The sequence below is a fragment of the Elgaria multicarinata genome, chromosome 3, assembly GCF_023053635.1.
Source record: "Elgaria multicarinata webbii isolate HBS135686 ecotype San Diego chromosome 3, rElgMul1.1.pri, whole genome shotgun sequence".
In the NCBI taxonomy this organism is placed as follows: domain Eukaryota; kingdom Metazoa; phylum Chordata; class Lepidosauria; order Squamata; family Anguidae; genus Elgaria; species Elgaria multicarinata.
In genome coordinates, this window is record NC_086173.1 from 99905517 (window position 1) to 100049695 (window position 144179).

The 144179-nt window shown below is 44.8% G+C and overlaps 1 protein-coding gene across 1 annotated transcript; it reads right to left on the reverse strand.

Annotated features, from left to right (window-relative positions):
- Positions 1-1237: 1237 nt before the first annotated feature.
- SLC38A3 (solute carrier family 38 member 3) lies at positions 1238-83915 on the reverse strand. Its single transcript, XM_063121080.1, has 16 exons — positions 83789-83915; positions 38474-38699; positions 36465-36549; positions 35260-35375; positions 23015-23088; positions 21159-21251; positions 20884-20965; positions 16405-16487; positions 15769-15827; positions 12519-12689; positions 11272-11351; positions 10524-10624; positions 9862-9986; positions 8668-8812; positions 6832-6935; positions 1238-3767 (listed from the first exon to the last, which is right to left on the reverse strand). The coding sequence occupies exons 2-16, from the start codon at positions 38578-38580 to the stop codon at positions 3663-3665; spliced, it is 1530 nt and encodes a 509-aa protein (XP_062977150.1). The 5' UTR covers positions 38581-38699; positions 83789-83915; the 3' UTR covers positions 1238-3662.
- Positions 83916-144179: the final 60264 nt, after the last annotated feature.

Genomic DNA, 144179 nt, shown 5'->3' on the forward strand with positions numbered 1-144179 from the left:
TTCAGTATTGGTGACATTTCTTTTAACTAGCACAGTGATTTGCAACCTGTGTTCTGGTCACATCAGGGTCTCCAGACACCTTCATGGGATTCCTCAATAAAAACTACCGCCAGAGCACAGGAAAATAGTATTGCCATTCATCAACTAGTGAATTTGGTGGTGCAATGGGAGCCATACTGGAGGGTGCGGGGGCTACATGCAGCCCACATGCCGTAAGTGGCCCATCCCTGAACAACTGTGTCTTTAAGTCCTCTCAATAAGATAAGTCCTCTTCCCTCCCCTACTCCAAAGACTGCAAAGCAGATATTAAATACAGGGGAGGAAAAGCTTAATTGATTTTTCCCAGCCTTGGAAGACGTTACAGGAGTATGAGACCAGTTCAGAGATGTTGAATGTTTCCTTAAAGTCTCCCATGGATGGTGCATCCTGAACGCAGCTCAGCCACATGAAGAGCTACATGCTACCCTTTGACTTACACTACTTGATTAACCTCCTATTCAGGGCTCTCTGAACTTCATGCCCCAAATTACAAAGGAGTCCTGTAAGTGATCATTTCTCCTCCACGCTACTCTCAGCAGCCAGACAGGAACCATGGATGATCAAATCTTCCTCAATTTGGGGGAAAGAATGCTATGCTGATCCTAGTCTATGACATTACATGAAAGACAGCAAAGAAGCCTGCTGTTCCCTCTATTCCACAAGGAATAGAGACAAGGGTTGCCAACTTTCCAACCTGCTACTGCAGCTGAGCCTTTAATAGGGGCTTGATGTGAAACCATTAGCCAGTGGTAATGTTCATCTCCATGCTTTGAAAGCTTTAGTGCTAATTCCTGCACATTGAGCTGTTATTAATGGCACAGCAGTGGAGGCAGATGGAAAAGTTGCCAGTCCTAAATGATGCAGACCTAGAACCAAGAAGAGAGAGAACCACAAGCTTACACAGGGCTCCTTTCCTCCTTTGATGCAATGCACCCATTTCTGGTGGTCCATTTTCTAGAATAGACTTGGAGTTGTTATTCCAAACTTGACTACTTTTCACTACTGACCTTCAAAAGAGTCAAATGGCCACTCCCTTTGTGCTCGATATTGTTGCACCTTGTGCAACGCAAAGGTATGAAATACGGGAGCACCCACATGAGGCTTTTATTGTGAAATTGCACTGCCTCGTTCATGGAATTTTATGGAGAGGGTCCAGATGATGTCGTTTTCCATTTGTTATCCTCCTGTGTTTCTTCCATTATTATTTTTAACCTGATAAAATCCATTCAGGGAGAAAAGACGGATGAACCGCCCAGTGCCTTTTGAGAGGTAATAGGTGATAAGAAAGACTTCTGCTGCTAGATTGATAATAGTCTGACTTGGTAAAAGGCAGCTTCCTACATCACTAGTAAATACCCCACCAGAAACCTTTGGGCTTTTTGCTTTTCCCTCCTCGTGTGCCTAGGTCATCTGCTGCTATTATATCTCCACTGGCTTCTTTTATACCATTCCTACTCCCAAGCCTGCAATAAGATGAGGCATGAAAGATTTCAGAGCACTGCAAAGAAGATCATGATGGCCATCTCTGACATAGGAAGAAGCCATGGTGAGTATTTTTTCCTAGTTAAAAAAACATGGCAAGATCAGAGAGTAAAGTCAGGGAAGATCCGTTAGTTCTTCCAAATTCGCTACCACTCAAGGGTCAGGGATACACTGAATGTTGACCTGTTCCTACATAAATTATGCAAAGGAAAAGCGGGAATCAATGGTGGCCATATATCCTTGCCAAACTCGGGAAGGCAGCTATATAAATACAATTCCATTGGAATCTCACCCCAGCTACAAATAGGAGGAAAAGCAACATCAGTATGTACAAAATAAATGGATGTGAATTCTTCTCCTATAAACTACTGAAATTAGCAGCAATCAAGTCCTAGCGACTGGTTAGGCTGGTGGACCAGCTTGGAGGCCAGACCACACTTCCCAATATGTACAGCAACTGCCAGTGGATGTGAATAGAGGCCACTGCGATGTGATACAGGGAGGGAGGAAATGGTCTTGAGGATGGAAGGATCTGGTCACAGATCTATTTACACCATCCCAGGTGGCAGACAATTTCAGGAAACAGGAGCCTTGGACACAGACGCGTCATGACCATCACATCCTAAATACTTGGTGATGATTCCTTGTCATTTCCCAATGGAATAAGGAGACAGATATGGCAGTTTGACGCCACTGACAACAGGGCTACTTCCCATCCCAAACACAAGATCAACCTGTTCAAAGGAGGGAGACCAATGTTCCCCACAGCAGACCTGCTACCCTAAACGCCAACCTCAGCCTAGCCTTCTCAGCTTCACCTACTCAAGTGTAACTCAAGCATGCACAACAGATCTTTGGAAGCCGGCCAGGGCCAGCTTCAAGGGTAGGCATGCTGCTAAGGGACCACACCCCAGCAGGCTCTGCCTTTTCACCTGCCTCTCACTCTGGCCCAGACAATGGTGGTGGTGGTGGTGGTGAGAAGGAGCAGAAGCAGATTCCCTGCTTACATGCGAACATTAGCAGATCCCTGCTGGATCAGACTGAGGGTCCATCTAGTCCAGCGTTCTGTTCGCCCAGTGGCCGCTGTCGACAAGGGACCTCTTTGCTCACCGGCTCTCTGCCTATCAAGCAAGCAAGTGGTGGCAATGAGGAGAGGGAGGAGGAAGAGCAAGAGCAGCTTGTGACAATGGGGGTGAGAAGGTAGACATATGGATGGAGGAGGTCCATTGATGGCGTCTTGCCCAAGGCCCCCCAAAAGCTACAGCCATCACCGAAGCCATCACAAAGCTGCATCCCTTCCCAACTGGCAATTCAGAAAGGCTGGCACCCCCCAGAAGTCTCCCGCTATCACTAGCCACCTCACTGCACAGCCCGGGGCTTCCTAAGCAACGGCCATGACATTATGGCAGGGGGCAGATTGCTGCACAGAGATGGGAGCTGACAGAGCCCAGGTGGTCGCTGCACCGAGCATCGCATTATCTCAAGAGAGGAACGTTGATCAGGCGGTTCATAAGGCTCACGCCCGAGCAGAACGTGCTGGAGGGACGAAAGCCACCAGGAAGGAAACCAGGGCTGAGAAGCAACATCCGAGGGGGGATGAAAGCCTTACGGTTGGGGTGGGCGGAGTGGCCATTAAGACTTTTTTAAAACAAGGAATATTCTTGGATTTGGACCACCCTTCCTGTCCAAACGCATTCACTTCCCATTTGTGTATAATGCTTCTTTAGGAGGCCCTGCCCCAAGTCTCCACGTCAGTGGTGAAGCTCTGCCCCCCACAAGCTCTTTAGCCAAGGTCTCCCCACCCCCTCAAATTTCCTTCGGCTCATGCCACTGACTTTCCAGCCCTCTCAGTGTGGGCCAGCCATACCGCACATAAGGGCTGGACATAGATTCCATGGCAGCCCCCCTCCCCCCGCCCTTTCCCCAGCTTGTATGTTCATTTGGCTTCTGGCGTGGCCTGCAGCGCCCTGGCTCAGTAGAGGGTGTGAGGACTGAGTAACGGGACAACGGCCCTTGGCTCAGAACAGAGCCGGGGACTAAATTACGATACAGTACTAGCAGAGGTAGGGGGAAGGAAATGTATCAAAGCCAGCTTAGTCTCCCGAGGCGTTGATCCGCGTTCACAAGGCTCCAGGCCTTGCCTAGTGGCTGCCTCCGCTCTTCCCGCCACCGGTGGCCCAGTCAATGATGATGAAGCTGAGGCTCATTATCATGAAGACCACGCCGAGGCATGCAAAGAGGGCTGCCTGCAGGGAGAAAAGGCATGAGGGGAAATGACCATCACTCACAGAAAGGGAACCCCAGAGCTGGTGTGTGTGTGTGTGTGTGTGTGTGTGTGTGTGTGTGTGTGTGTGTCTGTGTTCAGCCCTACACTACTCTTAGAGCAAGGTGGCCAACTAGCAGCTCACAGGTCAGATCTGGCAATATTAACAGGTCCCTGACACCTACCAATTGTGGGTGCAGTAAAAACAGGTTCGAGCATGTCCCTTGTAAAAGAAAAGCTACATGAGAAAGCTATATCCCATACTTCAGAGGTGCAGAAGCTGAGGCCTGGAGGTCAGATCCAGCCGTCCGGAAGTCTCAATCCTGCCCTCAGAGGTCCTCAAGAGGACCATGCTCTTTTCCCTGCAACCACCAACTGCATTTATGCAGTTTCCACCCATTCTAAAATATTGAAATGCCTCTCCTAAGGCCGTTGCTGGCAGTAAGTGACAAACAAGGTTGTGATAATTTGCTGTAAATAAGGAAATGTACAGGTCCCACTCTGCCTTATAGACAGTGGTCCTAGGGCCATATTTTATAAAGATAAAATATGCTGGGTGGGTGGGTTTTTTGGTCCTGCCCCTTTTGCCTTCAGCCCTGTCCATCATCACTGGATTGCAGCCCCCAAAAACTTCTGCAAAATGGATTTTGGCCCTCATACGGAAAGAGGTCCTGAGCCCCTGCCACACTTCAGAGTGTAATCTCTTACTTGGGTTTCATGTGTGATGCCCCAGGCATGCAAAGAACCAATGTCCCCATAACTATGGAATAGTTATTGCTAGGGAGTGCTGATTCTATAGCCTCATTACCTGTGGCTCATGTAGCAAAATTCATTTCTGGCCCTAGGACCACCGTTTGTAGGGCAGAGTATGCCCTGCACATCCAGAAGTTGGTCTTCCCTTATTTAGAGCAAATTATCACAATCTTGTTCATAAATGCTATGACCACAAGAACTTTTTTTCCTGAAACAGCAGCTATAGACCTCTCTTTAGTGAGAAAATCTCATGTTCACTTTAACTGAGCACCCATCAGTACATGATAACCCTGTAACCACTACCTTCATTGATCATGTGATTGGGCCCACTGCTGGAATTGTCTTTCTCCTGCCAGAGGTCAGAGGCAGCCTGCAGAAGTATATACAGGCCTGTTGCCGCAGCTTTTCTGTGTTCCTCCTGATGTTAAAATTGATGGGCGAGGATGGCATCTATAGACAATTGGCACCTCCCCAAATGGGAAGCACCCCCACGATTCTCAAGATTAATGGTCAAAGTATTCGTTACTATTAAGGGTCAAACTATTCGTTACTGTTAAGGGTCAAACTATTCGTTACTATTAAGGGTCAAACTATTCGTTACTATTAAGAGTCAAACTATTCGTTACTGTTAAGGGTCAAACTATTCGTTACTATTAAGGGTCCAACTATTCGTTACTGTTAAGGGTCAAACTATTCGTTACTATTATGGGGGTCAAACTATTCGTTACTGTTAAGGGTCAAACTATTCGTTACTATTAAGGGTCAAACTATTCGTTACTGTTAAGGGTCAAACTATTCATTACTATTAAGGGTCCAACTATTCGTTACTGTTAAGGGTCAATATGGGTCAAACTATTCGTTACTGTTAAGGATCAAACTATTCGTTACTATTAAGGGTCAAACTATTCGTTACTATTAAGGGTCAAACTATTCGTTACTGTTAAGGGTCAAACTATTCGTTACTATTATGGGTCAAACTATTCGTTACTGTTAAGGGTCAAACTATTCGTTACTATTATGGGTCAAACTATTCGTTACTATTAAGGGTCAAACTATTCGTTACTATTAAGGGTCAAACTATTCGTTACTGTTAAGGGTCAAACTATTCGTTACTGTTAAGGGTCAAACTATTCGTTACTATTAAGGGTCAAACTATTCGTTACTATTATGGGTCAAACTATTCGTTACTGTTAAGGGTCAAACTATTCGTTACTATTAAATACGCAGCATCCAGCGGTGGGTCCCTGACCTGGATCAGAACAGCAATGCATGGGGAGGGGAGATTGAATCCTTCCATTCCCAGCTGTGAACCCAAAAAAACTGGGGCCACTCAGCTGCACTTACTGCAGTGATCGTTTACTATTGATCACTGCTGGGGGCGGGGAGGGGGAGGAATTTTGGGAGAGGTCATGGCTTGGGACAAAATGGTTAAACCTCCCTCCTTGCCCACTGCAATCCTGATCCAGATCAAGCCCCCCACAGTTACTTTTGAGTAGAACAAAACAAAAAGGGAGCTGCATGTTACATATTTAACGTAATGTGTAGTTTGAACTCCAAGAGTAGTTGTGTTCTCCACTGGCACCACCTGGGACAAAGCTGTTGAACCACTTTCAGCCCGAGGGCCAAACTCCATTTCAGACATGCTCTTGGGGGCAGCATTTCAGTGGTGGACGGGGGGGGGGGGGGCTAAAGCGGTAGGGCCTAAAATACCCACATACTTTCCCCTAAAGCTCTTACTGCCAATAACTAAGCCTTCGGAGAGGCACTTCAACCTTTTCAAATGGGGGAAAAATACCACACAAATGCTGGGAATCCACTAAATGGTTGGCAGGCAAGAGACAGGGGGGGATCTACACTACTGCTTTAAAGCACTTTAAAGCGCTTTATAACAGTTTTGACAACTGTTTCGGCCCAGGACACACTGCATATACAGGTTTCAAAACGTTTTCAAAGTGCTTTAAAGCGCTTTGAAAGCAGTAGTGTAGATCCCCCCAGGGTGTGGGGCAGGGCAAGGGAGCGTGACCTTTTGGAGAACTCGGGAGGGCTGGATATGGTTTGTGGGCCTGAGGTTCAAAATCCCTGACCTAGGATAGGGCAGCACCTCAGTGTCAATCTCATGTGGACTGTCTAAAAGAGGAGAACTTTTCAACAGGAGGTGCTGCTGGTTCCATGTTCATATCTCAGGGATCCCAAACGATAGCATGGTTCATGCCTTTGGACTCCCCAATGATCAGAGGTGTGTGTGTCGGGGGTCGGTCCTCTGTGGCCAAGCTAGATTCTTAAACATTACATACCAGAATCTTGGGAGGGGATTTCGTCGGCTCCTTGTCCTTGGGCATGATCCGGATGTAGAATATTGCTGGGAAGATGAATATCAAGCAGGGAGCAGAGGTAGCGCCTGGGAGAAGACCAGCAGAGAATGCATTGGGGTGGTGGAAAGAAGCTCCAGAACGGAAGAACACCCACCCAGCCACCCCTCTGCCCTCCCTCACTTTTCCTGGGGGAAAGCAGGATAAGCTGGGCTGAGAGGGCCCCTGGCTTTGCCTCACAACCTCCCTTCCCCAGCAGAGGCCAGGCAAGCAATGGGTTCCCCCACCCCTCCAGGAATGATGTTTGAGTTTAAAATCAGCAGAGAAATAAACAGCAGTAGTGGGGCTGGGAGCCACCCAGGAAGCCCCTTGAAACTGCACAGCAAACAAACAGGTTGAAGAGGGTGGCCTTGATCCTTGGGAAATGGGGCCTTCCAGAAGGGACCCAGGGAGTCCCACCCAAGTTCTCAAAAGGGCAGAAAGAAATTATTCTCCCCAAGGCAGCTTCCGTGATCAGTCTGACTAGGAGGTTATTTATTCAAGAATGTGCCTTGAAGACTGAATTGCTCTCTGTTAGAACTGCCGCCTCTGAGGGACACTGTTTGAGGGACTGTCTCTGAGGAAGCCAGGGTGGTGTAGTGGTTAGATTGATGGACTGAGATTTGGGAGACCTGGGTTCTAGTCCCCCTTTGGCCATGAAGCAAACTGGGTGACTTTGGGCCAATCACTGACTCTCAGCCTAACCTACCTCACAGGGTTGTTGTGAGGATAAAATGGTGAGGAGGAAGACCATGTAAGATGCCTGGGGTTCCTTGCAAAAGGAAAAAGGGTGGGATATAAATGTAATAATAAATCATTAAATAAAATTCTTTCCTACACTGAGTACTACCCGTAGAGAAATACCCACAAAAACATCATGTCAAAATGAAAAATCCATTTTACATGGAGGTAAAAATGGGACATTGGAATTGGGCCCCAGTGACTACGGGGAAGCCACCTGACTGTGTTTTTCCACATTGTGGATTTTTCGCCTTCCTGGAGTACATGGGAGGTTGGGGACAAGGCACTGGGCTGAATGAGCTCTCTGCAATGGGATGTATGGACCAATGAACCAATCTCATCCAGTCTATGCTCCTCTCCACGGCCCAAACTGTACAATGGTAAGATTGTGACCTGATCGTATTTAGGATAATTTAGAGATACAAAAGTGGGCTCCTGCTCAGCTATACAGTACCAGTGGGCAAGGGGAATCCATGCAGCGCTTGCTTTTGAAAACAGAAATGGTTTCACTTTTTGAATTTCACTGATCACTTAAAAAAAAAGCTACCAAAGCACAAGAAGGGAAGGGGGAAAATTGATCTGATCTGTTCAGGACACAGACAGAAAGGACGTACCCTCTCCAGGAGTAAGCAGAAGGTACATCTCCAGATGTTTGGGGCCTCAGCTCTCCAAAGACCCTACCAACATGTCGAATGGTCAGGAATGCTGGGAATTGAAGTCCAAAACATCTGGAGATCTTCTGTCTGCCCACCCCTATCCAACAGTTTTGCTTGAAGTTTTCAAAACCATACACCATACTCTTGAATGCTCAAAAAATGAGAGACTGAGCCAATACAAACTTGTATTGGGGGAAAAAACATGAGAAAAAACCCACTTGTACATGAAATCTAGGGAATTATAAGATGGAGGATCCATGACTTCTTCAAAACCAGCTGGGTCAGTGGGCAGGGAAGTTGCAAGTAAAGTTGCCTGTGGAAGATGGCAAACAAAGGGTGCCAAGGCCAAAGGAAAAAAGAGGGAGTTCCTGAATGTAAGACTCACCTATCAGGCCAAAGATGCCCAGGATGGAGGGGGCAAATATGACAAGCAAGTTAATAGACGTAAGAAGCACAATAGCAATGATAGTGTGCCGAATCCAGCTGAATTCCTTGTCTTGAAAGAGCATATGCTGAATTGCACGGCGTACCTGGCAGGTAGAAGGAGGCAGTACTGTTAGAGGCCCCACTTTAGAAATTGTTTATAGTTTTAACCTCACAGACTATAGGCCTATCTTAGCACCAGCTCCCAAATCATCACAGAGACCTAACTATGTCCCCTCGATCTACTGGGGAATAGCCATAGTCTTCTGGCCTAGTGTTCTGATTTTTGACTCCAATGCCCATCTCTGATCTTATTTTTTTATTTATTTATTGCATTTTTATACCACCCAATAGCCGAAGCTCTCTGGGCAGTTCACTAAATTTGTTGGGTGGGCTCTACCTGTATCTTCTGTCCATATCCCAGCCAACTCTCCACTTCCCAACAAACCACAGATGGACAATTTGAGTCCTTGATTTAAAATGAAAGCCAGTTGTATATTTTATCCCTGCACAATAGCTGCTGCTGGGAACTTGGCTACTACACAGATCCCATCCTCTATGGTTCACTCGTCGAGTTAAGCAGCACCCAGGTGGATCTTGTGCAGCTGAATTTAGCCCACAGGGCCACCACTTCAGACAAATGGCTAAACATGCAGAAGAGTGCCCAGGTTCTCCAGTTCCCTAGCAGAAAACCGGAGACTGGGATGACATATAAACTGACAGCTCCACCACAGTAATCCTGAGACGTTAAGGGCACAATCCTATGCATGTTTAGACAAGGGGAAAAATCCTACACTCCCAGCATTTCCCAGCCAGCATGGGGCTGGGGAATGCTGGAAGTTGTAGGACTTTTTTCTGTCTAAACATGCATAAGGTTGCATCCTTAATGTCTCATGATTGCTGTGGTGGAGCCCGTACCCACAGCAAGGGTGTGCGTGTACAATTTTGGAGTAACTATACAAATCTGTAACCAGTGGTATACACATTGGGCTCTACTGACATTTATTCTGATTCATTCACTGACTAGGGAGGGACCAGGATGATAAGCAGTCTAGGAACTGGACTTTAGATTTCAAACTGTTTTTTGAGAGGTAGCATAAAAAGACCTCTTCCCCACCTTCATTATTCCTCCTTTCAATCTGAGAAAGGGACTCACCGGGAAGAGAACAATGGGCACCGTCAGCGTCACAGCAGTCAGCACGGCCACCCGCACGCACAGAATCAGCACATCAAATGTGTCCACTCTGCTGTAGGTGTGTAGTAGCTCTGATTCTACCTGGCCTGCAAGGGACAGCCAAATACACCCCGTCATTATTGATCAGGCCTCCCCCTTGGCAAGGAGTTTGTTTGATTCCTGATCTGCTCCTTAGAAGAGAAGGCTGTGTAGGCATTAGCTATTTCTGCATCAAACTGCAGCTACAATCCTCAGCACACTAGCATGGGGGCAAATCCCAATGAACACAGTAACACTTACTTCCAAGTAGAAATGCACAGGATTGTGCTGCACAACATGAAAAGAATAAGATCGGATAGGGAGTGGGGATATTATTGCAATGCGGAGTGTTTGCAGTAGAAAGACTCAAAGGACTTATGATAAAATGCATGGGATGGAGAACTAGCAGCTAAAGGGTGACTATGGGAAAGGCTTTGGTAGAACGTGGAAGGAACTCCTGCACTTGTCATTCTGAGATGACAAGCAATTTGGGCATCAGAAGAATGTGTAAGCCTGCCTGAAATGCCACACAATGAAATGTTAGGCTCTAAGGAGATATGTACATAACCCTAGTAAAGCCATCCTCATCACCCCAGTGCACTTACCGTAGAAAGTGAGGTAGCCAAAAAGGGCAGCCAGGAAGTACATGACATACATGACAGTGATGGAGATGTTGGAGATACACTGCATCTTCTTCTTGGATGGGCTAAAAAAGATCCAGAAACACAGTGTTGAAGAGAAGAATTCCTGACCATTTAAAGGCGTAAGCCCTTGTTTGCTGAAATCCAACTGCTTCTCTACACATCTTAATGACAAAGAAGCACCCAGGTATATGAAAAGAACCAATATCTGAAAGTGTCTCAGTTTATCCTGCAAAACCAAATTATACAAGACCACAGCAGTTTTGATGACACTAATGTCATCTGTCTAGCAGCGTACCAGACACATTCTTCAGCAATATCAGTTCCCTTGAGCCCCGGGGAACCAGCATGCAGGCAGCACAAAGAAATGGGGGGCTTAAAAGGACACGTGTGCTTCTTTACTAAACAGAACCAGCTACCCAGGCCATTTGCTAGTCTACTTAGGGGCTTGGAGCTGCATGTTTGGCCTATGGTGCAGAGGGAAGCCATTAAGAATGTATAAAATATGCAGTGTGTGTGCATGTGTGTGTGCAGGCATGCATGCACGCACACACGCACACACACACACACACACACATACCTTAAAACTAGATCCTGCAACATCACAGTTACATTCCCCCAGGAGTTTCAGCTCCCCTCACCCTCCGCCACACACGCTGCTTCCTCTCCTCTTCAGTACAGCAAGGGATCATTAACATGCTCAAATACTTACTCTTTGAGTTCAGTGTAAATAGGCAGGACCTCAGGGTGACACACAAAGGCAAATGCCATGATGGGGATGGTATAGGCTGTCTGCAAGGGGGTGGGGGGAGAAGAGAGAAAGAGCACGTTAGGACTGTTGGGGAAATTCCTACCCCAAGAGCAACGCTCTCGTAGCTCCTCTAACAGCTACAGTAAACATTGGGCTGGAGAGATTTCGAGAGAAAAGTATATTATGTACTAATGAAGATTACCAACTCCCATGACCGGAAGGGGAGGGGGTCAACTCTCATTGATAGAGCTGGGTATCCCCTGGATCAGTTAGGGTTGGCTCTTGTAGCCATTCATCCTCATCAGGAAGCAATAGTGGCCAACGCTAACCCTTCGCTGTTCTCATAACTCCTTTAGATCTCTTCTTGTACTTCCAGCTCTGCACAAGTTCATCTGCTATCAGCCCTCTCTGTTTCCAACCCCCACTACCACCTTTGTCCTTTGGCCACGTGGCTCCTTATACTTCAAACTCTTTCCCTGCTTCTATGGGCTTTTAACCTGCTACTTTACAGAGGCTTCTGCTTCTGGATTCTTTGAGGCATTAATATCAGCCCCTTTGCACTTTTTTCCTGGGGTTTTTCTTTCTCTGCCTTTCTATATGTTCCATTTCGCAACCAGTAGATGGTGCTGTGCTGGTGTAGTGGAATTGTGCAAATACCCTGTAGCAGGGTTTCATGCTGCCATTCACAGAAATACCAGACTTTCCTTGTTAAAAACAACCCCACACTATAATGGTTGCAAAACACAGGAGAGGCCCTGGAGGATGACAACGTCATGTAAAGCACCTGCATGAGCACACAATATATGCCTTGTGTAGAAAGGCTTGATATATCAGGCTGCTTGCTTGCTGGCCTCTCCCTCCTTCAAATTCCCCTGCTTTTTCAGTCTTCCTTGAGCCATTATCCCTACACCTTACTAGCACTGCATGTAATCCATTCTGAGTAGACCTCTATCCATCCCCTCCCACTTCCATCCATGTTTTGTGCCACACAACTATGTCATGTCTACAATCTGTATGGTGCCAGCCCCCAATCTGAGTTCTATAACCACGGAACCATTTAACTATTGATAAAGGGCCAGCAGTAATTGCAAAGATTTGGTTCAAACAGATACAGTTTAGCAGGGTCTGATACAAATCTGCAGCCTCTGTTAAGACATATTTATGTATTTGTTATTCCTCTGGCTAGATCACAAATCCACTCAACTGACCTGAGAGTTGAGTGTGAACAAGCTTGAAACACAGATCTCTTCATCGGTCGCTTGGGCAACAGTGTGGTCATTCTGATAGCTGCTTGTGCTGACTGGTGTGTAATTCAGGTTGACCGTAGCATTGACTTGGTCAAGAAGTGGGCAAGGAATCTGGAACTTTTTGTAAATGACCTGAGTTGGGAACAAGAAGCCATCAGTGCAGTTCTCTAGCAAAGTCTGTCCAAATGCCTGAGAGAACCAAAGCATCATGCGACATAACAGACCCTTACGCTAGGCCCGTCACATAAACCCTTCTCAGGCCAAGCGCCAGCACTTGAAAACCTGAGGGAGGGTTAAATAAAACCTCTCCCCTAGCTATGAGGGAAACAGTTCTAATTCAGGGTCTCTCTAAATATATGCTGTGGGTATAATCTGGTGTAGGTGTTTAATAACTGTAAGGCAGGCAAATAATGCTAAGCTGACACGTGGTATTTGGTAGCTAACAAAATAATAATAAATTTATTGTTATTTAAAAGCTTTAAATAAAAATAAAATACTTTCAATCCTATCTTTAAAAATTAGGGAGCTGCAGGCAAGGAGGGGGCATCCACATTTAAGGTGAAAATGTACCCCTGGTCATGCCTACTCAGGAGTAAGAACATAGCGTTAAATGGGACCTGTCTCCCTCCCCCTTCACAGTTGAATGGAGAATCGCACCACCCTCCTCTTTTGTTAGCGAGACCGCCCTTAGACACACACGGCGCCAACAAAGAACGGGATGGTCGCTAGAACACAACCACAGAAATACACGGGAGGGAGGAGAGCATTTATTTTGCAGCGAGGGAACATAGTCCAGACTTTCTACGCTCCAAAAGGAAATGAAACATGGAGGATAATAGCCGAAATGAGTGCAGGACGTGGATGATGTCATGTCGGTACTGGGCTACAAAACTGCATACCAGGCAGGGGGAATGTGCGATAAATCACTGGTGTGATGGAGTCCAAAGTATTAGCTGGGGGATGCTGGGAATTGAAGGACTTTTTCGCTCTAAACGTGCATAGGATTGCGTCCTAAGGCTGTTTAGGGACGGGGTACACAACCTGGGTGCCACAAGACTAAAGACCCTGTGCCTTTCTTTCTTTCTTTCCTACATTTTTATTCCACTTTTCAGGCAATTATTGTCTTGCAAAACACGCTGACTTTGGGCATCATGACAGCACAACCACCAGTGACAGAAAAGAGGGAGAGTGGAGGTAGGAAAGAAGAAAACTCTCATATATGGCATTCTAAAAGCATTTTGGCCACTACAGAGCTAGCTAGCTATGTCAACACAGCCCCTTCCCGTCTAATATTTGGCTGCACCTCCTTCTAATGTGGAGTGAAAGTAGCACAGCAGGACGGACTTGCCCCGGTGAAAATCACGCTGCAGCTATATTCAGCAAGGTCTCATAACCACACATTATTTATAGGACTGGGGTGTTAGAAAAAGCAAGTTTTTCTTATTTGATTCCCTTGGGGCATCCTTCCACAACCAAGCACCCTCCAGATGTGTTGGACTACAAGTCCCATCACCCCAGTCACATTGGCTGAGGATGATGGGAGTTTCCAGACAGCAGTCCATATGTGATTGGATGATAGATTTAAATACAGAGCCTCTCCTGTCTTGGAGGTTCACAGCAGCTTGAAGAGTGTAAGGGGTAACAGGTACGCACACGTAGCAGGTACCACCTAGGCCTGCACCCCGTGCCCGAGTAAATCATGTGTGCTTGGGAGGGTGTGTAGTAGGCAGAGGCATGACTACTTTCAGATGAGGTCTCAGCCGCTGCTGCCAGCCTTCTCGCGTCACCCCACACCCCACTGGCATGAGCCTCCTTCACCCAGAAATAGATCAGCGTTGCTGACAAGGGAGCGGGAATGCAGTGACGTGTCTCTCTGGCTGTTGCTGAAATGGCCGGCAGCAGCTCGCTTGCGACTCATACAGTGACAGCCCAACAGCCCTTGCAAAACTGAAGCTGCCCAAGCTCAGCAGCAGCAACAGCAACAGCAGCTACAAAACGCTGCTCCCTGGCCAACTGGAAGGTGTGAGCGCAGCAGCCCATAAGAGGAGACATTTCAAGAACAAATTCCGGGGTTTGGCTGTACCTGGTCTGGTGAAAGCCAAGTTCAAGCAGAGAAAGGTGCATGTGGGTTACTGATTTTCTTTTTTACTCTAGTGTTGGGGTGGGCAATGTCGGATGGTCCGAGGACAAATTTCCACCCCGTCCCCTTCCACTCGCCGTAGAGCTGCTGCATCCATGCTGCACAATGAATTTGACAGCATGGCAGCAGCAGTCGCCCTCCCCAAAAGTGGCGGCAACCCACTACAGAGCCTTAGAAAGTCCAAATTTAGCTAGAAAACAGCAAGAGGATTGGGGGGGGGGCATATTGCTCATCCCTGCTATGAAGTAATTGTAGGTCCCCCAATCTGGATTGGGATCCTAGCATTGGTGGAAGAGGGGCTTTAAACACTTACCCCAAGCTATCCTGATCCAGATTGGGGGCTGTTGGATTAGGACTGAGGAGACTTGGGTTCAAATGTCCACTTTGCCACAAACCTTATTGAATGAACCTCAATCTCTCAGCCTAATGTAACTAACTGGGTTGCTGTGAAGATAAGAAGTGGCTGGGAAACGAGGTGTGCTGCCCTGAACTGCTTGGAGGAATGCCAGAATCAAAAATGTAATTAGCTAATAACTAAGCTTGGAGTCTTACCCACTTACCTAGGAGTAAGTGGTATTGAACTGAATGGGTCTTTCTTTGATTAGACATGCAGGAGACAGTGGTGTAAATAAATAAATTACCAACACAGCAATCTATCACCACTTAGCAGGGAGGAAACCCCATTAAACTGAATAAGATATACTTCTGAGGGGGAAATTGCATTTCCCTACCGTCGCGTTTCTCCCTCACAGCAGGCATGAGCAGCTTCCTCTTTCTTCACACAAGAGAGAAAGAGGAAGCAAGCAATGACCACGTGGCCCATTCAGTGGGCGTTTTTATCGCACTCCTTTGCCTACACACAGCAGGAAATGGTGGCAAGTTTCGCTTCAATCAAAACCAATCAGATTTACTGGTCTTATTTTGTCACAGAAAAAGGAGCAGAAGACGTACAGGAGGTGGACGTCATCGTCAAAAGGACCCATGAACATCCGCTCGTGCATAGGACTGCACAGTAAATAAATAAGTGCAGTCTTCGTAACACATGCAGTCGCTGTCCATTCAACAACTCACCGAAATAAGGAAAAAGACCATGCAGCTGAGGGAAAAACCACTGGCATAGCCAAGATAACCTGGCAAGAGAGAAAACAGAAAGTTGCAGGAGGGTTGAAATGACCCCGGAAAGTGTTCCCCTCTTCTAGATACTGCCATGGAGTAAAAGTGGAGTTCTAGGTTCATGAATCACCATCTCTCTCTTTCTCCCTCCCTCCCTCCCTGTCTTTCTCTCTGGTCTGTATTGCCTAGTCTATAAGGGGCATGAGACTTATTGAAGGTTTTTGAGGTATTTTTCTCTCAGGGAGCCCCTTTGCAAACCCAAGAGATGGTTCTCCAGTCCCAAGCAAAGTGTCTCCATCACCAAATCCCCCGTCTGTCTGTCTGTCTGTCTGTCTGTCTGTCTCTGTCTCTCTCTCTCTCATACACACACAAACAGAGCAGCCTGGAAGCCACCTCCCCTGGTGTGATCGCGGACCGTAAGGGAAACCGTGAGGATGGGACAATTGCGTGAGGATGGGACTCCCACCTGATTGGTGTCCTCTTTCACCACATTGAAGCAGCTTCCAGGCTGTCATTACCTCTCCATGAATGGCAAGTAAGACAGAGGCCTGGGGTGGTGCTTGCCATTCCCACCCACTGCCCAGGGAGACTTACCAAGTTGCTTCATGAGGGCCAGAGGGAGGATGACGCTGATGGAGACCATGATTACCAGATAGTTGCCGTTCATGTACCAATCCCTGAAATGACATGGCCAAGGTTATATCCTCTCTAGAACTTAGGAGAAGATGCTACAAGAGTTTTGTTTTGCTTGAAACTCGATTGTATCTGACATGGAAGCAGGAATGATACAGCACATACATTTGAACTTGGGTGTAATTTTGTAGCTTTAAAATTAGACAATTTGAATGATTATTGCTCTTCCAAAATTCTTTTTGGCACTAATTTAGAAATGGGCAATGAATATTAAGCACCAAAATCACAGCAAGAACTTGAGCACCCTGACACATACATTCCTCCAAAGTTGAAAATACTCTTCCTATGTGGCTCTAGCCTCTGAGGCCTTCCAAGAGAGATCTGGGCTTTGCTACAGGTTATTCACCTCCCTCGGAGGAGACCTTAGCTAGACCTATCTCATAGTCCGCGACGGAGGAGGGAAGATCTCGTGTTGTGATTAACGCAAGATCCCTCCTCTGTTTACAAGTGAGGCACAACAACGTTCCGCGGTCTTGGGCTCAGCCCGGGACCGCGGAAAAAGCAGGCCCAAAGGAGAGGGCGAGATCCTGGGGCAAGGGTGGGATCATCCCTCCCTGATCCCGGGATCCCCTGTGCGTCATGTGGACACACAGGGAGGATCCCTGCGTTCGCCCCGGGATTTCGCCCAGTCTAGCTAAGGCCGCAGAGGTACATAGTGCTTTCGTTTGGTTACCCCTCAGTAGGTCTCAGCCCTTGAAGCATCAATCCAAGCCTCAGCAAGGGAAAGGCAAGGCAGGAGATGGTAGGAAAGGCCAGGATGCAACGACCTTGCTGAAGTCAATGCCTAGATGGGAGACCGCCTGGGTGCCCCCATGTTTGTTGCTCTGAGCTTCCTGGAAAAATGGTGGTATGTCCATTTGAGCAAAATGAGATTGTCCTAAGTTGCCACATGCATTCATGATTATTGGTCAAGCCAAACCCGGCAGGAGCTGCAGAGCAGGCAGCAATGGCCCTGCATGTTGAACACTGGGACTCTGCTGAAAGCCAGTGCCAAGCCTTGACGTTCCCTGGACTGTAGCAGAGCTCAGGCAGCAGCACCAGCCTCCCTGGCTCCTGAATGAATAAATCAGCTCTCTGCAGAGAGCCTCAGGGGACAGTTCTGGCTGGGCGGAAGAAATTCAACATGTCCTCCTCTCCAGATGCAGCCTGGCCAACTGACGTCTGCTCATCCTCCAGGAAAGGCAGGGTCCTATAGCTGTTTGCCCTGTCAGGAGTTATGAAATCAGATTCGCTTAAAGTAAGGCAAGATGAGATGGCTTTGCTTTGGGCTCCAAGGCAGGCTGGCTGGGGGCTCTGATCTCCCCTATCTCTTTCCTTCTCTCTCCTCCATTTTTAGGAGAACGTCCTCTTTGCTATTTCAGTATTTTATACCTCTTTCCAGGAGGCAGAAGCAGAGGAAAGAGAGGTTTTAAACAGGGAATCCAGAATTCTGCCCTGTTCCATATAGAGGCAGGATCTACACTACACTACTTTAACTGCTTTAAAGTGCTATAAAACTGTTATAAAGCACTTTGAAGCAGTAGTGTAGATCCGGCCAGAGTCTACAACTGGGATAAAGTTAGGCACATCTATGTATAAACATGCTTAATTTGCATGTTTCACACAAAATAGTTTTGGAAGGCAATTTTGTCTTATTTTATTGGTGAGTTGAGTAAAAATGCTCAAGGAGCCTTTAAAGGGAAGAGACACACACATACATATAGAAGGGGGACGAAGAGCTACTGATCACTGCCTTGGGGAAAGAAATCTTTACTCCCTGTCATGCATGGTGAGTCTCAAAACCATAGAGAACAAGCATCAGGCCTTTTGTTTTTTGCCCCACTGTTAAGTTACACACCAAAAGGTAGAATTGCAGCCACTTCAGTCTTGGGGAACGCTATGAACAAAGGAGGTCATCTCCCAACAGGACATCAGCAGGCAAAGCAGGGTCCCATTGTAGGTCTCCTCCACCTGAACAGTCTCTTTTACAGGCCCCTCAGCCTGAGTTTGTGAACCAGAAAACCCTGTTTGGCTCACTATCAGCGTCCCCCTTCTTAGCCTACCTTGCTCATTCTGAGCTCCCACCCCTGCCATCCTACTCTGAAGATCCATAACACGATTTGGCCTTTGGCCTGCCTTTCAGACCCCACCTGTGGCTGCTGTTAAGGGTCAGCTGCAACTGACAGTACTCCCACGGCATCCTGGAACCTCTGCTGAGCTGGTGGATTCCAGCCTGACAAGTTATAGTGATCCCAATCTGGCCAAGAGTGAACGAATCATAGGGTGACATCCCCGGACCTCAATCCAGTTCTGCTCTACATTAGCACAAACATGTTTTCAGGATTCTGCTCTGCTCTGCAACCGAGAAGGCTGGATGTGTACAGTTTCTTTAAATGAGATTCTCAGCAGAGCCTTGCTGGATCAGACCAAAGGCTATCTAGTCTAGCATTCTGCTCACACAGTGGCCAAGTACTTACTGGAAGCCCACAAGTAGGACACGGGGGCAACAGCACCTTTCCATTCATGTTCCCCAGCAGCTTGTATTGAGAAGCCTACTGCCTCTAATCCTGAGGAGGCATGTAGCCATTGTGACTAGTAGCCATTGAGATCCTGAGGGCTCAACTACCCCGTTTCCCCGAAAATAAGACAGTGTCTTATATTAATTTTTGCTCCCAAAGATGCGCTAGGTCTTATTTTCAGGGGATGTCTTATTTTTCCATGAAGAAGAATACGGTACACATTTATTGTTGAACCAAAAAAAAAAGGTCTTATTTTCGGGGGGATGCCTTACTTTCAGGGAAACAGGGTATTACTGGTCTGACCAAACGGTTATCCTTCCCTAGCCTGCACCTGCAGCAGCCATGGCCACGAAACCTCCCTAAGAACTAACTGGGGTGCAGGGCACACTGAGGGAAGGAAGGTTGCTGGTGACTCAGCACTTGCCAAATCTCAGGAGGCCATAAAGGACACCTGGGAGGGATACATTTTTTGGTGGCCATTTGCAACGCAGCCCCTCCAAAGAGGCGGGCTCTCTGAACACCTACTCGCTAGACCAATTTACCGAATTAACTCCTCAACAAAGCAGAGAATGTCAAGTCTCTTTTTATCTCAGACATGCACAGGCCAAATGCTGCACGGTGGAACGTGTGCTGAAGCCCCGGCCAGGCTGCAAGGAGAAGCACAGATCTGGCTGCTGCACCCAGAGCAGGGGCTGAGGAGGAAGTGATGTGTCGTGCAAGGATTGGGAGTTCACTCTGGTTTAATCCGATGCTGAGGGTTTATTCAGCACTGGCGTCAATCAAAAATAGTAGTGGCTTAATGCTGTGAAATCCCTGTGACAGGCTGCCCAGCAGGAGACAAATCCTTGTGCTACCAGAGAGAGAGAGATGTTAACTAGAGCTGAGCCACAAGGAGGGAGGAAAAAGGGGGCTGTGGGAAGAGGAAGGAATTAAATGAAGGTGGGAAACCATAGATGCCAGAGAGGAAAGGATGCCGTAGTAAGGTGCCGACAAGGCGGTCCTGCCAGGCCTTGTACCATCCCACAGCCCCTTTCCCCTGCTGGTCCAGAGCTGTGCTGATAATCCAAAGTCAATCCCATCTTGTGCTTGCTCCCCTGTTTGCCTTGCAGCTCCTCCCAGGCTAGTTGCTCAGGCAACCCTGCCTGAGAGGCCATAGCCACAGAGATTCCTCAGACCACTTGGCAAGAAGCAAAGCCCAAGACAGTTCTACAGACGAGCCACCACAGCCTCCGTTGTAAGCAGCCTTTGCACTACCACTAGCTGACTCCACATATCATCTCATGGATACAGTCTAATCCATTAAGTGTTCGGAATACCTGGTCCTGATCGTGGCCCTTTTCGTTTCCTCCATGTTAAAGGGCTCTATGATAAGGCAGGCCATAGGAACATAGGAAGCTGCTTTATACTGAACCAGGCCGCAGGTCCATCTAGCTCAGTACTGTCAACACTGACTGGCAGTATTAGCTCTCCAGGGTTTCAGGAAGGATTTTTTCCTGCCCTATCAGGAGATTCCAGAATCGAACCTGGGTTCTTCTGCATGCCAAGCAGGTGCTCTACCACTGAGCCACTGTTCGTCCCCAGATTATGGGGTTAAAGCATGCACCCTAGAAAACAACAACACCTTGCACCCATGTGTGTGCGATGATACAAATGCATGTTTTCAGCAGCAGGTATGACAGAGGCATAAGCACCACAGAACTGCCCCACTGCCACACCCTCGAACGCACATGGGAGTTCAGACACAGAGATTTGTTCCCATAACCACAGAACGAATCCTAGGCCCTTTGTTGAGCATAGCAGTGAGACACCAGGGCCCACAGGGTCAAGGAGCCAGTAGACAAGTAGGAGAAACGAAGGAAGGAACCAACTGGAGGACACTTACGTGGTTTTCTCTTCCAGGTTGAGGAAGGTCTGGATGACCAGAGGCACTTCGGACTTCACGATGTACAGGTAGCTTGACATGGCTGAGGGGACAGATAGAAGTTATCAGGTGTCAAGTCCCATTCAGGTCCATGGGGAAAGGTGCTAGGGAACAGTGCCATGGCCTGCTTCATTCCCCCTGTACAATGCTTTCCTGTCCAACGAGGCTAGATAATGGGCCTTCCCCACACATGGAAAGCAGGTGGGGATGCGATCTCATGGCCACGTCCTTCTTACCTCCAATATTCTGTAGTGTTATAGCGACAGCAGCTGCCAATTTCCCTGGAGTTCCAAAGGCCCTGTAGCCCAGCTGCTCATAGGCTCGGATTCCTACACGACACCAAAAATGAACAGACAAGGACGAAAGAGAGAGGGGAAGAGGGAGAATGACTCACATCTGTGACGTGCAGCTCTTAGGAAAATGGCGATATCAGACACCCCAGCAGGAATTACACTGATTACCAAGAGGTGGTTTTTAAAAGTCAAGTACCCAACAGTAAATTAACTGTCAGCAACCATACACTAATTCTATATTTGCCCTAAGCGTTCAAGTTTGGAATCATGACAATGGGCTCATCTACACCTGCAGCCCTTTGGGGAGTGAGGAGAGACAATCATGGAGTCTCCCACTTCTGGGATCATCCCTCAGGGGCCACGCGCCAGTGAGTTTTCCCGGAAGTAAAGAGGAACGTTCCAGGGCAACACCTTTTTTTTAAAAAAAAAAGGGGGGGGGAGATTTGCACAATTGCATGGGTGCAATCCTGCATGAAGGAACGATTTTATTTTAAAAAACACACAACAAACTCAGTGCTGGGAGATGCCGAGTGCCATCCCAAAGATGGCGAAAATGCTCTCCCCCTCACCCCCGATGCCCAAGGACTCCCCCCAACACAGCTCCGTGCCCATTTCCTGAGCCCTGCTACTCGTGGAGAAGAGGGAGGACCCTGGGAGGAAGACCCACACTGCCTGCGCAGATCAGAATGGTCCTGAGATGGTGCGGAAAAATGGGGGGGAAGCAGTCCAAGCTATCCTGGGAGAACTGAGTGCTCATCCCCGGTTCACCCTGGGATCAGCTGTGCATCATTTGGACATGCAGGGTCAACCTCATGACCACCCTGGGATAAATGGCAGGTGTAGACAAGCCCAACATTTCCATACAGTAGGAATTTCTTGCACTAAAACACCATAAGATGCATTTTTCTCGATTACCGTACCAGGGTAGGTGGGCTAGTTCTTATCTAACATTTTGCTTCCCCATGTTCCTTGTTCACTTTGTTTCCTTCAGTTTTATAAAAACACTTCCTTTCCATACCCAGGACAAAAGGAACTGGGATTTTCAAAAATCACTGTTTTTGTAAACACACCAAACAAGACAAATTACATATCTAAAATAAAGCATGGAAAGTTGAAAATGTCCACGTTCCTACTTACGTAATTGATAGATTTTTATTTTAGTGAAGGGTTTTGGCCTTGATGCACCCGTCCTTCTGATTTACAGGATTGTTTGAACAGAGTGCCAGTCAAAGCATTTAACACTTTTACTGTCTGGCAGCACAGCAATACCCTTTGGGGTGAGATCAAGCAAAACTAAGAGGGTTTTAAACCACCAGCAAAGTCAAACTTGAGGAAACTGAACCAGTTCCACAATCACTGAGTGCCACTTCTATTGTCTGCTGGCTCTGGGAATGAGCTCAGCAGACAGCATGCAGAGATACAGTTGTTTGACTGGGGGCCAGAGAGGCAATAGCTCACAATGCAGAGAGCAAGGCAACGCATTCTTATTTTATTTGCTATTTAGTATATTTATATCTTGCCTTTCTTCCATCATGGAACCCAAGGGTAAAATCCAATATATGTCCTACTTAAGAGTAGATCCAATGAAATGAATGGGACTTAAGTTAGTCCACTTTAAGTAGGATTTATGTTAGATTTTACCCATGGAGTTGCTCTCAGGTGGTCTCCCATCTGGGACTTGGCAGATCCAGACATGCTTAGCTTCAGCAAGGTGGCTGCATCCTTTGCCCTTTAGACTCTGCCTCGGGACAAATGTGAGATGGTGCTGTGAGGCTTCCCTGTAGGTTTGCAGTACTTACCAACAATCCCTGAGGATTTGAGCAGCAAGTGGATGGAGTAGCTGGACAAGAGAGCTACAGCAGTCAAAAGGAATCTAGCAGGGGAGAGAGGAAAGTAGTGTAACAGAAATGGCATGGCCAAAGAGAGGGTCAAGTTGCCAAGGTATGCAGATGAACAGCCTGGAGAGGAAACCTTGAATTCTTTTTCTAATTGAGCATGCTAGTCAGTGCCAGAAGTATTGGGCTTGATCTTCTGAGGGTTTTCTGCAGGATCAGCTGAGCATATCCCAACAACGTTTTTGCCTAAAAGTCTCCCTTAATTCTGTTCACATGAAATTATTTATTTATTTATTTATTATTTCCTGCCTTTTCACCAATCCTGGGCCTCAAGGTGGGTGTGGGTGTGGGTGTGTATGTATGCGCACACATGGCAGGGTGGGGTGGGGGAGACTTCTCGCAGGGAGATAACTGTACTGTTATTTGTTTTTTTAATGACTAGATGTGTGCTGGGGGCTGTCTAAACATCGCCTTTGCCCCGGGGTGGCTCCAAATGCATGCTGAGTCAGTTATATGATGCAGCTGCTGTTTCGGAGCCAACCAAGGCAAAGAGCTGAAGATGGCAGCGGGAAATTCGGGGACTTCCTCCATCTGTCCTTGCTCCGGTGCTGCGCTAGGGGTGTTCCCAGGCGGAAGGAAACTTCCCATTGGTCGTTGGAAGCCACAGGAGGGGGAAGGGGTGGGCCCAGTGAACCTAATGGCCGCCAGGAAGCCCATACTGCCTTCCCCAGTGGGAGTTATTAGCTGCCATCCCGCAGCAGCAATACCATGGGTTTTGGCGGTAGCGTAGTGCCAACTTGGTGCTGTGAGGGCAGCCTCCAGGAGAAGAGCACCCATCCTCCAAAGAATATAAAGCTACCCTGTAATGTTTGAAACTTAAAAAATGATTAATAATTTAGTAACAACTTGGGGTCGTTGGGATGTATCACTTGTTATTAATCCCATCATAAGCAATATTCACTGAGTGTTTATGCTTGTGAAAACCACACTCCAAACAGCAGCTAGAGATGTAATGCAGCCTCCCCCAACCTGGTGCCCTCCAGATGTGCTGGGCTGCAATTCCCAGCAAGGCCTGGTCAAGAGCACTGGGAGTTGTTGTTGTTGTTATTTGTATCCCAACTTTTCCCCAATACTGGGACTCAAGGCGGCTTCACAAAATTAAAACATATACAATGAAAATGTATAAAAAGAAGTATACAAAAGTTTAAAAAATAATTAAAGCAGTTATAATGTTAAAACATTTAAAAAATTTAAAAGACAAATGACAATAAAAAGTCCACTGCATTAACAGAGATCCAGACTATTCCCAATGGCCTCCTCGAACAAAAATATTTTTCCTGCCTCAGGAAACATAGTAAGGAGGGAGCCAGTCTAGCTTTCCTGGGATAGAAGTTCCACAGCCTTGGAGCAGCCACCAAGAAGGCCCTCTCCCACATTCCCACCAGGTGTGCCTGTGATGGTGGTGGGACCGAGAGAAGGGCTTCCCCTGAAGGTCTCGGGGCACGGGCAGGCTCATAAGGGAGAATGCAGTCTTTCAGATAACCTGGATCCGAGCCATATAGGGCTTTATAGGTCATAACCAGCACTTTGAATTGTGCCTGGAAACAGACTAGAAGCCAGTGGAGCTGTTTTAACAGGGGAGTTGTGTGCTCCTTGTAACCAGCCCCAGTCAATAATCTGGTTGCAGTTCTTTGAACCAGCTAAAGTTTCCGAACAGTCTTCAAAGGCAGCCCCATATAGAGCACATTACAGAAAACCAAACCTGATGTAATAACAGATCAGACATTTCTAAGAACGGGCGCAGCTGGCGCTCTAGCTTTAACTGTGCAAATGAAACCTGGGCATCCAGGCTCAGGGCTGAATCCAGGAGTACACCCAAGCTGCGAACCTATGTCTTCAGGGGGAGTGTAACCCCATCCAACACAAGCTGAATCCCTACTGTAGTGCAACACAGCTGCAGGACACCTGGTTAGAGAAGGCTGCTGTAATGAATGCAGGCTGCTTATCCAAACAGATGTGCTCTACAGATGTTTGACTACAGCTCCCATCATCCCCAGATGACATGATCAATAGTTGTGCTGGCTGGGCATGATGGGAGTTGTAATCCAACATATATGAGTTCTAGTCTGACGGCTATGCGCTACCTCCAGTATCAGAGGCAGTAAGCCTATGTACACCAGTTGCTGTAGCACTCATATCCTGCTTTGCTGGTCCCTGGTCAACAGCTGGTTGTCCACTGTGGGAACAGAATGCTGGACTAGATGGACCCTTGGTCTGGTCCAGCAGGGCTCTTCTTATGTTCATATCATATGGGAAGCAGCAGGTTGAGGAAGGCTGGTCCGGAGGAAGAACCATATTTTGCGGAGGAACAAAATATCCCTCTTTCCAGTGCCAGCAAAACAGTGCATTTCCACAACAGAAGTGCAGCCTAGACCATGCACAACAAATGAGAAACAAATATGCACTTATTGCACAAAAATAGCATATGTTGCAGCTTGGCCATCCGGTTACATTATTTACTCTCAGTTCCTCCTTCTAAGGGCCTGAGAGTTGTTGACGCTCAGTTCCTTCCCATCTCAGACTGGGATGAGGAGAGGCAGGCTCAAGGAGATGATTAAACCTGAGGGTATTAAACCTGACATGGAAGCCACCATGCATTGGTTTGTTGAAGATGTACGTCTCAGGAAGAGGCCTTTGTCAATCACTAGCGATTCTAATACCATGTTGTTATGTAACAATTCATTTGCCAAAGGTGAGCAATGCAGTGCAGTGCAGAGCAAGAACTGTGTGTACAAACACACACAGGAGGAAAGCAGAGTCTTGCTGGAGGAGGAGGAGGAGGAGGAGGAGGCAGCCTGCTGCCCAGAGTGGGAGCTTAATCCCGCTCTGGAGCATTAAAGGCATCAGCCCCCTGTCCAGCTGGGCTAGCAATGCTTTACCAGCATTAGTTCTTATAGTCCTGCATAGCTGTGCCATTCATTCAAGGCTGAACTAGTATTTCAGATGTCACTGAATTCTTGGCCTCAGAGGCTGTCTGTAGCAACGATTTAGCTCCATGGGTGAATGACATACATGAACAATTGTGTCCTAGATGTCCTTTCAAAGGAATGTCATAGGACTGGTCTACACCAAGGGTTGTCTGTGTAACTCCCAAACTCCCTGACCATTGGCCATGCTGGCTGGAACTTAGGGAGTTGTGGTCCAAACTATCTGGAGGACACCCAGTTGCTTACTCCTGGTCTACACATTACCCTTATCAAAGGGGGGGAACGGGAAAGAATTCCCATGTGACAGCTTTTCCATGTTGCCCTTGGAATGTGTCGCGTAATCACAAGTTCTCTGCCTGAAATGTACAATGGCCACCAGAAACAGGCTATGCTTGCACAATGCCCTTCACAATGTTCATCTTTGTAGGTGTTTAACCTTAATTGGTGTTTAACTTTCCAGTGTCCTGTTTCAAAAATTCACACACATTCACACCATACATAGAGGCTGTTTCTACACCTGCCTTTTTTCCAGGGATCATCCTGGGATCATCCCTGTGCATGGAAATGACACACAGGGGATCCCGGGAGCAGGCAGGGACGATCCCTCCATTTTTCTGGGATAATCCTTAGGTGTAGAAAGGGCCAGAGTAAAGGGAAGGAGAAGTAATGGCCCCGTTCAGACATAACTTGGGGAAGTGTGGTTCAGCTAACCACAGTGCATGGTGTTTAGCACTAATCACACTGAGTGCTCATGCCAGACGACCATGGAACCATGTTCTGCACACCACTCTTAACCACCTACCATCCCGCAGAGGCCTACAATCTTCCAACTGGTCGGTCACACATTCCAGCAGCCTCAGTGGTGCTGCAACCAGCTGCAGGGGGCGGGGCGGGGGGAGGGAAATAAGGATCGGATTACAGGACTGGTGCATTCATTCTTCCTCTGTTCAATACACACACACACACACATCCCAAATGGGCATTTCCTCCATAGGCTAAAAAGTGAAAACACGCATTTGAGGGGAATGCACAAATGCATGAATTAGGAAACTTGAAAAAACAAAACAACTTGGAAAACTTGAAAGAAAAGCAGGGTACAAGGTGAGAATGGATGAATTTGCCCATCTCTACATCTTTGTGCTCTGTGCACTTTTCAGATTGCATCATGGAGATCTCGCATGGTGGCATAGAACTTAGCCACTCTTGCTGCCGGTCTTCATGGCAGTGCTTGGTTAACCAGGTGCCTGACAAATGACACAATAAGTCATAGTTAGGGCCACTAACCTTTATGCAGCATGTGGTTAGTGAGGGTGGCAGCCACCATGCTTAGGGAAAACGCCCTCCACATGACATGCTAAGCTGTCATGGCCAGCTCAAAACTCTTAACCATTATGGCTTAGCATGACGTCTGATCAGGGCCATTGTCTGCACAGTGTGACAGAAAGCGAAAACAGCTAAATATATCACCAAAAGTTCAGCACTTCTGATCCGAAACACCCATGCTTTTCATTCGTATTCTGAATTTCCAAGCAGTTACAGTGATAGGAAAGTGGGAGGGAAGGCCATTGCCACTATAGCTGCTTTAGACTTCGTTGTGCTCAATAACTTTATATGGGTAACCAGGAGAGCGAACATTGCCACTGATCATGCACATTTAAGGCTGCACACTTCCCTAGAGCACAGCTCTTGGAAGCTTCTCCTTGAGTAAACATGGACTGGGCTGCCAACTTCCCTCTCTTTTGAAGGAGCTCTTCCCAACCACGATCTGTAAAGATGCAGGGCCAGCATATGGCTGTTAGTGACTGCCCTTTCCAGGTCTCCAAGTTCAAAGCCTGAATCACAACTATCCTGAATAGCTGCTTGTTTCATTTTTCTTGGCTGCATGTTTTTCTGGTCTGTACCTATTTTCATCATGGTTTTTGTCTACTTTTATACATACATACATTCCTTTACTTTTAATAGAGAGCTCCAGGAAATCTCTGCAAACAATATTATGCATGTGTGTCATGCGCCTGAGCCACAAACACCACCGCTGTGCTGGAATTACATTCAGCTGCCAGCCCTTTTCATTAAATTGCTTTGGTAGCAAAGCATCTGGCAGTTCCCAGTCTGAGATGTTGCTGAAATATTATTCCCATCATCCTCAGCCAGCATAGCCAATGGTCAGGGATTATGGACATTATAGTCCAACAACATCTGGAACCCCAACATTGGGAACCACTGCGAGCCACTTGGCTACAGTTCTATATGGCCGCATTCATGCAGCCTCTACTGAAATTGCAGTAGACTTATTCTCAGGGAGCGTATCGTGGTGTAGTGGAGCCAGAGTTTGCAAAGCTGCTGCACTGGCACTTCATCATTAGCAGGGATGCCGATATAATCTGCCACACGCACCTCAGACTTCCCTGTTCTCTCTGGGTTTCCCTCCCAGGGAAGAGAAGAGCGTATGTCCAAGGATCAAAATCTGTTTCATCAAACTAATGGGCATTTTGAAGTAAAGGGTACTTTGAAGCTCTAGCACCGCCTTCCCCAATCCTATCTCCTCCAGACATTTTGGATGTCAACTCCCATCAGCCCCAGCTAGCATGGTCGGGAATGCTGGAATTTGTGGTCAAAAAACATCTGGAGGGCACCAGGTTGGGCGGGGGGGGGGGACTTCTTTCAACCCAAGGGCCAAATTGAAGTCTGGAGAAGTTCCATTCCAGGGCTGAGCGGGGCAAAGGCAAAGGGGGAGGGACAGAAAGTAAAAAAAAAAAAAAATCAGCAAAAGAACATATGAGCACAAGAAGAGCCCTGCTGGATCAGACTAAGGGTCCATCTAATCCAGCAGTCCCCTTTTAAAGCCATCCACATGAGTGGCCGTATTGTAAGCACATTAGAACTTAAAGCTCTTCGTGCCAGTAATGAAGAGATTTAGGAGAGGCATGTCAACCTTTCACAGTAGATCAATGGTTGTGGGAAAGGGTCTGGGGGCCAGGGGAGCAGCATGGCCTTCCGGAGAACCTCAGAGGGCTGGACTGGGTTCCCAGGAGGATCTGAGATTCCCCATCGCTGAGGTCTAGAGTCTAGAATTTGTCTGGACTGCTGTTGAACCTAGGCTGATTTTATGGCCTCAGATGCATTATTTTATAACTTCTGCCTCTGTGGTTCACACCCCAACCTATCCACAGCCTTCACTAGTTCCTTCCTTCTATCTTTCCTCAGCTACTTTGCACCCAAGGTTGGAAGTGGAACCAGCATAGGTTCAGCAATCTGCATGACAGGCTGCACGGTCTTGATGCAGGGTTCTAGCAATAGAAGAAGCTCTGTGCTCTAAAACACCAAGCCAAGAGAGCACTGGGTGCCCCTAAGCAGATCCATTTGAAGAACGTTCTGAAATAAGGGACATCCATCCAGTTGACAGGACAGTCATACCCAGGGGAAGCTAGTGGCTCCAATGTTGGTGTTGCGGTGAAGCCGCTCCAGTTTTCAGTCTGAGACAGTCCAAATTCTAAAGGAGCTATTCATTGGCCTCAGAGCCACCAGCCTCCACTGGTCGTATCCCAAAATTAGGAACAACTCCTCAAAACAGGTGACATCGGCCAAGCCTCGAGTAGGGAAGGAAGATGAGTGTGGTTCCTCTCCAGCAGAAGACCAGCTCAGAAACTGTGCCCATGTTCGTTTTGTTTGGAGTGAGACGTGCTGTGCCCTGGCTAAAGAGACCGTGGCTTGACAGGTTGAGGACACAGCCTGGATGCCTCAGCACCGTCCCCGGCTGAACCCAGCCGTACGTTGTCAAGCAACGAAACAGAGACTCTCCACAGGGTAACTGAGCACTGAATTGCTCCCCAGGCTTTGGGAGGGCTGTGCAAGGCCAAGCATTGCCTTAACGGCCAAACACTTCACAGAGAACGAGAGCTTCATGCATTAGCCTCAGGCAGCTTCTGAAGCACAGGGCAGATCACTCCAGCAAAGGAACGCCACCGCAACCCACAAACACAACTGGGGTTAAGCACTATTCCGTCTTAGCCTTGTAAACATGCGCATGAGAGAGATGGAACTCCGAAAACTTGGTGGAGGGCAGAAGAATAGAAGATCAGACAATCACATAGAGCTCCATCACACCTATTCCCCCCCCACACACACCTTGAGTCCCCAATTTCCCCCTCCATTTCCTTAGCAAGTCTAGTGCAGGGCACTTTCGCATCTGTGCACTGTTGCGCTATTTCAGCTCATGTATCTCTGTATCGCTACTGTTCTAGTGAAATCTCCTGCTCCGCCCCCTACATTCTCCTTCCCCTGCAGTTAATTTTTTATATATATTTTTATTTCTGCACAAATACAATAGTACGGCAGCCTGAAACTATGCAATTACGGTAAAACAACACACTATGCTTTCTCCTAAGATCATATTAAACAGAGAAAATATTACAAATAGTTTTTGGAGAAGTTTGTGGTCAATGTTGGCACGGCAACGGGAAGCCAACGTTATTCTGGTCAGGAAACCTAGACACGCCTACTCAAGAGTAAGAACCATAGAGTTGAATGGGACTGAGTCTGGGCACGGGTGGCGGCAGCCAAACTCGCCTTCTCCGCGGGGTGTTCAGGCACCCTTTCTCCCTCCCCCTTCACGGGTTTGGGCAGCTGAGCGGAGAACTGCCCCACCCTCCTTTTTTGTCAGCAAGACCGCCCTTCGACACACACACACACACACACACACACACACACCCAACAAAAACCGGGATGGTCCAATATAGTGCAAGGACAGCAATACACACAACAGAGAAGCAGTTTTATTGCGCATGGAGGGGGGAAAAAACAGACTTTCCCTGCTCCAGAATGAGACAGAAAAGGGAGGGGAAGAGGCGAGATGAGCGCAGGACAGGGACGACGTCATGTGAGTACCGTGCTGCACAGACACATACCAGGCATGGTGAGAGTGTGATAAATTGCTGGTGAGATGGAGCTCAGAGAGAAGTATGTGCAGCGCAGCACTGAATCCAGTGTCCCAATGCCAAATTCAGCAGCAGACGCAGGATCCCACAAATGCCAGTATTCATATAAAATAAAAAGTACAGGTTTTCAACCTGCACAGCACTGGCAAAGTACAAATGCCATCAAAAGGAAGGAGAGGTTGTGGTGGTAGCACCTACACAGGAAGCTGCCTTATACCAAGTCAGAGCATTGGTCCATCTAGCTCAGTATTGTCGACACTGATTGGCTCTCTAGAGAGTCCTGTAGGAGTTTTTCCAGCCCTACCTGGAGAAGCTGGGGATTTTTTGGAGACCTTTTTGGGACTCTGGGACCTTTTGCATGCAAAGCAGGCGTTCTGCCACTGAGTGGTAGCCCTCACTGCTGCTTTGTACTCTTTCTTTCTTGCTTGCTTGCTTGCTGTGGAGTGACTTGCGGTTCTCATATGCTGAGCCACAACTGGTCCCATACTCTAAGAGAGAAGATCTTAGAGGCCCTGCTTCTAAGGTGAGGCAGGAGGCTACAGGACAAAGGACATTTTCACAATGTAAATTCACTTAAGGGAGCAATGCTATGCATATTTAGACAGAAAAAAAGTACTAACTCCCAGCATTCCTCAGCCAGCAAGGGAATTGTAGGATGTTTTTCTGTCTAGACATCCATAGGATTGCATCCTAAATTATAGCACCATCATGACTTACAGGAATAAAATGGAGTTTGCTTCTGCTACCTCAATGCTAAACAAAAACATTTACTTGGGAATAAGCACCATTTTGTTGTTGAAAAGGATATTGGGCACTATTCTATTCAACACTACTGTTATGATAAATTACTTTGACCTCTAGCTCAATGGCAACAGCATTTGCTGGTGCAACAGTTTGCCAGGAAAGCCCTTGGGCCAACAGATGTTGTTGCCATTGGCCTTGAGGCCGGTTCTCCATGTAGTCCAAAATCCAAAGACCTCTGGGAAACTGACATGAAAAGGGCATCAAAACAACAGCACTCCCTTGTTGTCGGTCCCTAGCTCCTGTTATGCAGTGGTATACTGCCTCTAAACAGGGAAGCTCCATTGAGCAGTTATCATGGCTGATGGGGATGGATGCTATGGGTGCTAAGAGGAGGAGGAGCTTTGGGTAAGTGGAGACAAGGGACGGCGTGGCGAGAGTAGTTAGGGGATTGTGGCACCCCCACTTTTTGAAGGCACCAGCTGCCACTGCCTGGCAGTGCAGGAAGAAACCATACTGGACCATCCCACACTGGCAGCACTGTGTCAGAAGGAGGCCTCCCTTTCCTTGGTTCCTCCTTGGAATTATCTGTACAGTGCCTGGACCAATGATGCCATGATTCTCAACAAGTGTGAGTGTCGACTTTCCACCATGGACTGCTTTCTGTTCCCAATGGCTGTGGATGCTTCTTTTCTTCCTTCTCCTGGAATTGCTTGAGGCTTATAAAGAAAAAGAAAAAGAACCCTGCTGGAGGCAGCTGCCTCTGCCTGCTGCTTTGTTTGCACAGTTGTGAGTGGTGGCCATATCCCGGAAAGGGGAGGAGAAGAGGGAAATCGATCACAAATGGGGGGAAAGTCAATACCTCCTGTCAGCTGCGGTGCTCTTCGGGCTGCCAAGTAACAGAGCGGAAGGTTTAAACTGACCTATCAAGAGGCCTCACAGGCGGCCAGGAGTTGGCCCTGCCTTCGATCCCACAAGCTTTTCAGGCCCCAGATAGCAACACGGACCTCTAAGTAAATGCCAGAGGAAAAACACTCCGCAAGGCCACGTTGTCAAGCACCACCTTACCGCCTTCCCCTTTCTCTAGGGGCACTGGCAAGAGGCAGAGGTGGTGCCCCTACAACAAGGCCCAGAGAGGGCTGAGAGCCACCTGCAAGGACCCCCTCCATCGGTATACTTCCAACTGCTATTCTTTCCGCTTCTTTCTCTTGCTGCAGCCAGGAGCGCCGCTGCCCCTACGAGAGCTTTGTTTCATGCCGGCAGCACGCTAAGTGTCACAGGAGAGGCAGAGGCCCTGGGGTCTCTGCCCACGGTTCCCCCTTCGGAGTTGACATTCCCTCCTCCAGCTCCCTCGGTCAAAGAGGTGCATTCTGCACTGTTGCCCAGGCCCCAGGCTCTCCTGGCTTTGGGGCTGGAGAAGGAAGAAAGGAAGGAGCATGGGAACCATTGAGGCAGCCCACACCAGGGAGCCTGACTGCCTCAGCCCCATCACCACCCTCCCCTAATCATCAATAGACTACAGTCCTGCTTGCCCCTAGGCAGGAGACCCCAACCTGCCCCAGCCCACCTGCTGCTACCCACGGAGTAGGAGCCTAACAAACTTGCTTTGTCTCTTCCTCTTGTGCTGCCAGCCCAGCTGTCTTCTGACTCAGGAGCCACCCTTGCCCGTGACCTTAGCTCAGCGTTAAACAGAGTAAGGACACAGAGCCTGACTTTTCTACCCAGTGGCCGTAAGCTGTCAGAGTCCACGGCCTCAGTGAGGCCGAGTGTCCAGCTGCATCCCAATCCTTGGTTTGCAGTTTCTCCTAACGGCAGGAACGACGATGTGGGGCATCGATGTGGGGTATCGATGTGGGGTAAACTCATCCAGCATTGCTGTTCTCTGATCCAAGGACAGAGTGTGGGATCATACTTTAGGTGTAACCCTAATTTTGTGTGGGTGTGCATTGGCTGACCCTTCAACAGGGACTGCTAAGGCAATGCAAATGGTTTTACTATCATGAAGCCATTAAACTGCATTGGAAACACGGATTCCCCCCTTGACCTGTTCAGATGACACTAAGCTACAGTGGTTAACATTTTGAGCTAAATGTTATGGCTTAGAATATCGTGTGAACCATTCCTAACCATGGTTTAAACATGCTCACTAACCATTTGCTGATTCGCATGTCATCTGAACAGGACCTATGTCTTTTTTCTTTTTCGCACTTCCCAAAACATTCAACTTTTTACATGTTTGTACTGTGTAAATCCCAAAGATATCAATTTAGAAAGAGAGCTCAGAGACACGTTTTTTAAAAAAATCTTTTTATACACACACACACACACACACGTGAATTTTAGCCCTAAAATAGAGCAGAAATGATTGAACTTTGACTTCACAGTCTTCAATGCATTTATCAGTATAATTGCCTCTGCATAAGAGGACTACCATTTTCTCCCTATCTATCCTACATGCCACACATATATTTCTTCTCCATCTCCAAATACAGAAATGTGCTAAGGAACATCAAGAATAAACTATCCTCCCAATGTAGTGCTGAGTGGCAAAGGAAGGATCTCAATCCAGTACACGTGATTCCACTGCCATGGATGCAATTTAAAGGAAAACCTTTCTTTAATATATGTAGGGGCAATTTAAGGGACACTCTTTGTTTAATACATCCTGTGAGAAGCCAGGATATATACTTTCTGTATATGTTAATCTTGCATCCCTCTGAGATCATTACATCTGAACTGGGCCCACTAAGTTATGTATGAAACCAGAGGTGTTTCCCTTTTTTAAAAAAAGTGGAGGGCGGGGGAGAGAGGTGATGTTCTTCTTTTGAGCAGCAACCTGCTTGGAATTGAATTTGCCTGTGAGATATGGTGTTGTTTGTTCACTGACTGAAAATGGATGGAGAAAGAAGTGAACATAATTCCAAGGATGGAAAGTAAGCTGGTCAGATGTAGCTTCACCATGTGCAAAACTGACATCCCAATAAAAGCAGAAGGGAAAGAGCAGGAAAATGGTCAGGCAGAAAGGTCCAAACAGCCCTTCATTGCACTGAGGAACCATTAAGCATAGGGGGACCATATGAAAAGGAGGACAGGGTTCCTGTATCTTTAACAGTTGTATTGAAAAGGGAATTTCAGCAGGTGTCATTTGTATATTTGGAGAACATGGTGAAATTTCCTCTTCATCACAACAGTTAAAGCTGCAGGTGCCCTGCCCTCTTTTAAATCTGGTCACTCTGGTATAGCTCCTGCGCCTTTAACTGTTGTGATGAAGAGAGAATTCCCCCAGGTTCTCCATATATACAAATGACACCTGCTGAAATTCCCTTTTCTATGCAACTGTTAAAGATACAGGACCCCTGTCCTCCTTTTCATATGGTCACCCTAATTAAGCAGCAACATTAATACCTGCTTTATGAGGCAACATGTTAAGTTATTATTATTATTATTATTTATTTATATAGCACCATCAATGTACATAAGTTCAAAACACTACCTATATTTAGGGGGACGCATTTAGAGGTATTCGGAGGTTGGGCGTGGCACTTACAGAAAGAGGAGGATGCCGGTGTTGGCCATAGCATACGCCAGGCCCAGGATTCCGCTGCCCATGATGGCATTGCTGAGATTGAAAACGGACATCCCAAAGGAGGTCTTGCCTTCAAACTGCAAGGGAAGTAAGAGAGGGAGAAAGAGAGAGAGTGAATCTGAGTTCTCAGCAGGATCAGTCATCAGCCTAGGACCCTTCCCTCACTTGCTTACTCCATTCTCCCCACCCACAGACGGCTGGAGAAGGAGTGGCGGCTGCTGCTGCTGCTGCTGTGCTTCTCCAGCCACTTCCACCTTTTCCTGTCCCTATGTTTGTTACTATGAGTTGTGCTGTGAGTGACTCCTGTGAATACCAAAGCTTGCTCTGGAAACCTGTTCCTCGCTGCAATGAACTCCAGGTGCAGGACCTAGAACTCTGGTTTGCAACCTGTTTCTCTAGAAGCCAATTAGAGAAGAGCCCTCAACCTGCTTGCGTCCTCCTGCAGGCAGGCTCTGCCAAGTCGGTGTTGTCTCAGCCACAGCCACCGCTCCTTCCATTACACACATACACACACACCTAGCTTGGCTCTTGAGTTGAAGACAGATGGGTCAAATGGATCCCTGTCAAGGCTGGATTCAGCTTCAAGGGTGGGGAACCTCTTTCAGCCCGAGGGCCGAGTTCAATTTCAGAGAAGCTTTCAGGGGCCGTGGGTTGTGGGGCAAAAGGCAAAAAGGGCTGGGCCAAAATACCCCCAAACCCCCACATATTTTAGCTCAAAGCTCTCACTGCCAGATACTAAGACTTAGAAGAGGTATCTCAATGTCTTAGAATGGTGGAAAAGCTGCACAAAATCAGGAAACCACCCAATGGTCCATGATTGGGGGAGGGGCAGGGGGAGGGGCAGAAGGAGGCGTGGCTATCTGGGGAGCCCCAGAGGGCCAGACTGGGATTCCCCCAATGGCTGGATTTGGCCCCTGGCTTGAGTTTCCCCTCCCCTGGCTCAGAGGCTGCCTGTTCCTGGACTGGTGGATTACTTTCTGGAATGGATTGGCATGGCTGTTGTCCAACCCATTTGCAGAATATACACTGGACTCGCCCCCCCCCCCACTGCTTTGATAGCCCCCAACTAAAGCAATCAAGAGGTCTGAGCCCCTGTACTGTACAGATAGTTCTGGATGAATATCCAAGTTGCAGCCAAAAGCCCAGATCTATGCACCACAACTTACATCTGTGAAATGGGTCTGTTTCTTTTCAACACCATGTGTTAGGAACTCTTCCCTCTCGGGCAGATTTGCCTGGTTATCATCAAATCTGGAACAAGACAGTGGGAAAGACAAACTCTGTTAAACTAAGCAGCTTCCTACTGAAAATTTCCATATTCATAAATCTGGTCCATAGATCTGGTCCATAGGATGGCAACTGTGCAGCTCTGTGCAGCTCTGCAGACTTACCTCTTCTGTACCTGATTTTAATCTGTGGAATTCACTACCACAATATGTAGTGATTCTAACCAATTTGGATAGCTTTAAGAGGGGACTGGAGAAATTCCTGGAGGAAAATGCTATCAATGGCTATTAGTTCTGATCGCTGTATGGCACTGCTGGGGAACATGGGCAAGAAGGTGCTCTGGTACTCCTGTCCTGCTTGTGGGTTTCCCATGGGCAGCTGGTGGGCCACTGTATGAACAGAATGCTGGACTAGAGGGACCTTGGCCTGATCCAGCAGGACTGTTCTTACGATGGCTGCTTGCTCAGCCAACCTGGGCAGATATTAGAATCTTCTTTAACCAAGGGTTTTCCCCACACAATCAGTCAAACCATGACCACATTATATTTTAGCTTTTGCCGTGTGCACCGACAAGTCCCTCATGGTTGACCACAGTGTGATAGCTCATCTATATGGTGAAAACAACCTCAAATCTGATGAAGAAATAAAGCATTGCAGGAGAAGTGTGCATTGCAGAGCTCTTAAAAACAACAACAACAACCCTGGCTAGATCTGGGGGGGGGGGTCCTCACGGTGCCGTGTTGGCGCCACATCCCTGGGAAACCCTGCACTTTCTGTCCCCTGGGGTGGTGTCAGGTAATCCCGATGCTGGGGAGGGAGCACAAGGGTTTTGGCCGTTCATTTGGGAACCAGAGCCGCCCCTGCCCTCTTCCTGGTGGAAGGCGACCAATCGCAGGTCGCCTTCCCAGGCATCTCACAGCCATGCCTCCACTGCAACTCTGGAGCGAGGCTTTGGGGCTGTCTTGACATTGTCTTGCATGTCCTCGCCTCGCTCAGAGAAAAAAGTCAGGGTAAATCCAGGGTAAATTTTCAGCTGAAAGCCCCAGGGGTGGGGGTGGGATTGCAGTGACACCACGCCACTGCGCACCCACCCCAGGGCTTTCTCAGCATTTAGACAGCCTCTTGGACTGCCATGCTACAGTTGTGGAGCACAACACTTACAAAAATAAAAATATAAAAATGGAAAGGTTCATAAAATGATGCAGGTATGCAGGCAGAAAGCTGTATCACACCTTAGTAACAATGTCCCCAAAACTGATCTGTGCCTCTCAGCAATTCCATACAACAGCAGTGAATGCACTATCTGGGGGAAGAATTATAATTGCACAATTACAATGTAATGCAACTTCGAGTGGTGGGAAAATATGTTATCCTCATAACTGAAGCTGCCCTGAGAGTTTCCTATCTGGTTGCAACCTTGAAGGCACCACACAACAAATAAGAAACAGGTATGCATTTATACACTTTTTGTATAATCTCAAGGCCTTAGTTATACTGGTGTCCTGGTTATCTAAATTCATTGCCTGCTCTCTCGTTGATCTTCTCTTAGCAGCAATCCATTTATTTGGAATTTAGATTATTCCAATGTTTTACATGTCCACAAGCTATTGTTGACTGAATGGTGGCTGGGATCATGGTCAGGAGTAAATTGACATTGTTCTGTACATGTTGAAAGGATTCAAATTTCAGGGGAGGTATCTTCCACTCAGGATTCCGTACCATCTGTACAGCTGGGGTTCAGATGGAGAGTCTAGAACTGGAAAATAGCAGTGCAGCTTGGTATGAGGGAGACTGGACAAGTATGTATAGGCTAGGATGTAAATGTGGCTGTAATTCCCCTTTCTCTTGAAAAGGAAGAAGATCTTATATCAGGAAAAACTGAATTAACTTTAGTCAAGCAATCTGGTTCTTCCGATAGTCCTGGGCCTTCGTGTCAGTGATGACTTACCTGTCATTTCCCATGGAGGGGATGGACGAGGCATTTAACACTGAGTGTTTCCCATTCGGCACCAGTTCTACCATTTCCGTCTGGATGGGGATCGCAGTGGAATTCATCTCTGCGCTTCAAAATGAGCACCTTCCCTTCTTCCCTGACACGTTCACTTTCAGATGAGCAGCAGGCCACACTGTGGAGATGGGATTTCCTGAGGCCGGCCTCTTTAGGGGTGCTGTATCTACAAAGAAACATCAGTTGATCAAACAATGATACCAGAGGGTTAGCACAGAGAAGCAGCCTAGGGGAGAAACACAGACATTGGTGTACATATAATAGTCAAGTACGGTAGGCACGTGTATAAAATTTCACCTATCTCAGCCACAAGATGATTAACTAGAATTACTCAATGTCAATATCTAAAGATCAGTCTTTAGTCAAGTATTGTCTGGAAGTCCATTTGGGATGGCACCAAATCCTGCTGGAAACTGTTGACACACGTGCCTCTTCCTTTTGTAACTGGAGAGGAAGTACATTCCCCACTGCTGATGCTGGTTTGGGAGCAGCAGAGTGTGGGGAGCTGGGAAATATGAGTTGCCATCCCCTTTGAACCACTGGCGGATCTTCCTTTATGCTTTCACAGGTCACCTTGCAAGATGGCACAACGCTGGAGCAGCCACGGACCGGTCAAGGTCCTACTTTTCCACCTGTTGGTATATCTCAGTAGAATCTGAGTACTCCTATCCTTGCACAAGTGCATCAACCCATTTAGATGAACAAAGAATCTTTACCCTTAAGAAATTCTAATCACAAGAATGAAATCATACATATAGTGTGGGCCTTTCATCTGTGCACGGATCACACAATAAAGAGATGGGCAGCAGGACCCAGCTTCAACTTTGAACATCTCGACACCAAAGAGACCAAGAATGCTAACCTCAGGGCACCATCAAACGAGCGTTTTATCACACACTTGTTACTGCCCACTCATGTTTTTTCCCACTCATGTTTTTTTTTCGTTTGTCCTTTTGATGACAACGTCCACCTGGCATGCATCTCCCACCCCTTCTGGTCTTTTTCCCATGAGCAAATAGACCCCAGTAAATCCAACTTATTTTTTTTTAAATGAAACCGCCGCCGTTTCCTGCTGTGTGCAGGAAAAGCAGCACAATAAAAATGCCCACTAGATGGGCCACACGGTCATTGTTGCTTCCTCTTTCTTTCCCCGTGTAAAGAAATTGTCATTGGGACAGCAGCAGGAGGCCATAGCGACAGTAGGGAAATGTGATTTCCCCCCATCTGATGGCACTCTCAGTAGCACGCAAAGTTGCTCACACAATTCCCCACTGAAATATGACTCACACTGTAGCTTGATACCATAAGAGTGTCAGGATGTTCCACTGCAGGAAACCTCAAACCTAATTCCATCTCTGGAATTTTTCTTCACTGCCTCTCTCTTGTAGATCATTTTATTTATTATTTATTTATTGCATTTATATCCTGCCTTTTGTTCTCCAAGGAACCCAAGGCGGCATACATAATCCTCACAACAACAACCCTATGAGGTAGGTTGGGCTGAGAGTCTGTGACTCTCGTGTGATTCCCTGCACCCAAACACCCTCCTTGCCCTCTTTCTCCACCCCACTTTGATCACAGCACACACTCCCTTCATCTGTACAAAGAGCACTTTTAGTGTCACTTGTAGACTGGGGGTGGACATGTGGTCCACAAACTAATTTCATGCAGCTCTCAGCCTAATTTCAAAAGTGCTCTGCCCAGTGGAAGCTGGTGGCCCCGATATCAGTGGAGCAGTGATTCTGCTTTGGGTTTCAGTCAGAACCATTCAGAACTCTAAAGAAGCTATCCATGGTTCTTCACCCCACTGACATCGGAACAACCAGCCTCCACTGCTTCTACATCTCAACCTTATTTGCAAGTCATGCCCTTGGACCTAAGCCCCTAACCTCATCGATGTGGGGTCTGTGTTGTTAACAGTGATCAAGGAGAAAGACTGCACACACCTATTCTCTCATCCACCCCATGCCAGGCCTGGTCCCCTGTCATTAAAGTGGAGAAGAGGGGGAAAAAGCAATAACTAAAAAGTCCTCCATTTTTTTCCCTACCAAGAACTGCATTCTCTAAAACACTCCTACTCGTGCTGCAAAGTTGAAACCAGCACCAGAGTGTCTCTCTCCTTCTGCATCCCCTGGGATTACGCCTTGCCTTCCTTGCAGGACACGGAATAACGGGCTCAAGTTAAAGGAAGCCAGATTCCAGCTGGACATCAGGAAAAACTTCCTGACTGTTAGAGCAGTACGACAATGGAATCAGTTACCTAGGGAGGTTGTGGGCTCTCCCACACTAGAGGCATTCAAGAGTCAGCTGGACAACCATCTGTCAGGGATGCTTTAGGGTGGATTCCTGCATTGAGCAGGGGGTTGGACTCGATGGCCTTGTAGGCCCCTTCCAACTCTGCTATTCTGTGATTCTATGATTCTATGTAAAACATTGGAATAATCTAAATTCCAAATAAACAGAGATAAGGAAATGTCTTAGGTCTTATGCTTATATCCCACCTCTCCTGCCAAGAGCAAAGAGCAGCACATTGGGTTCACATTAGGATCACAGCTAAACCGTTGAAGGAGATTCAGCAGAGAGATCGGGGACAGCCCAAGATCACAGATGGAGGTTCATGGCTCAGTAGGGATAAGAACCCAAGTTTTCTTGCTAGTCTTTGGCCATTTCTACACCTGCCTTTTCCCCTGGGATCGTCCCGGGATCATCCCTGTGCATGCAAATGATCCCAGGAGCAGGCAGGGATGATCCCTCTATTTTCCTGGGATAATCCTTAGGTAGGTAGTATGGCCATAGGCATAATCCTTAGGTGTAGAAAGGGCCTAAGTCTAACCCTAACCACTACACTGTAGAGAATCTGTTGCCAGAATTATGTAAACAACCCAGAGTTCCTTTGTTGCGGAATCTGGCATTTCAGTGTGCAGAAAGCACTGACTCAGCTTTAGAAAACTGGTGTAAGCTCCTGGTGACAAAAGAATCCGCAGTGTTTGAGAAAAACCCTCAAGGGACATAGTAACACACATCCCACTACCCCAACACAAACTCTTCCATTGTCAGCTCCAAGTCCTTTAAGAGCATCAGTACCAGAAAACAGCAGAAAGAAAGCATGAATAGGTAAGGTGATACCGGACCGCCTTCAGCTGGCCAAAGGCAGTCCGAGCTGCACAGTTTTGTTTTTCAGTGGCACAGAAAGCAAATAAATAAATAAATAAATAAATAAATATGAGCTTATTTGTTATGCGACACTGCCAGTTACTCACTTCAGATGGCCTAATTGCAACCCCCTTTTAACATATCAAAAAGATGTTAACAATAGTTTAAGCAGCAAAATACTAATCCAATGTTTTCAAATAGCCAAGTTCATGATTAGGTCCATTGTATTTAGAATCCAGTAGGGTGACAAGTTTTAGTTCCCAGGCACATCCTTTTCTTTGACTTTTTTTGGGCAACTGATAAGAGGAGTGAGAGAGAGCTAATGGTAAAAAGTGAGTGGGAACAGACAAATACAGAAAATATTAATTATGGAATACAACAACAGGCTACCACTATTATGTTAAGGGTATGTCTGCAAAAGGTCTAGGCTGCAAACCTATACATGCTCACCTAGGAGTAAATCCCATTAAACTCAATGGGATTTACTTCTCAGTAGACACGTATAGGATTGCACTACTACTCTACTTCCATCACTGGAGATATCAGATCTGTGGAATGATCTCTCCCCCACTTCACCCCAATAATAAATAAGCCAATCTTAACCATGTTCATGACCTTCTAAAATATGCATACGCCCTAAGAATTTAAATGAAACAAAATAATTCTTGGGCTTTCTTAACAAATCTTATTCTAGTTTTAACAGAAGGTCGAATCGAGATAAGCCGTTTCACATTGCTGCTGGGCTCCCCTTTTTCCAAGAAAGAGATCACTATTCTCTACATGGCATCCAGTTTTCTGCTCCTGACTCCCTAAGCAGCACGGTCATGGTAAGAAAAGAGAAAAGAGAAAAAGCAATCTACCTGGCTGTTTCCATCACAAACTTCCTGGCTCCATATAGTTGGGCATACTCCAGAGTAACCTATGACGGTGACAAGGGATTTGCTGCTAAAATTGCACACTCCTGATAACCTAGCTCTGCAGGGTTGGAATCCCAACAGAACGTTTGATGCCATCATCCTCTTGTTACACAACAACGTTGTGGCATTTTCAAGAACTCCCATGGCTCCTGGTCTTCTTTCAGCTACATATACCAAACTTTCTAAATGAGCTTTCTCTAACAAATATGAGCCACAGGTGCTTGGAATATCTTCAGTGAATTTGCATTAGGGCTCCAAGTAAGCAGGGGAAATAAAGACTGAAATGATGACATTGGTTGGGAGCACATGGCACTGTGATCAAAGGCTTAGAAGTGACGGTGACTGTCAACTGTGACTAACATGCAACTGCACATAGCCTGGTGCATAGCCCTGTCATACACCACTGTGCACCAGATAGAGGCAGCATGCTTAGGGGGAGCCTGCATCCAATGGGGATTTAATGCAAACTTCATCCTGTTCTCTTGAAATCTGTGTCAATGCTTCATTCCACCCACTGTGAAAACTGTATGCTTCATGTCTCATGTGAGGCTCTGCAGCTTTCACTTCTAGCCATTTGGTGTTGCTATTGTTCACACAGTGCATAGTTAAACTATGGAATCCACCACCACAAGATGTAGTGACGGCCACCAATTTGGATGGCTTTAAAAGGGAGGTTGGATAAATTTCTGGAGGAGAAGGCTACTAGTCCTGATGGCTATATGCTATCTCCTGTATACATTAGTTGTTGGGAACATGGGTGGGAGGGTGCTGTTGCACCATGCCCTGCTTGTGGGTCTCTGGTTGACAGCTGGTTGGCCACTGTGTGAACAGAATGCTAGACTAGATGGACCCTTGGTCTGATCCAGCAGGGATCTTATGTTCTTATTGTAGTTTGCCATCAAAACCCATTAGCACTTTCCCCTTGTTCATCATAACCAACTTACCTCTTAACCTTTCTTTTAGATGCTAAACAAACTGATCTTCCTAAATCACTCACTGTAAGTAGAGCAGGCCCCAACCCTTGGGAGTCCATAGCCATCACAATTGAACCAGATTTGACAAAAGCGCTTGGCCTGGTGTGCAGACTGCACTCCTGTGCTCGAGGCAGAAGGAAGGAGAGCAGAAGCTAGCAAAGGTGAAGAAAGAGGCAGTAGAAGGAGGAGTCTGTTAGCAGAAGCCCAGTGGGTTTAACGTAACGCACAAAGATGTGGAATGTCAGCAGCAGGACGTGAACAATGAACTGGCAAAGATTAGCAAGGGAGTCCTGTCTCTAAAGGCAAGAAAAATACAGGGCGCAAAAAGGGAGTGGAAAATGGCACCAGCTGCTTCTTGGTAGAAAAATCTAGAGAAGGCTGTCATGCTATGCTTGTGACTAACACCAATCCAAACAAGATGCTGCATTTAATTGTGTCTTGCTGGAATAACCCAATACTCATATTTAGGAAGATTGCCAATGTCAGCCCTGGGGGATTCCTATGTCTTTAAATGAGAAGTTGAGCAAATGTGATTTCTCTCAGCATGATGACAAAGGAGGACAGTCTGATTGCCCATTATTAGACAAAAATTGCCAGTCCAAATGGCTGGCCACTACTTAGCCTGGCTACGGTTGCATATATTTTTGAGTCAAGTCTTGTGTCACGCAGAATGCAACAGAACTTAAGCCCCAAGATGTTAATATCTTGACTGGTGTGAGACTGTGAGGAAGTTCTTCCTCTTTGCCTCTTGTATCTTTTTTCACATCATCCTCAGGCGATGGTTCACACATAACGAGAGTATGCGTTGAGTATGGTTTGCCATTGAATCATGGATTATTGTTGAATAGTTGATTGTTGTTACATGTGAACCTTGCACTATGGTTTAACTATGTTTTGTTGTTCAGTTGTGAACTGCGGTTTTGTTGGTGGGTTGTGAACCTATGAACAATCCATGATTCTGGGTTCATACATAACAACCTATCATTTAAACGACACACAGTTTACAACCCAACAACAAACCATGGATTCTCTTTGTGGGTTGTTTGTGGCTAACAACCTATAGTTAACCCATAGTTCCGGGTTTGCACATGAAGAGCTTTATCACACCAGTGTTATACTGTGCAATCACTGTGAATTGCATGCAAAGGACTCCAAAGTTTTTCAGCTTACAATCTGCTTTTATTGTGAAGTACTCCCATGCATCCTGCTTTAATTGTGCTATAAAGGCAAAAGACTTGCCATATTTTGATACTAGATTTCAAGCGTATCATCCGAGCAGCCACTGGGGCGCAGGAGCAGGATTTGATATGAATTAAACAAATGCTTACATCTGCGTAAGCTTTAAAGAGATATTAAGGAGAGCTTTAAGCATACCAAATTTGAATCAGATTGGGTCATCCGTTGATTTTTTTATGATTTTTTACATTCCCCCCCTTAAACCCACTTCCTGATGTGCAAAGGATCTTGCTGCCCAGTAGCAACAACAACAACAATGCTGACAGCTTAGCGCTGTAGGGATAATTCGAGGGAAACAGGTACGTGGGATGAGGAGTCCACACACCGTTCCGAAGGCGCCCCGAAGCCCCTTGAGGGTGCCCCGAAAACGGTCGTGTAGCACATACCTTAATCGTCCCCAGAAGAGGCGGAGGAGGAGGCGTGTTTTGGCAGCGCAGACTGCGGGCGGGCTGCTCCTGGCTCCGTTTCCTTTAGCCAGCAGGCCCTGCGAGAGCTACCAGCAGCGGGGCGGCGGCCTCTGCGCGGTCCCGGGGGCGTGGGAGGCTCCCTCCCCTTTCCTCGCCCGTCGGCTCTCTTCCCTCCCATGACCCAGCCCCGCTGCTGGTAGCTCTCGCAGGTAGCTCTCGCTGCCAAAACACGCCTCCTCCCCCGCCTCTTCTGGGGACGATTAAGGTATGTGCTACACGACCGTTTTCGGGGCGCCCTCAAGGGGCTTCGGGGCGCCTTCGGAACGGTGTGTGGACTCACCCTATGTCACAGACAGAGACCGTGAATTAGCTCATGGGAATTCTGTGAGATACACAGAATTCTAGAGCTGGGAGAGACTTAAAAAGATAACAAAGTAAAAAACAAATCTTCTACCAATGCAAGAATCACCAGAGCTTAATAATCCCCCTAAAGAAAAGACTAAATGGGTTATATCCAGCCCCTCCTTTTAAAACTCCAAGCCAACATCTGCAGGCCAAATATACTTTTTCGCACAGATGCAAAATACAGGTATCCAAGTCCTTGGAGAAACTGTATCCCCACAACAGAATGGTAACCTCCAGGAAAGATATCAGTGCTGCAGCCCACAGCAAATAATTAAGAACAACAACCTCACTGCACTAACGACAGATAATTTGGAAAGACCCCAGTTCTGTAAAGAGCGTAGGGGGACGGTTCTTTTGGCTCATGATTTAATTATGATTTAATTATGTTTTTTTCACTTTTGTATATTTCTATTTATATGTTTTAATTGTATATGTTTAAATTTTGTAAAGCCACCTTGAGTCCCAGTGTTGGGAAAAGGTGGCATATGAAAAATGTGATAAATGAAGTAAATTGGCATATATAGCAATTAGGCTTACTAGGTTGGGGCGGGGGAAAGGCAGTACAATGAGAGTTTGAGTGGGAAAATAATGCATCATACTTCATCAGTAAGCAAGATGGGGGGGGGTTTCTCTCTTCTTTAGCACCCCAGCTGTCCTTGTGCAACTTGTGCCACATTTTCAGGGGAACAAAAGCTCTGCCCACCTGGGCCTGGCATCAACCGCCATCCATGTCAATCAGTCCATCTGCACACTGAGGTTTGCGGGGAGCCAGAGGGGCTGGAAGCAAGTCCCTGGCAGAGGAAGCTGGCCAGGCTCTGAAAGCATTGAGCGCCGGACGACATGTTGGCAGGCAGCACAAAGTGCCTTCTGTTTGGGCTCATAGTCCTTCCCTGCTGATAGCTGGGAAGTGGCTCCCAAAGACAGAGCATCTTTATAGGCAGGTCGTGCCCAGAGTAATGAGCCCCCCCCCCCCCGCCCCAGCCTCTCTTCCCCACCGGCTCACTCCAGCTTTCTCTCCTCTTCCACCCAGGGCTCCTGAGAGTTTGCTGTGATTTCTTTTTAAGCGTGTCGCTATTGGAACAGCATAAGGACCAGTTCATGTACCAGAAGGGGGTGAAAGCCTTGGAATGATGTGCAACAGACTGGAGTTCAGTTCCAGCTTTCGCTACAGATTCCATGACTAGGCGTAGGTCGCTCAGTCTCACAGCATCCCTGTGAAATGCCGGCAAGAATTCCCTGTGGCTGGCTTTGTGCACTGTGTACAAAATGCAGCAACTGCAGCTGGTAGAAGGAAGCTCAGTGACTCTAAGGTCTTGTTCACACTTGCAATATCCCTCATGTGCGGGGCTCATAGCCCTTCCCTGCTCAGCTGAAGCAGGAAGCCAGTAGCTGATGATAAGCAACTGCCTTTTCATCCATAGCCATTTATGTACCTAATCCCTTAAGATTTGGATACCCACATCCCATTTTTGATCCTTTTGTCACTCAGTTATGATGGGGTTGAGGGGTAAGCAAAGCAGGTGGACCCAATGAAGAGTGGATGGAGACATATCACACCCACACAAACTCTGAGTCCTTCTCAGTGAAGACAAGGCTCCTCATGTCGGGTCAGGTTTTGCCTCCACCACAACTGTATTCCCAAGTGCAATGGTTTATTTTTTCCCCCTACAGAAGTGAATGAGAACAAGTGTGGTGTATTGGAGTGTTGGACTGGGACTTGGGAGATCCAGGTTCTAGCCCCCACTTAGCCATGAAGCTCATTGGTTGACTTTGGGCCAGTCACTGACTCTCAACGTACCTCAACGTATCTCACAGAATTGTTATGAAGATAAAATGGAGAAAAGGAGGAAGACCACGTAAGCCATCTTAAGGCCCTTTCTACAACTAAGGATTATCCCAGGAAAATGGAGGGATCGTCTCTGCCTGCTCCCGGGATCCCCTGTGTGTAATTTGCATGCACAGGGATGATCCCGGGATGATCCCAGGAAATAAGGCAGTTGTAGAAATGGCCTCAGGTTCCTTGTAAAAGGATAAAAAGGTGGGCTATCAATGTAATAATAAAGAAAATAAATCAATAAAATGGCAGCCATTCAACTTATGTGGGCGAAAGCCAAATGGTGTTTTCAGAGACACCGAGGATTTGAGGCTAAATATGCCCCCTATACTTGGCGACTTGTTTCTTGGGAGAGCAGGTTTTGCCTCCCCACCCCCACCTCCAACAACCTGCCAACTGCAGGCATTTATCTTGTTCTACAGACAAAGAAGCTCTTGTCTTACCTCCACCCCAAAGTTCTGTTTATTTGTCACAGTGCAGCGCAATAAGACAGAAACCAGGAATGGCCTTTCATCATTATGAGGGATACTTCATTAGCATATAATTAAAGTACCTGTTGTTATGATAGGTAGGGTGGGAGAGAGAAAGAGAGTTGGGGGGGGGGCTATAGGGCAGTATCTTCTCCCATACTGAGCCAACACCTATCTGCTTAACTTCACCCATTTGCATATCCTGGCACTCAGTTCCAATTATTAATGTGACACTAAAAAGTGTGACAGAACTCTGGGAGCTATATTTTGTATTTATTAATATCAACAAGCCCTCAAGAAATGGCTCCAATTACAAACAAATCCATTCCTATATAAATCATGTACACCATGCTGTTTGAAACTGCATTCTTGCAGCTGCTACCTTTTATGAATTCCAAAAACATGGCCTCCATGATAAACATCCGGTGGCAAATCACCCCTTATTTTTCCCCCCACTGATGGCCAAGGACTCTGTTTTGCTTTTATCATGAAGGAAGTGTTTTCAGGCCTCAGAAGAAGAAGGCACTTTTGAATGTCGTCAAAACTTGTTGGAATAGCTCTAGGTTAAAAGGTGATAGACAGCAGACACAGAGCTTCTTCAGATGGCGGGTGGGTGGGGATCAGGTTTCCCTCCCATTGCTCTCCCACAATACGGACGAGCAGCTTCCTCTTCCTTCACATGCTCAAGAAAGAGGAAATAAACAAAGACCACATGGTCTGTTGTTGTTGTTTTTACGGGGAAATGACCAGAAGGAGCAGAAGGCAGACGCTGTCATGAAAAGGACCCTAAAAAAATCTGTGAGAGCCCAGTAATGAGTGTGCTATAAAACGCTTGTCTAATGAGCCTCCCAGACATTTAATGAATACTTAAGATGCGATCCTATGCATGTTTAGACAGGGAAAAAATCCTACAACTTCCAGCATGCCCCTATCAGCCATGCTGGCTGGGGCATGTTGGGAGTTGTAGGACTTTTTTCTGCCTAAATATGCATAGGAAGTATAGTTGAGTTTTCTATAGCAGTACAGTGGAAGCTAACACCAAATGGAGTGATCGACACAGGATTCACTCAGCTATTTCCTGACTACCCCAAGAGGACATATTGCAGAAGGATGCTTTGAAAAATATGCCCACATTCCCCATGCAGTCGGGGAATTTCTCTTTTTTTCCCTACAGCCCTAAGAAAGGAGCTCCCTCCCCTCACCCAAGTCACTGTGGTGAATTTTTGCAGACCCCTTTTAGAACTTCTCTCTCAGCCAAATAAAAAAACAGAATTTCCCTTAGTGAACATAAAGGAAGAAATTCTCTTAGCAACATCTCAATCCCATCCCATGGCCAAGTGGCACAGATGGTGGGCCTGGAATCATCATGTAAGGATCTGCACTTGCTGGTAAGCCCACCTATACAAACTTCAAAATAGACACACTCAAGTAAAGAAAAATAAGCTCATTCTTTGAAACCTAGAAATGAAGCTGGAAACATTTCAGTGAAATTCCTACTGCTTCAAGCTTAAACTTGCTTTAGTGATTTCCTAGGGGCTATGAATGACTATCATGTGACTTCTGTGCCCTGTTAAGTAAGTCATCTGAGTCATCTTTTTGTTTTTAAACTAGCATTAGGGCTTGCATCATATAATTTTATAATTCTAGGTTCCAAGCTGCCAGCTATCTGCCATGTGACTATTCCTTCTCTTGTGCCACCAGCCTTTTCCCCCTTGAAGGATGAAGACCATGTACATGTAGGACCGTGTACATGTAGGACTTGGTCTGAAAGCATAGGCTGTAGCAACCATTCTGAAGCTAAACAGGCCTAGGTCACCATCTTGAGTTCCATTGAAGAAAACATGCAACAAATACAATATAATAATGAGAATAAGGTAAAAAGAGCTTTGTATTTCACTCTCCCTATTTTTGATGCTACAGATAAAGCGGTATCAGGAAAGAATTTTCTAATCAGGTTTCCAGCACTGTACCTGGCTTTTTTTTTTTTTACAAGAGCCAGAAGTGCTAAAACAGCCTCCCCCAACCTAATGCCCCTGATGTTTTGGACTTCAGTTCCCAGGATTCATGACCATTAGCCATATTGGCTGGGACTGATGGGAGATGAAGTCCAAAACATTTGAAAGGCACCCACTTGGGGGAAGACAGTGCTAAAGCAACCCAAATGACAGGTTTTGAACACAAGTTCAAATCTCAGTTGATACCATAATTGCTTTGTCAAGGGTGGTCTCATGTAAGTCTGCAGAAGCTGAGTAGGATTTAGGCAGATTTCCCAATAACTCTCTGCTGTAATCCAAGGCTCTGCTGTACTTTTGAGTCAAAAGCCATTATCTGCACACGTGAGAAGAAGAAGAAGAAGAAGAAGAAGAAGAAGAAGAAGAAGAAGAAGAAGAAGATACTGCATTGTTTGGAAACCCACGAGGTACATCAAAAACAAACATGGTATCTGTTGCAAGCTTATTACTAACCTAAAATTGCATTGGGTGTCTTTTCTACAGTCCCACCACTTGAAGTCATATTGTTAGAGAGGAATACAAGCTTTCATTGAAATATCAGCTTTCATTCCTGGATCCTGGCCCTTATTGGAGATCCAAAGCAGCCTGGAAAAGATTCTGGTGAAATTCTAATGCAGCCTTCCCCATCCTCTCCAGATGTGTTGGACCCTGATGTGAAAATTGTACATGAAGAAGAGACCAGGTTGGGGAAGGCTGTTCCAAGGGTAGAGGGGAAATTTAAAAAAGAAGAATCCCAAGTTCTGATTTCTAGAATCTTCCTCCTGAATTCTGAAAGCAATGGTATGACTGAGCTGAAGGCATCATTAAGTAATAAGTGTACGTTTCAAGATGAAGGAAATTCATAGGCCAAGCAAAAACAGTTACTCATTTGAGGTTTTGTAGATGCACCCTGCCTTCCTCTAGTTTAGGGTTTGTCTACCCCCTTCAGATGACCATAACTTTCAACCCGACCTGGTGTTTGATTCATCCAGTTTGCTACACTCATAACTGCCGCTGAAGTATACGAAGATCATGTATTTATCCGGAAATGGGTTTTCTCTCTTAACTCTCATCTCCTCAGTCATGATGAAAAAACTACCTTGCTTGGTATAAAATCACCTCTTATACCAAGTAGAATGAACAAAATTTGCTGCGCGCGCATACACACAGTCTCAAATGACCCTCTCCACACATTTTCTTTCTTGTTATATAAGAAACATTTTAGCCCCTCAAATGTGCAAATTAAACCCTGCAAACAAATTTCAATGGTACCTACTCGACCTTTTTCAGTAAAGATATTATATGAGAACACTGATCTATGACAAACTCAGCATATAGACAAGCCCATACATCTTTGTCTAGCTACTGTTTCTTAAAACAACACATACAAACACCACTTCTCACTTCGTTACTTTCTCTAAATTGCTGCACTGTTCACAAATTGGGGCAGGGGAGAACAAAGTGTAGGTACAGTTTATCTTCATGGAATTTTAATGTCAGAAACAAGTTCTTATGATTTCCTAATCCTCAGTATATTGAATTCTTGCAAGATCAAGGGTTCTTTCTTGGAAAGATGGTAACTTGTAATTTCAAAACAGCAAGTGACAGCAAGTCTACCACCCAGGCTGATATAATAAATTCTGATTTGCTTTACTGCTAAGAAACTGCATGCAATTTTTATTTATTTACATACTTATCCCGTCCTATTCTTCCTTTCACAATAAACGTCCCTATCATATTTTTTTCAAAAATAATAAACTTGCCTATCTAACTCAATTTCCATGAGTTATCAAGTGTGATGATGCAAGTACAGGTCAGGTGTGCATTACACCTCAAGTGTAATTCTACAATGATGTGGCAGGTGAGATGCAAATTAGAAATGCCTCAAACTGGCATATGCACCTGTGGAATACTGCTGCGTCCATGTCTGCAGCACATAGAGTTCTGATGTGAGTTCTGATCTCATTTGATAAAATAGAATTTCAAAAACTTGCTTTGGGGGCTGCCTTTACCCTTTGAAAGCCCCGCAGTGCGGCTGTATCAGTTAGACGATGCAGCAGCCACCTCACAGCCATTTCAGGCCTTTTCTGCGAAGCTGCAAATTAAAAAAAGTCGGGGACTTATCTTGACTTCTTTGCTGGAGTGAGGCGAGTATGGCGCATCTGCTGTCTAACCGTGCTCCAACATTGCGGTGGAGGCATTCCCGGGCAGATGGCAACCCCTGATTGTTCGCTGTCCACGTGGGCAGAGGGCGGGCCCAGCAAGCTAAATGGCCTCTGGAAAGCCCTGCCTCCTTCTGAGTTGGGATTAGCCGCCACCACCCTGCAGCAGATAAAGCGCAGGGTTTCCCTAAACGTGGCAGTAACCTAGCGCCATCAAGGCAGGGCCTTAGTTTCTTTTTATGGGATGGGTGAGGGAGAAAATTGAACCTCCAAATATATTTCCAGCATGGGATATTTTCTGCAACGCATATTTTGGGACACGGGCACATTAAGATCAAGAGTTTGTTTCTCATCCTCTGCCACCTCAGCAGTCAGATGAATAATGAAGGGCGAACTATAAGAGCCCCATCACATCTAGGTAGAAACGCGCAGCTCCCATCGCTTCTCCATCGTCGCTTCCTGAAAACAGGAAGTAACGAGGCCCATTCAGAGCTTTATCACACCAGCGTTATACTGTGCAATCACTGTGAATTGCATGCAAAGGACTCAGAAGTTTTCCACCTTATAATCTGCTTTGATTGTGAAGTTCTCCCATGCATCCTGCCTTAATTGTGCAATCAAGCAAAAAGATTTGCTGTATTTAGCCCCTACATTTTGAGCGTATCTTCCGAGCCGCCTCTGGGGTGCAGGAGCAGGATTTTAAAGAAATGCTTACATCTGCGTAAGCTTTAAAGAGAAAGACACCAAAATTGGCACAGTAATAGATATCAGGGAGAGCTTTAAGCATACCAAACTTGAATTGAATTGGGTCATCCGTTGATTTTTTTAATGATTTTTTACATTTCCCCGCTTAAACTCAGTTCCTGGTATGCAAAGGATCGCTGTCGCCCAGTAGCAAAAACAACAACAACTGTGAAAGCTTAGCGCTATGGGGATAATCCAAGGGAAGTAGGTACGTGGGATGAAGCTTTAAGTTCGGCAGGAGAGAGCAGCAACCGGACTTTTTCTGGGGGGTTTTGTGGCGCAAGGAAGGCCAGAAGGGGCGGAAGATGTGCGAGAGGCAGACGACGTAATGTGAGCAATCCCTGATTGCCCAGTAACGTGTGCGCAGTAAAACGCTCATCGGATGGAGCTTTAAGAGTCTTGTTCCATCCGAGTGGGAACTAAGGACATGATAAGCTAACAATGCTACAGCTGGCAAGTAAGTCACATTAGGATTAGAGAGGAAGCCCTGAGTGAGCTACTCTGGAGAACAGCAGTGTTTGCTCCTCATGAGTTGGATCCAATGGTGTCATTCTGCCAGCAGAAGGGGAACCACTGGGGGAAAACCCATTGCATGAGTGGGAGGCCCGTTCAGACTTCTGCTTGCGCGACGTTGAATCCAAGCTATAATTTGGAATTATCAAACGTTATTTGTAGAAGATGCTGCACCCTAGGAGACAACTTTTTGCTCTTTGGCTCAGAAGTCTTCCTGTCCTGGGATGCAATAACAATCCCCTCTATCACCACCACCCACCACCCTACGCAACTCAAAAAAGATCAGGTACTTGAGAAAAGCTGTTTCTGAATAGTAAGTACCACTGCAAAGCCTGAATTCTATTACACTTCAGTCAATTTAAAGCACAAGAAAAAGGTTCTGCCTCCATCCTGCCTCTGAAATCCACAGATAGAGTAGGCCCTTGCTGGCAGCTGGCAGCGTCTGGCAGGAACTGCATTTGTTCCCTGGCTGGCATCCTTCCTAGAATGCAATTCAATTAGGCACCTGATTGGCAGGCAATATTAATGGGGAAATTAGGTGGTCGCACAAGAAGCTAATCATTTTTAAACACTCATTTGAAAACTATTTTAATGAGGTGTCAGCAGGAAATAGAGAGAGTTAAATCAGATCAAGAGAACGGGAAGGCAGACCCCTTCCTAAAACTGTTTGCTTTGCTTAGCGATAAGGTCTTGCAGAACAGCAAATACATGTAACCTTGTGTGCAAAGGAGCAACTAGATGCCTGTTAGTGTCCTCATTAAAATATCTGGAAGTTTTCGTTTCATAAAAGCATTTGTTTTACGTGGAAATGTACCGTGCATTTCTGTGAGAAGATTCCTGCGGTATGCCTATTATGCTGTATAGGTCTGCACTTTTGGAGTCTATATTTGCTCTTGTAAAAGGAGGTTTGTGTAAGGATGTGGAGGAGAATATGTTTGATCCTTGGGTGTTACATGAGCAATAACACAAATGATGTGTGCTACGTAAGTACTGGCCTGAGTACGTTGGTTGGGTTTGGGGGCACGACAGTATATGCGCTTCCCACCCCTCTCTCTCCACATTGTGACATTCAATGTCCACATTTAAATGTCTTTTTGTGGCCTGAGCCAACCAGCAGAATATTGCACATACTATATGTTGGCATAGTTGTGTGTCAAAGGGCAGCGGGTGGGAGGGGCTGAGCGGGTCAGGAAAATCAGACAGATCAGAGAGCAATAGCGGCTTGGAGCCTGGGGAAAGAACTCTACAGAAGTCTGTGAGGAAAGTGCAGATATTCAGTCTCTCCTTCCAGTGTGGTGTAGTGGCTAAAGTGTCAGACTAGGAGTCGGGAGATCCGGGTTCTAGTCCCTACTCGGCCATGGAAACCCACTGGGTGACTTTGGGCCAGCCACAGACTCTCAGCCTAACCCACCTCACAGGATTGTTGTTGTGAGAATAAAATGGAGAGGAGGAGGATTATGTACGCCGCCTTGGGTTCCTTGCAGGAAAAAAGGCGGGATATAAATGCAATAATAAATAAATAAATGGCCATATGGCCCTAACACCTAACCAGCCATGCTGTTATTCCAGCGCTATCCCCACAATAAACACATATGCACACATGTTTCACTCCTCAAGCATTTCCACTTAATGCTCTCTTCACTGCTATTTCACCTAGTCCTCCTCCCAAATTGCATTCTACTTTCAGACATTGGCCTGATTGTTAATGATCATGATCAGGTTTCCCTAACCTGGAAACCTCCTCCCTTGAATATCTTCTTCAACACACCTGGGAACATGAAAACATGGGAGGCAACATCCACATAAAAAGTTTGCAATAAACCATCGAAAGAATTGATTGAAAGGGTTTAGAAGATCCTGCTTGATCAGGTGATCATGTAGTTCACAATGAGTTTCACCAAAAGCTCCATCACACCGGGGGTTAACATGCTCCCTACCTTCATGTTTTCCTTCCTCAATTCCTTCCTCTTTTCATAAGAAGAAGTACACAAGGAGCACGAGGCTCATTGAGTCCACTGTTCTAATGGCGCTGCTTCTCTTGCACACAGGAGGAGAGAGCAGTGATTCCGAGTTTTAAAAAAATCGGACTTAATGAGGGTTTTTTTTTTGTCATGCAAGGAAGGCGAGAAGGGGTGGAAGGCATGTGAGAGGCAGACAAAGTCAGGTGAGGGACCTGAGCAAACTCCGTGAGTCCCCAGTAACAAGCGTGCAATAAAACGCTTGTGGAATGGAGCTTCAAGAGTAAAACTTTCATATTAAATTAACAGCTGTGCATGCACCTGCTAAAACATCTGGATTTGAGCACCTGGGCTGCTAAACACAAACCCCACATGCACAAAACCTTGTTTGATATTCCAAATTGAAGAATGACTTCTGTGGGAAATAGCACTCAATTCATAATAATGCAGAGTATTTTGAGTTGGAGTAGTGTATATGCTAAGCCAGATAATTACTAATTTTGGTGATTTTCTAAATTCCCACTGCAACTGAAGAGTACTCCATTTTTGTTAGGCTTTGGCCCAAAGACACACACAACAAATCAAATTATGTCAATTTCGTTATGAAGGAAACCGTCCCAAGGAGGGGCTTCAACAGTCCTTCAACAAGAGCCAAAATAGACATGATGGAAGCAGCCACGTTTACTGCCATTTGTCTGCATACACACCCCATGCAAAATGAGCTGGTGACAACTTTTTTCCACAAAAGGTGAAGGTGGATATGGAGAGACCTTTACAAGTCCACATCCCATTGCTGCAGGTACTTTTCTCCCCAGCCCAGCTCTGATATAGCATGGGGCATAAAGGGCTTGAAGTGACAGAGTGAGGGGAAGCAAGGTGGGGGAAGGTTCAGCTCCCCTGACCCACACAAAACTTTGGTCATAAAAACTAGGCCCTTCTACCCTACTTCACGCACCTATTTAGATGTGTATACACCGGACAGATGATGGATATACAGACCTAGCTACCCCTGTCACATTTAGTTTGGTCCATAGTGTGTCACAGGGAACACACAAGAATGGCTTTCAGTCCCAGCCTGACTGATTTATTATGGGGGTTATTTGCTTGGGCAGCACAGGATGTTCCTAGGGAGATTCTGGCCACCACCATTCTCTCAGGGCCCCCTGCCACTGATGCTGGCTTTGGTAAACATGACCCCTCCCTGTCCCCTTAATCTTCAAGGCAAAGCCAGTTTTGATTGTTTGATTAGGGGAGGAGAGGGGCCAAAGAGCAGGGGGTTGGTACATTCCTGTACGGGCCGCGCAGTGCCCTCGCTCACTTTTTACAGAGAGGGTGGGGATTCGTGCTGGCATGGTCACATCTGTCATTAAATGGCTTCAATTCTGCCCGGATGCCAAAGAGATTTTAGCCATACATTTTGCAAGGGAAAAGTTTTAACTCCAATAGTTGAGGATTGTGTATTGTTGATCCCTGGCAAAAACAACAACAACACAAGATCCACTTCCTTTATTACAATTTTAGTAAGAAGAAAAAAAAGAATCATCCAAGAAAACTGTAGAGTGTCCAATATCATGCTCCAGATACCCAGCCCTTGGGATTGCTACATAGGGGGGTGGGGGATCCTTTTGTTTGGGGCACTAACCAGTGTTAAATCATCATACCAACAATAACGACTTGCCTTTCCACATATGCATGTCCAGGGGGACATGCAAGCCAACATTTCATCATGGATGAATTCATCTTGCCGGGAAATATTCTCTATTATATATGCATGCAATTAAATTTTAGGAGGCAGGTTCTAGCATGAAATATTTTGGGATTCCAATTGTTCTCAAGAAAATGACCATGCTATGAGTTCAACTCTTTTGTTAAAGGCACAAGAGCAAGATGCTCTCTCCAATCCCTAGGGGGCAGCAGTACATACACCTGCTAGTCATTTCAGTACAGCATAGTTATCATCGGGCACTCTCAAAGCACCTTTGCAGGATCGTACTACTCCCATTCTCCCTCCACCAGGAAAACCATCATCATCATCATCATCATCATCTTATTATTATTATTATTATTATTGGGAAATGGAGGAACAGAGACAGTCGGATTATGGAATAGGTCCTAGGCCACACGTAGAGCTGGAGCCACAAATAGAACCCAGGCATCCTGACTGCCTCCCACCCCCGCTGAGCTGTGGAACGCACAGTTTGTTGTGGTGTGTAGCAAGGCGATAATCCCCCAGTAGCCTTCTGCTTAAACTCTTATTAACCCAGCGCTTGGGTCTCTTGCTGTTTGTTCCCATTGCATTGCTGTCGCCAGAGGTCCCTTATTTTAAAGGGTCATTTGTTATTTCCACTGGAACATTCCTTTTCCTTTCCTTTTTTTCCAAATCCACAGAACAGATCCCAGCTCCGTAGTTCTTTGACAGCAATGAAACTGTCAGCCCTAGCTGGTAGAGGCCTTCATTCCACTCCCATTTTCCTTGTCCTGTCCTTTCTCATGAGATCTGAGCAGCTGCTAACAACTACAGAAATCTGACTTTCTGAATTAGCTATGCCGCTTGCTCCCAATCACACAAATCCCACCAGATTTTAACTGTAATTGAGCTGAATGAAGCCCTCTCTTTATTCTACCGGGCACGGTGCAGATAGATATTGTCGTCGTCGTCATCAAAATGTACGTGTCACTTCCCAGTTCAAAAACCAGTCTCAAAGCAACTTACAGACACAAATACAGAAATCCATAATTTCAAATACAAGCCTGGCTTCAAAAGCCAGAGGAACAAAGATGCATTTATCAGCATGTTGCTGGACGGGGGCATGATTTGGGGGGGAGAGATGTAGCATTGCACAATTTGCATTAAGTCCATCAATAACTTCAATACCAGGACACGGCCAGCCTATTGTCTGCCCTTCCTGGGTAACCCTCTGCCAGTCTAGTAAAAGAAAAAAGTTTGCTTTTTTGGCAGAAACGTGATCTCCTAAGTGACTGTAGTTATTCACATGTCTCACCATTTCAGGCGCTTTCTCAGGAAACAGTGAGACAGCTTCCTGTGGGTTCTGCTCTGAGTATTTCATTCCCAGGGCTCTGTTGGCAGAATTTGTAACAATGCTGGCAATGGGCAGAGAAGGGCGAAACTGTAAACAAAGTGATGTCTTTACCTACCCATTGGAACTGCCTCCCCTTTGCTCTATGGTAGCTGTGATCCTAGACCAGCCTTCTCCAGCCTTGCACCCTCCTAGCCATGCTAGTAGTCGTAATCCAACTCACCCAGAGGATACCATACTTCTAGGCATCATAAGAAATTAAGGAGGTTCTGTTTTCAGCAGTCTTCAAGGCTCCTTAAAGACTCTAAATCAGTCATGCAAATCGAGCAAAACCTGCCTGATTGGTGAAAAAAAATATGGAAGTAACCCTATGAACAGTTTAGCAGCTGTTAGGAAGCAACTCTACCAAGCCTTACTTATTGGAGTGATCTGTCTTAACTCTCAGTGTTTTGCCTATAGAGCAATATCAGTGAAGAATTAGGCAAACAGTGCTCTTATTTATCTAGGTCAGAGGTAGGCAACGTGGCACCCTGGGACCCCTTTCTGGGAACTCACCTAAGTGCTTTTTATTTTTGTTTTATTTTTAAAACTTTTGTCACGGCTATGGGAGCTAATATCTTACTGATACCATGCCACGTCAGGGCAAGATACACTAACCCCTTTGGGAGATGGCTTGTTCAACAGACATTACTGAGAGCCAGTATGGTGTAGTGGCTAGAGCGTTGGACTGGGAGTCGGGAGATCCAGGTTCTAGCCCCCACTTTGCCATGGAAGCTCATTGAGTGACTTTGGGCCAGTCACAGATTCTCAGCCCAACCTACCTCACAGGGTTGTTGTTGTGAGGATAAAATGGAGAAGTGGAGGATTATGTATGCCACCTTGGGTTTCTTGGAGGAAAAATGGTGGGATATAAACACAATAAATTAATAAATGGAACAGCTCCATTCCTTCCCCAAATGGTAAGGGGGTTTAGAAACCTCGGGCCTCCTATGTACCCTGGAGCAGTTACTTCTTATACATGCCACGTCTGATTTCTTTCTTTAAAAATGTAGAACTTTAAAGAAACATGTAGAAAAGATGTAGAATGGAAAGTAAGTGCTATTTAAATCATTGGAATGTATGGATAAGTAGATCTGTGTAGGATTGAGTGATTGATCCTTACTATACTTTAAAACAAAACAAAAATTGGTCCCTGATCCAGAAGTCTCTTCGCATCTCTCCGTCTATCCATTTCTCTCTCACACCCAAAAAGTAAACAGGCATTCAGGAAGGCTGTTACAAGGCGATACTTTATTCACAAACAGCTGCATAACTACTGAAGACTTCTGGAACCCCCACACTCCCAAAAGCTAAATTTAGTAGTTGTTGAATAATCTGACCAATAAATGCAAAACTCTCATTAGTGTGTCATGGTCTTTATCTCTGACCTTCAGCTAGATGTCAAATATCAACAGATCTACACAGTCAGTGCAAAGCTCTGTCACTCCATCTATCAACCATAAGTAGCAATCAGGCCAACCATCCCTGCAATTAGAGTGGAGCAGGGTTATTTAAATCGCTTACTTGTTCTAAAATGCCAGCTGCTGCACTTCAAGTGGTTGGTGCCATATCCTCTACTGCAGAATCACCATTCAGAGTACAAAAGCATTAAGAGAGCTCATATTGCCATTATTTAGGAAAGATGAGATGCTGACACTCCTGGTGTCACTGTGAAACCCTGGTCTGCAAAGTTGTTCTGCTATATCTGTGACTCAGGCTTTAGCTAGACCAGGCTTTATCCTGGGGCAAACCCTGGGATCGTCCCTGTGCATCCAGATGATGCACAGGGGATCCCAGGATCAGGGAGGGATCATCCCTCCCTTGCCCTGGGATACAGCCCTCCCCTTTGGGCCCGCTTTTTCCGCGGTCTCGGGCTGAGACCATGTGGCCCATTTCTGCAGGTTTACCCGGCTCTGTGCGATTACTCGCACGGAGCCAGGAGCGCTGCACCCATCGGGGGTAGGGTGTGGGGAGCGGGGAAAGTAGTTAAAATTTAAGAAAAAACCTTACCTTTGCGCACGACCGTTTGTGCACTCTACCTTTAATTTTTTTTAAAATGGCTGGCGCAATGCCTCTCTTCCTGAGGTCGTCACGCCTTCTGTGTAAACGGGGGCGAGATCTTGCGTTAATCGCAACGCGAGGTCTCCCCTCCTCTCCCCCAGAACAAAAGGTAGGTCTAGCTAAGGCCTCAGTCTTCCCATCTAGAAAAAGACACTTGTTGATGCAGGGAAACCTTAGCAAAATCTATATGGTATTGTCCTTGCAGGGGTGAACTGAAGACTTGCCACAAACAGTATATATGTCATGCAGAGGTGGGGGGAGAGGTAAGTCTCCAACTTCTCCAACACGCAGCTTCAGGGAAAAACCCCATGCTGGCTGCGAATTGGCAGCTGCGTTGTATAACCAACACAGCACTGATTCGCAGCCACCACAGGGCTTAGAAGACATATAGACAGCAATTTTGTCTGCAAAATCATGGCTGCAGGGCTTTATTATGTGATGCATTTTACATAAGCATTTATACTGCATCTAAACATTGACTGTCACATTTTATTAGACAAAACTTCAATATTTCCTAAACAGCTCTGCTAAATCAATTCTGCATAAGGCTAATGCTACCTAATTGGTTTCCCTGTTTATGAAAACCTGCTCAAGATCTCAGGCCATGTCTGTGTGGCTTGCTTATCCTGCAAGATGAATGTTTTTCTGTCTTTGATACCACAGCAGCTGCAATGAGTTCTTGAATTTGATGACACAAGGTAAGGGACAGTATAATTGCCTTGCAAGCCAGAGGAAAGCAGCAAAATCCGAAGAGGGGATTTACTCCATGAGCTGATGAATAATAATGTTTCCTGCTGGCCTGATCTGCCCCTTCTACCGATGTTAGCTGGGATTAAGACATGGGTGGGGATGACAAGCAGTGCTGTGCTGGATTTTTTGGGTGAACATGTTTGGTGATAAAAGGAGGCTTACAAGGACTTGATAAAAGGAGGCTTTCAAGGACCAAACCATCACTTTATTTATCTACCCATCTATCTGTCAATAACTACCCCTCAAGCTTACCTTTTCCGCACTGACTCACTACTGATCACTGCTGCAATCCCTTTCACCAGTCCCATGTTTTTTTCAAATAGATTTGTTCTAAGAACAGTGGGAGTGAGAGTATTGCCCTCACTCTGAATTAGTTTCACTTGCTCTCAGTGATAACATTACATAGCCACATTTAATTGGATATGCGGTACAGCTGTTCGTAGACAGAACAATAGCCATTTGAAAACAAAACAAATTGGCACGGTGGCTGCAGCCAATCAGATCTGTGCTGGACTAAATGGACCCTCGGTCTGATCCAGCATGGCACTTCTTAAGACATTCATTCTGAAATGCTGTGCCACAGCCAGGTACAAGGGAGGAAACCATGGCTTTGTAGCCACACTCTGACTGCGCAAACCGTGTGGTCCCCCTTTCCATTTGTCCCATTAAAAAATAATAATCAAACAATCCACTGAGAAGTTATTCTGTGCATTGAACTGAAATGATGGAGAAACTTGCAGCTCTCATTCACTGCAGTGGGGATTTTGCAGAAAAAGGGCTTCTAAGTAGACTGAATATATACTCACACCTACACCAGCATCCATCAACTAGCCGATATTTCACAAAGGAACCAAAAAGGAAGAACTATTCATGTATAAAAATCCAATGAGAAGGAAAGGATCCCCTAAACTCCCAGTAAATAACCACTACAAGCCCTATCCAAGGGTAATTAAGTGATGGGAAAGAATTAACCTTAGGCCACAAAGCTAGGCTTTCATCATGCCATTCTCATTCCGGAGGTTCCCCAGCAGATCAAGAGCTCCATCACACCGGGGGTTAACACGCTCCCTACCTTCGCTTCTCAGCCGGTGTTACTAACTTCCTCAGTTACTAACTTCCTCTTTTCAAGAAGAGGCCCATTGAGTCTGCTGTTCTAATGGCGCTGCTTCTCCTGCACACAGCAGGAGAGAGCAGCGATTCCAAGTTTAAAAACACACCGGACTTAATGAGGGTGTGTTTTTTTGTCGTGCAAGGAAGGCCAGGAGGGCCGGAAGGTGTGCGGGAGGCAGGCGTGACGTCATGTGAGGGACCTGAGCAAACTCCGTGAGTGCCCTGTATCGAGCGTGCAATAAAACGCTCGTTGGATGGAGCTTCAAGTCACAAGAAAGGGTCCTAGATAGAAGCCCCATGGCTTAGTGTCTTACGCTCTCCAGAGATCTGGCAAAGAAATGAGAACTCAAAACCAAGCCTGCAGGCGGGAAGAGCTCGTGTCTTCTCTTTTGGCCACACAAATGGAAATAGGAACTCTCCCTTACCTTCACCACTCCCTGCCCCCATACAAGATATTCTGCCTGCTGGATTAGAAGAGAGAGAGCTTGCGGAGAGAGAGGCCAAACAAACAAACCAACCCCAATGGTTCTGCTTAACTATGATAAAGAAAGCATCTTCTCTTGCGTGTTGGATGGAGGGAGCAGACAGATATAACCTATCTTACCTTGCAAAAGGCGGGGCATAAAACCAATAATAAATAAACTCCACCTGCCTCTCAGCTCACATGGTTAGCAACTATACTACACCGGAAAGAAAGAAAAAAGCGTTGTTTACGCCATGCCTAAGAGGGCTACAGCCAATGCTTGCTTTTCCAATGCTGCTGATATGAGCGCTAATTTAAAGGGAGAAACAATGGCTGCTCCATCATTCCTGTTTAGCAGTGAATCCCCGCTAATTGTCCAGCCCTGAAGCTTGGGAAGCAGCACTCTCAACCATGTTAATCCGGCTTTAGCGACATGTACTGTCTGCGTGCTGACAGCCAGGTATGCCAGCTGCCATCTACATGGTACAGAGAATGGAGGCAGTGACTCATACCTCTCCGCCTCACCCGCCCGGCATCAGCAGGGAGAGGATTCATGCAGCTTAGCACTGTGCTCTGGTAGCACCACTGCTAGTATTAACTGACCTGGGGGGGGGGGGGAGAGAGAGCCCACCCCTGCCATTATCTAACAGGAGGGTTAAAACAAGAGCCTGTTGGAGTTCTCCCACCCCAGAGTTTTTTTGGTTTTCTCAAACTGCCCTTATCACAGGTCATTAGCACCTGCCACATTTGGAGCAGACTTCAGATAGAATAGGAAGCTGAACAGCATCGCATAGGCATGTTCACCATCATCTCAAACAACTAAAGACAAGCTCCAGGTTTCTATAGCAGCATGTCTCAACCTTTGGGGCAAAAGAGGGAAGTCTTTTCAGCCCAAAAGCCAAAATCTATTTTGGGGGAGCTCTCAGGGGTCCCACTCCTGTGGCAGATGGAGCCAAAGGAAAAAGAAAGAGCCCCGAAATTCAAACAGGCACACATATTTGAGCATAAAGTTTTTACTGCCTGTAATGAAGGGCTTCTTTACACTGAAGCAAAAATCCCACACCCTTCTTCTTCCAGAGTCATTGCGTGATTCTGATTGGCACGCTACACATGCTTCTCCCCTACCCTTTTTTGTCAGTTTGTTTATAGGCAAGTTCCATATGTTCCAGTTATACAGCGACATTGCACAATTCCAGAAATATTACTGCATTTTTGGTGAGTTAAAATATGGCGGAATAAAGCTTAGAAATGATGGGAGATGACAGGAGGTTGACAACATCATGAAAACTTCTGTGAGTGGCCGACCACGAGTGCACGATAAAAGCCTTGTGCGGTGAGGGTCTAAGCCTTAGAAGAGGCATTTCAACATTTTTGAATGCAGGAAAAAAACTGCAAAAGCCAGGAAATCACCAAACAACTGGCAAGGTCAGGGGAAGTTCCATTTGGAAAACCCCAGGGGTTTGGATTGGTTCCACTGGAGAGATGGATTTGGCCTGTGGGCCTGAGATTCCCCACCCTTGCTTTGTGGACTGACCTCTGCTTGGTGGATTCTTCCCACTGTCTCTTTCACACAAGTCTAAAGGCAAAGAAAGAACCCCTCTCCATACAACAAGGCCACCTTCCTTCTCCTCAGAGAATTCCATGCACCTGCCTTCCCCAAGAGCCTGCTAAGCTGTTAAAGCCTCTATTACTGTACTTAACAAGTCACTTGTTAGAGAATTAAGCGTGTCTGGCTTGACCTGATGGTGATTGACAGACAGGGATCTCTTCTATCCCAACAACAGCAGTGTAAGATGGACAATGGAAGAGAGAGGCTCTATAATGCAGCAGTGGCTTAGAGAAAGGTGGGGGAAGAATTGGCATGGGGAACGTGATGGGCTAGAAAGCATCAGGGACCAAGAAAGAACAAGAATATATCACAGAGCAGAGAGACATTTCAGAAATTGAAAAGGATCCTTTACACTCCTCCGTAGAGTCCAGTTAAACACAGAATACGGTATAGGAGTAGGAGGCTACTAACACAGGCACAGTGATATTATGGATTCCGATAGAGCATCCTCTATTTAATAGCAGGCTGATCTGCTATAGAACCATACCAGTGCAGCTCCCATGGATTCTACAATGAAACTTTGCAATGTGGGGGCAACTTTAACATAAAAAGCAAGAAAAGACAACCCTGGTTTCCATTAAGACTACTCAGACTACATCAAGAACTCAACTCAACAGCATGAGAGAAGAAAAGGCAAATAAGTTAATAGGAAGGTAATAACAGCTCCTGGACTTGTGAAGGCCTCTTGCCTATACTGTAAAGGCCTGTTGTCAGCATGCACTGTTACAAACTCAATTAAAAAAGTTGAGTTGCTACATATCACCCTTAGAGGGAGCAATACTTCTTTGTTATGATCACTTTCAGCCAGGGGTAAGCAATTTGTAGCCTTCCAGATGTTTTGGTCCACAACTCCCATCAGCCCTAGCTAGCATAGCCAATGTGGAGGGATGATGGGAGTTGTAGGCCAAAACATTTGGAGGGCCACAAGTTGCCCACCTCTACTTTATGGGTTCCCTTGAGAGGGTCAGTAAATAATACGCAACACTCCTCACAATACAACCACCACATGCACTTGCAAAGACATCGCTCATCCACTGTCCATTTGCTGCCAGCCACATGTTTTCCTGCTATGATGATGGTAAGTTCCTGGCTTTAGGATGGAGTAGTTCAAAGACAGGACACAGCACATGGACTGACAGATCCCAATGGTGCAGAATTGCAGAAACAAATGTACCTGGTCAGCCCCTTGGATGGGACATCCATGCAAAGAGCAGGGGGAAAGGATGTTCATAAACTAATAGTTGAATATATTACTGCTGGGTGAAGTTTATTCTCAAACCGAGGACCCTGGGAAGACAACATAGATCTTGGTGCTCACCTGAAATCTACCAGGAAGGTTAACGCATGTGCTCAGTCAAGGCTATTGTGCCTTTAACAACTCTACAGATGTCAGCATTCAACAGGTAAAGCCATTCCCATCACATTATCTTCCTGTCAAGTTAAGCAGCAACTGCTGAACATCTGCCTGCCATGCAGCTATAAAAACTGGAGGGACCCTGTCATAAAAGTTGTGGCTGCCTTGTTGCAACGTGAGCTCACGTACATGTGTAGCTTTAATTTCCTGAGTGTAGCAGCTGTAGAAAAGGCACAGCAGCTTTTCTCTCCTGTTTTTTCCCTGGCCCTGTTGGCTACCTGGCTGCCTAAAGCCCTGTGTGTTTCAGTGAATGGGGAGAAGACTAGACAGCAGGACTGGGGAAGGAGCAGGTAGAAGAATCCATCACTGCTGATTCTCCTGAATGTTGGGAAATGTAGGTGACACCTGCATTCTCTGGGTTATGGCCTAGCAACTCTACCTACCAGCAGTAAGGATTTTTGTTGCTCTCTCATTTCTTTCTGCTGCCAAGGCTGTATAACTGTAGTTCAGGAACTGTGGCTGTAAATGGTGATATGTTTTTAAACCTTAAGTTACGTTTGTGGAAATTACCAGTATCTAAATATATTAGAGGTTGGATCCAGATTCAACCACTCTTAGAGTAGACCCATTGAAATCAAGGGGGATTACATTAGCCATGACAAACTTAAACACCATTCATTTCAATGGGTTTATTCTAAGTATGACTACATCTGAATCCAACCATTGATATTTAGATCCCATGTACAAAGGATAGATTGAGTTTTGACTATTATTTATTATTACTTTTATATATTCTACCTTTTATCCAAGGAATTCAAGGCAGCATACAAATCCCCCCGTCCTGCAAACATACACACACAACCTTGAGAGGTAGGTTAGGCTGAGAGATTGCAATTGGCCGGAATTGTAATTATTATGTTTTTATTATATTTTACTTGTATTGTTTTATTATTTTAATCAATTTTAATTGTGTAAGCTATTTTGAGTGCCATATTTTATAAATCTTCATGGTAGAGTGGAGATTTGAACTGGGGCTATGCAATCCTAGTCTAGGACTATACTGGGTCTTTATGACTGTGTTATGTATGTTACATTTAAAAAAAAAAATCAGTTAAATAGAGGTCAAAAAGGGAACAAAGGTAAATTCTCCATTTACAGCCAGAAATCAAAGTCTGTAATCCCAGGATCAAGATGGCTCTTGAGCAGGATAAGGCATAGAGCAAACTCCTTCCCACTTTATAGGCACTTACCCAAAGGTGTCACAAAAATACAGTATCAGTAAAGCAGGGGTGAACTTTTTTCACTACAAGGGAAACCGGATGAATCTGCCCAGAGAGTGGGTGGATTAGAAATGTACTAAATTTTAAAAAATCAATTTTTGAGAAACTCTCAGAGGCTGCATTCCAGTGGTGAGTGGGGACAAAAGCAAAGGAGGCAGGACCAAACTACCCCCCCCAAAAAACCGGCACATTTTAGCTTAAAGCGCTTACTGCCAATAACTAATCGGGTTTCCCTCCTGTCACTTTGCCTTGTGCTATTGTCCCACAATAGGGACGACCAGTTTCCACTTTCTTCAGACGCTGAAGAAAGAGGAAGTAAACAAAGACCACGTGGCCCATTCAGCAGGCGTTTTTAACACACTGCTTTTCCTGCACACAGAAGGAAATGGCAAATTTTGCTGTAGGAGGAAAAAAAATAAGATTTTCTGTGGGTTGTTTTTTTAAAATGGGAAAACGAGCAGAAGGAGCGGGAGACATGCAGAAGGTGGATGGTGTCAGGGGAAATCCGTGAGTGCCCTGTAAGAAACATGTAATAAAATGCTCGTCTGATGATCCCCTTAGCTTCAGGAGAGGCATTTCGACCTTTGAGAATGGGGGAAAAACATGCCACAAGTCAAGAAATCATCAAATAATCAGAAGTTGAGGGGGGAAACGAGAACCATTTGGGGATATAGGGAAGGGGGTGTGGCCATCTGAGGAAGGCCAGATTGGGACTCCCATATAGGCTAAATTTGGCCTCTGTTCCTGTTCAACACCTTTGTGCTCAAGATTCAAACACAATATGCCCCTGAATGCAATTTTCTGGAGAGCCACAGCAAGGGAGGGGATATTGCTTTCATGCCTTGTTTATGAGCTTCCTATCTGGTTGGCCACATAGGAAACTATCTGGCCAACCAGATGGGCTAGATGGACTGTTGGTCTGATCCAGCAGGGCTCTCCTTATGTTCTTACATAGATTTTGCTATATATGTGAAAAATTTCATGGGGCACGGGGTTGGGGCATCATTGCCCTACATAGCTCTTTGCCCTTCCTGATATTAGAAGCTGAACAAAATATGGAAAATAAGCTCATGTATATGCAAAATAAGCCAATATAAAGTGCAGTATTAGCATAAGTTAGACAAGTTGCTGAATTCTGATTTTATTGTTTCAATGCACAGCATACACTACACTGTGAGGCAGATGTTAATGCTATTCCGTTTCTTCAGATGAGTAGTTGAAGCCAAGGGAGACGTTTCCTGGGAAGCCGCCTATTGAGTTCATGGTTGGCCAGGGATTTAAACCCAGGCCCAGCATTCTCTCCAGAGGACTAGACTGCTTCTTAGCCTGGTCCCCCATTCTGTTTACAAACTGTTTCAGAAACATTTTTTTGCTGGGAGGAAATAAAAAGTTTTTCTTGTGTCAGCCCCAACTCCGGGTATCTGGCATCACTACACAAAACAACGGGGAGCTATTTAGATAATCGGCCCTAGAAACCTCATACCCTCTCAAAAGGGTCATATTTACTCTGATACTTCAATGGAATTTGGAATCCATTAGAAAATATAGCTAGGATAGCACAAACGTTCCATCTGGAGGGAGAGACGATAATGCTTTTTTGCCCTCTTCCCCTGTGCTGGAAGCGCAGTTCCCTTAAGGATATGTACAAAAGGAGGTCATACATGAATTCCATGAATTTCTAACCTCCCAGCAGCTGGGAGAAGATTCTCTTCCCACTGACTTTTGATATTGAAATCTAACTTTATTTCTGGTTTTCCTGCTATTCTTTATTCATCTCTGGATGCTTCCAGGTGGACAGCTCCTAGGGCTACCAGTCAAAAGTCATTGTGCCATTAGTTTGCCTCCCTCATTAAAAGAGACACAGAGTGGTGTCAGAGAATGATTTCTTATTAATAAGAAATTGCTCTCTGACATCAGAGAATAATTTCTTAATTAGTAAGAAGTTAATTAAGAAATTATTCTCTTATAAGAGGGTTACAAATGGAAAGTGGCAATGCCCAGTCATGCTGCAAAATCCCATGTTTGAGGCAGGGCACCTGTACAATTAAAACCTCATCTGGAAGCACCTTCCATCTCTAGTACAGCATTGGTTAAGCAGAAATCGCCAGGTATTGAGGCTACCCAAAAGTTTCCCATTTCTTTTTCTAACCCATCTGTGTGTACCAATATCAATTGCATTATATTCCCCCAGTACTACCACAAAGTCTCCTATTATTCCTACTTCCTTCATGCCCACAATTCTGCTGGTCTAGGGCACTCGTCTAGATTTCTTTATAACTGGAAACCCCCTCCCTTGACCATTTAAAATACCCCCCAAAAAAACCCCACAACAACTTTGCATCAAGAATGGGGCATAATGTCTCAATGCTGCATGAGAAGAATATTTTGTCTAATTCCAACCCTCTTTTAAAGCCATCCAAATTGGTGGCCATCACTACATCCTGTGGTAGTGAATTCCATAATTTATCTATGCACTGTGAAGAAGTACTGTGTGAAGAAGTACTTCCACTTATCTAGGGAGGTCGTGGGCTCTCCCAAGCTAGAGACATTCAACCACCTGTCAGGGATGCTTTAAGGTGGATTCCTGCACTGAGCAGGGGGTTGAACTCAATGGCCTTATAGGCCCCTTCCAACTCTACCATTCTATGATTCTTTTATCTGTCCTGAATCTCCCACCAGTCAGCTTCATGGGTTGACCCCGGGTTCTAATATTATGGGAGAGGGAGAAAAATCGTACACACGATTTTGTACACAAGATTTTGTTCTGAGTCCAAGCCCAGTGGTGCTCCTTCTCCCATCTTTATTGCTTGCTAAGTGACCTGCTAACATCTCTCTAATGGGATCGAGATGCCATGTTTCTACGTGCAGAAGTCTTTGCTTCTAGTTGCTTGTCAAGCATAACTAAGAACAATAAGTGCCAAGAAGAAGAAGGCAGATAAATGAAGGATCTTGGCATGTTCTCAGGGAGTCTCAGTGAAAGTGAGGTGGGAGCCAGGGAGGAGAGATTGTTGAAAGAGCCTGCTCTCAAATAAGGAAATCATTAAGACAGAGTTTTCCTTCTTCCTTGATTTATTCAGTGACCTAATATTCAAACTTGTGGGCAGCCACTTGATCTCAAAGCAGAGGTCACTTGACCTGATGTGGCTATAATGCCTAGTCTCAGCATGGCGCCATGGAGAGGTATGAAAGAAGAAAGCGTGCATCTCTTCACATTTCCATTTTAGGGCAGAAGGAAACATTTTAGAAAGAAGGATGTTCCTAGGGTAAAAGCAGCTTCACAGGGACAATGCCAGGCAAATGTGGAGGAAGGAGAGAGAGAGAGAGAGAGAGAGAGAAAGAATGCTTAACCCTTTCCCCACCTGACACTTTTCAACTCCAAAACAGTCTTCCAAATCTTTTTACAAAAATACACCCTGAGTTCAAAATTGCTAATCGTGTGGACGCAGTAATTCTCTGGAATTTCAATTCTCAGGCTTAAAAACTAGTGGCCACTGGTGATGTGTCCAGAGCCATCTTTATTACTAAACTGCTCCTAACATGCCAGCCCATTGCATGAGATTGTTAAATCTTATTCCATTTATGGCACATAATAATATTAATTGTGGGTGACAAAAGTTGATTTTCAAAGTGATTGATGTATGGAGGATCTTTATAGAAGGTTAAACCGGATCACCTTTGGATCTTCTCCAGCTCTTTAATTTGGACTTATAGAAGTTGGCTTTAAAATAAATGCTCAAGGCTTCGGTGTAAGGAAAATTTAAGGTGCTTCCAGACGGACAGCTCCTAAAGCTACCATCCAAAAGACAATGTGCAGCTACTCCATTTTCCTCCTTAGCATATTTGATTTATAGAAAGGAAAAAGATAGAAGAAGCAGTGTTTTCTTAAAACTATAGATGATGAAACTGCCACAAGGAAGGTAAGAAACAGCCTGAAAAGACATAATCACATAGCAAATAAAATGATTCACATTTACACATGCAAACACACATTCCAAGAAAATATTGATAGTAGATGAGACTGGGAGACAATTTATGATCTTCAAACCATATAGAAATTTTGAGTTCCTGCATAGCAGGTCTAGTCTTCCTCACTAGAGATGAATGAGAAATTAGTTTGGTCCACATTTCAATGTGAACTAAGTAAATTCGCACTTCCCAAACACAAATGGGAACAGTTTGCCAGCAGTTTTGCAGTTCCCCCACAAAATAATAATAATAATTTATTTGTTTCCTGCCTCTCCCTCTGGATTAAGTCGGGGTACAACACAAATGCAAAATGCCATAAAATACATATAATACATTATTAAAAAGCAGCACATTATTAAAAGGCATCTTAAAATTCAACTGGGTAGGCCTGCCGGACGAGATCAATCTTTATGGCTTTCTTAAATTGTGGAAGACTCTTAAGTTGATGAATCTCTCCCGGCAGGCCATTCTACAATCTGGGAGCAGCAGAAGAAAAGATCCTCTGGGTAATGGTTGTCAGCCTTGTTTTTGTTGACTGGACTAAACCCTTCCCAGAGGACCTGAGTGTGTGGGGCGGATTGTATGGGAGAAGGCAATCCCGCAGGTAATCTGGACCCAAACCACGTAGGGTTGTAAAGGTAATAACCAACACTTTATACTTTGCCTGGAAACTAATTGGCAGCCAGTGTAGTGGTGACCAACCTGGCTGCCATATTTTGCACTAGTTGAAGTTTCTGGACTAGGCACAAAGGTAGCCCTATATAGAGCGCATTGCAGAAGTCGAGCCTCGAAGTTACCAGTGCGTGCACTGCCATCTTTAGGTCTTCCAACTGTAGGAAGGGACGCAGCTGGCATATCAGCCGAAGCTGTAAATGAAAAGTGTAAATGAAAATACAATTTTTTTTAAAAAAAAAAAAATCTCAATCCAATGCATAATTATGACAGAATGAACGTAGCACTAGAAAATTGAAAACCTGACCAAAATCAAGCTTGAAAGATTTGCCCATCTCTATTCTCACATCCTCCTTTAACCACCGCCTCCCCGACCCCTCCACACGCCACTGCTGATTTCTACACTTCAATTAAAAGGAGCCCTTAAATTCAATCTGAAGACATATATGAAACAGAGCCCACTATTCAAATTTGTCTGTGTTTGGTTGACAGAGAAAACAAAATGCACTTAAAATTAGCAATTAAGGTCTTGGCCTGCCCTGCTAACTCCCAGCTCCTCAACAGACTTTCTCTGTTGCTAATGACCCAGAGCTGTTGCGTGACTTCCACACTGAGACACCAGCCCAGCTGAAGGGCCTACATTTTGCTCAAGACCGTTGCCCCAGTTCCTTCCCCCGCTTACAGGAGCCAAGATGGCCACTCTGTCTGGAAACAAGAACTCTGTTCTCATGTCCCCAGCTGCCCTTTGCGAGGAAGCATAAGCCATTTACTAATGATGGTGCACAGAAATCTGGGCTTTATATGAGGAAGAACACAATCATTGCTCCCCATGTTATGAGGTCTTCAAAATGGATGTAGACTCTAAGCAGCTTTTTTCTCAATATCTTCAGAAAATGACTGTTAAGCCCAAACCGTACTACCATCCAAACTAACACTATAATAAGCTAATGCTAGAGTACGCAGCTTTAGTCAATGGTAGAACTGCCTGCCTGTGTGGAAGGTCTTGGTGTCCAAAGTTAAGTGTAAGAAGGAGAGGAACTGATCTCCATTACATGTAGGGGACATAACGTAGTAAGGTTTGCTTATCGCTGCTTCCAGAACAGCAGCGTTTAGGGCTACCCAGTCATTGCTCGTCCGCTGCAAGCTACATGTGGAATTGCAGTTTATGGCACACTTGAAGGAGTGTGGCACTGTCTTTGTGTGTACATCCTGCTTTGTTCCATCCACATTAGTGGGTGGTACAACATAGCCATGTGGGCAGGGAAGGGACAATCCATCTGTTCTTAAATAAAACATTTAAAATCCTTTTTAAAGTTTGCATTAGAAGCTAAAGTGTGTTTTTAGTTTCGGCACTACTGCATGATTACTTCAACAAAGCTGAAAAGCAGAAGGAAAATTGAAAACAAGAGGGAAAAGGGGCTCAGCGTAGACAATCATTCCTGGGTTTAATAAATACTAATTTATTAAGCCCAGGTATGATTGTCTAACTATAGTTTCCCATTTCTTCTGAACCCTAACTATAGTTCCCCATTTTATCCGACCTGGGAAACTATGGCCTTAGCTAGACCAGGCGAAATCCCGGGGTGAACTCCAGGATTGTCCCTGTGCGTCCACATGATGCACAGGGGATCCTGGGATCAGGGAGGGACGATCCCTCCCTTGCCCCGGGATCTCGCCCTCCCCTTTGGGCCCGCTTTTTTCACGGTCCCGGGCTGAGCCCAAGACCATGGAATGTGTGGCCTGTTGCCGTGGTTTGACCAGGCTCCACGCAATTCCTCACGCGGAGCTGAGAGCTGTGCCCATCGGGGGGGGGGGGGGGAGCGGGGAAATTAAGTTTTTTTTTTTAAAAAAAACTACCTTTAGCACACGAGCATACATGCACTCTGTCTTCTTTAAAAAAAAATTGGCGGGCACGACGCCTCTATTCCTGAGGTCATCGTACCTCACGTGTAAACGGAGGAGGGATCTCGCGTTAATCACAATGCGAGATCTTCCCTCCTCTGTCACGGACTATGAGGTAAGTCTAGCTAAGGCCTATGGTTACCAGCTTCAGACCAAGGGGTTGTTCACACATAGGCCTCATTCAGACAACACGCTAAACCATGCTGCTTAACCACAAAATGGTTAACGGAATGAATGCATTCCATTAACCATTTTGTGGTTAAGCAGCATGGTTTAGCGTGTTGTCTGAATGAGGCCATTGTTGAACATTAGCGGGCATGCTGCATGCAGCGCCCCTGCCTCTTATGCTTTAACACACAACCCACAATCAGCTCCTTCATAGATTGTGCAGTGTGACAAGCAAACCTAGACTGCTAAACAACTCAGCCTTTCACGGAACAACAACCACAGGTTAAGCACTGGGGTTTTTAACCTCTAAACAACTGGCAGCCTGGGTTTGCATGCAACCTATGAAGGAACCAATTGTGAGTTGTGCGGAAAAAAGCGGAATAGGTGGGTGTGCTGCAGACAACGTCACTCATCCCTGCTTCTTCATGTCATCCCATCACTTTTCCAACTACTGAATTGTCATTATATGCGAACCAGGTCCCAGCCAGGATACTAAACCATAGTTTGAAGCTTGTTTAATATTCTGAACAAGCCAGGATATAAAATCAGCTGCAAACCATGGTTTAATATCCTGGCTTGTTCTGATAAAGCAGGAAACTCTGGTTAATTCGAGATTTGCTGGTTTTATTATTATTATTTATTATTATTATTTATTTATATAGCACCATCAGTGTACATGGTGCTGTACAGAGTAAAACAGTAAATAGCAAGACCCTGCCGCATAGGCTTACAATCTAATAAAATCATAGTAAAACAATAAGGAGGGGAAGAGAATGCAAACAGGTACAGGGTAGGGTAAGCAAAGAAGCTGTGCGTACAGGCAGAAGGCTCATTTATATATCAGCTTTTTAAGCCAATCATAAAACCATTTCAGGTTTCTGTCCCCTTGTTATACTATAGCTTGGCACTGCAATGTGACAAATAAACAGAATCTAGGATTGCAGCAAAACATGTTCTGTTCACCCTTCTGTGTGTGAGTGTCTACTTTGAAAAGGAACTCGTCCCGTGTGTGTGGCTCCCAATTGCAATGGGGATAACTCAGCGGAGCAGAGCTGGCTTTCCTAATGTGCGCAAAAGAAAACAAAACATTCATATTTGCACTTTCAGGCATCATGATAGCCTAAAGAAGTATTTTTTAAAGTGTTTTGGAATTATTGTTCTCTCTGAAGATATACTTTGATTGGATTGCCTGCTGAGTTCTGAGAGAGAAACTGAGGTGAAAGAAATGAAGATGACAGGAAATAAATATCGGGGTAAGAATCGGTGGGTAGCAGCAGGGGGCACATGTTCATATAGCCACCCCATTTCTGCATAATCCGCAGAGAATGCATTGCTTCACTGTCTTGCCAGGCATAACACAGCTTTGAAAACAATGCCCCGAAGAAAACAAACCAACCCTGTGAGCTAAGAGGTTTACTTATTACGCCTCCGCCAAAGAAAATAGTCCAAACTGGAAATGGTTTGTTTGCTCCATAGCTCATGTGCCTCCAGCTGCAGTATTTTGGATGCTGCAGGCCACGGGATTCAGCTTCTGCGCCATGCAAAGTCAGCCCTCAACCTGAGGGACTTGCACGGCTGCCCGTGTGCAAGCATTCCACACAAGAACTGCTGTTAAACATGCTGTTCAAGTATGATGCAAGTGTCCTGCCTGTACTGACAGCAACTCAAAAGCAGGAACCAAAGACCACCAGTCATTGTAATGAGGGAACTCAGACGCAATTCTGAGGGACACAGTAGGAACAAATCATCTATAGATGTTATTTAACATCTATATGAAGCTCCTGGGAACTGTCATTAGGAGATCTGGAGCTAAATGCCATCAATATGCTGATGACACACAGCTCTATCTTCCTGTGACAACTGAATCAGGTGAAGCTGTTGGTGGATGGATGGCAGTACAATTGCCAAAGATGCTCACAAGTGTCTGTTGGTGTTACTACACTGGGCTTGTTCAGACAACATGCTAAGCCACTAGGGGTGTCTTCATGATGCCGGGTTGGCGCAGTGACCCTCAGAAACCCCGCAGTTTCCCTCCCCTGGATAGCATTGGGTAATCCCAATGCCATGGAGGGAGCGCAGGGTTTCTGGGTGGCCATCCAGGGACTGGAGCCATCCCCGCTCTTTTCCTGGTGGAAGGCGACCAATCGCAGGTTGCTTTCCACCAGGCACCACCTGGCCACGCCTCCATTACAGCTCCGGAGTGAGGCGAAGGGTTGTCTTGACATCAAGCTGCATGTCCTCACCTCACTTCCCGACTTTTTTTCTCTGCAGCTTCGGCAGAAATCTCCGACTTTTGTTCTCTGCAGCTTTGGTGAAAAGCCCCAGGGTGTGTGCGTGATTGCAGCGTTGCCGTATAATCTAGGCCACGTCATTGCACACCCACTCTGGGGCTTTCTGAGCATTTAGACAGCACCATGGTTACGCTGCTAACTCTTTTCCAGCAAATGGCTAGTGAGTGAGTTTAAACCATGGTTATGTAACCACCAGGGTTAGGAATGGTTCACACAACACACTAAGCCATAATGTTTAGCTCAAAATGTTTAACCACCATGGCTTAGCAGGGTCTGTGCCTCTTCTTTCTATAGCTGTTCTTGTGCTTTCTACTTTGACTACATTATGCTGACATTAGTTTTAGTGTAGTGGTGCCAGAATGGGAGGATCACAGGATCAGCCTGCCCTAAGAGTAATGTAGCATAGCAGGTACTGAAAAATGTTCCAAAAATACAAACTCGGTTCCTGAAATCTTTTGGCTGCTCTGAAAGAGAAATTATGTGCAATTACTTTCAATGCAAGAAGTTGACATCTAAAACCCTTGGCGGTCTCTGATCTGTGCACTTTAGAATAGCGGGAATAAAGGGACCCTTTCACAAATTAGTTAAAGCATCATATAGCACCATTAAAAAAAAAGAACCTCTTCATTTTTTATTTTTATGCATGTAACATTCAGAGAGCTTTTATGCATGTAACATTCAGTGTAGTGGTTAAAGTGTTGGACTGGGAGTCAGGAGAGTTGGGTTCTAGTCCCCACTCGGCTGTGGAAGCTCACTGGGTGGCTTTGGGCCAGTCACAGACTCTCAGCCCAACCTACCTCACAGGGTTGTTGTTGTGAGGATAAAATGGAGAGGAGGATTATGAACCCCACCTTGAGTTCCTTGGAGGAAAAAAGGCGGGATATAAATGTAATAAATAAATAAATAATATGTAATATATGTATTAAAAACCAAATACTTAGATGCCAACCACATTTTAGCCTTAGTAGGATACTCCCACAAGTTCTCTTTTTTTTATTACAATTTATTATCTATACTTCTCAAAAGAAGAAAGACATGTATGCGTGCTCTAGCACAGGAGAGGGGAGGTAAATGGACACCAAAAGGATTCATGAAATACTATGAAATATTTTCAACAGGGGAAGAGAAGGAAATACACTTGCTGGTGCTCGCCATTATAATTATAGCTATAGAGAGTCATCTGCATGAGTGCTTTAGCATTGGGGTTATACAGCAAAAGATGCAAACAGCCTCCCCTAAACTAAAATAGTAAGTAATGAAAGTTCACAAAACGAAACAATTTCACAAAAACATGGAAGAAATGCCCATGATCCACTTGCACAGTCACATTTCATACAGAAATTATTATTATTATTATTTATTTATATAGCACCATCGATGTACATGGTGCTGTACAGATTACACAGTAAATAGCAAGACCCTGCCGCATAGGCTTACAATCTAATAAAGTTGTAGTAAACAATAAGGAGGGAGAGAGAATGCAAACAGGCACAGGGAAGTGTAAACAGGCACCGGGAAGGGTGAAGCTAACAGTATAGAGTCAGAACAAACTCAAAGTTTAAAAGCTATAGGGAAAAGAAAAGTTTTTAGCTGTGTTTTAAAATCACACTGTCAAATGTTATTACCGAGTTTTATTTGTGATTGAAAGCTGCTTTGAGTGCCATTTTTCCTGGTAGAAAAGCAAGGTACAAATCAAGTAAATAAATAAATATTCTCCACAACACATACATATAGCCTTGGGAGACGTCATGTGGGCTGTATGCAACCAATGAGAAACAAATGTCCATTTATCGTGCCATAAACTAACAGTGCAGGAAGCCCTTGTGTCAAAGAGCTTCATTTTGCTTCTCGTGATTGGGGAAATGCATCATTTAAAGCAGGAAGGATGCTTAGGTCCTTGCCCTGCCTGTACCATTGCCTAGCTTGCGCCTGTCACGCCATCCCACAGTACCTGCCAGTGAAATGGGAATGTGGAACAATGCCTGCAGGGATGACGTGAGAATGAATGAATGAGCGCAAGGCTCTCAGAGATGATCAGATGACAAGAGCCACAGGAAGAGCCGTTTGAAATTACTAATAACCGTCCTATCCTCCAACACGAACCTTTGATTGTTTCCAACAGCAAACAACTGTGCCCTTGTCTGGATGCAAGGCAAACAAATTTCTAGTCTTCCTTCTAGCTTTGGCAAGATAAAGAGCACCTTGGTCCACATGGGAGAACCAATGGAATACTTCCCATTAGCAGCAGTCCTCAGACCATCCACTCGCCGTATGGGGAAGTGTCACAACTCGCTCCCTTGGGACTCCTTTCTACCTTTCACTTTAAAGGATTCCAACCATGAACATAGTCGGTATACGGCTGCCCACTCTGTGGATTATTATTCCTTTCAGTTCCCACCTCTGGGCACCACCTTTTTACTTTCCCACTTGTTCTGTGATTCACTGACCATTCTTGGTCCCACAGCAACCAGCTTGGCACTCTGTGTTCCTTTTTATTCACCTTTTCTTTACCGCTGCCACCATATAACTCAGTACCTTGCCTCAGATACTTAAAGAATCCAATCCAGTGTGAAAAGAAAAATAACTTTTATTTAACAAGAAGCAAGTTCACACATATTCTTAAGCTTGTGGTTTCCTTTGGTCCAGTACTTGGTTACTACAATAAATATATCATGTATCCTTGCCTACTCTACCCTCTAAAGTAAAATCTAACTCTGCCTTCTGCCTTTTATTCCCAAAACAATAAAATGCAGACCCTACACTGATCTAACCTCTTCACCAGACTCTCTCTCTCTCTCTCTCTCTCTCACACACACACACACACACACACTTCCAACAGAATTAACTACTTACCAGCTTTACCATACGAAGTACAAACAGCATTTACATCACAGATAAATTGCATAGAACAGTGAAATATCACAGGAAGCCCTTGGGAGAATTTATGCTTTCTTGGGATAAATCTCTTGCCTACTGAGACACTTTGGAAGAGGTAAAGCCACCTTTCTAGCCCAGAGACAGAGTGCAGGTCAATAGATGGAGCTTCTTTTTAAGAGAACTAGATCCTTTTTATGCTGAGAGTGCCAACACTGGCTTTGATCAGGCTTCTGTGACTTTAACAGCTGAATGAAAGACAGAAATCCAGCAGTTGTCCTTATTAGTCGTCCTTATTACAGCTTCTCTGTGTACTAGGAAAAGCTGTGCCTACTGAATTTCTGCTTATTATGCTTCTGTCAAAGGCTCAGGGATCCTGCCAGGAAAAATGGTGGCAACCTTCTTAATTCTCAGTTTGGAAACCAGGATAAAACCAGGATTAGGCTTGGTACTATTTATGTTTTGTGTTCCATTATACCCAAAGTTTCAGAATCACATCTTGATGCCTTCTGTTGGAGCACATGAAGCTGGCCTTCTCTCGCTTGCTTGCTCTGCATCCTATCCACTCAGACCTATAGAGAGGTACAACCATCCATATCATTGCAATAACTCTGTCTTTGCCACTAGTTTGCTCTACAATGTGGGCACCCTCAGGTTTGCTAGGACACCTCAGCCATATTTTAGCTGTTCCAGTCTCAGCACTAGGAAATAGCATAAGCAGTGGGCTCCTATACACCTGGCTCAGCAGAGGAGGTGTCCCAAGCCCCTTTAAAAATTATCTCTCTCTCTCTCTCTCTCTCTCTCTCACACACACACACACACACACACACACACACATATATATACATAGAACAAGCAGCTTATAGCATGGCTGTAGAACAGTTTGCTTGCTAAAAAACATAGTGGGGTTTTTAATCAAAGCCTTAGGCAACCATTTTAACCTTATATTCAAATTTCTAGAATATCATGACCTTCACTGCTGCTCTAAAAATCACACACACACACACACACACACAGAGTGAATTGGATTTTAAAAGAGTAAGTTTCTAGTCCTTGACAATCCAGAAGAAAAAGCTACTGATTTCAGCTGTGTGTGTAGCTTTTGGAGGCCAAACACTTGCACATGTAACTTTATAAGCAGTCCTCTGGCCACCCTTCACTATACTCTGCTTCCACAGATCTAGATGCACCTTTATTCTGGGTACATGGATGAAGAAATTAGCTCCCGGGGGAATGAGGACCCCCCACCCACCCCGCTCAGAGAATGCAATGTGCTTCCTGCAGTGACAAAAATGCATCAATAAGCCAAGCTCTATAAATACTCTCCTATGGGCATGTCCCACCGCTTACCACAGCGGGTCTCTCTACTCAGCCAGCCCTCTTGAATGACTCTCTTCCGCCTCCCCCTCCCCATTCCAAGGGGCAGAGAGCGAACGGCCTACAGCCATAGTAACAGCCACAGTCTCACAGTCCAGTGGTGAGACTGTGCTTCAAATGACAAGGAGCTGAAACCTAACACTTTTCGTACTCTAAAACAAGGCAACAAAAGGGGGTCTCTTGCGTTTCAACAGAAAAGCCCTGTGGGGTTGTAAAATGCCAAACTATCCCAGATCTCTATGGCTCCAGCTCAAGTCTATACCAGAAGTTCCCTGATACTTGATCTATGCTGCAACAGTTTCCAGAGCTAGGAAACATATGTCACTCCCTTGCCCAATTAAAAATTAAAGCTGGAAAAAGTGGAGGGTTTTTTTTTATGCATACAACACAGCAAATACCAGTCAAGCCCTTATCCTCGAGGGGGGGACCTACACCACTGCTTTTAAAGCGCTTTAAAGCACTTTGAAAACGTTTTGAAACCTGTATTTGCAGTGTGTCCTGGGCCCCAACAGTTGTCAAAACTGTTATAAAGCGCTTTAAAGTGCTTTAAAGCAGTAGTGTAGATCCCCCCCTGGATAACCAGCCACTCAGCAGACTGCACTTTCCAAGATTTTGCCATAAGCAGAGTGTTATGTTCAAATATGGATAAAGTAGTCTTAGCAATGAGATCAGCATGTCCAGCTGCATTTAGGACAATTCATGCAGTTTTATAGACTTTGCCAGGACTTTATGAGTAGGAAATGTATCTGTCATATGCTTGTTGGAATTGAAGTTTTCTCCACAAATGTAACCACAAAATAAACGCAACATTTATACGGTGCATTTCAAGCATTTAGAGGGTTCATAGACATTACCTCAATCATCCTCACATCAACCTTGTAAGGTAGGTCCATATCATTATTCCCACATTGTAGATTGGTCTGGGGCAGGGGCCAGGCATGAAAAAACAGTGGCTCTTCTAAGGCTACCTAGTGGGCATTGCCAAAGATAGACTGGAACCAGAAACATCTCAGCCCATACCCTCAGCCATTACATCAGGCAAAATATGGGGCTAGAAGGAACCTCTCAAGGTCACTTAATCCACCAATGAATGAAATTGAATATTAAAATTATCCTTGATTAATATTTATCTTCCAGTTTAAGGAAATTTTGCATCCTTCATTAAATAATCTTTTCTATTTCCAGGTTGCTCCCATTCCATTTTCACCCCTTCCAATTATTTAGGCTACAATTTCCTTTCTGGGCTTCAGGAAGTGCATTTTTACTTTGATCTGCAATAGAATTTGGATGATAACTATGGCAGACTATCTTACAGAATTTATCAGTGCTTGAATTAAAGAGAAAAGATATGAGGGCCTTAATCAAGTTAACAGGCCAGACTCCTTCCAGTTTTAGGTAAATCATTCCCCCCCCCAATTTTAGCCTCTTAAAATTAGCAGCTAAGAGGGCTATCACAAAAGCCAGTGTGGTGTAGTGGCTAGAGTGTTGGCAAGATACACTAACCCCTTTGGGAGATGGCTTGTTCAACAGACATTACTGAGAGCCAGTATGGTGTAGTGGCTAGAGCGTTGGACTGGGAGTCGGGAGATCCAGGTTCTAGTCCCCACTCGGCCATGGAAGCTCACCAGGTGACTTTGGGCCAGTCACAGACTCTCAGCCCAACCCACCTCACAGGGTTGTTGTAAGGATAGAAATGGAGAGGAAGAGGATTATGTATGCCACCTTGGGTCCCTTGGATGAAAAAAGGTGGGGTATAAATGCAATCAATCAAAAGGTTAGGGGGCAGCCCCCCCTGTAATTCAAGCACTGCCCCCCCCTGTAATTCAAGTACTGGAAATCACTTCCTCATGAACAAAGTCCTCACAATACTTTTATTCAGAGCCAAATCAGAACAGATACTGTTTGAAATGTGTGTCTAGCAGCTATGTCTTTTTATTTTTACTCTAGAGTAGGCTCAGAAGGGCCTGTCTGGATTTTAAAAGCCCCAGTACTCCCCATGCTATGGTCCCAATTTGAACTGGGACTCCTGCACCTACTTTATAGTATTTTTAAAAAGACATAATGTCTATTTTGGCCCTAAGTACCACCATGCTGAAAGTATCCTCAAACCCAGAGCAGCCCATTCTGCTCTCTGCGTCCAAAGGACAAGTTTAAACATTGTCCCTATGACATAGATTTGAAAAGTATTTGGGACCAGGAAATAATGTTTCAATTGGATAACTTTGAGGAAATTTCCCTCACTCTCTATATGCCACCACAACTGTAGATAATGTGTGGTGCATTAGTGCGAAAACAGTGCCTGTAATTGCACTAGTGCATAACTATGGGCCACTTACACATCGGAGGTACATAAGTATGGGCCAGTTGCCCATCAGAGGTACACATCCATCGCACACCCACATGACGATGTCAGTGCAGGGTTGCCTGAAGACACACTTGCACATCCCATGTCAAATCCACAAAGTACACTTGCCTGCGCAAGAGCGAGATAGAACAAGTTATTGGGGGGACTCCTCAGTCTTGGATCCTTTCCAATCTCACATGTTAACAAATCTCCCTGCTAGAGATTAAACAAGCCCGGTTCTTCCCACCTTCCTTTTCTATCTTTCTAAAGGGCCAGACGCTGAGGGGCTGCACGGTATTTACCTAAACTAGCATGAGTAGAAATATAATAGTATTACTATTGTTAACTACAGAAACTGCCATTGTGAAGTTCAGAGTTATAACAGCTCCCCTTTCTCAGATAAGAGAAACAAGGGAAGCCAGTCTTATGATCCTAAATCTGTCATTTTAACGAAATCAAAGCAAAGGGCTAAAGCAGCCCTGTCCACACTGGTCCCTTTCAGGTGTCTGAGAGCTGTCATCCAACACATTCGGAGGGCAACAGGTTGGGGAAGAGTGAGCTAAAGGAGTATTGAAAAGTTTTAGAAGAGAAAGTGAGAAACAAGAGTGAAATAAAATAAACTAGTATGAAATGGAGGAGCAGCAGGTCCCCTGGTAAGTCCAGCCTGTGCCCAACGGGAAGGTCTTCCACACATCCGTTCCCCACAGATCAACTCCTGACTAACCCCTGAACCGAAGGGAGAAAGAAGTGTGTGGATGCGAAGAAGGGCTCGCCTCCTCCAACGATATACCGCTTGTGCCCAGCCCGGTCCAGAGCGATGCCTCCGTTTTCGTTCTATCGCTCAACTCCTGCGAGTACGTCAAAGCCCCGGTAAACCCCAACCCACGCAGGTATTAGCCTTAGTAGTAAAACAAAGCGAGGATGGAGGAGGCACTATTTAGAGATCTCCGGCAAAGGTTTGGCAGGGGGCAATATAGGGTGAGGAAATGAGCAAAACCGCCGTCACTGGACCCGTTGAAGCGCTCCGCTCTTCCGAGCGTTTTGCGAAGCGGCACCATCGGACTCCGGGCGCCTTCTCTCCCCCCACCCCCGCTCCGCCGCGCGCGCTGAATAGCGGCTTTATAAATAGCTCTTGAAAGCGAAGCGCTCCTCCTCGGGGTCCCTTTCGAGGCGCAAACTCGGCAGCGACTTACATGCCTAGCCCGTGTCCGGCGGCGGCTCGCTCGCTCCTGCCTGCGCGGGGAGAAACTTGTCGGTCTCTCGGCAATGCCGCGGCGCCCTTTTCGCTCCGTCCGTGCGTCCGTCCCTCCGGCTCGCAGATTACCGTGTTCGCCAATAATCCCCAATGGAGGTGAAGATTAATGCCAGCCGGGCCCGCCCCCACGGCCGCCTCCAATCTCCGCGGCGGCTAGAGAAGCGTCACGCACGCGCCCCCCTCCCCGCCACCCCGGACGGGGCACGAGGCGAGAGTGGGAGGGGAGGCCCGAGCCAGCGCCGCGCAGCGCTTCACGGGGAGCCGGCCGCACGCGCGCAGGCCCGGGCGGCACCGAGGGGCGGGCGGCGGCAGCAGCAGCCTGTAACCGCGCGCCTCGTCGAGCAGGCAGCGCGGCTCTCGGGGCCGTGACAAACTCGCCGCGACCCTGAGCGCCTTTTGCTCCAGAGGGGACCCAGCCGTGGACTTCTGTACGCAGTTGCTCCGAAGTAAAGCGCCCCTTCACTGCCTCTTGCCCGACGACGACGACCCGTTGGGGCTGGGGCTGGCGGGGACGGACCGTAGCTCGGTCGGTAGAGCACGTGCTTAGCATGCCAAAGATTCCAAGTTTGATCCCCGGCATCTCCAGGTAGGGATGGAAACACTCCTGCCTGAAACCCTGGAGAGACCCTGCCAGTCAGTGTCGACACTGCTGGGCTAAATGAACCAATGGTCTGACTCTGTATCAGACAGCTTCCTGTGTTCCTAAGAGAAAGCGACTTCCTGTCAAGCGTTTCCAGAGAGTAGCCCTGTTAAGTCCATTGCCCGGAAACCAACGAAGAGTTTTGTGGCATCTTGAAGATGAACAGATTTTTGATGGCATAATAAATGTGTTTGTCTTTAAGGTGCCATAAGACTCTTAGGATATAATCCTATGCATTTTTAGACAGAAAAAAATCCTTTTTTTCTATCTAAACATGCAGAGGATGGGATCTTTAGTTGTTTTTCCTAGAAAGTGTTTTTGACCATTGCAGTTTGCAAAATCCCTGCCCAATATGAGATATTGCATTTGGAAGAGCTGCAAAAGGTACTCCATACCATATGTCTTTCGAGTAGGCAGTGGTGCTCCACAATGGTGGATCCATCCAGTCCTCCCCTTTCTGGGATGTACCAAAGCAAGCGAAAATGCCTGTTGAAAATAATGGGAGCTACAAATGCCCAAGAGAAAAGAAGCAGCAAGGAATAGATCTTGAGGGGAAATGGAATGAGTGATGGGGTTAAAGATGAAGCAAATTGGTTTAGAATTCTCCTTCCAAGCTCTTCCATGATTTTAATTGTTTATTTCCAGTCCCAGGGGCCATCAGCCCAATGCCAAACCTATTGCTCCAATCCTAGAAGTCATTGCTTCAGTGCCAGCCCAGTCATTCCAGTTTCTCATGGTCTGTCATTGCTATTTCCCATCCTTTCTCCCCATCAATGCATTTAAGGGCACGATTCTGTACATATTTAGACAGAAAAAAAGTCCTACAACTGGCCTGGGAATGCTGGGAGTTGTAGGACTTTTTTGTGTCTAAACATGCATAAGATTGTGCTCTAAAGCAGTTCATTTATTATTATTTTTTATTTAAGAGATTTCTAAGCCACCTTTCAAAGTATAAACATTTTTCCAAAGTGGCACGAAGGATGTAATAAAATATTACAACAAACATCAAAATCATCATGTAAAACAATAAAGCAGAAGGAGAAAGTGTTTCATTCCTATCCCTGTGACCCAATTCCTTCCCTCTTAAGAATCCGTTCCTTGATTCTATGGTAGCTCCTTGCCTAACAGAGTACTTCCAAAGCAGGGTGGAAGAGTGCAGCCTTACCATGGAAATAGGTGTCATCATGAAAGTGTGGGGTTTACTTCTGAGTAAATCTCCTTAGGCTCTGGGAATAAACTCTCCTCAGATGTGAGCTTGAAGTTGCTTACTAGTTCTCAGTTCCTTATACTGAGAAAAATTAGAAACAGTTCAATGAGTACACTTAGTAAGGAACTAAAAACTATATACCCTTGCAGCACCTGGACTCAAGCACTGGCCTACCCCATATCTTGTATTTCCATGACTGGGGATTGTCAACCTCAAGATTCATTATAATTCTTTCCAATAAAAACTTGTTGTACGATGTTCCTGTAGAGGCTGGTGGCTCCAGTTTCAGTGGAATGCTGGAACTGCTCTGGGTTTCAGTCAGAACCAGTCAGAACTCTAAAGGGGCTATGCAAGATGCTGAACCACTCCCCACAATAGTTTCAGGACATTGGATAACTCCTTTAGCGGTCTCACTGAAACCTGCGGCTTCACCGCCCCACTGACATCAGAGCCACCAGCCCCCACTTCGACATTCTTTAATGTGTGATGATCCCAGATTTCAATTGCAAATAAGGAACTAGGGGTCTGGACCCCATACTAAGCTTTGGGCAACCACAAATCATGCACTCATGCCTCCAAGACAGGCTTTTCTACAAGACATCCTGGAATCACATCCCAACACTTCATTTGGGTGCAAGACACTCAAGCATACTGCCCCCATGCCAATAATAGTAAGAAACCAGGTGTGTGCAGCACACAATAAGCTTTGGACCACCCAAAATCATATACCTTCACCTCCAGGTGAGTGTCCCCTATGACACACCATATCATTGTCTCCAGTCCAATTCCCTTTTTTGGCACAAGACACTGTTCAAGCGTGGTGTCCCATGCCACCATAAATCATACACCCAGAACTTGAGAAGTGTTTTTCAAATATTGTTTCTCCAGCCAATTATTTTGTGTTCATTTACATTAGAAAAGTTTTAAAAAATAGAATAATAAGTTATTGCAAACAAAGAAAAATAAAGGGGGGAAATCCTGTAATTGGAAAAATAATAATCCCAAAATATTGCATGTAAAATCCATCTTTCTTTAATCTCTCTGCAATTCAGTATGAATATGGTTATAATAAGTTAATTGTTACATTTCTGCAGCGGTCTCCTTTCCCAAATACGATTCTGGATTCAGCTGTGATGCAGTTCTTTTTCTAGCTCTGATACCTAAGTAACATCTAACAAATATTTCCCCAGTCATGGAAATATATGATATTACAATATCTAATATTGTATCAATGTTTTATAAAACACATAGTAACCAGTCCATGTCATATGTTTCTATTTGCTTCTTCCCATCTCTCACCTGGATAAATTCAGCTATTTCAGTTAATCTCCTGGGTTGTTTTTTTCCCAAGCTACTGTCAAATTGTTCATTTGTTGTTGTTCTTTGGGACAATCAGGAGGATTGCTACAAGTGGAGTAATGTGGGGCAGTAAATAAAAAAGAGTAGGGGAAGGTTATCATGTCTTCTTCAGTCCCTTAGCAACCCTACAAACTTTTACCCAGGTAGACTTGAAACCCTATTAGCGATTCAAGAGTAGTATCCAATATTACTTCTACTTAAAAGTATACTCATTGAATGGATGGGACTTCTGTTAATCATGACTAACAGAATCCCATTCATTTCAATGAGTCTATTCTAAGTAGGACCAACATTGGATAGCATCCCAAGTTTCATGTGAACTCCATTTCCAACTCCTACAGGCATTGCTCATCTGCAGTCATCTTTGAATTGCATAATTCTTGTTCTGCAGTGCTTCTTCTCAATTTAGGATATTGTTTCATAATCGTATGCAAACATATAGAGAAGGCTGTCAATAGTGCAAGAATTTATAAGCGTTATATTCCTCAGCTTTGGTTTTTCTGTTCTGTTCCGAGGAGGACAAGATGAAACTGTTTTTTCTTTCTGTGTGCAGGGCAACTTATACTTCTTAGACTGCTATTTAGGTGTTGACTGTGGCCAACTGGACCATTCTTCTTTCTATCAGAGTAAGAGGATCTGGTGTTTCTTCATTTAAAATTGTATTCTCAATCTTAATCTCCGTGGATTCCTTTCAGGATAACGATTGCAGTTGTATGCAATCCACACTGAATGGTGTCTTTCATAATTTTTGCAGATCGTGTACACTACAATAAAATTGTATTTATTGAAATTTAAGGGATAAATGCCAAGTTCTACACCTAGGAAAAAGAAACTAAATGCACAGTTACAAGATAGGGAATACTTGGCTCAGCAATACTACAAGCAAGAAGGATCTTAGAATTGTTGTAGATCACAAGCTGAATATGACCCAAAAGTGTGATGTGGCTGCAGAAAACGCAAATGCTATTTTGGGTTGCATTAATAGAAGTCTAGCTTCCAAATAACGTGAGGTATTGGTTCCTGTCTATTCGGCACTGGTTAGGCATCTTGAGTACTGTGTCCAGTTCTGAAAACCTGTCTGCATCACACTTCAAGAAGGATGCAGACAAGCTAGAGGGAATTCAGAGGGCAACGAGGATGATCAGGGATCTGGAAACAAAGCCCTATGAGGAAAGACTGAAAGAACTGGGTATGATTAGCCTGGAGAACAGAAGACTAAGGGGAGACTTATTTTTAAGCAGCCAAAGACAATCCAAGAGTGTTCACAAGTGTACTTTTATTCATCAGGGGTCGTTATTCCTGAGTGGGCACTACCATGTCTACCATGTATGGTAGCTAGCTGAGCTTGTATCTTTAGGTGCCTGCACTCTTTGGGGCATCTATCTCCCAATCCAAGAAGGGACTAAGTGTAACTGGAGGGGGAAGCCTGATGGCTGTCTCCCCCATGGGCCCAGGTTCCCCCTGATCTGCCTCAAAGTCCCTTGGCACAGGCAACTCCCCCATGGTGTTCAGCTTGGGGGACTCCAAGTCATCCTCCAAGAGCAAGCATGACACCATTCTACCACTCTTGACAGTGTCTTTTACCCAAATGAAAACACCGGGCTGGAAGCAATGCTGTGGCATCTCATAGAGGACACTCTCCTGGAGGTGTCAATGCATAACATGGGGTGGACCAAATTTTATTGTGGGATGCACAGATCCAGTTCCATACTTCCCCCCACATACATTAGGAATTATTGGTATGGTCGCACCGTGCTTGACTATGTCTTATGCTCAAAGCATTGGCCAAACGCAGTGCTGTGGCATGTCATAAAGACCACTCACCTGGAAGTGAGGGTGTAAGAATTGGGTTGGCCCAAAGCTTATTGTGTGGTGCAGATTCCCAGTTCCTTATTCATTTATGTGACATATTGGCAATATAACAAAAACATAATGGCTATTATGGGCATGGGGGCGGTACGCTTGATAGTACCTTGCACCAAAATGAAGCATTGAGACAGACACGATGTTGTGGCATGTCAGAGAAGCCACTCTCCTGAAGATGTGGGTGTACGATTAGGGATACACACCCCTAGTTCCCTGTCATCGGGGATCACCTCATGTTAAAGAGTGTTGCACAAAAGCAACAGTTTTAATTAGAGATCATTGTTGTGGATCTCAGTGGGAACAGTCAGGGATTTACAGTATATGATAAGTAGGGGCAGGCCAAAGTTTATTTGGGGATGCAGGGGCATATAAACTTCAGTTCCTTATTAAGTCTACTCATTTGAGTTCTCTTTCAAATTTTCATGGGAATAAGGAACTGTGAACTAGTAACCAACTAGTAACCACCCTCGTTCCTCAGTGTGGGAATTCCACATACTTTAAAGTATAATAATAATGATTATACAAATAAATCAAGTTTTCCCCCCAATCCTCAAAGGAGTTCATTTAATTAAACCCGACAATCTCACCCCTGAAAAGAAGAGTTTGGATTATATGCCACTGGCCTATTTGGGTTCATCTAATCTCGTCGGTCTAAATTTAGTGCAAGAAACTGGATACCCTGGCCCTAGAAGCACTGTCTTGGAAGACTACCTGGGAGCTGTCTGGCAAGTGCATGCAGCAAGGTGCTAAATCAGATCTGTGGATGCAGTGCTATGCAGGCGTTTTATGCTATCTCAAGAAGAACTGCATCCATTCTAGGACCCAGGTTGCAATCCAATCCTAAACACACTTATTACTAGTGAGCCAGTCCTGTTGAATTCAGGAATACGTTCAAGAAAACCCTGCTTCGTCACACAAACAAGGATTTGTGGAAATAGATTTGTGCAGCAGTGCAATCCATGTTTACTCAGAAGTCCCATTATGTTCAAGGGGCAGGTCAGTGTGCAGAGGATTGTAGCGTCTAATGGCAAGTTGATGGACTACATAGACCTTTAAGCTGATCCAGCAGGGCTCTTGTATTTTGTTGTTGTTACCTGATGCACTCTCAAGGAAATTGGATGCTGAACTATACGTGTGTTTGATCTGAACCACTGGAGAGGTACCACCAAATTTTATAGTTATACTGATAGGCGAATTATTGACTCTGTAATGTATGGCAATGAAGTTGTGCCCCGTCAGCTGGAATTAGATCCTGCTTACACCTTTTGGGCAGGGGGCATGCTGCGAATTGAGAGGCTGCAATTAAATTTTATGGGAAGCCATTTTAAGAAAGTGTTTTCTTAATTATCACCATCATCATCATCATCATTGTTTAACAGCGCAGAAGAACCATTTGACAAAAAAGATGACTCTTCTTACATCATGTCCTGGGGCACTGTAAACAGGTTTGTTGATTTCTAAAGGAAACCATTTGGCTCCAGTGATCCCCAATTCTGAAGTCTCTATTGGGAAGGTATAATTGCACTGGTTGTAGAAACTATAGAACTTGACAGAAGTCTCCTGTGCTGGATCTCAGAGATACACCACAGCTGGGGAAACTATACTGGCTGATCACTAGGATCACGCTGACTACTTCTGCTGGCAGATGGGTCAAAAAGGGGCAAATGTATCCCTCTACTTGTTGGAAATGTCAGGAAAAGAGACATTTCTATCATATATGGTGGGAACATCATTTAACAAAGAGGAATATTGGGGAAAATTAATAATTTAATAACAAAGATTTTAGGATATAAAGATTTTAGGATACTAGATTAATTATATTTGCGCTAAATGATATGGATGGGATAGTATCCTATTATGCCTGTGTATTCATGGGAATCACTACTTACACTACAGGGTTTTGCGGTTCTAAAAATAACTTGAAATGAGCAAAACCACTCATTTCAGAACAGGTCAGGTCAGCGGAAGTTGTAGAAGGGAGCGCTGTTGACCTGCCCCAATCTGGAGACAAGTGTTTCTGCTTGTTTCTTGGGTTATTTTTAGAAGCACAAAAAACCACATTGCACAATCAGTGAGTCCCGCAGGTGCAGGGGAACCAGCGGAGGCGCAATGCCCCTGCTGGATGCTGCCCTGGTTTTTGCTTATCAGAAGCATAAAGAACTAGCTTTTCTTATACGGTCATAGCAGCAAAACTCATATATGCCAAGAAATTAAGATAAGTAATCATACCCACAATGAATGAATGGATAGATAAAATGTGGGAATTTGTTCCTATGACTAAAATAACACATTATATGAGGGTGGTGGTGGGGAGTTAAAACACACTGACAGGACAGTTTTATAATACATGGGATGGCATTTATCAATTATTGTAAGATTACTTTATTTGTTTTTATATTTTACTTTTTCTGGGTTTTTTTAAAAATTGAATGGAATATAGTATAAACTAGCTTTATAGTTTAGTATTATTGTTTTTAGAATTGTTTGATGTTTCTCAATTTATGAAAAGAACATTAGATTGTATACTGTTAAAAAAAAGTAGGTTTGCTGTTATTGTTGCTCTTGTAAAACCTCTCTTTTTCTTGGTTTTTCTTTCTTCCTGCACTATTTGGAAATGTAAGTTTTAAAAAGCTCTAAAAGGGTCGGGCATGTTGAGAGGGGGAGTCAAGGGAGCTACACATCCTAAACTCCTTGAGATTCTTCTCCTGCCCCCTATGCAAGCATAGCGTTAGGCTGACAAGCAGGTGGTGTAAGTAAAAACACTCACTTGGAAACCAACGGTAAGACAAAATATGCTGCCCTGCTCCCATTCTGCCCAAATTATCTGATGCAAACTATCCCTCTTTGGGTTCCTCTCAGCCTTCCCCTGCTGTAATGATTTACAGTTCCAACCAGAGATTCATTATGATAAAAGATTTAGGTGGACAAGCCACTAGGAACAAATTATTAAGAAAGAAATGCACTTTTTATGGTTACTGGTGGATTGAAGTCATTGGTTTAATTTGCAAAATTGTTTGCCAGTAGTAATAAGGAGATAACTCAGAATGTTACTAGCTTTTGCTATGGCGGTAGCAAAATGCCACAAACATTTTTTATGATGCCCCTATCGTTTTATTAAAATTTTTATGGTGATTGTAGTTTTGTGCTTTCTGGTTTGTTTTATTTCTTGCCTTTTGTTTCAATTGTATCCTGTATCTTGCACTTTGCTATGGCCACTGGGCTAAAACAAATAAAGGTGAACTCAACTCAGCTTTATGATTGTCTAGTAAATTTGAAGGTAGCTTCAGCTAAGGTGCAGACAGGTGCATAAATTATGGCAGGCTCATCAGCTTTGGGGCCCAGATAGTTTTCTCATCCATGTATATTCAAGTAATTTGGTGTATTAATATGTTAATTGTTATGTTGGTTTGTATTTTATGTAGTAATAAATAAAAATAATAATAAAAAAAATAGATCGTAATGTCTAAAATTATCTAACAGCTCCACTGAAGATATCTTGGGCTAGCCCTGGGAAGGCTATTTCTAGGTAGCTAAAACACAATTCTGTACATGTCTACTCAGAAGGAAGTCCCACTGAGTTCATTGTGGCTTGTTCTCAGCTGAGTGGGTAGAGGGCTGCAGGATAAAAGCCCTATTTAGTTGTTCCTTCCACACATGCTGTAAACGCCTGGAGGCGGAGTGGGACTGTCTCCAGTGACCCTGTCCCCCAACCTCCATGTGTTAACCAGAAGGTCCAAAAGGGGCACCTGCACTACATGTGATGTGGAACCCCAATCACACAAGATCTAAAATAGAGCTATATGTGGATCTGCGCCACGTCAGTTAGACGACGCAGGCACAGGTTTGCAACCACCGTGGAGCTTCCCCATGATGCTGCTTTTTGAAAAAGTCAGGGATTTACCCTGACTTTCTCAAAGGGAGCGACGTCAACACGGCATTTCCACCATGTAACGTCCCTCCACAGCCAATCTGGGGCCAACCCAGTGGCGGCGCCTGGTGGAAGGTGACAAGCGATTTGTCACTTTCCACCAGGAAGAGGGCAGGGGCAGCTCTGGGACCCGAATGGAAGCCCAGAAACTCCACGCTCCCTCCTTGGTGTTGGGATTACTTGACACTGCCCCAGGAGCGAGAAAGTGCAGGGTTTGAGAGGGAGGCAGTGCCAACCCAGTGCCATGAAGACAGCCCGTGGTCATGCTCCATGTGTTTACATGTAGAGGGCATGTCTGTAAAGTCCTAAAAAGGAAGAACAATCCACCAATGAATTTTAAAGAATGCCTCCGAATGCAAATGTGTGGTTGAAAAACAGTGATAATCTGCAGTGTAGCCAAAACAACAGGAGGCACATTCCTGACATCTAGATATACAGAGTTAATGGCTTGATCAAATGTAATGACTATAAGAATTTATAGCCGACCAACACAGTTTCTTTGGCTTTCTAATTTTATTTGGGGAGGATAGGTGAGCGGGTGGGTGAGATTAAAGCTTGATTTTATTTAATTCAACATGAACCCAAGCTATGTCCTGGAATACTGCTATGCAGTTGACCATGATGAAATTATGAGCAATACTGGCTTAATATAACAGAAATCTTTTATGTTGAGCTACCACATCCACCAATACAAATATAGATGTTTGTATTTTACACAAGATAGTAGCCCAGGTTCTTGAATCCCCTTAATCAGATAATTGTAGTTGCCTAATTCAAGGTCCGAGGGTCACTCTGCAATTTAAAGTTAATGAATAATATAATTCCAATTATCAATTGGCAGGTTAGCTAAACATTTTAGGTGTCTGTGAGGCATTCTGATAAAAAGAATGCTTTGGGACCATTTCACAGGGTGCTTCTTTGTCTTTAGTACAAAGACTGAATTGGTTCTAATTTTCAAGGTTTGACAAATGAGCTGTATTGTATTCAAATAATATAGTTCCATGTCAAATTTTCCTGAGATTTGAGATCTGGCACAGGCATCTTTTTATTAGGAGGGAACTTTTTTTTTATGAGTGGGCACTACTAACTGTTAAAATATATATGCAGTTTTCATGTTGAAATAGCTTATTTTGAAATGCTGTTGGGCTCCTATTTCCATCAGTCCCACCAGCACAGGGATGATGGAGTTGCAGTCCAACACCATCTGGAGGGCCACACGCTTCCCCCCCCCCCGGTTTAAATGGTTGCCACTTTTTTGGGTATCACAATTCTATAGTGCTCCAGGTAGGTTCTTGATCAGTATTCCATGTTCGTAAAGGGATGCTCTACAAGAATGTGCTATGTTTTAAGGTGTGTAAGGGTATGCATTCAGGACTTCCCACAAGATACCATGTCGTGATGTATGATGGTGATCATGATGACTATGATTTATTTAATATATATCCCACTTTTCTACAATGTATGTACTCAAAGCGATATAAACAAGTAAGTCAAATAAACAATGAAAATCGTGTAAATAAGCAACTAAAATATTACAAATACAATAAGATAAAGTTAAGAAAATCATCATTAAAGCAGCTTACAGGGCAACCTTATGCTAGTTTATATACTTAGCTAGGAGTAAGTTACATTACGTTACATATTTATTTAAAACTTTTATATCCCACTTTTTCTCAAAAGAGCCCAAAGCAGCTAACAACAAAAATAAATTAATAAATTAACCATTTAAAACATTTCATTTATGAGCTAACACTAAAATACCACAAACACTAAAATGGTAGGAAGAAACGACACAATGCAGCAGCAAGAAAAGTAATTCAAAATCCAGACAGAGTTAAAACCAGCTCAATAGAATGTCCATTTACAATCCAAAGACCTTCCTATAAAAAGGAGTGTTACTGTTTTTTGCCAACTGACAAAAGGCCATTAAACAGATGGCAAGATTCACCTCCACAGCCTAGGAACTGCCATGGAAAAGACATGCTTCCCCGGGTCCCAGCTGAGTGTATTTCTGGGGATATTGGGACATATAGGAGGGCCTCTGAAGAGGACAGTGGGCAGGCTCCTATGGGAGAAGGCAGTCTTTCAGATACCCTCTCCTAAGCTAAAAAGGACTCAAATTACTGACATGTCTTAAATAAAATCACATGGCTCAAAATTATGGAACGTGAAGGCAATGCCGCATAAATGAACGAGTGTGAAATATTTAAATGTCACAAATGAAGTATGCAGCAAGGAAGATAGGGGCTCCATAGGCTGTTAGGAGGCCTTGGAGAGCACTGTGATGAATAAGTCAATGCAGTCTGAGAAACTCAGAAATAACAATAGTCTGTTGCTTCAGGCTCCATTTAAAGCAGCTAGCAATTGCAGCTGTTTTGCAAGAGAGCAGTTCTTAAAATTCTCCTTTGGAGAATGTTGCATTCTATCCACAGTTGAACATAAAATTTTAGAGTTGGAAGGGATACCTAGAGATCATCCAGTCCAACCTCCACTCAGTGCAAGATCTACAATGCAGGATGCAATTGAAGCCTCTCTGACATATTTTATATATTTATATCCCACTTCTTCTCCAAGGAGCTCAAGGTGGTGTATAACCCTCCCCCTTTTTTATCCTCACAACTACCCTATGAGGTAGGCTGAGAGGTATTGACTGGCTCAAAGTGAGATCTACAGCTGAGTGGGGATTTGAACCTGGGTTGTAGTTCAACACTAATCACTGTACCACAGTGGATATAATTTTGCATGAACTAGTATTTACTCCTTAAGGCCTGTTAAACCATCTTGCTATAGTCACAGTCAGAAGCAAAAGTGTGCATTTCCCCCCCCCCCAACCTTTTATTACATTAACTTGGGACAGTACCGAACAAGGCAGGAGCAGATATTCTGGATTGATTAACATGGTTTTGCATGCACAGCATAAGACCACCTGGTATAATGCAATATCTTACTGTTCAACATCTCTGTTTACTTTTGGTAGATGAAAGATTCCTCAGATGAAAAGAAAAGGACAAAGTCCAACAGAAAATGCTTTTAAAAATGTAAAACCATGTTTTAAATGTGCATTTGATTTGCTTAATGAAAGATGTGAAAATCATTCCTTCATGTATACTTGGAAGGCAGTTCCACTGAAATCAATGAGACTTGTTCCAAATCAATGTCATTTGGATCAAAGTACTTTTTGTAAATTCTCAAAGCAGCAACACACCATTCTGTGCTCATGGAGTGCTGCAGTTTAGGCATGGATGTTCTCCTTCCTTCCTTCCTTCCTTCTGAGCTGCGTCCCTCCTGCAGAAGCAACACTTACCTTTAAGAGAGAGAAAAACAGACTATGGACCCACAACTAATACCTCTTAATACAACCCAGACTTAAGATGTTAAATATTCAATAAGTTGCAGTCACAAGATCTGCTCTTGTGCTCCTCTGCCCTATGCTAGTAGTGTCTCATATTACCCCTGCTCTTGTTTTGCATGTCTTTCACAGAAGAGACATGCACTAACTATTAATTCCTAATAATGGCATAATGTGATAGCAACTGAACTGGCACTAACTATCCAGAATACCAAAAGAACTGGCTTGCCCGAGCCTTTTGCAGTTCAAGGTAGGTTGCAAGGTTAATAGCTGAGTCACAGACCTTGCTTGTTATCTGTTGTGTAACGTCGTGTTCTAAGTAAACCAAAGGTACCAGAGTGGCATTAACCATTTTGAGACCTTCGCTAGAGCTGCCATGAATAGATGAGTCCCTAATCATGAATGATGTAGTGTGATTTAAGATACTAATTTTTGGTGTGGGGGTGGGGGATACCTGTCCTAGCAGATTACATAGATTTTGCTTCTTAAGGCAGCTGAAGAGTTTAAATGACACATAACTGGTCACCTAATCATTAAGTCAATTAATATGTCCTTTCTGAAGCATGACAAACTAAGGACATTTCATAGAAACAGTACCAAACATGACAACATAAGCATCAATGGACGTACGTAAACTTTTCTACACATGGCTGAACCTGAGAGAACTTCTGCATAATAAATGGCCAATGCTTATGTCACGGATCCCCTGACTAATCTAGCTGAGCCATCCAGATCTCAGACCATGCACAGGACTGACATTTCACACACGAACAACTAAGATAACCAGCATTAATCCTGATGTCTAACTCAGGGTTTGCCACATATTTTATATCCAGGTATACAAAGGACTGAACTACAAACGGTTGTTTAATGTGATTGTGTATCTTTTCTTTAAAACAACTATAAATTGCAGCAGGTGTGATTTGGCCCTCAAATGCTCCCCCTCATCAGGATTAGGAACAGATTCACATAGGACCAGTTTGTCCTCCCACACTGCATTTCTGATGAAAATCCCACTCCCCAAGCTGAAGGAAGGAGACATTTTTCTCCCTCTCCCATAATACTAGAATCCAAAGGAGTCATCCCATGAAGCTGATTAGTGGGAGATTCAGGACAGATAAAAGGAAGAACTTCTTCACACAGCACAGCACCATGTACATTGATGGTGCTATATAAATAAATAAATAAATAAATAAATAAATAATAATAATAATAATAATCATCATCATCATCTATGGAATTCACTACCACAAGGTGTAGTGATGGCCACCAATTTGGATGGCTTTAAAAGGGGGATGGATAAGTTCCTGGAGGAGAAGGCTATCAATGGCTAGTAGTCCTGATGACTATGTGCTACCTCCAGTATGAGAGGCAGTAAGCCTTTATACACAAGTTGCTGGGGAATATGGGCAGGAGGTTGCTGTTGTACCCATGTCGCTTGTGGGTTCTTGGTCGACAACTGGTTGGCCACTGTGTGAACAGAGTGCTGGACTAGGTGGAGGTAAGTACATGGCTCTTCTTATGTTCTTAAATAATGCTATTTGGTGCAGGAAGAAAGCTGCCATTGATTAACAGAAACAGGAGATGATCAGATGTGCCACAAATGCTGGTCCTTATGGTTCTATTGACCGGTTTCATGCTAGCCTCTTCATGACAGCACACAACACTGGGCTTCTTGCTACCTGTATTGAAGTAGGCTCCCATCCACACAACGAGAATCCAGGTTCTTCATTGTAAGGTGTGCAAAGGTATGCTTTCAGGACTACTCACAAGATACAATGTAGTGATGCACAATGGTGATTGTGATGACCGTGATTTATTTAATATATATCCTGCTTGTCTACAAACTCAAAGCAGTTTGTAAATAAGTAAGCAGTGTAAAAAAGCTAAATAAATAATAAAAATCATGTAAAAAAAAATAACAGCACAATCCTCTGCATATTTAGACAATAAAAGGTCCTACAACTCCCAGCATTTTCTAGTCATCCATGCTGGGTGTTGTAGGAGTTTTTTTCTGTCTAAATATATACAGGATTGCACCGTAACTCAGAACAATAGGCTCCCTTCCACTAAAAAAACAATACAGGGAGAAGTGGCTGGACCATGCTTTTCAGCACTTGCTTGTCCGTCACATTTGTTCACACTGAGCAAGGAAAACTCCATAGCCTCTGCTGGCAAATTCACCTTGCAGTGTCCTGCCCATGTTACTTGGCTAAATTCTTAATATACAACTCCATGGCTTGAACGATTTCAGCTGGTGGCTGGTTGTGATCTACGTTTTCTTTAACCAGGCTGTGTATGCTGTCTTGTGACATGAATATTACCTAAGCAACTTTAAGCACTACCCAAAGTGTCGGAAAGTGTACATGCCCTTCTTTCATTAGGCTGCTCATTTTAAATGTCTTGGGAATCACATTGAGAAGGGAATGGAAAGCGGAGGCCTGCAGGGCTCATGGTTGTTATCAATGGCAGATTTGACCGAAATTTGTTGTGACGCACCCAGAGGGCTATGGGGCAGTATGGAAATGTAATGAATAAAAATATAACCATCCCACTTCTCTCTCTCTAATTCAGGCACTGCTTCACGCTGACCTGACCTTTTTCTCGCAGTGCTTCCCTTGGGTTGCTGGTAGCTGGTGGTCCTCCCAGAGCACGCAGATGAGTGGACTCATAGAAGTCCTACTGGAGTGACTAGGAAAGTAGTCAAGTGCAAGATAAACAGTGGCAGCAGTGGGGGATTTCTTCTTTCCTTCCTTTTTTCTTTCTTTGGCCTAAACTACAACTGCCATTTATCCCAGGGTGGACTTGAGGTCATCCCTGTGGGTCCAAATGATGCACAGCTGATCCCAGGGTAAACCAGGGATGACCAGTCAGTTCTCCCAGGATATCTGGGACTGCTTTTGTCCCATTTTTTCTCCAGTCTTGGGACAATCCTGAGGTCCACAGGCAGTGTGGCTCTCCCTCCCAATTCCTTCCTTTTCCCCTATGAGTAGTGGGGCTCAGGAAACGGGCAAGGAGCTGTACAGGAAGAGTCCACAGGCATTCGGGGTAAGGGGGAGAGCATTTTCACCATCTTTATGATGGCTCTCGGTGCCTTCCAGTGCTGAGTTCAGTGGACGCAGGTGTGACCTTTGCGTAGGGTCACACCTGCGCTGTTGTGCAAATGTCCCCACTTTAAAAATTTTTTTTTATATATATATATAATATAAAAGCAGCAATGGAACTCTTCTTGCCAGGCACATGGGACAAGGTAAGACGGTGAATGAGTGCTGGTGATGTTTTCCAACTATCAGTAATGGCTGCCAATAGAAGGAAATCCCCTCCTCTCTTGCAGATGCAGGGAACAAGATTTTCTCAGAGACTTTTTTTTAAAGGAAGTGCGTTGAAGCTGCGAGACTCCACCCATGTATATGTTTGAACTTAATGTTGTTTCTCATGCAGTCAGCCATGCAAAAATGGGTTGTTTTTTGTTTGTATATGCCGCTGTTATTGGCCATGTGTGCCACCGGAAGAGCAAATCGGTTTTAAACTGAATCATGTTGGAAATTGTCTCCATGGAAGTTCATAGAATCATAGAATAGTAGAGTTGGAAGGGGCCTACAAGGCCATTGAGTCCAACCCCCTGCTCATTGCTGGAATCAAATGTACATGGAGTTCCCAAGTAGTCACCCTTCCAGACGCTGACCAGGCCTAGACCCACTTAGCTTCATCAAGGTTGCAGCATCCCATGCCCCCTGTTGAATCAGAGCATGGATCCGTCATGGCCCAGCATCCTGCTTCCAACAGTGATCAGCCAGCAAACAAAGGCAACAGCCCTTTACTGTTGCTTGTCCCTCAGCAAGAGCAGGAGAGAGGTTTCATTTAGCTATTGTGGCTAATTAGCACTTCACAGTCTTATCCTCCATGAATTTGCCTAGTTCCCCCCTCCCAACTCTGCTGCTTTATTTATTTATTTTGTTATTTATTACATTTTTATACCGCCCAATAGCCGAAGCTCTCTGGGCGGTTCACAAAAATTAAAACCATGAAAAGCATAATAAAACAACCAATAGTCTAAAACACAAATACAAAATACAATTTAAAAAGCACAACCAGGATAAAACCACACAGCGGAAATTGATATAGATTAAAATACGGAATTAAAACAGCAAACTTTAAAGCTAACTAAGCCAGTGGCTAGCATTACAAAAATGTTATCCACTTTATATATCTCACATAATTGTAATAAACCAAACCATGTATTCCCCTTTGTAGCCTTTACTCACAAGGAAGGCAGGTGCTCTAACGTCTTGATCATTTGGGTTGCCCCTTTTCTGCACCTTTCCCTGCCTTAGAGTACCCGCTTTTGAGTTGTTGTTTTAATTGAACTATCTCAGCCCCAAGATTTCTTTCCGACTGCTAGTTCATATTTCATCCGTGCAAACATGTGATCATTTTACACTGATTTCATGTTGAATCTCACGTGCCGTTTAGTTATTTACTTCACCTTGAGTCTCATATAGTATTTGTAGTGCAATTCTGTTTAGATAGGAAAAGAGGCCTACAACTCCCACCATTTCCTGGCATGCTGGGAGCTGTAGGTCCCTTTTCTGAGTAAGCATGCATGCGCCTTTCCTTGCCCATTCACTCCGTTTGGAGAGACACTTTCAGAGCTCTTCACACTCTGCTTTGGATTTTACCACCTTCAGTCATCTGGTGTCACATGCTTTTAGCTAATCCACTGCTCACCACTGATTGCAGATCATTTAGTAAGTTCAATAGCACTGATCATCATACAGATCATTAGAGGACCCCACTACTTACTTTCCTCTACTAGCCAGATCTACACCTTGTATCAAATCATTACAAACATGGAATAAAAAGCAGGATATAATACTATGAAAGTGATATATGGAGCTCCATCAGACGAGCGTTTTATTGCATGCTAGTTGCTGGGCAGCCACGGAGTTTCGCGGATCCCTCTCACGATGTCGTGTGCTTCCCACGCGCCTCCGGCCCCTTCTGTCCTTCCTCATGCCACCAAAAAAACACCAGAAAGTCCGATATATTTTTTAAAATAGAAGTTGCTGCTGTCTCCTGCTGGGTGCAGGAGAAGCAGCGCAATCAGAACAGCCCACGTGCATATTGTTGAATTCCTCTTTTGAAAGAGGAAAGTATCAAGCAACGAAATCAGGGGCAGAGAAGCGACGGTAGGGAAGCGCGATTCTCCCCCCCATCTGATGGAGTTCATGGAATGTGGATTGTGCCACAACAGTTGTCAGTGCACAGTTGTCAGTGCTATAAAGCAGCAGTGTAGATGGTTCATTTATTCCTCTCCATTGCTTCCTACTATTTAATAACCTGTTTGAGGACCCATCAGTTTAGCTCATAAGTGATAGATTTACTCAAGAGCTATTGATGAGGGACTTTTCCTAAAGCTTTTTAGAGTTGTTGCTATATCATCCCTATTGATATGTTTGTTGACACGCTCAAAGAATGTTAAAGGTTAGTGAGGCAAGTACTGCCAACTTCCAGTGCAGTGTTCTATGTTGCTCCAGATTCTAGGAATTGCTGTATATTTTGTCTGTTTTTCCAGACATTGGGAATGGCAACTGCTTTCTGGCCATGACCAGGCACTCCCCTTACCAGTGAAAATCCTGTATTTTGGGTCGTTTTACCTTTGGCAAGCAACAACTTTTGCTTTAGAGAAAAAGCACCCATTCTGCTTCATACAGGTGATTGTCCATGTTTACCTTCTTTCTCCTTTCATCCATCTTGGTGTGTTAGGATGAGCCAACATGTCATTGTCTTAGTCTGTAGTGTAAGACATGAGGGCTGTTCGCAAGAGAACCCTCCACGTCTATGGCCAATGTGGGGAGGAGGAAGTTGAGCTGTGCCTGCTGGCCCCTCTGCCAGCATCCGTGTGCCACCAATCCCCCACCCACAGTGTCACAGTGAGTAGAATATCAGGGCAGGTGGTGGTGGTCCTTACACAGATACAGCTATATGCATATAGAGTCTTTGCACTAGAGGGAACCAAGATTGCACAGGGTCCCCATTGACACATAGAGGCTGTAATGATACAGATGTAGGGCCTCCTTGCTGATGCTCACTTAAAAGGTGTTTGGGACAAGGCTGAGAGGTGGGGACGTTGCATAGACATTGGGAGCAGGCCCAGTGGGTGCAGTCTCACTGCTTCCTCCAAGCAGTGACTAGATATATGGAGGGGATTCATCTGATGGATCCTCTCCACCTACAAATCATACTTTTCATCTTTTTTCTTAGCACACTCTAGTCTCATCACTGGATTAGAAGAGTAAAGTGGGACTGAAGAGTAAAGTGGGACTGAAGGGTGGAGACAACTCTGAGAGATGAGACATAGACTGGTGTTGGGCACAGGAAGCTGCCTGGATATTCATAGAACCATAGAGTTGGAGGAGTCCCTGCAGCCCAACTAGTCCAGTGATGAGGAATCTCCAGCCCACGTGCCAGTTTGGCCCACCAAGCTGGCCTGCAGGACAAAAACGGAGGCCCTTCCCCAAACTCCACCCCTTCAGGCCAAGCAGGGAAAGGAATTCCCTGCTTGGTGATGTTATTATCTCGAATCAGACCTAGTGTCAAGAGTAGGCATCGTTGGGCACCTCCCAAAGCCCACACCCCGAGACAGGGGCCCACTGACAAGAGCCCTCTGGACAGAATACTCCTCTTCATTGTTGTGCCTGCCTCTTGCTCTGGCCCTGACAATAGTTATATGAGGAGGAGGAGGAGGTGTAGAATCACTGCCTACTTGCTCCCTGGCTCTCTTCCTTTCAAGCAAGTGATAGCAATTATGAGTAAGAAGATTAGGAGCAACAGAAGCTGGTGACAATGGTGCTGAGAATGTCGACTCACTGAGGGAGGGGTTCCACTGAGGGTGTCTTGCCCAAGGGCCCCAGAAACTTGGAACCAGCACTGATCCAGTTTGCTTAATCAGAACAGCCCAGCATGAGTTGTTTAAAGCTACAGCGAGCACCAGGGTATGCATGCCAGCATTTTACATATTCAACCCCTAATTGGGGATTCTTGTGTCCAAATCTGGCAAGCATGGGTTATGAGAGGGTTGAACAACCCTCACATAACCCATTATCTATTGTAACCCATGGATGCACTCAATCCACAGTGTCCATGATCGGATGCAATGAAAAAAATTGTTCAGGGGTTGAATATTCATAACGGTGGCCGGCGTGCACGGCAGTTCCTCAAGGCTAAATTAACCTCCAATGGGCATCATGATATGCAAACCGCCCCATTTTCTCAGTAATTAATCAGAGATAACAGCAGGGATTCCAGACTGAGAGGGCAAGTGGCACATTTCTCTGATTAGTGACTGGAGATAACAGGGGAATCTCTTCGTGTGTGCCACTTGTCTTTCCAATTCGAAGGGTGAGCAGCATGCTAAGAGCTTTGTTGCCCCATGTCCACCCCAACTGGGGGAGACATAGGATAGGCCAAGCCACTTTGGCTGAGGCACTGGGTGAAGTAGCGGTGCTCCACCTGGTACTTCAGCCAGGGCAGTTTTGCTGTGCACAGGCTCTTTCCCTGGCCAGGGAAAGCCCATGTGCAGCGAAGCAATGGCCTCTACTGAGGCAATGGTTGGAGTGCTCCTCCAACCAAAGCCTTGTTTGGGGCAGCTTCCTCTGCCCAACATCCCTCCTAATGGAGGAAGCACAGGGCAAGGAAAGTTGGGTCCTTGAGCAAAATCTAGAAAATCAAATGACAGCAGGGGGTATGACCACACTCTTCTGACACCATCAAGCCCTCGGAGGAGGATGTGGAGAGATCTGGATCGCCGCCTAGCCATAGTTCCCACACCTGATCTGGTCGAATCTCTTGCTTCATGAAGGAATTCCAGTGCTGGAGCATCCCCACCTGCCTGGTGTCCAGCCTCTGCTTGAAAATCTCCAGTGAGGGCAAGCCCAGCACCCCTCCAGGTATTTGGCTCTAGTGCTGAACTGCTCTTACTGAATGGGTTCACACATCACACTAATGTATGGTAGGTTATCATGGGTAGCCACAGATTTCTGCCACAAAGGTCTCTGGGATACATGCCGGCAGTGGTCTGGAGGACTGAGAAGGACTGAGAAGGAAAGAAACCATGGGAAACGGCCAAGCAGGCAATCATCTGTTGGGAATAAGGGGCAAGCCACCCACCCACTGGGGCATCTTCTCAGGGTGGCTTAGTGTGATGTGTGAATGCACCCACTGTCAAGAAGTTTCTCCTAATGTGCAACTGACATCTACCCTCCAGTAACTTAAGACAGTTGGATCTAGGCCTCCCCTCTGGGCAATTTTAAAGTGTGTTCAGGATAGCCACAATTCTAAAGACCAAGAAAACGCAAAGAAAAACGCAAAGAGAAAACGCAAAGAAAAATGACGCAGGGCAATTACAGAGCGATCTGCATCCAGCTCAACATTTCAAGTAGGGTGGAAGCACACTTGAAGAAGGTTATTTATCGTAATTATACTAATTGCCAGTAGTCAGTCTGTCAGATTTTATTTTACAGTTAACACCATCATACTAATGATGTTCCGACCCTCTGAGCCACAAGATGCTCAGAACCTTTATGCACATGTTAAAATTTACTTTTATATTAATAATATAAAATAATGATAACATGTCATTTGCACAACTAATTAGAGGTACAGGCCTTGTGCATCTCGGTGCTTATAAGTCTTCTGAACTACAGTTGATTAGGGGAAAGGCTTTGGAGGGCACAGATTAATCTTCCCACCTGCAAAAAGGTAAAAGGCTTGGAAAGAGCAAGCTTGTTTGCCCTTCCTAGGTGACCCGTACAGAGCATGGGCAGAGGAGAAAGGGAGGGGGGAGACTTAGCGTTGGGTGGCCATGATGGGACCCAAAAGAGGGCAATACTGGTGACTGACCTTTTGCTCTCCTCTGGACTCTTTTTCTCTTTGCTCCAGGCTTTCATTTGCCCCTTTTTGGCTGAGTCTCTGCTCTCTCGCCTCTCCATGCTGTTTGCACCTCTTCAGCAGTCTGTGACTCTCTTCCTTTTGATACTTCTTCAGCAGCAGCTTCTATCTCCTCCCCTTCCGTGCTTCTTCAGTAGTTTCCTCCCTCTTCTCTCTCCTGCATGCTGTCCATGCCTCTTCAATGACTCTTCTCTCCTGCCTCCCCACCCACCCCCAGGCAGAGCTTGCAGCCCAAATGCCTGCAGTGCAAAGGGCAAGATTGCCTGGTTCACCAGCATCCTGGGGAGGATGCCTGGAACTGCAAAATGCACAGATGTCTTGGGCCATAGCTAGGCAGGGCGAAATCCCGGGGTGATCCCCGGGATCGTCCCTGTGTGTCCACACGATGCACAGGGGATCCCGGGATCAGGGAGGGATGATCTCTCCCTTGCCCCGGGATCTCGCCCTCCCCTTTAGCCCCGGTTTTTCCATGGTCTTGGGCTAAGCCCAAGACCACGGAACACGTGGCCGGGCGCCATGGGTTGACCCAGCTCCTTGCAATTCCTCGTGAGGAGCTGGGAGCTGCACCCATTGGGGGTAGGGTGGAGGGAGCGGGGAAATAATTTAAATAAAAAAAAATACTTACTTTTTGCACACAAGCACTCACGCACTTTAATAAAAAAAATGGTGGGCGCGACACCTCCTTCTGAGGTCGTCGCGCGTCACATGTAAACAGAGGAGGGATCTCGCGATAAACACATAGAGAGATCTTCCCTCCTCAGTTGTGTGCTAACAGGTAGGTCTAGCTAAGGCTTTGGTTGGCTTGAGGGCTGCAACTGAACTGTCAAGGAGCCAAAGTTTGACCACTCCTGCACTACAGATTTTTAACCAAGTGACTGAGATTCTAAAAGAATGCAATGTATTAAAATATATCTAGCAAGTCTTTCCATTTAAGCACACATACCCCCACACATAAAATATGAACATTCTATCATCTAGAGGAAATAAAAATAAAATATACCAAACAAATCTTTTTCATCTCATTACATACTTGTGAGCCTGGTCAACACTGGGAGATTTTAATTAAATGCGTAGGGTTTATAAATAATGTATGTTTGCCAAACAGCCAAATATAGCCACTGCCTTAATGACAGGTTCGCTCTTACCAGTCAATAAATATTTCTAATTTTCCCTAGTGGGGAATAAAATGGTCTTTGCTTAAAATAGGCTCAGTCCATGTAGAATTTGGATGCAATTCACCAGGCAGTCCCACTGTGCAACTTGTATTCCTTTCCATGGATTTCAAGTAGGGCAGTCCGTAGATTGGGATTTTCCTAGTTAATTAATTAATAAAACCATTTATGGAATTTCACAGATAACTAAAGCTTCAATACAGATGCCTTCTGAAGTAGGCAGACATAGAACCATCAAAAGCCCATAAGTGAGGTTAGTAGGAGAGGACCAACAGGTTAGTGGGTTCCCCCCCCCTCATGTTCTCACCTTACCTTGACTCATGCTGTGGAAATGAAGTGGTGTCTTGGAATGCTCTACAGAAAAGGCTGGAAGTACTAAAGGAAAGTAGAATTGCTCATATGCTGAACTGGGTGGGGATGGGGAGAGAGCTGCAGTCCTAGCACTAAACTAAATAACTGTGAAACTATGCAGCTACTATCTCATAACTTGGAACATGGTGACTGCTCCCTTGCTGGGGCACAACAAAACAAGACCACAGGGCATACAGTATGAGGACATTTGCAGCCCAGGAGAGAATTATCTACACCTTGCCAAATTACAGTGCCCAAGATTCTTTGGAAGCCATATGATTAAAACCAATGCATTTTTGGTAAGTGTAGATATACCCTTAATAGTAGCTTGTGTGTTTCTCTTTACATTTGTCAATGCAGAATAGTAGTTACAAGAGTTGTTGGAGTCTATTCTTGGTCAAGGTTATGTTTTGTTTAGTAGCCGCAGCAGTTATGATCAGCAGAATGACCAAGCACAGTGATTTGGTGAATGGTTCTCCTAATGCATCATGACTGATCCAATGAGATCCAGGTGTGCAGGATTAGAATTCTGTGTTGGGCATTACTAGAAATCACTTTATCTGTCAAACCAGTCTGAAGATAATTATTTCAGTCTATCCAGTATGAGGCGAATGCAATGTGTCAATGTCGCACTGAGCTTCATACAATACTTCTGAGAAGTAAATCACTTGATTAGTTTCATCACCCAAATACCAACAACAGTCTTTCAGATGTCTGTATTGTCACCTTTCAATGAAGCAGACAACAGAAGATGGGAATGATTCTTGTCAAGAGGAACTCCCCAGCATGTGGAGGCCATGGGAGAATAGCAAGAAGGGTTCAATTTTTGTGACGGCTGCCTCTGTAGAAGCTGAAATGGCTTGGATGTTCTCAGGACAATAGAAGCTAATACAATATATCAGAGGTCCAGAACCATATTTGGGTGGAGAGTTGAATTTCACCCTCTCAGTGGACCCTCCACTGGCTAGATCAGGTGAATTGGCATAGCTAAGCTCTGCCCCCTGGAGGCTTTGCAGGCTGGATCCAAAACCTCCGTGGCCAGATCAGACTGTCAGACTAGAGGTTCTACAGATGATTGTATCTCCTGTGTGCTGGGACTGGTATAGTCTTTTTTAAAATTTACATGTTTGAAGATGCCTTTTATCCAATTAACAGTTTTAGATGATAACTGGCCAGTCATGACTGTTTTTTGTGAGGTTCAGGTGTCCTCTGTGGCATGGATTGCCTTCTACCATCTTCACTGGATGGGGATAGCCTTGAACATTGGGATAGCTTGGAAGATGGTTTGAAAGCAGGAGCTAGTGTAGAATGCAGTGGCTAGCCTGGGATGAGGTGATTTAAACATGTAACTCTGGCCCTGACTTGCCTGCACTGGTTGCCAGTTTGTTTGTAGGCCAAATCCAAAGAGATGGGTTCAACCTATAAAGTCCTGCATGGCTCAGGACCCCACAACCTCAAGGACTACCTCTCCCTAGTTGAACCTACCTAGTTCCTAAAGTTGACATCAGAGGTCCTTCTCTGTGCGTCCCCTCCAAGAGAAGTTTGCATGGTGGTAGTTCAGCAAGGGCCCTTTCGCATGATAGTCCAATGTTTATGGAATACTATCCCAAAGGAGGTTTGCATGACATGGCCAGTGTCATCTTTCTGGTGCCAGGCAAAGGTGTATTTATTTCCTCAGGCATTTGGGGCGTTATCTATGGTCCAACCGTTGTGGGGGTTTGGGTTCCTAGTTTGAACAATTGGAACCAGCGCTGCAGAGATCTGTCCCATTTGCTGTAAATAAGAAGTAGCTGTACTTGCTAGTGCACAAGCTGAGCATAGGTTGGCTTTGCCCTTGAACATAATTTGCAACAGTGAAAATGTGCCCACATGACATGTGATGAGCTGTATATAATAACCACTATTCCTAGTTTCAAAACATGATTTGCAATGGTAATGCTGCAGAAGAGAAGGCATGATCCTTGTACACAGAACACAGAGTGTGTTTCCCCCTCGTTCATTGGTTCCTGGAAGTTCTCAATCAATTAGCTTCACAGAAACCAGAAAAACACTACAGACCAGCCTGAAAGGGTTTTGCTTTATCTGAGCAGTAAATCGCTGCCCTCCCCCTCCTGCAGATATGGTACATCACATGCATGGCTAACGAGGATAAAGGTAATCTTGCAACCTGAATGAAACCTGAAAAAACATTATGGAGATTGCCTTGGCATCTATATACCCCACACTGGATCAACAGGAAGAGCAGGGGTATTAGGATAATGAGTTTGAGAAATGAGTTCAGTAACATTCTGGCTTTACAAATGTGCTCACACAGGCACACACATGGCTAAAATTCTGCCCAAGAAAACACAACTGTGCATTTATTGCAGTATAAACTGTCCAGAAAGACCCTTAGAAGATATTTCACAGTGCACCCACTCTTAGATTACAATATTGCGGGGAAATGATTCAAGGTTGTACACCTCCAGGTCAAAACATAACACTGTTAGGCCACATTTGGACATCACAATAGTCTATGATGGGTTAATAAACTATGCACAGTATTCCTCCCACCTGCGCAGTAGCGCTCTTTCAGCTCTAAAGCACTGGAAGATTCCAATTGGGAGGCACCGGATCTAACATCAAAACCCCGCAGGACTACTCACCAAGGAACAGAAATCCTGAGTGCACCAAAAAAGGGTATGAAACTTTGGGACTTTGCAGGATCGGGACAAAGCTTCACCCATAGCCTCTCCTAACCAGGAGGCACCTGAGTGATGGGGAAGATACTAACCAAGGCTGGTGCTGAGATATATCCCTATACCCTTTCATTGCACGTTTCAGATTTTCTAGATTTCTTCCCATTTTGGCAAGAGAGAGGCCATCAATGCACTACAGCAATGGGAAAAGGCCACTTCTGTTGACCCCAGCATTACTTGCTTAAAGAAAGAGTGATGATTGTATCACTATAGGGCTGAGCGTAAACTACTTAAAAGGAGAGAAATGTCTCAAGATGCTGGCACAAAGTTTTTCTTTGTGAAAAGCCCAACACATTTCAGCCTCTTTTTATTTAAATCCTTCTGGGGGCTATAATAATAATAATAATAATAATAATAATAATAATAATAATAATAATAATAATAATATAGGACAACACATTATTACAATATATCATTTTTTTCTTACAAAAACATATATCATACCACATTGCAACTAAGCCTGTTCATACAGTTCCACATTAAAAACATTAATCACTAGGGGGACCGTATGAAAAGGAGGACAGGGCTCCTGTATCTTTAACAGCTGTATTGAAAAGGAAGTTTCAGCAGGTGTCATCTGTATATATGGAGAACTTGGTGAAATTGCCTCTTCATCACAACAGTTAAAGCTGCAGATGCCCTGCCCTCTTTAAATCTGGTCACTCTACTATAGCTCCTACAGCTTTAACTGTTGTGATGAAGAGGGAATTTCATCAGATTCTCCATATATACAAATGACACCTGCTGAAATTCCCTTTTCTATGCAACTGTTAAAGATACAGGAACCCTGTCCTCCTTTTCATATGGTCACCCTATGAATCACTATACACTGCAAATATGCCTGTGCATAATACTTATAAAAGTGTCTGCAGAAATTCTTACAACAAAATATCTCCTGCTGTAATTCAGAGGCTACTTGGAAAGAGTGTACAGAAGGCTGTAATTCATATTCTTGCTATTTAGAGGGGTGTTTTTTTAAAAGGGAAGTTTATTCTAAAAAGTTCTTGCAGGTGTTCTTGAGGTTAAAAAAAAATTGTCCCAAGGTCTCTCATAAGACTGTGCTAGAAAATCAAGGGAGTATCCAAAAACTACATAGCAATTCTAGAAGTGATAAAAAATTCCAGTTCTTCTTTTAATTCCCATGGGGATAGAGTGAGTAATCTTAAAATCCAATCTACTTCTTTTCTCAGTGGATTCTTATCTTCCCTGATGTTAGGCTTCTCCATTGTCCAAAATTTGTTGCAAGCTGTATATTTTCAACAAAAAGGTTAGCTAAGGTTACTTTCTACTGTTAGTTTTACCCTACCCTGTGCCTGCTTACCCTACCCTGTACCTGTTTGCATTCTCTTCCCCTCCTTATTGTTTTACTATGATTTTATTAGATTGTAAGCCTATGCGGCAGGGTCTTGCTATTTACTGTTTTACTCTGTACAGCACCATGTACACTGATGGTGCTATATAAATAAATAATAATAATAATAATAATAATAATAATAATAATAATAATAATGGGCCACCCATTTCTTATTTTGTACTTAATATTATATAGATGTTCCCCTATCTGTTTTTTTGAAGTCTAATTGTTTTGCTCAAATAGATCTTTTGACACTTGCACCGAATAGCATAAATTACAAAATTACTGCTGTAGGTGGTAAAATGCTATAGGGAATATGCTTTGTGATTGGAAGGATCTACAAATCCAGTAACTTTAGATGTGTATCTAAAACAGCTACAGTGTTCACACAGGTGATAAACCCTGGGCATGGTTGTACTTGGTAAGACGTTAGGTAGACATTCTCTATGATCCTTCAATTCACTTCTCACCAGCATGTTCCTTATATTCCTGGTTTCGTGGTGGGTTTTTTTAAAAAATCATGGCTTGCCCTGGCAACCTGGTATACGTTGAATTGTGTGGCAGTGCATTTTTATGCTCTGCTGTAAATTGCAATGTGATTAAATGTCAGACTACAGTTCACCTAGTTAGAAGATGTCCTATTCTGTTCTCTTAAAAGGTCAGGTCATGTTCTTTCTGCTGCCTTCTTAAAACTCTGAGGTACTACTTATCTGTGGGTATCCTCTGTCTCTGTTGTATGGACAACATATGGGATTCCTGTAGTAGTTACATTGGAGTCTCAGAAACCACCCATATGGGAGATTACCCCTTAATGAGCTAGAGTGGGAGCTATCAAATCTTAAATAAGAGCAAACATCTGTGGGTTTTCTGTAGATGGAAGAGGTTAGATGTCTTTGATCTAGCAACCTGAGATGTGTCGCTCCTTTTGAGTCACTCCTTTGACTATTTACCTGGTTTTATACTCCCTAAACTTCTCCCACATTTTACTTATATTTTCAGCAGTGTCACAAAATGCTTTCCTTTTCTGAGTCTTTTTCATTGCATCTTTTTTTAAATATCCACCTATTAATTTAAATTGCCCTTCCTTGCTTGCTCGCTATGCTTGTCTCAGAGAACTTCATCATTTGCTAGAAAGTAAGGTCATCACATAGACAATATTTAGCAGTGTGACATCATCTGATTCACTGCACAATCTTTCACTGGCTATGATCACCTTTGTGGTAATTCAGGAAGAAGAAAGAAGCGAATAGGAAGAAAATGGTGTCAAAGTTGGAATAACCAGGGAAGTCAATGGCACCAAACATGATTTTTAATAGTGAATATTCAAACTAAGTGAAGTCCCTCCCATCCCACAATATTTCTACACTTCCAAAATCATTATCTTTGACATGAAGACCTTAACTGGAACATATTTGGGGCAGCTAGTAGCTATTAACTACCAATGGATCGTGATAAAAGCTGTTAATTAACAATTTGCCTGGCATTCATTTTGGATGTTTTGATTGTGATGACAATGTAAGACATGATGTCCTTGCAAATAAGCAGATCACACATACTCCCAAGGCGCCAGAATTGCCTAGGGAAGAGAAGGACCAAATATATCCAACCTCGTGTTTCTCTTTTCTTGGTTTTATTTTTTGACACAGCAACACACAGCAAAGAAGCAGTTCATTACAGTTCATGCTTAGCCTGCTCTTGCTCATCAATCTGCTTGTATGAGTGAATCCTGGGGCCAAAAATCAACTGAGATGCCGTCACTTTTCTGGCAGAATCTGAGCACACCAAGTTAAGTTTTATTATTGTGTTTTTAATTTATTTAGTTTTTATGTTACATTTTTTAAAAAAAAAACACCCAAAATGTTTTTTATTGTTCATGGGATATAAAATAAAAGAAAGACTTAGATAAGATGGCTCCATGTGGGTATGTGTTTTGGATAAGTACTGGTTTGTGGGTTAGCCATGCCCCCATTACAGCAACTGACAGAAAAATGTACGCCACGTTGGGTTCCTTGGAGGAAAAAAGGCAGGATATAAATGCAATAATACATTAGTCCCATTTCTTACTTCCAAGAAGTGGTTGCAGCATGAATTAATCAGGCATAACACATGCTAGCTGCATATGTCTGGACTGCCCTTTGACTCTAGGAAGCCATAACAGGAATGAGATCCAAGACCTTGGCCCCATCTTGATGGCGGCATGGCAGCACCATGAGGCCTCGGGCTCTGGCATCTGCATGGGAAGGAGCAGCAATGCAGAATAGCCTGAAGGAAAACACCAGTCTTCCCCAATGTGGCACCCTCTAGGTGCGTTGGACTACAACTCCCAGTGTTCCCCAAGCCAGCTGTGCTATGCTGGCCTGGGGAATTTTGGGAGTTAATCCAATACATCTGAAGGGTACCACATTGGGGAAGGCTGAACTAGATAGTAATCGGCATGGGAGGCAGGCAGGCAGTAAAGTAAGTGGGTAAGTAGGGACAGGCTGTCTGAGAGAGCTACTCAGTCTTGTACCCAAGCAACCAATTGCTCAGACTGAGGAAACAGGTCAGAGTCACTAACTTTATAAGGCCATGTGGAACCCTATTGGCCCCTTGTGTCACCTGACCCTTGCGAGCTCGTAGCCTCAACCAGCCTGTGGTCACCTTAGTGAAAGTGCTGAAGTGCAGAAGACTGCAGGTGAGCAGCTCCCTCCTCAGGCAAGCGGTGACAGTGGTACAGTCTGTATCTAAACAGCAATGGTATGTGTCTGGGGCCTGCAACTGTGCTCTAAATGCTCAGAGCCGGTCCTACCACTAGGTGGAGTGAGATGGGGCGTCGTGAAAGTGCAGCAAATTGTTAATTTTATTTTTTTATTATTATTCCTGAATCTGTACTGCCAAGCAGTGTTGTCGGTTTTTCTTACCAGGGAGAGTGGAAAATTTGCTGCTCTGCCTCAGAAAGCAAAATGTCTTGGGCCTGCCCCGCCAGTTGCCTTGAAACGGGAGAAACAAAAAGAAGCATGCTCTGTACCAGCTTTCCCCAACCTGGTGCCCTCATCAGACCCAACCAGCATGACCAATGGTCAGGAATGCTGGGAGTTGTACTCCAAAACATCTGGAGGGCAGCAGGTTGGGGAAGGCTTCTCTACACTGATCCATCGATCAAAGTACTGGATGGGTGTGTGCCTGAGGGGGCTCTGGGAGATTATTGCAACCTGTTGTAAGCTGTCTTGATAATCATTCGATTGTAAGGTGGAACATACATCTTCAAAATAAACAAATAAATAACACTTCTCCTCACCTACACAAGCATACATACTGGGCCATATTCAATCAACTGGTCTCTAAGGTTAATATTTCTAAACTTAGCCTTTCTAAATGTTAAATGCTAGAAATACCTTAACCTAAAAAAATGTCTCTCACAGAATGTCAACGTTGCACTCCTGTTCTCCCTCAGGGGTCCAAGCTCCGTCACATGGTGCTTCAAATCATCTGTCACATGAAGAAGAAGGATAATAAAATAAAACCAAACCAGATTACTCTGCCTCCCTGAATCAGCGCAGACTAGATGGATACTTACAACACAGCCATTCTTGACCTCTTACAAAACAGAGCGAGTTCATTATATAAGCTCAGGGATGCCAGAATGGGAAATTGGAGGTGGGGAGAGAGAGAGAGGGAGGGGGGACAAGAACCTCCGGCTCAGGAAAAGAAAGGGAGGGGAAAGGTCTTGGATTACAAATGTCTACAGGAAAGCACACAGACGATATCCACAGAGGAGTCCCTCCAAATTCACTCCTGACTTTCTGGTTGATAAAAAGAGAAGAGCTCATAACATGAAGCTAGTAAAGGAGCCAGGGCTGCAATCAGTGGCAGAGGAGCGTGGCTGGTGGCTGGCACCTGTGCTTAAGCAAGAAATTGGAGCTGACAGCTAAACAGGATTAAGGAGGGGAAACATCAGAACTGCTTCCATCTGTTATGATTTCTTGACAAGGTTTCAGTGAAGAAGGAAAAGAACGGTGTAGCGCAAAACAACAGCTCTGAGAAAGCAACACATGTGAAAGCGGGCTTTCTAGGAAAGGGCTTGTTCTATTCCTCTCTCCCGATTGGCTCATTCTACTCCTCTCTCACTGATCCATGAAATAGTTGCTAGATTGGTGCTTTAGTGATTTTTTTTTTTTTTTTTTTTGCTTATGCACTCTCTTACTTCTAGGGAGCTGGGTTAAGTTAATACATCACGCTAGCCGGTGGATGATGGGAACTGAAGTCCAACACATCTTGAAGGCACTAGGTTGGAGAAGGATGTACTACATTATCAAGGAATCCTTGTCTCTCTGTGTGTGTGCCTATACAGGAGATGTGGCTGCTGGGAGCCTCATGCCTCAGGAAACTTGACTCTTACTTCAGTTCTTAAACAGAACCTGTGCAAAAATTTGGCCTTCAAGGCTAAGCTGGCTTTTCCATCACGATGAAATGTATCTAAATGTAGGGAGTTTCTTCTCTCCCGAAGCTGAGAGGATAGGAACCAGTACAGCGATACCATGATAAGAAGGCAAACTTTTAGATAAGTATCCAAAGGGCCTTTACACGTTTTGGGCAGTGATTATTTGTCTGAGCCAGCACTCATAAAGTTTCAAAATGGTGTTCTTCTTTTAAGTGTCAGGCGTCAGCATTGGAACATATCAAAGGGACAATAAAGAGCATGTGTAAAGTGGGTTTCCCTGACCATTGAAAGACATTGTTGGGCAGTGATGTGGCAACCTCCTCCAGTCAGGCTTGGTATTGACTTGGGCAGGATCTACACTACTGCTTTAAAGTGCTTTATAACAGTTTTGACAACTGTTGAGGCCCAGGACACACTGCATATGCAGTTTTCAAAACGTTTTAAAAGTGCTTTAAAGCGCTTTAAAGCTGTAGTGTAGATCCCCCCTTGGAAAACCTAAGTCCTTGGGAACTTCTGTTCTGGATGGGGTTGGACTCCCTCTGAAAGATCAGGTTCGTAGTTTGGGGGTACTCTTAGATCCATCCCTGTCGCTAGAGGCTCAAGTGGCTACAGCGGCTCAGGGTGCCTTTTACCAGCTTTGGCTGGTTTGCCAACTATGGCCTCTCCTGGACAGGGATAGCTTTGCCACAGTGGTTCAGGCATTGGTAATCTCAAGATTGGATTACTGCAATGCACTCTATGTGGGGCTGCCCTTAAAGCTGCTTCGGAAGCTGGAGCTAGTGCAGAATGCTGCAGCTCGGCTGTTGTCCAGAGTTGCCCCTTTCCAGCATGTAACCCCTCTGCTGAGGGAACTGCACTGGCTGCCTATTCGCTACCGGGCCAGGTTTAAGGTCCTTGTACTTGGGTACAAAGCCCTAAACAACTTGGGACCAGGATACCTGAGAGAGTGCCTTATCCCCTACCAACCTGCCCGGTCACTGAGGTCATCTGAGGGCATGATCCTGATGGTTCCACACAGACCCATCCTCCAATTGGAGTCCACCAGGGGGAGAGCCTTCAGCATGGTAGCCCCCTTCCTATGGAATTCCCTGCCTCTGGAGGTCAGGCAGGCGCCAACTTTGTATTCCTTTTGGCGCCTCCTGAAAACGACATTATTCCAGGAAGACTTTCTTTAATGACCAGCCACGGTTCATTGTACATTTTGCTTCTTTTAAAATCTATTTTAAAATGTTTTTTTCTGTTTTTATTTTATTTTATCTTGTACACCGCTCTGAAATTTTCAATGGGGAGCGGTACATAAATATTGTAAATAAATAATAAATAAATAATAAATAAATAGCTCAGTTTATTCTGAGCCCGATTTGGACCATATCACAATGATTTAATCAGAAATGCAACAGGGTCTGATCCCTCCCCCAAACCCTTTCTGAGCCTCCAACGCCTTGCGTGCGCACACACACACACACTTCCCAGCACTCCTTGCACTTGGCACACAACAGTAACAGCATACCAGCTTTTGGAGAGGTAAGGGACAGGGGAATACTTTCCTTTCTTCCAGTAAGCAAGATGATGAAGGCAGGAGGGGTGGGTTTCTGTGACGTGGATTGAAATCAAAGCCAGAGAAGAACTTTGGGGCCTGTAGCACTCACCTTGAACTTGTGGCGTGCATGCTCAGCTGCTGAAATTCGTGTCTGCAAGCCTGGAAATACAAATATTAATGCCATCATTGCTTCTAGGATCAGGAGCAAGGCAGAAATAGAGCATCATTAAATGTGTGTTTTATTGCACGCTTGTTACTGGCCACTCACAGTTTTTCACCGGTCCTTTTGACAATGCTGTCCATCTCCCACGCGTCTCCCACTCCTTCTGGTCTTTTTTCTGTCATCAAATAAGATAGAAAGAGTGTCATCAGATTGGGGAGGGGAAATCGCATTTCCCTACCGTTACTTTGCCTCTTGCTGTTGTCCCACAGTAGCGATGAGCAGCTTCCTCTTTCTTCACACAGGAAGAAAGAGGAAGCAAGCAACAACCATGTGGCCCATTTAGTGGGCGTTTTTATTGCGCTGCTTCTCCTCCACACAGCAGGAAATGGCAGCAACTTTTGCTATAGCCCCCCCAAATCAGATTTCCCCCCTCTTATTTTATGACAGAAAAAAGACCATAAGGAGCTGGAGACGTGTGTGAGGTGGATGTCATCATCAAAACAACATGTGAAAAATCATGATTGTAATGTGCGTGTGATAAAATGTACGTCTGATGAAGCTCAAAAAAACAGTTTTTGTCTTGCTTTCCCTGACCTATGGCCTGTTTCGAATTCCATCTGTGATTTTGAATTCCCTTTGGTTTTCATCAGCCCAGACCCAGTCTCCAGCCTGTCTTTTAATTACATTTCTGCCTATGGCTTTTGGTCCTTGTTTGCCAGCCTGCTTTGGAGCCTGACCTTTGTGACCACGGCTTCTGCCTCTACCCATTTGCCTCTCATCTTTCTTTGCCAGAACCAACTGCAGCTTGCTCCAAAGCTAGGCTCCAGGCTTGGCACACATAGCATGGCATACTAACCATGTGGAGATCCAGATCTCTCTAGGCTCCAGATAAGCAGTGAGCTGAAAGTTACCACCATCACCCAGGTTCTGTGTGGCTGCGGAAGACTGCCAATGCAAGGAAAGTGTGTGCAGTGCTTGGCTCAGCACATGCTGGAGCCTATGGATGACCAGCTTTCCACACAGAGCTTCCAGATGTAATGGTTTTGAGCAGCAGTCATGCAGTAAGTGGTCATCTGTTTCCACACCATGAATCCCCAGCAAGAAGGACCCATTCCCCTATGTCCTCTTCCCCCAGATAAGTAGGAGAGAAAAGAGTCTCTAGGCAAGATGACAGTTTGCCTGCCTGCCTGTAACTTCTAGGGACTCTCTGTCCAGGGTGGTCTCACTGCTTAACATCAGGATGATTCACTCAACTCATCATTGAGTCACCATGAAAAACTGGCATCATCTCTGCCCTCCTACAAGAGAGCTCTGTGCTCTGGTATCATATCAAACCAGGCTTACATCCAGAAATTTTGCTGGGATGTCATCCTCTGACCCCTGGCCCATGTTTCTGCAGACACATACTGTTAATGTTTAGCCATTGAGACAGAAGTCTAAGCAGATGGAACTGGTGGAGGAGGAAGAGGAGTAGAACAGATGTGTACCAGAACCAACTTGTACCAGTGGGTTGTCTTCAGAACTGTGTCTAGGCAAAGATTTCCCCAGGTAATTTGGGCTAGGATAGTAGTAGGATAGGATCTAGGTGGGATCAAAGTGATCATCGGGGGAATCCAAAGAGAAGTATAGGAACTTCAGTACCTACAAGCCTCAAAGGAACGTCAGTACATACAAGTCTTAATTGTGTGGTCTACAGATGATGCATCCCATACAATTGCTCTAACTAGACTTGCAGCTGAAATTTACAGAAAATAGAATGTTGACTGAACATTGTGGCTCCAGCAGTTCAAAATCCTGCTCTGAAAATTCTGTCAGACTTATTGAAATTGGCCATGTTTTCAGTAGATCCACCATGTTCACTATGATCAGGATGTTTTCCCTGTTGTCATGTTTACTTCAATGAATGTTATGTGTTCCTTGAAATCAATCTCATAAGAAACTATTGAGAGAGAGAACTCAGGTATAAAGTCCTAGATGATTTCCCCACTCTACATCCCAAAGAAGCTCCACATGGAAGATGTCACCATGGATGTCTACCACTGAGGAAGTCCAAGACTCCAGTTCTATCATTTGATTGGTACAGATCCAGTCCCATTGTTCTAGGGCTGATCCAGTTTAAAACTGAATTTTAAAATAAAGGTTTAGCCATGATGCTACATAATGGTTAATTTTAATTTGCAGAATTTTAAATAAATGGAAATATGAAGAGTGCTTTTGCTTTATTTACCTCATTCCTCTAGGAGTGAAGACATCTCCATCTGCAGCCCAAGTATGATGGTGTCAGGATGTGCTCCATTTTACAAGTACAACACTTAGTTCATAGTTTTGATCTTTTTCTCATGTAGTGAATGCTTTTCATGGGGCTTAAGTCCAGTTGAGAAACATGAGGTGTATAGGCAAATCATAGATGCATAACTATACCAGTGCTTAACCTGTTGCTTTCAATAAACTCCAACATCCCCCAGAATACAAAGCATGTTGACAATAATGGGAAAGCAGATTTCTTTCCAAATACAATAGGTCATATATAATTTGTATGACTGAATGAATGACTAGGGCAGCTCTGCACCAATGAAAAACCATGGATTGCTTGTATATTGTTCCACAGTTCCGCATCATGATACCATGAGCACTTAGCTCTAAGCCAATGTGCCAACAACATGGCAGACCACAGCTATAGCTGGTATGGTTGTTTGGGTACTTCTACTCACTATTAGAGTGCTGCTGGTACTGGGTCATTCTTAATCATACCATTCCTACTAACAAGATATGAAGGGAACCTTCCTCCTGATTCCTGCCATACTGGAGCAAGGAGGGTGAAAACAGTCTAAGGGCATCATCAGACAAGCATTTTATTGCATGCTCATTTCTGGGCACTCACGGATTTTTGTGGGTCCTATTCACATTGTCATCGGTGTTCTGCATGCCTCTCGCCTCTTCTAGCCTTCTTTGCACAACAAAAGACCCTGGTAAATCCAAATTATTTTTGAGACGGAACTTGCCGCTGCCTCCTGCTGTGTGCAGGAGAAGCAGCACAATCAAAACGGTCCACTGAATGGGCCATGTGCATGTTGTTTACATCTCTTTTGAAAGAGGAAGTAGGGACAAAAGTGCTGGGTGGAGAAGCGACGGTAAGCAAACACGATTTTCCCCCGTGTGATGATGCTCTAAGGTTCAGTAGAGCGAAGGAGACTATGATGGAATAGCACTGTATGGAAGAACAGGGTGCTTCTGATGCCAGTGCTATCTCAGTCCATATCCGTGAGAGGCTCCACCTTATTCATGGGTCAATATGCTCACAATGAAAAAACCACACCACCACCATCACTTATGTTTGGATCAACTTGGGGCAGGGAGCTCAGAAGTATGAACTACAGCAACTCATGAGCCATCTGCATGTACAATCTTCATCTGAGTTAGATCAGGGAATCCAACAAAGCTCAAAATCTACTTCTGAGTTAGATCTGGGATTCTCGTACAGCCCTAAAATTTTCTAGGAGAGCTGCACAAAGACGTGGTCAAAGGGAATTACTTTACAGACAAGGACTACTGAGGATGGGTGATAAATGGTTGACACAAGGCCAGTCATGGCAGAGAATTATTTTTAAATGTCATACCTTTTACCCACCACTGCATTAGCTCATAGAGTCTTCATATATAACTGTTTTGTGGACTCATGACTGCCCTGCCTTAACATTATCCACATGGATATGTGAAAATAAGGGAAGCTGCCAATGAGCCTTACAATGGGGCTGTCTATATGACGAAGCATTGGTGCTGCAAGCCGCCAAAATCCAATCAGAGGGGGAGAAGGGGGTGGGCCAGCAAGCCGAATGGCCACTGGAACTCCTCCATGCGCTTTCTCTGCTGGTAGCGTGAGAAAGAAACACTTGGCCGGGAAAGCCCCAGGTGGGGGGGGGGAAGGGAGGAGCTGCTACCGACCCATGCTCCCCTGCTTCACGCACCACCACATGTTGCTGCGCAAACGCCGCTGCGCGTCCGTGCATCCCCCCTCCCAGTTTTTTTTTCCAACCTAAGGCTTTCCTCGCCAACCATTTCTTTCTCCCATCAATGCCAGAGGATGCACATTCCAGCGGCCATTTGGCTTACTGGCTTGCCCCTCCCCCCTGTCCGGGCAGATGGAGATCAATCAGGGTCGCCGTCTGCCTAGCCACGCCTCCGACACTGCTCTGGAGCAGTGACAGACAGCAGATGTGACATCGTCATCCCACTCCAAAGAAAAAAGTTGGGGTAAGTCCCCAACTTTTTATTTTAGATCTTCGAGGGAAAGCCCTGGGATAGCTCCACATCTGTGTCATATAAACAATACAGCACCACTGCGGAGTCACCCCGGCAGGGCCGGTGCTCTAGGCAAGGTGAGCTACTTTCACACACATGCACACACACACACACACACTGCCAGCTTTGGTTTTTAAGAACATATGTTTCCTGGAAAAAATAAGAAGCACAAAACTTGAAACTGCTAAATTTATTTTAAAGTGCAAGAAATACGTCATGCCAATTATAGCAAACAAATTGGAAAGGAACGTCTATGGGTCTAAAATGCATTATTTAATAGGAATATCACCTCCAAATCATCCCCCCCAACTCACACACACACACACACACACACACACTCACTCCAAACAAACACACACATGAACACATGCATTCACTCAAAGACCCCATGCACCCCATTCACCCATACATTCTCTCTCTCTCTTTCTCTCTCTCTCTCTCTCTCTCTCTCGCTCTCGCTCTTCTGGGCACGTTCCGGAAGTCCAAACATGGAGCCGCCCCACTGAATCCTTGGGCCGGACCAGCTCACAGCCAACATGCGTGAGTGCTGCACTGTGCCCAGTGCCCCTCTTAGCTTGGCACCCTAGGCAGCCGCCTGAGTGGCCTCTATGGTAGCACCGGCCCTGCACCCCGGGGCTTTCCCCACGTATAAACAGCCCCAAGAAATTCATGTGGTTTGATCTTAGCAGAGACCAGAAGCAAGAAATAGTCCAACTCCCTGGAAGAACCCTAGAAGGAAAGGCCCAGCAAGCTTAAACCTTCCATTCACAGATCACTGCACAGACAGGAAGGAGGAAATAACGCCCTCATGGAACTCAAAAGTCTGAATACACATGGTGACATAAGAGAAGTTAAATGCAAGAGTGAGTCAATGACTTACCCAAGGTCACACAGAACGTCAGACCCAGAGCGAAACCCAGCTGTTCTACTTTCCAAGTCAACTTTTCCAGATAGTGCTCACTGTTGTTGGCTCTCTAATCAGGGAGTGTTTGAGCAGTATGTAAAATTCTTGACCCGGCAGGATTTTATTTGGGTGTCAGTTGCAATAGGCAATCATTTCATTCTGGGGGATCGTGTGAGTGTGTGTGTGTGAGAGAGAGAGATGGGGGGGAGAGAGAGGATGTCAGATTTAGTAGGTATCTACTCACTATTTTAAAGAAAAACCTATGCACCAAATGTTAACTCATTTGATTTTCAGGCCACAAATAGAACTTTGAAGAGATCAAAGTATTTGCTGAAAATCCCTTAATTTTTATGAACGTTCGCTTTTTCTTTTCTTTTTTAGCATGTTCAATGGCATTTCTTCCCCTATCTGCTGCTACCAGCACAATTTTCCAGTGCTTCCTGCTTGCACAGAGGGATCCTAGCGAACCAAGGACCACATAATTAATGTAATGACATCACAAGCCAGTCAAATTTGGCTTTCTGCTGATATCGCTGAAGGCAGATGAAACTATTTGGAGAAAGGATAAGCCGTCCTGGTCTAATCATATGGGGGATTCTAGCCAATGATCATGACAATCTCACTGAAGGCAAACAAAACCCATTCACAGCAATGCTTCCTGAAATACTTTCATCCCCTTTCACAACCATCCCCCCTAAACTTCCAAGCATTTTCAGGACAAGACAGACAATGATCACCCATCCTTAATACTTTTTATTTCTATCTGATAAAGATAATGGCAACCAAAAGGTGCATGTGTTTTCCATTCATGTGTTGTTATGACAGAAGGAGGAGGAGGAGGAGAACAAGAAGAAGGAGTCCATTTTAACAATAACTGAAACTCCAATTGACATTTCCCAGAAAATTCTCAGAAGATTCTAGTTAGAGTAACAGTAGGATAAGTATGACCATCCATCGAACTCTTAAACCACGCCCACTGACAGGTGCCCCTCCCCCTTTTGGACCGGATGTCCCACCCTAGGCGGAAGTCCCGCCTCCAGAAAGAGTGGTCACCTGACGGGGATCACATGACCCAGCGGGGTCATGTGACCCTTCTAGGGATGCATCAGGCCACCCTTGACCAAACAAAGCCCTATGAAGAGAGACTGAAAGAACTGGGCATGTTTAGCCTGGAGAAGAGAAGATTGAGGGGAGACATGATAGCACTCTTCAAATACTTGAAAGGTTGTCACGCAGAGGAGGGCCAGGATCTCTTCTCGATCCTCCCAAAGTGCAGGACATGGAATAATGGACTCAAGTTAAAGGAAGCCAGATTCCAGCTGGACATCAGGAAAAACTTCCTGACTGTTAGAGCAGTGCGACAATGGAATCAGTTACCTAGGGAGGTTGTGGGCTCTCCCACACTAGAGGCCTTCAAGAGGCAGCTGGACAAGCATCTGTCAGGGATGCTTTAGGGTGGATTCCTGCATTGAGCAGGGGGTTGGACTTGATGGCCTTGTAGGCCCCTTCCAACTCTGCTATTCTATGATTCTATGAAGGGTTTTTAGAACCCTAACCCTTATAGGGGTGCAGAAATCCCCCCTAGATTGATATTTCCAACCGGATTGGTCCAACAGGGTCATGTGACCCCTCTAGGGATGCATCAGGCCACCCTTGACCAATATGAAGAGGTTTTAGAACCCTAACCCTTACAGGGGTGCAGAAATCCCCCCTAGATTGATATTTCCAACCGGATTGGTCCAACAGGGTCATATGACCCCTCTAGGGATGCGTCAGGCCACCCTCTTCACTCTAGGTGGTGTTCTACAATTATAGAAGGGAGCACCCCCCCTTCTGCCTGCCCAGACACATTTCCTGCATAGAGAAGATGGCGAATCCGACCCCCGCCACTGGATCTTTACCAGTTCCTCCACAGACACCCTTGAGGATTCAAACCAGAAAGAAAGGGGTGATTCGGGCTTCCTCATATCCGCCAGAAGACAGAAAAATTACACAACCATCTCAGAATATTATAAATAATAGTTCTGATGCAACAATGAGTAAACCCTCATCTATCCAACATGTGGGGTTTTCTTATCTGCTGGCACCCTTGGATCTTCAGCCCCAAAAGATGGAGGTAATTCGGGCTTCCTCATATCTGCCAACAGGGAGCTTACCATCAGCTGTGTACCCATCAGGACCAGATTGTATTCCTGAAACCTCACCATGGGTCGATTGGAGAATGGATTGTACCGAACAATGGTCTGATACAGAGTGTGATTGTGGTTGTGATCTAAAAAATGTGCTCCTAAAGACAGAGAAGCTCACTGTGAACCCTGATGAAACTGTGGATGGCGGGAGCCTTATGAAATTAGTTCTACCATCTGAAGAGAAAATGGAGCTGGAAGATCCTGACACATACCTGCCTCTGGAAGAGCCAATGGAGGTTATGGTAGAGAAGGGCACCCCATTGGTGAGCATTTTTATATATTAAATTTGTTCTTAGTAGTAAGTCCAGATTGATTCTTGATTACTAAAAACCCCTATATTTTGTTTTACACAGGCCCATGGTGCTTTTGAGAAATTGAACATTGACACTTCACGAAAAGTCAACATTTCCTGCATATCACATATTTCCCCAGACCTGGACATTGAAAAATAAAAAAATAAAAAAATTATGATGTTGAGTCAATAAAAACAGTTTGTTGTAAACTTACATTTCCAATCTTGTGTTAACCTACAATATGGCCGATCATGAAGAAATCCTAAGGAATATTTATTATACCCCTGGACATGTAGAGGGCTTGGGTGGTGTGAACTCCCTATTTCAGGAGGCAAAAAAAACCAGAGCAAAGACCTGAGCAGAAGAGATGTTAGCAGATGGCTGTCTGATCAGGATGCTTACACCCTGCATAAACCAGTCAGGATCCATTTTAAAAGGAATAGGACAATTGTGTCTGAAGTGGATGCTCAATGGCAGGCCGATCTAGTTGATATGCAGCAATTTTCTAAATATAACAAGGGCTACAAGTACATTTTAATGGTGATAGATATTTTGTCTAAATATGCTTGGGCACAGGTTCTAAAAGACAAGACAGGTAGGCAGGTGTCCGGCGCTTTTAAAGCTATTTTCACACGAGACAGAAGAGTTCCTGTCAAAATACAGACAGATAAAGGTCATGAGTTGCTAAACAAGGATGTGAATCACCTAATCAAGAAACATGGACTACACCACTTTGTTACCAATAACGAAGTCAAAGCTGGGATTGTGGAGAGGTTCAATAGGACTTTAAAAACAAAAATGTGGAGGTATTTCACAGCTAACAACACATACACATCGGAACTCTTGTGTCAGCTTTTGCCATCTCTCTCATTAGAGCAGGGTTTCTTTTGAAGCACCACCCAGCGGATGAAGAAATACCAATGAAGCATGTTGCAAAACACTTTCTGTTGGAGAATCTTGGGAATGTCTTTGGCTTCTATGCTGAGGTTTTACCAGTAATCTTGTTTGAGGATGCAGAGGGATTTCTCCTGCAGCTAGATTTGGCCTTGCAAAGTTTTTGCTCTCTTCTGCACTGTACTTACTTAGGTCATCTGCCTATATTTGAAACTACATATATTCTTTTGTGGCAAATAAACATTGTGATGATAATCTCTACATCAACCTTCCACAACTTGGTGTCCTCCAGTTGTGTTGGAGTAAAATAGGGGAGGGCAACCTCCAGTCTGCAGGGCAAATCCAGCCTGCAGAGAGTTGGGCATCCTCTGTAGGTCCTGCCCCCTGACCTCTCCAAGCCAGTCTGCCACCCCAAGACCTGCCTTCTTACCTGGAGCCTGGGGAAGAAGGCAGAGGAGAGGAATCCTCTTGTTATCTCCAATCTCTGATCAGAGATAACAAAGGGATTCCCCTTAGTGCCACGTGCTCTCCAATTGGAGGGTAAGTGGAAGGAAGGCGAATCCCTTTCTTGTTTTTGATTATCAGTCAGAGATAACATGGGGATTCCCCTGCATGGCTGGGCTGGGTTGCGTGAGACCCTGTCCTGCAAGCTCTACTTGAGTTCCTTTCTGCAATGGCCATTGGGACAAAGGTGGCACAGGAAGGAGGTGCACAACTCGGCCATAGCTTGCCTCTCTCTACACAAGAGGAGAAAAAGTGGGCAGGGTGGGTGATATCATGGGAGGGGAGGGGCTTTGGAACAGGGCTCCACCCCTTGATATCACCTGACTCACTAGCTTGGGAGCCAATTCAGTCCCAGATCAAAAATTGTTGCTTACCCCTGGACTACAATTCTTGGTTGCTTGGAGTGATTATCCAACACATCAGGCACAAGATTGGGGAAGGCTTATCTATCTAATATGAACCAACAGAGTCCCACCGGGTCCATGATTTTAGATTAGATTTCAGATGAAGAACTGGACAATGTCTCCTTTTATATCAATTCTTTGAAGACGTGAACCAAGAGTGGTGGCCGAGAAGGGGGACTTGGAACTACCTGAGCCTTTGGACCGGAGAAAGACATTTGTGAGACAGCCAGTTATTGTGCCAACCAGATTGCCCGATGCATCCTTTGGCACAGTCATTTACTGCATCACAACTGCATTTTTGCCATGCAAGGGTTGTTACAAAATGTGACAGCAGTGGAAGCCTCTCAATTTATTTATTTATTTATTTATTTTTATTGCATTTCTATACTGCCCAATAGCTGAAGCTCTCTGGGCGGTTTACAAATTTAAGACAATTCAAAACAAAACAGTAGTATAAAACCATAATATAAAATACAATATAAAAGCACAACCAAGATAAAAACAGCAGCAATGCAAAAATACAAATTTAAAACAGCAAAGTTAAAATTAATTTATAGACTGTTTAAATATTGGGAGAATAAACAGGTCTTCACCATCCACTTGCCCGAGGTGCAGGTTGGCCAAGAGAAGAGGGTACCTTGTTTCAAAAGGGGCGGGAAAGATCAGCACATAGGTAAGCAACTATCGACAGTGTTCTCCTCTTATCAGTGTACCCTGTCTGGCCTCCCTGCATCTGTCTGGGCTCCCGCCAGGCCTTGTGAAAGACCCCGCATAGGGACCTGATCAATGGAAATTTCTAGGACCCTGACCCTGACCCTCCCCCTGGGAACCAGGTGCCAATTGGCTGCTAGTCTGCTAGTGGGAGATACTGATCTTTCTCTGTGTAAGGCCTCTTCCCTTTCTCCATTATGTACACAGATTAAAAAGACCCCTCCCCATGGAGAACAGCAAAATGGCTTAAATTGGGGCAGATGAGGTAGAGATGCCTTGAGAAAGATTTAATTCACAGATCTCCAATATTTCCAGTGACGTTGCTGGGGCTAAATCTTGATGGCAGTAGTGCAATTAAAGGCAACATGCATTCTAGAGTGCTGATCTGGAAATTCGCTAGCATACACCGTTTGGTTCTAAAGGGGGCTTGTGGGAAGGGGTGTTGTAGAAGGCCTCCCCTCCCCATTTTTGGTCACCTTTTGCTGCCCCAGTAGGGACAGTGATTATGCTTCCCACTGCTGCTAAATGCCACTTTTTCATTTATTTTTTGAACCACATGACACCAGAGTAAAGGGAGTAAATATTGCCCTCAACCTGGTTTGACTTCAAATATCATAATCAAGCCAAATTTCATCAGTTATGTGGGGTCATCAGGAAACCAAATCAAAGAGAGGAGGGTGGAAGCATCACCCACACTCACCCACTCAGCCTGGCAACTTCTGAGTAAACCACCAACATCAACAATAACAACTATAAATTTAAAATGACCCCACAGAACATTAAGACTGTCTTCCTGTACACAGCCCTCCTCCTGACTTACTGAGGGGGGTGGCGGTGGCTGCTTACAGTCAGACTCCCCCCTGAAGGGGATCATGTGGGTTATAGAGGCACACAATGTGCTTCTTAGTCACAGACAGGCTTTTTGTCCACAACAGCTACCTCTTCCCTGTCATAAAGTCTTTGCATCCCCTTTCTTGTGGCTCCTCCAGCTGGAACACTGGATTATTGGTTTACTTGGTTTAATATTTTCTATGTCAGCAGCAGCTCTTGAAGATTTCAGACAGGGGATTTCCCCAGTACTATTTAGGATTGAATCTGGGACCTTCTGCTTGCAAGCAGGTGCTCTACCACTGAGTTATGGCTCCTCCCCTATACTTTACTTGATACTTGTCCACCTCTCTTTCTGTGAAAACCTTCTACCTTCTTCCCAGTCACCAAGCAGGATTCTACCTTTGCCTCATTCACGGGACTGCTAAGCACATCTTTATTGGAGCTGACAGAGCATGTCTTTCCTTACACTACCTAGGTGTGCTATTACTAGAGTTATTATTATTTATTACATTTATATACCGTCCCATAGCTGAAGCTCTCTGGGTGGTTTACAAAGATTTGTAGCTGTATGGTTCACAGATATGTGCTTTTTGCAATTACGAGCTCCATCACACCAATGTTTTATCACACTTTCACCCTGCTTTGTTTACCATTTTGCCCCGTGACCCTCACATGACATCGTCCCTGTCCTGCAGCCGTCTTGCCTCTTCCCCTCCATTTTCCATGTATTTCTGGGGCAGGGAAAGTGCAGTATTATTTCTCCACATGGGATAAAACCGCCTTTCCATTCCCATGTATTGCCATCCTTGTGCTAAGTCACAGAACATCCCTTCTTGGGGGCATCTGTGTTGAAGGGTGGTCTTGCTGATGAAAGAGGAGGATGGGGGGGGTTCTCTCCAGTGCGCCGAGTCGGTCAAACAGACTTTCTCTGCTCCAACCACACTCTCCTTGCTCTATCATCCACTATTTCAACTTCCCTCTCTTTTTTTGCCTGCTGTATGAGGTGCCCAGCCGAAGAAACGCTAAATCACTAAACTTTAGACAACAAAACCAGAGCGAGGGGGTGGGAGGAAGGCACCCATCTCCATTAGAATGTCCGTCAACCACAAGAACCAAAGAACTGGAGGGTGAAGGAGAAGGGTCTGGGTTGGGCAGCGATACCAAGAAGCATAAGCCAGAAAGGTGACAAGGTAAACAAGGTGAAATAAGTGCAACAATGCACGCACGTGAAAGTGAACCAGTGCTTGATGAGCTAATGAAACGGAAGTGGAAATCATGGATGCATTCCAGGAAAAAACGTAGGTGTGATGGAGCTTCATGCCCCAATTGAAGTTATACAAACTAAATTTCTAAGAGCCATATTTGGATCCCTGAGCTGTGTGCCCAATTTTATGATTCAAGGCAAGGCAAATTTCCGTAGAAACCTGTGCATGGGCGCATAAAATCATTTTCTTTTGGTTAAAGATGATTTTCTTTGAAGATAATTGGCCCCACTGACACTAACTGATGTCTTTCAGATAAAATGGGAAAGGACATTGAATGAGAAGAGTCTGGTATTCTCTCCTAATGGTTTGTGTTGGTTTTTTTTTTTTTAAAAAAAAACCTTTTAGAGACACCAAAGCTAAATCTACTATCCATCAATGAATTTGGGATACTGAATTGCAAAATCATCTAAGTCTGGCCACATTACACCCTGACTCTAGGGAGAATGGGAGGACATTTGTGCCTGCAAATTTGACTATTCCCAAATTTAGAAAAGCATTTACATTATCCAGGTTCAATGTTCTACCACCTGCACTTTAGGAAGGAAGATGCTGGAGGGTTTCTTATAAAATGGAGAGGAGGAGGATTATGTATGCCACCTTGGGTTCTCTGGAGGAAAAAAGGCGGGATATAAATGTTATAAACAAATAAAAATAAATAAAGTGCTTGTGTGCCCTTGAGAGGTAGGGGAAGTGGAGACAGTTGGACATGTTTTATTCTATCGCTTTTATCATGATCTTCAATTCACTTTTATTACTCCAATTTTACAGAAAAGTCCTTGTAGTTCTGATATATTTTATTTATTGTATCTTTTGTCCAATCAGAATTCCCAGGTCACATCAAAAGTACTAATTTTGGTGCAGCTGCTATTGCTTATAGGAGAGTGATGATAAATTAATTTTAACATTTTACCAAGGTTATTTTAACATTTTACCAAGGTTCTCTACAAGGGGGGTTGTATGTTCCTAGTATATTGTTTTATAGGTATTTTGATTTCATTCCTTGTACCCTGTGTTTTTTGGTGCATTATATCTTACATGTGCTGGTCAATGTCTGAAGTAAGTTATTGAATCTGAATCTGTTATTACTAGAGATGATGTTCACAGCTAAGAAACCCAGTGAAACATGGCTGGCCGGGAAATGCTGGGAGCTGTTTCCTGTTTAAACATGCATAGGATTGCGCCCTTATTTCCTTTGGATGAGAGAACACTGGAGAGTTAAGATGTCCTTGTATATTTGTAAGCCAAGCCTATTGGAAGCAAATGGACACTCCTTCAGTTGGCTGCAAATTCACAAACCTTGCATCAGTTCCCCAAGAGTACCCCCCTGGTCTTATCAAATTCTGATGAGTATTACATTTCAAAGCTGGAGAGAGATTCCTAGGAGAATCTCTTATCATTAGCTACCACTGAATAAACATCAACCTATTACCCTAGACTATTAGTAAGCCATCAGCCTAGCAAGGGATAGTTTCCTCTGGGAGCCGTAGCAATCAATCTTAAATCATGTTGGCTTTCCTCCAATGAATCCTGGGAACTGTGGCTTTGTTGAAAATCCATTTGTTAACATCCGTTGTTATGTCCACTCTAACGACAATGTTCAGACTTCACTGAGGGGAGCCATAATTGACTATTAAACTGCTCTGAGCAGGTAGTGGCCTTGATACAACAGTGCTAAAATTATGGAGGGCTGTCAAAGGGGGCCTTTCCCCCACACCTTTTTTACAGTCCCCTTAATTTTAAACAGTAGCTGTTAGTAGAAGGTTATGAAGGACATGATTTCGCTAAAACTGAGGGGAGTCAACAGTGGGGCTTGTGGAATCACCTAAGGGCTGCACTCCCTCTCCACCCCCCATATAATTCATGTACAGGTGCTCAGAGGATATTCTAGTAGTCACCATAATCTCCCAAGATGTATGTACATTCAAACCTTTAAAACTTCTGATTCTAATTCAGTAGTAGTGCATAGCACACATAAAGTAAAATTTTAACTATTGCTCTTTTCCCCAAGTGTCCCCCACCCCACACACACCTTGCACAATCCATGCTGAGAAAATTGTTGAAGTTGTACTTGATTAGCCTGCAAGACTATTCAGGCCTTAGCTAGACCTAGTGGTCTAGCGGGGTGGAGGGGTGAAGATCCCGCGATATTTTTATCTCAAGATCTCCCCCTCATTACACACGCAGCGTTCGACGACCTCAGAGGGAGAGGTGGCGCGCCTACCATTTTTAAAAAAATTCTTAAGGGGACAGCAGCGCACGAATGTTCATGTACAAAAGGTAAGCAATTTTTTTTAAAAAAAAATACTTTCCCTGCTCCCTCCACCCTACCCCCAATGGGTGCAGTGCTCCTGAGGATCTCTGCGCCCTGTGCGTGGGTCCTGGCTCCTCACGAGGAATCATGAAGAGCCGGGACAAACTGCGGCGCCCGGCCACATGTTCCATGGTCTCGGACTCAGCCTGAGATTGCGGAAAAAGTGGGCCTAAGGGGGAGGGCGAGATCCTGGGCCAAGGGAGGGATCATCTCTCCCTGATCCCAGGATCCCCTGTGCGTCATGTGGATGCACAGGGACGATCCCAGGGATAGCCCTGAGATAAGGCCACAGTAAGACTGTATCTTACAGAGCACATGCTTTGCATGCGGAAAGTCCCAAGCACACCCTGTTAAACGGATCAAGGAAGATTCTGTGCCTGGAACCCAAGAGAACCACTGCAGACAGCAGTCAGCTAAATGGACAAATACTAGTCTGACCTGCCTAGGGATGTCGGAGAAAACCTCAAGGAATTTAAATGAATTTGGATTTCCATGAATCTGACCTGTGGATTCCATAACAGCCTGGCGTCTTCCAAGTCATGAAGACTTGATGACCAATTTTTTACTTTTGGCGAGTGTGGGGGAGGATTTATGCAATTTTTCACTTGCACGAATGTGCATTAGCACTATTTTGTATTTTCATTAGCTGTTGTGAGCATCCCAGAAAGCCTCGGCTATTGGGCAATATAGAAATAAATAAATAAATAAAGCACTTTTGCACAAGTGAAAGGAAATTTTTATACATGCCTTTAAAAAATCTGATTCTGTCAAACAGCGGATGATGGAACAAATGATGCGTGACAATCTTTGAAACAGAGACAGAATGGATTTATTTCCCTAGAACTGGTATAAGGCAGTTCACTATGTTCCCAGTGAATAAGAAGAATGATGGTCACTGTTCAATTAGGGCAGAAGACTTTACACAGCCTTTAAAATCAGAATTCATTCTGGCTCCATGGGAATGCTCAGAACTAACAAGGGATCTCCAGTGGTAATAAAATGAGATCAAACACAGAATTACCACTGAAACTGTAAATACAACAGTGGAACAGGAAGTTCCAAATATAAACTAGGAGTAAAATGCTGCTGTAAATGTGCCTCCAGTTAGCATCTGGCAGGGATCTAACTGAAATTCCCTTAAGTGAAAGCAGAAGCTAAGACAACATTTTCCTTTAGAATCTATAACGAATTCCCATTCTCAGTGATCATTGAACAGTGGGTGATTCTCCTCTAGACAAGTGATGAGACAAGGGATAAATATAGATGACTAAGGCTTTTACTCACTACAGTGTAAGCTGATCAGGATTGGGACAGGAGTGGAGCATTTCATTGGGGCAATTTCATAAGCTGGCTGCTTGAATTTAGGAAGATCACACAAACTTAGCACAGGTGGGTCAATCTGAAGGCAGAGTCCGTCACAGGCTAGGGTCTAAGTGGAGAAGTCCATCTGAAGGAGATACAGGGGAACAGCAAATTGAAAGGTGAGTAGGTGGACAAGGAAGCTGACTGGCTGGCTGGGGAGTCTCATAGGGAACACTAAAAGTGGGATCTTGAGCACGCCTGACCTGGAAGCATTTATAGCTAGTCCAGAGTGGGTCAAAGAGAAACAACGTGTTGCTAGTTGAAGGATGGAACCACGCTAGAGGCTCAGAGAATACTGACCTGCGGGGCCTTGTGTGAGCTCCCTCCCCAAAGCCCACTGCCCTGGAGCAGGGCTGGCCCAAGACATTTTGCTGCCTGAGGCAAATGGCAAGCTGGTGCCCCCTCCTCCCAAATCCACATGCAGAAGCTGACTGGACTGGCAGTTGACGCTTATTTCAACACTGCCTACAGGATAGCATCCTTCACCACACCTAAGGACAGCAGACTAGTTAAGTGGGTGCTGAACAGACTGTGTCGGGCACACACAACTCTGTCCTCCAGGAGAGGGGAATAGCCAGGGGGCTTAGGATGACTAGCTGGGGGACTGCCATTGTTGCCTCCCAACATCTGCTGCCTGAGACAGTTGCCTCACTGTGCCTAATGGTAGGGCCTGCCCTGCCCTGAAGGCTAACAGGGTCTTCGGGAGGAGGTAGAGAAATCCCCAACACTATATCCCCATCACAGATCAGAGATAATAGGAGAATTCCCTTTATTGGGAGAGGGGACAGCACACTGTGTTGCCTGCCCTACATCCTTCCAAATGGGGGAAGGCATGAGGTAAGCTGCCCCATCAAGGCACTAGCTGGAAGGGAGCTCTTCCATCTTGGGCCTCAATTGGGGTGGCTTCACTGTGCTCCAACTTTCCCTGGACAAGGAAAATCAGCACACAGCAAAGCCAGTTCTGTGGTTGAAACACTAGCTGGAGCTCCTCCAGCAGTGCTTTGGCCCCAAGGGCTAAATGGGATCAGGGGGCATGGCCATAACCCTGAGATCATCAGGCCCATGGAGGGCTAGGGTGTCATTCAGCCACCCTCCCAATTATGGTTGCCCAGGGCAGAGACAGCTCCTCCGGGGTGGGAGGGCCAACAACAGAATTGGACCAGCCTTCAGAAGGCCTTTGTATCTTGCTGAGGCAACAGCTCTCCCTTGAGTGGATGAAAATGCTCCAGCCATCCCCTCCCACAGTGCTCTGTCCAGCATTCTGACACTCTGCCTCTGTCTTGGGCTGGCACTTTTGTCATACCGGATGTGACTGTTTTACCTGCTATGACTTTGCCCTACCAGTAGGTGCCCTTGCTGCAGTCTGCTACCCCTGTGAGCCTTCAGCCTTGCCAGACCAGGACACCAGTAAGCTCCAGGAGGCTCAGGTTGTGGGAGTTCCTGACACCTGTTAAAGATGTAATTAATGCTTCCAAGACCTTCTCTGCTTCCCTTATACACACACCTCCATAAAATTGGAGCCAAATTTGTCAGCATCTTTCATTTCAGTTGCAGGACTGAATATTCTGGACACAACATTATTATTTTTAACTGCAGGCTTGTAACTATATTCTTAGATTGTTTTCACTGATGTGCTGTCGGGATATGGAAAGTTTGTTCCACTCCCATTAATTTCTGCTTCGTTCTCCCAGCCTTCGTCAGCTTAGATGAGAAGGATTTCAAGGAAAGGAAGGTGACTGATGGTGTCTAGGTCTTGCCATAGTGCAATTTATGCTAAGTAAGAAACACCTCATAGGGGAGAGCTGGGCGCCTGCGAAACTGGCAGTTCTTGTGCTTTGCCAAGTATGAGGCTTCAGCATTTGGGAATGGGCCAACTCTGATTCAGGGACTGTGGGAGAGCCAGCAATCACTGTAGAATAGTCTCCATGTTCAGATCCTTGCCAAGGTTTCCCTGGAGAGTCAGAGAAAAAGCCTGGTTAAGTCGGGCGCTGTGGACACGCAAAATGAAGACGATGGATGGGGGGTGGGGTGAGACAAGGGTTTCCAGGTGATAAATAATGTTAAATATGGATCAGATGAGAGGCTGGCTTTTTAATATACTGGAACATTATGACTCTTCTGCTATTTATATTCCCGTTTGTCATGCAATCTACGCAAACCTGGTTGGAAGAGGGCTGCAATTTCAGAAATCAAAAACAGGAAACTCACCGTATTGGAGTTCAGTGGAGGAACTGGGGCGCTACAGGTCAGAGAACAAAGCCCAGATCAAGCTGGCACAGCAGGTTACTCATTAGCAGAGGCTCCGCCGCAGTAATAGTGACTTGAAAGTTGAAAGGCAAAAAGAGGGCACCATTGGCTGGAATGGGCCGTAATAGTTTTAAGGCTGTGATTTCCAAACATATATTGCTTGGAAACCTATTAGGGGGTTCCTCAATTAGAAGACGACCAACAGCAAATATGCTCCCCTGAAAGAGGCAGCTTGCTCGCCACTGCCAATTTTCCTCTCCAATATACAGCCATGGGCTGTGTCAAGTATTTCAGGGGACCCTCTCTGGGCTCCACGGCAGACACATAGGGTTTGTTCCTCAGCAGACAAGCCAATATGCAAAGGAATCCCTCAAGGCAGGAAATCTGGACATGGATAAGTATCCTTTTCAGCATAAACCTGAGCCTGAGGAATGGTAAGTCTTCAAAAACAACAACACAGAGCACAACAGTACAACTTCTTTTATCTTGTGTTAAGCCTGCACTGAATTGCTGAAATAAAAATCATCATCATCATAATCTATATACCGCCCAATAGCTGAAGCTCTCTGGGTGGTTTAGAAAGATTAAAAACATTGAACATTTAAAAACTAATATACAAAATTTAAAAGCATAAAAACAGACTACAGTTGTGGGAGTGACAGCAGTTCCATTGAGGCTTTGTGAAAACAAGATGGATGCCATGACTATAGATGGTAGCAACAGCCCCGTCCAAAGGTAAACTTCGGTTATGCTGATGCAGACTATGGCCAGCACCAGGCACCTTATCTCTGCAACTATTTTTAAGCTGATTTTAAAAAAAGCTATTTGTTGATTTCTCATTTGTTGAATGAGACAGACATTCAAGGCTTTGGAAAATGAGGGGAAGTGATCCTCTGCCTCGAATCTGAGGCAAACTATGACGTCAGTTCACACCACCAAGCTGAGGCAACCGTCCTGTGCACAGAGGAAGAGGTAAATCGAAAAAAATATGCATGTGCATGTGGAAAAGGGAGAACTATCAAATGTACTGAGTTTGAAAACCACATGCTAAGCTTGAATTTCAGAGGGGCAGTTGAGGGTGGGGTATTGCCATAAAAGTGATTATATATTAGGGTAACCACCATATGAAAAGGAGGACAGGGCTCCTGTATCTTTAACAGTTGCATAGAAAAGGTAATTTCAGCAGCTGTCATTTGTATATATGGAGAACCTGGGGAAATTCCCTCTTCATCGCAACAGTTAAAGCTGCAGGAGCTATACTAGAGTGACCTGATTTAAAGAGGGCAGGGCATCTGCAGCTTTAACTGTTGTGATGAAGAGGAAATTTCACCAGGTTCTTCATATATACAAATGACACCTGCTGAAATTCCCTTTTCAATACTACTGTTGAAGATACAGGAGCCCTGTCCTCCTTTTCATATGGTCACCCTATCTCCTACATTACTATTAGGGGAACTTTTTGTCAGCATTTATATAATTCAAAGACAAGGAAGGGAAGATTTGCATGTGAGTCGCAAGATGCCAAAGTCCCCCATCTCAGTAGCAAGCAACTACTACCACCTGGGTTGCACTTTCTGAGAAAACTGCTGTTCCAGGGGAGGATTGTGTTTAGCAGTGATAAATGTGAGGCTTCTCTTGGTTTCTGGATTGCAGTTCTTCATTGCTGAAGGCCTACAATGCCACCTGCTGGCTGATACATTCCTCCTTGCCCTGTTTCAGACAGCTATTCCCAAATGGTAGCTTTTGGGGGCATATTGACACTAAAACTCGTTTAATAGTTGTTGTTTTGCCTCAAAGAACCATGGGAACTATAGTTCTGTAATGGGGATTGAGGTCTACAATATCACTCTCAGCATCTGCATCAAACTAAGTTCTCAGGATTCTTTAAGGCAGGAGCACAGGACCTTTATCAGCCCTAGGATTGAAATACCTCCAGGCAAGCACATTGGGGGCTGCCTGTCAGTGGTGCGTGCAGCCACATTCCAAGGTAAGTTGGGGGCCCCTACTACTCGCATGGGGCTCCTGATGTGATTACTACATCCCATTCACACTCATTCCCTCTAAGCTTTTCTACACAAGGCATTTATTGCACACTTGTGATTATTACGTACGGTTATTTAAGGGTTCTTAAGACAATATAATGTTCCTTCAGTTTTGTTTCTGTTTTTTAAGAGTATGGAAAATGGGATATTATTTCTGAAAGCAAAAGAAAAGTTACTTTCCTTCTTGTACATTTGACTATTCCATTATAGCACAGTTCCACCTAGAGGTTATATAGTGGAAAAGAAGGAATAGAAAAGCTCAGATCTCAATTCTGTGAGAAAACTCAAAGTAGATACAGCAATCAACACCCTTTCATGGAGAAGCGCTCTCCCTCTCTCTCTCTTTCACACACACACACACACACTTGCTTTTTCACACACACTCACGTAACATACACTCCCCCACTCTCGAAAATGGCCCATCCCAGCAAATAGGCTTTTTTGAGGTGGTGGTGGGGGGGGTTTTGCACTGTTCTGGAAGGGAATGTTATGGCAGATAGTTGCCCAGAAAATTAGAGAAATGCTGCTGTTCATACAATAATTTTCCTGACTAACCATGGTCCCAGGTCAAACCAATTTGGGAAATTTACCTTTTTAAGCAGTCTCCTGGAAAAGTCAAAAACTAACAAATGATGGCTGCGATCAGTGGGTATACACGTTTGTTTGGGCTGCGATGAGCACTTACTGGATAGCACCCATGATGAGTAACATGCTCCCAGCCCATTTCAGAGCTGGAAAGGTTTAAACATTTGTTTAAAATGTAAACTTTACAAAGGTGAGAATAAAATATATAGCTAAACATTGTTATAACAGTTTGCATTCCAACGAAATATAACTAAAACAATTTCCAACACAAATATATCCATTAATATTTTGCCTGTAATCAGTTTGTCTATAATCAAAAGTACAATTGTCCAAATCGGTTTATATGACTCAAAAAGATATGGTGCCACATAGTGATTTCCATGATGATGCCAACAATGCTCATTTACCTATTATCTCATATTTTAAGTTCATAAAAGGGTGAGTGTTTGTCCACACTGCCTCCCTTTCTCAGCAATGCCCTGCCATCCAAAAACGTTCCTTCTTTCTTCCTATCTTTCTCAGTGAATTCAACAGACCCCGACATCTGCCACCCATGGTGGTTGCTTCGCTCTGCTTAATGGTAGGGCCGGCCCTAACCAATATATATATATATAATTCAATCATTGAACATCTCTTGAAAAGATTAACAGGTCCAAGGAAATGCAAGTGGAAGCAAGTCCCCTTGATTTCAGTGGAACCATCAGTTTCCAAAAGGAAAGTGTGCTTAGGATGGTCACTGAAGATTTTAACATTTATCCTCATTTTTCAAAACATGCTACTCTGTAACAAAGCTCTTCAATCAGGGCACTTTTAATAGAGCACAATCATTAAAGCAGTCTACAGTTAATTAAATATTGACTGAAGGCTTTCAGATGTGTACTTACAGAACACCTTCCAAGGAGAGTCCGAATGTAATTCAATGTACTGTACCAAGAAAAAAGGTAATTCATTTATCCTGTCTCTGTTGGTGGCAAATGAACAAACATGGTGCTTTTGCTTTTGTTCTGGTTCTTATGCTTTGGCAACAGTAATTGGCACTTTGAGCTCATCATTTGTTACTTATACCACACCAATAACTACTGGACACGATATTAAAATTAAAGGAGGCATAACCCATCCTACAAGCTTATAATCTAATAAAATACAACACGCAAGGAAAAAAGAATAAGGAGAAAAGAGTGATAATGTATCCAGAAAGGTCAGAAGCATCTGGCAGAGAATCCTAGAAAAAACAAAAACAAAGTACAAATAACCTTGCCTTGTCCGTGATAGCAAAGCAACACTGTAGTGGAGCTTGGATGATGATGACAGTAACAATGATGAACCTTCAGAATTGGCAGCAATTTAGACTTCCACCAATCACAGTCAGCAACATCCCACCATAGTGCAGAGGTACCACCATTTTGTGTAAGCCAATTGCCTGTAGGATGCTATATTCCAACAATGCCTGATACTGCACAGGAGTCCTCTTCCATGGCATCTGAGTTTCTACCCCCACCCCCGCCATTCTTTCTTTTAGAGCTATTATAAGGAGTTATATCAGATAGATGTTAAGATCAATATAAGAACCACAAAATCAGGAAGCTTGTTCTGTCTGCCCTTTGACATTCTAGCAAATTGTAATGTCAGAGCACAAGAGGAGCCCTGCTGGATCATACTAAGTGTCCATCTAGCCCAGCATCCCCTAACCTGGTGCCCCTGCCAGATGTTGGAAATTAAGAACATAGGAAGAGCCATGCTGGAGCTCCATCACACCTACTTCCCCCCCCCCCCCCCGGTATGCACCCACGATTTTGACCTCCATTTCTTTAGCGCGGCAAGTGCTGGTGCCTTTCATGATCGTAGCAATACCAGGGGACTCTCTTTTCACTTGTTTGTTCTCTTGTTATTGGGCCCGCCCCACCCCCTTTCCTTCCCCCTCCACTTCATTGGTTCTTGTTGAATGATGGACGTGGGAGCGTCTCCCACCCACCCCACACCCTCTGGCTTTGTTGTCTAGCATTTTACTGATTCAATGTTTAATCAGCTCGGCACCATTTTTGCAGGCAAGGAGGAAAGGAGGGTAGGATTGGAGCAGCAAAAGCCCATTTGACCAGCTCAGTTTGTTTGACATGGTGTGCTGGAGAAGGAGAACCGCCCCGCCCTCCTCTTTCATCAGAAAGCACACGTTCAAAGCACACGTCCCCAACAAAAGAAAAAAAATGCAAGGACGGTGGAAGGGCGCTTTAATCCTGCACAGAGGAAATAAACCAGACTTTTCCCGCTCCAAAATAAGATAGAAAAGGGAGGGGAAGAGGCAAGATGAGTGCAGGACAGTGATGACATCATGTGAGGACCGCATTGCAAAACCACAAACCAGGCATGATTTAAGGGTCCATCTACTCCAGCACTCTGTTCACACAGAATTCAACCCCCATCAGCCCCAGCCAGCATACCTAATGGTCAGGCATCCTGGGAGTTGTATTTTAAAACATCTGGAGAGCATCATGTTGGGGAAGGTTGATCAAACTTAAGCTTTAAAACAATTGTTATCAACGAATTGCTTTGGGAAGTTCAACTGCTAGATTAATCCACAAAGGGTGCAATCCTATGCTGTCTAGGCATGGTTATAGGACTTTTTTTTCTGTCCAAACCCTAAAGTTTGTTTAATCGTTGAGTTACGGATACACATTTGTTTTTTCAAAAAGTTATTTGGTTCTGCCATGATATTGTGATAGAGAAAGAAAAAGAAAATATTTCAGTTGTCCCTTTAGTTTTGCTTTTCTTGATTAAATTGTAGCTGACTCACATTTCCCTCAATATCTTCAAAGGGCAATTGCCAATTTATATAAATTTAATCAGTTAATTGGTTAAAAGGGGAGGATGCACTGCATTGTGAGCTTAACAAAGTCAAGGTATATATTTAAGCGAGCTACCATTCCATATAACCAAATTCCTCATTTTCATAAGTGTTGCCAGAACCAGCACTAACCCCAAATGAACTACATTTTGCACACCGAGTCTTTGAAACCATAAAAACAAGTATATTTCTTGTAAGCTAAGATGGCACACAAACCTAATGCTGGCAGCCTGGAACTCACCCCCAAAGCACAGATAATAATAACCCACTGATCAAAGTTCAGTGAGAGGATGCTGGAGGTGTCACCTAAGCTCTCTCTTCCAATATTTCAGAACTAATTACCAAAGTGTATGGGCTTGTGATATGGCCACTTGGGAGTATGTGCAGAGTCTCTGGGGGTCAGAGGATCTAGATTAGAGCAGACTTTAGTCATTTCTTCCTTAACCACTTCTGAACTTCTTTCTTTCTCATTGCTTTAATTAAGAGGCCTGACTTCCCACTGTCAGGTCTGCTGTCTGAGAAACTACAAAACAGCTGCCTTTGTTGTTTCCTGGACAGTAACCTCATGGAAGTTTGCTGTACACAGGGAGATAATATTCAGAGAGAAGTGCAAGTTCACGTCATTCTTTTTCATTATCTGGTACGTAGGAGGATTCTCTTGGCATGCCTGTTAGTTTAAACTACTTAATGCTAGCTCTTACATGTCTCATCTTCTATCATCTTCATTAAATCCAAGGGTAAAACACGTACATACCCCCCCCACACACAAATCCCCCACCACTGGCAAACCAAAACAAAGGCTGAGCGCTTGAGCCTTCTTGAGCCAAATAAACATATTTTCCTAACAATATGTACTGGTTTTTCTTCAAACAGTGCAATCCTATGCATATTTAAGCAGAAGTAAGGCCTTAGCTAGACCTAAGGTTTATCCCGGGATCGTCCTGGGGTTATCCCTGCTCATGTAAACGACACGCAGGGGATCCCGGGAGCAGGCAGGGACGACCCCGGGATAAACCTTAGGTCTAGCTAAGCCCAATGTCTTTTCAGGTACAATGAGGCTCACTCCCAGGTAAGCACACATAGGATTGCAGACTCACCCATGTTGCCATTATATTTTCTTCCTACAGTTTTTTCAAAGGTTTGCAAAGACAATACATTAGCAGGACTACGGAAGTACAGTAATCCTCTTTTTGCATGTATACATGTATTGCATTTTATTGTTTTTGTTGCACGTCTATCTTGTGAATGATATCTTGCCAATGATAAATAGTTCAGAGGTTGTTGTTGTTGTTGTTTTTAAAAAATAGTATCTGTGAGTAGATACCTACTAAAAACTGACACCCACTCTCTTTTCTCTTTCCGACACACACACACACACACACACACACACACACACAAAGCACAATCAGTCTTTCTTGGTTTCTGGTTTTGTGCAACTTGTCATGGTGCCAACAGAATCATGCCTTGATATCATTAGTGATAGGCAGCACAAGTCCTCCCTACCATGAGTAGTGTATGCTTATTTGTTTATTTATATTCATTTTTTTTAAAAAAAATCCCTACTTTATATAATAAATTCAAAGTGGCTTACCAAAACATTCATGGAATGTACAAAACATGGTAAAAGCAGACCAAAATACTAAAATCAGTTCCATACAGTAAAACCAAGAGCAGGATAAAACAATTCAGCATAAAAATCCAAGTTGCCCCAAGTGTTCTTGGTGGTGGTGGTGGCTTCTGCTCCCCCTCCAGCCATTTTTCAGCAGGGTGCACCTTTTCTCATGCTGTTATAGCAGCTCTAAGGATTTATCCAGATACTCTGGGCTTGTCTTCATGAAGGGTTTGCCCCAGGGTAGATTTGGAGAGGTGGCAGGCCATCCAGAGGCAAGCCCTTTGAACTCCGCTTAAAAAGTTGGGCGCTTACCCCGACTTTTTTTGCTGCAGAGGCGTGTCACAGCCGATAGCGACTCCTGATTGGTCACCATTGGGTGGACAGGGAAAGGGGCGGACCTGGTCCAGGTGCCGCACATCTCTTTCTCCCCCTCCGACTGCCCTGTTCCCCCCCTCATTTTTTGTTTTTATTTACAGATTTTTTTTAAAAAAAATAAAAACCGGTGGGGGGAGAGGAATGAGGCAGCCAGAGGGAGGAGAGATGGATAAATAAATGAAATGGAGGGGGGAGACGAATGGGGCCCATTCCTCTCCACCTCCCATTTTTTAAAAATTTATTTATCTGTAAATGGGGGCAGCCAGAGTTAGGTCGGAGGAAGGAGAGCTGGTTTTGGCACCACACATCCCTCTCTTCCTTCCCCGTTCCTCTCCCTCCCACTCCCCATTTTTTTTATTTACAGATTTTTAAAAAATTAAAAATGGGGCAGAGGAACGGGGCAGCCAGAGGGAGGTCAAAGGGAAGAAAGCTGGATAAATAAATAAAATGGAGGTGGGGAGGCCCATTCTTCTCCCCACCTCCCAGTTTTTTATTTATTTATCTGTAAATGGGGGCAGCCAGAGGGAGGTCAGAGGGAGGAGAGCTGGTTTGGGCGCCATGCATCCCTCTCTTCCTCTCCCTCCGGCTGCCCCATTCCTCCCCCCACCCCCGTGCTTGGTGCGGCGGCAACTCCGCACTTGTGCTCCTTCCTGAGCAGATTCCGGGAAGGAGCACAAATGTGGGAAGCCGAGGCCTCGCAGCACCCACACAGCACCGTCAAGACGGGGGCTCTGTTATTTTTAAGCAATAGATGCACTATTGTTTCTTGGTTGTTCCAGAGAATCAGGATATCTGTCACTATAGAAGCTCTGCTGTGGCAAGATTTAAAGTTGCATTTTCTGAGAACTCAAAATGCAATTTACAAGTATTAGGGAAAGTTTTCTTCCTAAGCTAGCACTTCCACTGTGCAAGCAGTGAAACGTTTGTGCTGTGTGAAATGTTTCCATATGTGTTTTGCATGGCATCTGTGACATCACTGAAGATGGACAACATTCAGTTATCAAATATTCTGTGGTGGGAAATCCATGTCTCCCCCCCCCCAAAAAAAAGTGTGTACTCCCAAAAGAGTGGTGACAAATCCCTACCTACAGTGTGAAAGTACCTGTTTATCATATACATTTGTGGTGGGGAACCTGCAAGAAGCAAAAAACTGCGAACAAACTTAAAATGAGATCTGAGAGCAGCAAATATCCCGATGTATCTTTTACTGAATCAGCAAGATATATTTGTTCTAAGCTGCTTTAGGAGTCAAATTTCAATTAGAAAGTAAGGGTATAAACAGTGCTGGCTCAAGGTTTCTGAGGGCCTTTGGCCAAGACACCCTCAATGGGCCCCCTCATTCAGTGAGTACCATCTCTCCCCCATTATCATTAGCTGCTATTACTCCTCACCTCTGACAAGCAGAGAGCCAGCAGGCAGTGGCATTGACTGCTCCTCCTTCTTGTCACCACCATTGTCTGGGCCAGAACAAGAGGCAGGTGAACAAGTAGGTTGCAGTGGTGAGGAAGAAGAGCAACTCCAGTGTGCTCTTGTCAATTGGCCCCTACTGTGGTCCGGGCAGTTGACAGGTGCCCACTTATGCCTACCCTTGACACCAGCCTTGGGTATCAAATATAAGAAATTAAT

Coding starts and splice junctions, on each gene's coding strand:
- SLC38A3 (XM_063121080.1), bottom strand. CDS start 38,580: ATGAATTCCACTGCGATCCCCATCCAGACGGAAATGGTAGAACTGGTG. Junction 23,089..35,259: donor ACCGGCATCCTCCTCTTTCT/GTAAGTGCCACG, acceptor CTCCCCTGCTAG/ATTCCTTTTGACTGCTGTAG. Junction 9,987..10,523: donor TGGCTACCTCACTTTCTACG/GTAAGTGCACTG, acceptor TGTCCCTTGCAG/GCCAGGTAGAATCAGAGCTA.